This window comes from Oncorhynchus gorbuscha, linkage group LG08, assembly GCF_021184085.1.
Source record: "Oncorhynchus gorbuscha isolate QuinsamMale2020 ecotype Even-year linkage group LG08, OgorEven_v1.0, whole genome shotgun sequence".
NCBI lineage: Eukaryota > Metazoa > Chordata > Actinopteri > Salmoniformes > Salmonidae > Oncorhynchus > Oncorhynchus gorbuscha.
The window spans coordinates 25,401,351-25,545,529 of record NC_060180.1 but is presented as its reverse complement, the minus strand read 5'-3'; the positions used below and the strand labels follow the sequence as shown (position 1 = coordinate 25,545,529).

General features: G+C 42.4%; 1 pseudogene; it reads right to left on the bottom strand.

The window, feature by feature from the left end:
* Positions 1-35,461: 35,461 nt before the first annotated feature.
* Positions 35,462-102,826, bottom strand: LOC124041399 (annotated as a pseudogene).
* Positions 102,827-144,179: the final 41,353 nt, after the last annotated feature.

Below are 144,179 nucleotides of genomic sequence, written 5' to 3'. Positions count from 1 at the left end.
AGTGCCTTGCGAAAGTATTCGGCCCCCTTGAACTTTGCGACCTTTGGCCACATTTCAGGCTTCAAACATAAAGATATAAAAATGTATTTCTTTGTGAAGAATCAACAACAAGTGGGACAAAATCATGAAGTGGAACGACATTTATTGGATATTTCAACCTTTTTTAACAATAAAAAACTGAAAAATTGGGCGTGCAAAATTATTCAGCCCCCTTAAGTTAATACTTTGTAGCGCCACCTTTTGCTGCGATTACAGCTGTAAGTTGCTTGGGGTATGTCTCTATCAGTTTTGCACATCGAGAGACTGAATTTTTGTTCCTATTCCTCCTTGCAAAACAGCTCGAGCTTGGGAGGGATGGTGCCAGGTTTCCTCCAGATGTGATGCTTGGCATTCAGGCCAAAGAGTTCAATCTTGGTTTCATCAGATCAGAGAATCTTGCTTCTCATGGTCTGAGAGTCCTTTAGGTGCCTTTTATAAAACTCCAAGCGGGCTGTCATGTGCCTTTTACTGAAGAGTGGTGTCCATCTATTTCCACAGAGGAACTCTGGAGCTCTGTCAGAGTGACCATTGGGTTCTCCATCCAACCTCACTGAGCTCGAGCTGTTTTGCAAGGAGGAATGGGAAAAAAGTTCAGTCTCTTGATGTGCAAAACTGATAGAGACATACCCCAAGCGACTTACAGCTGTAATCGCAGCAAAAGGTGGCGGTACAAAGTATTAACTTAAGGGGGCTGAATAATTTTGCACGCCCAATTTTTCAGTTTTTGATTTGTTAAAAAAGTTTGAAAGACTTCCACTTCATGATTGTATCCCACTTGTTGTTGATTCATCACAAAAAATACAGTTTTATATCGTTATGTTTGAAGCCTGAAATGTGGCAAAAGGTCGCAAAGTTCAAGGGGGCCGAATACTTTCGCAAGGCACTGTATATTAGGAATTCTGCTTGAACAAAAATTATTGTTAATCTAACTGCAGTGCCCAATTTACAGTAGCTATTAAAAACAAAATACCATGCTATTGTTTGAGGGTAGTGCACAACAACAAAACACTTTTATCACGGCAACTAGTTCACCTTTGAGGGTAAATAATGTACTTACATTCAGTAATTTAAGTCTGATTTGTTATCCTGAGGGTCCCAGAGATAAAATGTAGTTTTGTTTGAAAAAAAATATATTTTTTATTCAAATGTAGGAACTGGTTTCTACAGTTTGACCCCACTGCTGTCTAGATGTGTGAAGCTAGTCTTTTCTGTAGGAAAGCTAATGATCCATCATCTATGACAATCCTTGCATTTTTTAATACCATAGCATTTTTGTATGTTCTCTATCGTTTAAATTGACCAATTCAGCACATTTGGGCAAACTCCTGGCAGACGTGACGCAAAATATTGTGTAGTGAGGAAATTCTTCACTGGATCAGTCTGAAACTTTGCACACAAACTGCTGCCATCATATGGGCAAAATCTGACTTACACCTAGGATCCTATCTCAATGTATGGCTATTCTCCTACATTAATTTCACATTTTCACAAACTTCAAAGTGTTTCCTTTCAAATGGTATCACGAATATGCATATCCTTGCTTAAGGTCCTGAGCTAAAGGCAGTTAGATTTGGGTATGTCATCTTAGGTGAAGGTTCTGATCCTTTTTTTTCTGAAGCTTGCATTCAATTACCATTCCCTGTTGCACACAACAAGCTTCCATTCCATTGATGGATGATTTAAGATAAAACCCTGTACATTTATTTGTCACTTAATATTTCTTCATGTAACCACATGAGATAGGATTTTTTAAATGAAGTTTAACTAGTGCTCTTTAAAATGTTAAAATTAGTTTAAATCAAATGTTTTTTGGACCCAAGTTACACTGCTTAAAAGGCAATTATTAGGAATTATTAGAATGAACCAGGTATTCAAACCAGAAGCCATGGATTACAGGGAAATCATAAAGAAAAGGCTAAAAGATAGAGCTACCACTTTTCAGGAATGGGACACGTACATGGACACAAACAATAAATCCCGCTACAACCTTCGACAAGCCATCCAACATGCAAAAGGACAATATAGGATTAAGATGTAATCCTTCTACAATGGCTCTGGTGCTCGTTGGATGTGTCAGGGCTCGCAGACTATTGTGGATTACAAAGGGAGCCATGAACTTTCCAATGATGCAGCCTTCCCAAACCAGCTAAATGTCTTCTGTGCTCGAGTTGAGGTAAACAACACTTAGCCATGCATGAGAGCCCCTGCTGTTCCGAATGACTGTGTGGTCTCGCTCTCCATGGCTGACGCAAATAAGATTTTTAAACAGGTTAACACTCGCAATGCCCCTGGGCCAGACGGAATAGCAGGGAAAGTTATCAGAGCATGTGCAGACCAGATGGCAAGTTTCTTCACGAATTCCAACATGTTTCAAGCTGACCACTATTGTTCCAGTTCCCAAGAACTCTCAGGTTATTTGCCTAAATGACTATCGCCCTGTAGCACTCACATCTGTAATCATATAGTGCTTTTTTTGAAAGGCTGGTCATGGCACATATCAACACATATCAACACCACCATCCCAGAAATCATTGAACCACTCCAAGAAATCCACAGATGACATAATCTCAATTGCACTTCACACTGCTCCCTTCCACCTGGAACAGAGGAATACCTATATGAGAATGCTGTTCATTGACTACAGCTCACCATAGTCCCCGCCAAGCTCATCACCAAGCTCAGGACCCTGGAACTAAACACCTCCCTCTGCAGCTGGATCCTGGACTTCCCGACTGGACGCCCCCAGGTGGTGAGAATAGGCAACAACACCTATGCCATACAACCCTCAATAAGGGGGCCCCCAGGGTTGTGTGCTTATTCCCCTCCTGTCCTCCCTGTTCACCGACAACTACCTGGCCATGCACGACTCCAACACCATCGTCAAGTTCACCGGCAGCGACAACAATGAGACAGCCTACAGTGACCTGGAAGTGTGGTGCCAGGACAACAACCACTAACGTCAGTAAAACCAAGGAGCTGATTGTGGACTACAGGAAACGGAGAGGTGAGTACGCCCCCATCCACATTGACAGGGCTATAGTGGATTGGGTTGAGAGCTTCATGTTCCTCAGTGTCCACATAACTAAGGACTTAATAAATAGTCTACACATACCCGCACAGTGATGAAGAGGGAACAACAATGCCTCTTCTCCCCCAGGAGCCTGAGGTTCTTCTGCTGTATCACCGCCTGGTACGGCAACTGAACCGCCCTCGACCGCAAGGCCCTACAGGAGGGTGGTGCTGACAGCTCAGAAATTCACTGGGGCCGAGCTCCCTGCCATCCACGATCTCTATATCAGGCGTTGTCAGAGGAAGGCCCAAGAAATTGCCAAAGACTTCAGCCACCCAAGCTATGGACTGCTCTCTCTGGGACCATCTGGCAAGCGGCACCGGAGCATCAGCTCTCGAACCAACAGGCTCCAAGCCACCAACAGGCTCCAAGCCATATGACTGTTGAATAGTTAATCAAATGGCCGGAATATCTGCACTGACTCTTTTGCACTAACTATGCACACTCTCATGGCTTTACCCACACACACACTTACACCGACACTCCCACACAAACTGCTTGTATTTATGAGAGGTATTGACATGTTGAATGCACCAAGCTGTCTGATTGAACTACTGGCACACAGCTCGGACACCCATGCATACCCCACAAGACATGTCACAAGAGGTCTCTTCACAGTCCCCAAGTCCAGAACAGACTATGGAAGGCACACAGTGCTAAATAGAGCCATGACTACATGGAATTATATTCCACATCAAGTAACAGATTAAAAAAAACACCTTATGGAACGGCAGGGACTGTGAAGCAACACAAACATAGGCACTACACATGCATACACACTATACACACATATTGTACTGTATATATGTGGTAGTGGTGGAGTAGGGGCCTGAGGGCACTCAGTCTGATTGTATTGTAATGTTTTTAAAATTGTATAAACTGCCTTCATTTTGCTTGACCCCATAATAGCTGCTGCCTTGGCACCTGATGTATTTGGTGCATGTGTCAAATCCAATATTATTTCATTTCATTTTTATTTACTATACACCTGCACATAAATCCTCCGAGTGAGATTATATAAAAGGCTCATAAGGGTATTAGCATTTTTGCGGCACTTTGTCAAAAAGGGTCAGCATCCACTGATAATCTCTTAAATGTAATGCCAAATATCTAAATCCAATCATAACACTTTTCAAAACACCTGTTTATGAACGTAGTACAGCACAACACTTTTAAACTGCCTTCATTACACAGAGTGACACGATAATGAGCATTAGCTGCAGATTTGTCCTTTTTTATAGGTATGGGGTGATTGAGGATTTTTATACTGTGTGTAACCAACGCCTGGGGGCAGCAGTGTGTCAGCTGGCTGCTGCTAGCCCAGCACACCCGGCCATTTTAGCATGTCTCTATGCATGGTTATAACCCCTTCCCCTCACATCGATGTGTGCTTTAGAAGGCTACTGACTCTAATCCAAAACTTCTGCTGTCGCTTCTGTTTAGAGTGCCTCTGATTAGACTGCAGGGCTCCACCATAAAAAAATGAACTCCTTTCTTCTCCTTTTTTCTTCTTCTATAGCACAGAGATAATATTAAGGATGAGATATGAAAGAGTTCATGAATACGTTTGAGTGGGTTGAGTGCTGAGTGCTGTATTTCGACACCCGACATGCCATTTTCCCCCTACAAAACACTTGGATTCCAAGGAATATTGGATAGCTGGTTTTAAGAATGTCCATGGAGTTTTAGTTGAAGGTTAGAACACAATACAACTAATTTCATTCTCTTTTAATCACTTCCTATACATTTCAGATTTTGTGATTTTACGATATACAATATTAGATGGTAAATTTGATTGTCATAAATCTATTGTTAACAATGGAAATGGCAGTTTATCTTACCCTTAACTTTGCTTGATATTCATCCACATTTACCTGCTATTTCACTAGAACCTTTTCCTTATACATACATACTGTATGTAGGAGGCCTTTCAAATTTGCGTACACTGAAAACGAAGGGGAGAAGTGCCATATCTGACAGATCAATGGTCTTCCCTGATACAGTATACACACACTCTTATTACGATTAAAGTGGGGACTGTCTTGGAAATCCCAAAATAGTTCCCAACAAAGCCTGATCAAAAGAATAAGCAGACTGTCTATGTCTGGTTTATGTGTTTCTATGGCTCTGTTTGCCAATGATGACGCTCCTCAAGTCTTCAAATGGGTCTTGTATAAACATTATCAAACTCTGGAGGGCCGGATGATGTTGGAAAATCAAATAAATAGAGAGCAGTCGGTACCATAAACATTGGAGGAAGGATACCACAGAGCCATTCAAAATGATGGCTACCCATTTGGACTGTTTCATCCTGACTGGAAAATGGCTCTTACAGTATGATTCATGGGAACATCACAAAGGCCAGAAAATAGAACCCAAATTTAAGGTTTATGGGAAATACATAGTCTGCATTCATTGTGCCACTGTGCCTCAAACGAAAAGTGGACTGAATACGGAACCTTTAAATACAGTATTTGAAAGAAGAGGAACGAGTGAGCTTTTTGAGTTTTGAGGCTTTCATCATATTTTACTGTGATGTGGGGAACTGAGGCAGTGGCTATATTCTAATGAGGGCCCGAGAGAGTACTCTCAGTGATGGCTGCCAGTCTTCAAATACCCAGTTAAAAGAACAAGAGGTGGAAGGGTGGCAGAATGGAAATTACTCTCTTTAGTCACAAAGAGAGATGCTCAAACATAGCTCGTAAAAGGTGGGGGGATAGACTGAAGATAGTTTTTGTAGCTGTCTGAAGTGGTTTACATACGGTACATTTAAATAACATTATAAAAGGGAGATCTTGAACAAGATATTCCACTTGAAACAGACGAAAATGAACAATATCACAGTTACGTTCCAGCACTCCATGGCACTGTGTGTGGCTATGCGTGTGCTTAACTTGTATGAAAATCCATACTAATTGGACACTAATAGCTCATTGAGCTTGGAGCTTTCCCTATGCCAACTGCAACCAGGCACTTCCCTAAACACCCCCCCCCCCACACACACACATCACTTGTTGTAATGCTCCTCTGAGGAATCCCTGTCACACCCTCCCTTAATGACCAAAAATGAGAGCAAGAGAGAAAGAAAGGAAGAGGAAAGAGACGACAGGGTGTGTGTGAGCTGCTCTGTATTCTTTGCTCCCACCGTGATGCAGAAGCTCCAGACTGAGCTGACTCATTAACAACACTAAGTGAGATCTCTCAGGTCAGACAGCGAAGGATACAGATAGATAGAGGTAGAGACAGAGGGAGAGAGAGGGAGAAAGAGAGAGAGAGAGAAAGACAAAAATATGGAGAGAGAAAGAGAGAGATTAGCAAAAACAACCAGCCTGTACTGTACTTTAGCCTTTAATACAACATCACCTGTCTGGTGGTCCATGGTCACCGTAGGCCCATTAGGACATGGTAACATTGAGTCATTTAACCCATTCTGCCATGACATAACCCTTAGTATGAGCCCTCTATGAGTCAAGCAGAAAGACAGACAATGCAGTAGCACCATTCCAGCGCCTCTGACAAATTGGTTACATAAACAAGCCTTTACTCCTGCCTGCCATTCCAGTCCAACTACATGGCTTTTAGAGGTCAGGGAAAGACACAGATTTCAGAGGAGATTAGGAGCCACTCCAGCAACCCCAGCTACAGTCCTCTCAATGGGACTTCCATGGTCTTATTCTTCAACAACATCACAGGGGGAGAGAGAGGAAGAAGGACAGGTGGTAAAGAGAGACATTTAGAAAGGAGAGAGGGGGGGAGAAGGACAGGTGGTAAAGAGAGACATTTAGAAAGGAAAGAGAGAGAGAGAGAGTCAGAGAAAGAGTGTGTTAAGGTTTGTCAATACTGTCCCTTTAGTGTAAGAGAACATTCAACTGGATGGTGTTGGTTTACAAATGCAGTGGTGTAAAGTACTTAAGTAAAAAATACTTTAAAGTACTACTTATGGTAGTTTGTGGGGTATCGGCACTTTACTATTTATACATATTTTTTGCTTTTACGTCACTTCATTCCTAAATAATATAATGTACTTTTTATGCCATACACTTTTCCTGATACCCAAAAGTACATTTTGACAGGAAAATGTTCCAATTCACGCACTTATCAAGAGAACATCCCTGGTCATCACTATTGCCTTTGATCTGGCAGACTTACTAAACACAAATTATTTGTTTGTAAATGATGTCTGAGTGTTGGACTGTGCCCCTGGCTATCTGCAAATCCATTTTTTTACTCATATTGTGCCGTCTGTTATGCTTAATATAAGGAATTTGAAAGGATTTATACTTTTACGTTTGATACTTGAGTATATTTGAGCAATTCCATTGAATTTTGATACTTAAGTATAATTAAAACCAGATTTTTACTCAAGTAGTATTTCACTGGGTCACTTTGACTTGAGTCATTTTCTATTAACGTATATATACTTTTAGTCTAGTATGACAGTTGACTCCTTTTTCCACCACTGTACAAATGCATAGGAAAGAAATATGGCAGACAACGTTGGAACGTTGATTGGAATCATACTAACTGCCAGGAATGTGAATGTGTTTATTATGGTAATAGGACATCAAGGAATCAGAATCAGATCAAAATGTAATGTAAAAATATCATGCTCATTCTAAAGAAACATAGCTTCCTGAATAGGGCCTTTAGTGAGAGGAAATGAAAATGAAGTATCTTTGTGCAGGATATTTAGGTGCTGATCAGAGGATTTTTCATCAAATGACTGTTTTATTTATTTATTACCTTTATTTAACCAGGTAAGCTAATTGAGACAAGTTCTCATTTGCAACTGCGACTTGGCCAAGATAAAGAAAAGCAGTGTGACACAGACAACAACATAGAGTTACAAATGGAGTAAACAATAAACAAGCCAATAACACAGTAGAAAAAAATAAAGTCTATATACAGTGTGTGCAAAAGGCATGAGGAGGTAGGCAATAAATAGGCCATAGGAGCGAATAATTATCAATTAGGTAGATTAACACTGGAGTGATAAATGAGCAGATGATGGTGTGCAAAAGAGCAGAGAATAAATAAAATAAAAACAGTTTGGGGATGAGGTAGGTAGATTGGGTGGGCTATTTACAGATGGACTATGTACAGCTGCAGCGATCGGTTAGCTGCTCAGATAGCTGATGTTTAAATTTGGTGAGGGAAATAAAAGACTCCAACTTCAGCGATTTTTGCAATTCGTTCCAGTCACTGGCAGCAGAGAACTGGAAGGAAAGGCGGCCAAATGAGGCATTGGCTTTGGGGATGATAAGTGAGATATACCTGCTGGAATGTGTGCTACGGGTGGGTGTTGTTATCATGACCAGTGAACTGAGATAAGGAGGAGCTTTACCTAGCATAGACTTATAGATGACCTGGAGCCAGTGGGTCTGGCGACGAATATGTAGCGAGGGCCAGCCAACGAGAGCATATAGGTCGCAGTGGTGGGTGGTATAAGGTGATTTGGTAACAAAACGGATGGCACTGTGATAGACTGCATTCAGTTTACTGAGTAGAGTGGTGGAAGCTATTTTGTAGATGACATCGCCGAAGTCGAGGATTGGTAGGATAGTCAGTTTTACGAGGGTAAGTTTGACAGCGTGAATGAAGGAGGCTTTGTTGCGAAATAGAAAGCCGATTCTAGATATGATTTTGGATTGGAGATTTTTAATATGAGTCTGGAAGGAGAGTTTACAGTCTAGCCAGACACCTAGGTATTTATAGTTGTCCACATATTCTAGGTCGGAACTGTCCAGGGTGGTGATGCTAGTCGGGCGGGCGGGTGAGGGGAGTAAATGGTTGAAAAGCATGCATTTGGTTTTACTAGCGTTTAAGAGCATTTGGAGGCCACAGAAGGAGTGTTGTATGGCATTGAAGCTTGTTTGGAGGTTAGTTAGCACAGTGTCCAAGGAAGGGCCAGAAGTATACAGAATGGTGTCGTCTGCGTAAAGGTGGATCAGGGAATCGCCCGCAGCAAGAGCGACATCATTGATATATACAGAGAAAAGAGTCGACCTGAGAATTGAACCCTGTGGTACCGCCATAGAGACTGCCAGAAGTCCAGACAATATGCCCTCCGATTTGACACACTGAACTCTGTCTGCAAAGTAGTTGGTTAGGCGAGGCAGTCATTAGAAAAACCAAGGCTATTGAGTGTGCCGATAAGAATATGGTGATTGACAGAGTCGAAAGTCTTGGCCAGGTCGTAGACGGCTGCACAGTACTGTATTTTATCGATGGCGGTTATGATATCGTTTAGTACCTTGAGCGTGGCTGAGGTGGACCCTTGACCGGCTCGGAAACCGGTTTGCGATCAGTGATCTGTTTATTAACTTGGCTTTTGAAGACTTTAGATCGGCAGGGCAGGTCTGTAACAGTTTGGGTCTAGGGTGTCACCCTCTTTGAAGAGGGGGATGACCGGACGATACGAAAGCGAGGTTGAACAGGCTGGTAATAGGGGTTGCAACAATAGCGGCGGATAGTTTTAGAAAGAGAGGGTCCAGATTGTCTAGCCCAGCTGATTTGTACTGGTCCAGGTTTTGCAGCTCTTTCAGAACATCTTCTGTCTGGATTTGTATGAAGGAGAAGCTGGGAGGCTTGGGCGAGTAGGAACTGTTGGCTGGGGTTGGAGTAGCCAGGAGGAAGATATGGCCAGCTGTTGAGAAATGCTTATTGAAATTTTTGATTATCATGGATTTATCAGTTGTGACCGTGTTACCCATTTTAATTTTTACCTTTATTTAACCAGGCAAGTCAGTTAAGAACATATTCTTATTTTCAATGACGGCCTGGGAACAGTGGGTTAACTGCCTGTTCAGGGGCAGAACGACAGATTTGTACCTTGTCAGCTCGGGGGTTTGAACTCGCAACCTTCCGGTTACTAGTCCAACGCTCTAACCACTAGGCTACGCTGCCGCCCCAAGCCTCAGTGCAGTGGGCAGCTGGGAGGAGGTGCTCTTGTTCTCCATGGACATTACAGTGTCCCAAAACTTTTTGGAGTTAGCGCTACAAGATGCGAACTACTGCTTGAAAAAGCTACCCTTTGCTTTCCTGACTGACTGCGTGTATTGGTTCCTGACTTTCCTGAACAGTTGCATATTGTGGGGTCTAGTCGATGCTTTTGCAGTCCGCCACAGGATGTTTTTGTGCTGTTCAAGGGCAGTCAGGTCTGGAGTGAACCAAGGGCTATATCTGTTCTTAGTTTTAAAAAATTGAACGCAGCAAGCATATCTAAGATGGTGAGAAAATCCCTTTTAAAGAATGACCAGGCGTCCTCGACTGACGGGATGAGGTCAATATCCTTCCAGGATACCCGGGCCAGGTCGATTAGAAAGGCCTGCTCGCAGAAGTGTTTTAGGGAGCGTTTGACAGAGGTGAGGGGTGGTCATTTGACCGCGGACCCATAGTGGATACAGGCAATGAGGCAGTGATCACTGAGATCCTGATTGAAAGTAGCGGAGGTGTATTCGGAGGGCAATTTGGTGAGGATATTGTTTATGAGGGTGCCCATGTTTACAGATTTAGGGTTGTACCTGGTGGTTTCCTTGATGATTTATGTGAGATTGAGGGAATCTATCTTAGATTGTAGGACTGCCAGGGTGTTAAGCATAACCCAGTTAAGGTCACCTAACAAAACGAACTCTGAAGCTAGATGGGGGGCGATCAATTCACAAATGGTTTCCAGGGCACAGCTGAGAGCGGAGGAGGGTCGATAGCCGGCGGCAACAGCAGGCGGCAAAATTAGAAGTTCAAACTGTTTGGGTATAGAACTGGAAAGTATGACTTTGCAGGCTGTCTCTGCAGTAGATTGCAACTCCTCCCCCTTTGGCAGTTCTATCATGACGGAAAAATGTTGTAGCTGGGTATGGAAATCTCAGAATTGTTGACAACTTTACTTTTACTTCACTACATTCCTAAAGAAAATAATGTACTTTTTACTCCATACATTTTCCATACACCCAAAAGTGATTTTTTTTTTGCAGGACAGGAAAATGGTCAAAATCACGCACTTATCAAGTGCATGACTATTCACCCCCGCAAAGTCAATACTCTGTAGAGTCACCTTTTGCAGCAATTACAGCAGCAAGTCTCTTGGGGTATGTCTTGGCACATCTGGCCACTGGGATTTTTGCCCATTCTTCATGGCAAAACTGCTCCAGCTCCTTCAAGTTGGATGGGTTCTGCTGGTGTACAGCAATATTTAAGTCATACCACAGATTCTCAATTGGATTGAGGTCTGGGCTTTGACTAGGCCATTCCAAAACATTTAAATGTTTCCCCTTTAAACCACTCGAGTTTTGCTTTAGCAGTATGCTTGGTGTTATTGCTCTGCTGGAAGGAGAAACTCCGTCCCAGTCTCAAATCGTGTAAAGGGGCTGTTCCACTGGATGTCATAAGGTGAATGCACCAATTTGTAAGTCGCTCTGGATAAGAGCGTCTGCTAAATGTCTTGAATGTAAATGTAAATGTCATGTTTTGTCTTATATTGTCTTGTCATTTTGCTTTCCCTTCTGTTCGTTTTCCCCCTGCTGGTCTTTTTAGGTTCGTTCCCTTTTTTCTCTCTCCCTCCCTCTCTCTCTTCTCTCTATCGTTCCGTTCCTGCTCCCAGCTGTTCCTATTCCCCTAATCAATCATCTAATCTTTTCACACCTGTTCCGTATCTTGCCCTCTGATTAGAGTCCCTATTTCTCCCCTTGTCTTCCGTTTCTGTCCTGTCGGATCCTTGTATATTGTTCACCGTGCTGTGTCTTTGTCTCGCCCTGTCGTGTCGTGTTTCCCTCAGATGCTGCGTGTGAGCAGGTGTCTGAGTCTGCTACGGTCGGTGCCCTCCCGAGGCAACCTACAGTTTATGGTCGAGTCTCCAGTCTGTCCTCGTCACTACGAGTGGAATTAGTTTTTTATGCTTTGTTTACCGCTCCGATTTGTCTAGGAGTATTGCATATTTCCTTTACTGGAATAAAGACTCTGTTTTCGCCAAGTCGCTTTTGGGTCCTCATTCACCTGCATAACAGAAGGATCCGACCAAGGAATGGACCCAGCGACTACAGACGCTCGTAACACTGCCGTCGAGATCCAAGGAGCCATGCTCGGCAGACACGAGCAGGAATTGTCTGCTGCTCGTCATGCCGTGGAGAACCTGGCCGCTCAGGTTTCCGACCTCTCTGGACAGTTCCAGAGTCTTCGTCTCGTGCCACCTGTTACTTCCTGGTCTGCCGAGCCTCCGGAACCTTGGGTTAATAACCCACCTTGTTACTCCGGGCAGCCCACGGAGTGCCGCTCCTTTCTCACCCAGTGTGATATTGTGTTCTCTCTCCAACCCAACACATACTCTAGAGAGAGAGCTCGGGTTGCTTACGTCATATCACTCCTTACTGGCCGGGCTCGAGAGTGGGGCACAGCTATCTGGGAGGCAAGGGCTGATTGTTCTAACAATTACCAGAACTTTAAAGAGGAGATGATTCGGGTTTTTGACCGTTCAGTTTTTGGTAGGGAGGCTTCTAGGGCCCTGGCTTCCCTATGTCAAGGTGATCGATCCATAACGGATTACTCTATAGAGTTTCGCACTCTTGCTGCCTCTAGTGACTGGAACGAGCCGGCGCTGCTCGCTCGTTTTCTGGAGGGACTCCACGCAGTGGTTAAAGATGAGATTCTCTCCCGGGAGGTTCCTTCCAGTGTGGACTCTTTGATTGCTCTCGCCATCCGCATAGAACGACGGGTAGATCTTCGTCACCAAGCTCGTGGAAGAGAGCTCGCGTTAACGGTGTTTCCCTGCTCCGCAACGCTTACCATCTCGTGCGCATCAGAGAGGGGGACGAGTGGAAAACGGCGTTTAACACTCCGTTAGGGCATTTTGAGTACCGGGTTCTGCCGTTTGGTCTCGCCAATGCGCCAGCTGTTTTTCAGGCATTAGTTAATGATGTTCTGAGAGACATGCTGAACATCTTTGTTTTTGTCTACCTTGACGATATCCTGATTTTTTTCACCGTCACTCGAGATTCATGTTCAGCACGTTCGACGTGTACTCCAGCGCCTTTTAGAGAATTGTCTCTACGTGAAGGCTGAGAAGTGCTCTTTTCATTTCTCCTCCGTTACTTTTCTCGGTTCTGTTATTTCCGCTGAAGGCATTCAGATGGATCCCGCTAAGGTCCAAGCTGTCAGTGAGTGGCCCGTTCCAAGGTCACGTGTCGAGTTGCAGCGCTTTCTAGGTTTCGCTAATTTCCATCGGCGTTTCATTCGTAATTTCGGTCAAGTTGCTGCCCCTCTCACAGCTCTTACTTCTGTCAAGACGTGTTTTAAGTGGTCCGGTTCCGCCCAGGGAGCTTTCGATCTTCTCAAAGAACGTTTTATGTCCGCTCCTATCCTCGTTACTCCTGACGTCACTAGACAATTCATTGTCGAGGTTGACGCTTCAGAGGTAGGCGTGGGAGCCATTCTATTTCAGCGCTTCCAGTCTGACGATAAGGTTCATCCTTGCGCTTATTTTTCTCATCGCCTGTCGCCATCGGAACGCAACTATGATGTGGGTAACCGCGAACTGCTCGCCATCCGCTTAGCCCTAGGCGAATGGCGACAGTGGTTGGAGGGGGCGACCGTTCCTTTTGTCGTTTGGACAGACCATAAGAACCTTGAGTACATCCGTTCTGCCAAACGACTTAATGCACGTCAAGCTCGTTGGGCGTTGTTTTTCGCTCGTTTCGAGTTTGTGATTTCTTACCGTCCGGGTAGTAAGAACACCAAGCCTGATGCCTTATCCCGTCTCTTTAGTTCTTCTGTGGCTTCTACTGATCCCGAGGGGATTCTTCCTTATGGGCGTGTTGTCAGGTTGACAGTCTGGGGAATTGAAAGACAGGTTAAGCAAGCACTCACGCACACTGCGTCGCCGCGCGCTTGTCCTAGTAACCTTCTTTTCGTTCCTGTTTCTACTCGTCTGGCTGTTCTTCAGTGGGCTCACTCTGCCAAGTTAGCTGGTCATCCCGGCGTTCGAGGTACTCTTGCTTCTATTCGCCAGCGCTTTTGGTGGCCTACTCAGGAGCGTGACACACGCCGTTTCGTGGCTGCTTGTTCGGACTGCGCGCAGACTAAGTCAGGTAACTCTCCTCCTGCCGGTCGTCTCAGACCGCTTCCCATTCCTTCTCGACCATGGTCTCACATCGCCTTAGACTTCATTACCGGTCTGCCTTTGTCTGCGGGGAAGACTGTGATTCTTACGGTTGTCGATAGGTTCTCTAAGGCGGCACATTTCATTCCCCTCGCTAAACTTCCTTCCGCTAAGGAGACGGCACAAATCATCATCGAGAAGGTGTTCAGAATTCATGGCCTCCCGTTAGACGCCGTTTCAGACAGAGGCCCGCAATTCACGTCACAGTTTTGGAGGGAGTTCTGTCGTTTGATTGGTGCGTCCGTCAGTCTCTCTTCCGGGTTTCATCCCCAGTCTAACGGTCAAGCAGAAAGGGCCAATCAGACGATTGGTCGCATACTACGCAGCCTTTCTTTTAGAAACCCTGCGTCTTGGGCAGAACAGCTCCCCTGGGCAGAATACGCTCACAACTCGCTTCCTTCGTCTGCTACCGGGTTATCTCCGTTTCAGAGTAGTCTGGGTTACCAGCCTCCTCTGTTCTCATCCCAGCTTGCCGAGTCCAGCGTTCCCTCCGCTCAAGCGTTTGTCCAACGTTGTGAGCGCACCTGGAGGAGGGTGAGGTCTGCACTTTGCCGTTACAGGGCACAGACTGTGAGAGCCGCCAATAAACGTAGGATTAAGAGTCCTAGGTATTGTTGCGGCCAGAGAGTGTGGCTTTCCACTCGCAACCTTCCCCTTACGACAGCTTCTCGTAAGTTGACTCCGCGGTTCATTGGTCCGTTCCGTGTCTCCCAGGTCGTCAATCCTGTCGCTGTGCGACTGCTTCTTCCGCGACATCTTCGTCGCGTCCATCCTGTCTTCCATGTCTCCTGTGTCAAGCCCTTTCTTCGCACCCCCGTTCGTCTTCCCCCCGTCCTTGTCGAGAGCGCACCTATTTACAAGGTACGTAGGATCATGGACATGCGTTCTCGGGGACGGGGTCACCAATACTTAGTGGATTGGGAGGGTTACGGTCCTGAGGAGAGGAGTTGGGTTCCGTCTCGGGACGTGCTGGACCGTTCGCTGATTGATGATTTCCTCCGTTGCCGCCAGGATTCCTCCTCGAGTGCGCCAGGAGGCGCTCGGTGAGTGGGGGGGGCACTGTCATGTTTTGTCTTATATTGTCTTGTCATTTTGCTTTCCCTTCTGTTCGTTTTCCCCCTGCTGGTCTTTTTAGGTTCGTTCCCTTTTTTCTCTCTCCCTCCCTCTCTCTCTTCTCTCTATCGTTCCGTTCCTGCTCCCAGCTGTTCCTATTCCCCTAATCAATCATCTAATCTTTTCACACCTGTTCCGTATCTTGCCCTCTGATTAGAGTCCCTATTTCTCCCCTTGTCTTCCGTTTCTGTCCTGTCGGATCCTTGTATATTGTTCACCGTGCTGTGTCTTTGTCTCGCCCTGTCGTGTCGTGTTTCCCTCAGATGCTGCGTGTGAGCAGGTGTCTGAGTCTGCTACGGTCGGTGCCCTCCCGAGGCAACCTACAGTTTATGGTCGAGTCTCCAGTCTGTCCTCGTCACTACGAGTGGAATTAGTTTTTTATGCTTTGTTTACCGCTCCGATTTGTCTAGGAGTATTGCATATTTCCTTTACTGGAATAAAGACTCTGTTTTCGCCAAGTCGCTTTTGGGTCCTCATTCACCTGCATAACAGTAAATCTCTGTAAGCCTGAAACAGGTTTCCCTCAAGAAATTCCCTGTATTTATCTCCATCCATAATTCCTTCAATTCTGACCAGTTTCCCAGTCCCTGCCAATGAAACACATCCCCACGGTGATGCTGCCTCCACCATGCTTCACTGTGGGGATGGTGTCTTGGGGGGATGAGAGGTGTTGGGTTTACGCCAGAGATAGCATTTTCCTTGGACAAAAAGCAACATTTTAGTCTCATCTGACCAGAGTACCTTATTCCATATGTTTGGGGAGACTCCCACATACCTTTAGGTGAACACCAAACGTGTTTACTTATTTTTTTCATTAAGCAATGGGTTTTCTGGCCACACTTCCGTAAAGCCTAGCTTTTTGGAGTGTATGGCTTAAAGTGGTCCCAGCTCCTTCTGGGTTATCTTTGGTCTCTTTGTTGCCTCTCTGATTAATGCCATCCTTGTCTGGTCCGTGAGTTCTGGTGGGGTTTGTTGTGGTGCCATATTCTTAAATATGTTTAATTATGGATTAAATGCGCTCCGTGGAATGTTCAAATTTTCGTATGTTTTTTTATTACCCAACCCTGATCTGTACTTCTCCACAACTTTGTCCCTGACCTGTTTGGCGAGCTCCTAGGTCTTCATGGTGCCGCTTGCTTGGTGATGCCCCTTGCTTAGTGGTGTTGAAGACTCTGGGGCCTTTCAAAACAGGTGTGTATATATACTGAGATCATGTGACACTTATAAAGTCCACTTATGTGCAATCTAAGTAGACTAATTATGTAACTTCTGAAGGTAATTGGTTACACCAGATCTTATTTAGGGACTTCATAGCAAAGGGGGTGAATATATATGCAGGCACCACTTTCAGTTTTTTTTTAATAAGTTATTTCTCATTTCACTTGACCAATTTGGACTATTTTGTGTATATCCATAACATGAAATTAAAATTAAAATCCATTTAAATTACAGGTTGTAATACATCAAAATAGGAAAAACGCCAAAAAACAAGAAAATCATGCTTTTGCTTAATATAAGGTATTAAGTGATTTATACTTTTATTTTGATACTTAAGTACATTTGACCTATTGCATTTACTTTTTAAACCAAATGATTTTAGACTTTTACTTAAGTAGTATTTTACTTGGTGACTTCCTATTAAGGCATCTTCACTTTCACTCAAGTATGACAATTGGGTACTTTTTCCACCACTGACAATACCCCATAATGACAAAGCAACATTTTTTAAATTTTTGCAAATGTATTAAAAAAAATAATGAAATATTACATTTACATAAGTATACAGATCCTTTACTCAGTACTTTGTTGAAGGACCTTTGGCAATGATTACAGCCTGTAACTTCTTGACTATGACACTACAAGCTTGGCACACCTGAATTTGGGAAGTTTCTCCTATTCTGCTCTGCAGATCCTGTCAAGCGCTGTCATGTTGGATGGAGAGCGTCACTGCACAGCTATTTTCAGGTCTCTCCAGAAATGTTCGATCGAGTTCAAGTCTGGGCTGGGCCACTCAAGGACAATCTGAGACTTGTCCCGAAGCTGCTCCTGCGTTGTCTTGGCTGTGTCCTTAAGGTCGTTGTCCTGTTGGAAGGTGAACCTTCACCCTAGTCTGAGGTCCTGAGCGCTCTGTAGCCAGTTTTCATGAAGGATCTCTATACTTTGCTCCATTCATCTTTCCCTCGATCCTGACTAGCCTCCCAGTCTCTGCTGTTGAAAAACATCCCCACAGCATGATTCTACCACCAGCATGCTTCACCGTAGGGATGGTGCCAGGTTTCCTCCAGACGTAACACTTGGCATTCAGCCCAAAGAGTTCAATCTTGTTTTCATCAGACCAGAGAATCTTGGTTTTCATGGCCTGAAAGTCCTTTAGGTGCCGTTGGTGAACTCCAAGCGGCCTGTCACGTGCCTTTTACTGAGTGGCTTCCGTCTGGCCACTCTACCATCAAGGCCTGATTGGAGGAATGCTGCCGAGATGGTTGTCCTTCTCCAAAGAGGGAATCTGGAGCTCTGTTAGAGTGACCATTGGGTTCTTGGTTACTTCCCTGACTAAGGCCCTTCTCCCCTGATTGCACCGCTCTAAACTTCCCCTTACCCTTCCCCAGATCTGTTCTTCGACACAATCCTGTCTTGGAGCTCTACAGACAATTCCTTTGACCTCATGGCTCAGTTTTTGCGCTGACATGCACTGTCAACTGTGGATCTTATATAGACAGATGTGTGCCCTTCCAATTCATGTCCAATCAAGTGAATTTACCATATGTGGAAAAAGACAAGAGGTCTTAATACTTTCCAAATGCACTGTACATTTCCATAACTTTAGTACATTTCTGATAAAATGGTTAAGGTAGGTTATCACTTCTATTTTAGCCAAAGCTTTCTTCTGTATTTTTGTGTGTATGAGTCCTTCTACAGTGGGGCAAAAAGGTTTTTATGTCAGCCACCAATTGTATAAGTTCTCCCACTTAAAAAGATGAGAGAGGCCTGTAATTTTCATCATAGGTACACTTCAACAATGACAGACAAAAGAAGAAAAGCAAAAAAAAGAAAATCACATTGTAGGATTTTTAATGAATTAATTTGCAAATTATGGTGGAAAAATAAGGATTTGGTCACCTACAAACAAACAAGATTTCTGGCTCTCACATACCTGTAACTTCTTTAAGAGGCTCCTCTGTCCTCCACTCATTACCTGTATTAATGGCACCTGTTTGAACTTGTTATCAGTATAAAAGACACCTGTCCACAACCTCAAACAGTCATACTCCAAACTCCAGTATGGCCAAGACCAAAGAGCTGTCAAAGGACACCAGAAACAAAATTGTAGACCTGCACCAGGCTGGGTAGACTGAATCTGCAATAGGTAAGCAGCTTGGTTTGAAGAAATCAACTGTGGGAGCAATTATTAGGAAATGGAAGACATACAAGACCACTGATAATCTCCCTCGATCTGGGGCTCCACGCAAGATCTCACCCCGTGGGGTCATAATGATCACAAGAACGGTGAGCAAAAATCCCAGAACCACACGGAGGGACCTAGTGAATGACCTGATGAGAGCTGGGACCAAAGTAACAAAGCTTACCATCAGTAACACACTACGCCGCCAGGGACTCAAATCCTGCAGTGCCAGACATGTCCCCCTGCTTAAGCCAGTACATGTCCAGGCCCGTCTGAAGTTTGCTAGAGAGCATTTGGATGATCCAGAAGAAGATTGGGAGAATGTCATATGGTCAGATGAAACCAAAATATAACTTTTTGGTAAAAACTCAACTCGTCATGTTTGGAGGACAAAGAATGCTGAGTTGCATCCAAAGAACACCATACCTACTGTGAAGCATGGGGGTGGAAACATCATGCTTTGGAAACATCATGCTTTGGGGCTGTTTTTCTGCAAAGGGACCAGGACGACTGATCCGTGTAAAGGAAAGACTGAATGGGGCCATGTATCGTGAGATTGAGTGAAAATCTCCTTCCATCAGTAAGGGCATTGAAGATGCAACGTGGCTGGGTCTTTCAGCATGACAATGATCCCAAACACACCACCCGGGCAACGAAGGAGTGGCTTCGTAAGAAGCATTTCAAGGTCCTGGAGTGGCCTAGCCAGTCTCCAGATCTCAACCCCATAGAAAATCTTTGGAGGGAGTTGAAAGTCTGTGTTGCCCAGCAACAGTCCCAAAACATCACTGCTCTAGAGGAGATCTGCATGGAGGAATGGGCCAAAATACCAGCAACAGTGTGTGAAAACCTTTTGAAAACGTTTGACCTCTGTCATTGCCAACAAAGGGTATATAACAAAATATTGAGATAAACATTTTTTATTGACCAAATACTTATAATCCACCATAATTTGCAAATAAATTCAGTAAAAATCCTACATCCTCCTTCTCATTTTGTCTGTCATAGTTGAAGTGTACCTATGATGAAATTACAGGCCTCATCTTTTTAAATGGGAGAACTTGCACAATTGGTGGCTGACTAAATACTTTTTTTGCCCCACTGTATATACTCTTTCCCTGGACAGTGTTTAGCTGTGTTGCATTACTGCCACCAATGTTCTCATGAAACAACCCTGGATTACAGGCATATAAAACAGAAAAGCACAGACGTTTTAGTGATATAAGCTGCTTAACATTAAATGGATTATCAATAACCACTGATACCGGTTGATCCTTTTTCAAAGAATACAATGTGTCAATTCATCTCAATTTGTTTTACTACAAAGAGAAAGCTCCTTTGTACTGCAGTTGCAGTTGTTTAAATCTGAGTTAATATCGCCACCTCGTGGCCATGTTAGACTGTACATCCATACCTAGAGGATGCTGCCTCTGTCTAGAGGACATGTTGACATATTACAGAGTTAATTGGTTCACTGATTAGATTTTGCACTGTGACTGTTAACAGAATGATCTTTCTATGGATCCGTCACACCTCTTAATCTCCAAAACTCAAAGTCCCAGTCTGAATGTCATATACACTGACCGTTTGTCATGCAACAAACTACTCAAATTTGAACTAAGGTATAGAGATGGTCTTTTAAGAAAGAAAGAAAGAAAGAAAGAAAGAAAGACAATTTAAGAATTCGACACTCTTTGAATGTCATTGGGCTGATCAAATAGAAAGAAGACTTAGCTGAAAAGAATAGAAAACTTACCTGACTAAAGTAGTTGTGCTTGAACCACCACTGGTCTGTCGGGTCAAAACAAGGGTAAAGCGGTCATAAAAAGTGGGTCTTTTTTTTTGCAGAGCTTTGTCACCCAACCTCCCACCAACTCATTGCATTTGCACGTGAGTGTTGTGTGTGGTTTCTGTAAGTTAGAAAAATATAAATAGTGAGAAACATGCATAAAAGAGTAAATAACCATTACACAGCACCAGATTCAAGCGAATTACACATGTAAAAAGGTAAATGCACATGAATAAGAACATGCATATAGGCTATGGGCCTGCAGAGGTGGCAGTAAATACATTGGTTAAGTTTGTCTTGCATGGCCCGGTGCTCCAGGTGGGTGGAGTTTGGTTCTTAAAGGTCATGAACAGTCAAAATCATGTTTTTCATCAATTTGGATAAAGCCAGATCAAAGGATAATGACCAAAGTAGTAAAAATGACTGTTGCTTCTACATTGAAACAATTTGATTATACATTTACTGATCCCCTCGTCCATGTCAAACACTTGTATTCATTATTAAGGGGATAGGGTTACATCACATTAACTATCATTTTAATACACCAATAGTAACATGATATTCTCTTACCTAACTTAAATAAGTACTGCCTTGTAACCAACATCAGAAAAGGCGTGTTTGCAGAGGGGCATGGTTAATCTAGCTACAGTTGGAGTCGGAAGTTTACATACACCTTAGCCAAATAAATTTAAACTCAGTTTTTCACAATTCCTGACATTGAATCCTAGTAAAAATCTCCTGTTTTAGGTCAGTTAGGATCAGCACTTTATTTCAAGAATGTGAAATGTCAGAATAATAGTAGAGAGAATGATTTCTTTCAGCTTTTATTTCTTTCATCACATTCCCAGTGGGTCAGAAGTATACACACACTCAATTAGCATTTGGTAGCATTGCCTTTATATTGTTTAACTTGGGTCAAATGTTTCAGGTAGCCTTCCACAAGCTTCCAACAATAAGTTGGGTGAATTTTGGCCCATTCCTCCTGACAGAGCTGGTGTAACTGAGTCAGGTTTGTAGGCCTCCTTGCTCGCACACGCTTTTTCAGTTCTGCCCACAAATATCTTGACGTTGTTGTCCTTAAGCCATTTTGCCACAACTTTGGAATTATGCTTGGGGGTCATTGTCCATTTGGAAGACCCATTTGTGACCAGGCTTTAACTTCCTAACTGAGGTCTTGAGATGTTGCTTCAATATATCCACATAATTTTCCTCTCTCATGATTTCATCTATTTTGTGAAGTGCACCAGTCCCTCCTGCAAAAAAAGCACCCCCACAACAGGATGCTGCCACCCCGGTGCGTTACGATTGGGATGGTGTTCTTTGGCTTGCAAGCCTCCCACTTTCTCCTCCAATCCCAACGATGGTCATTATGGCCAAAAAGTTTGAGTTTAAATCAGACCAGAGGACATATCTCCAAAAAGTACCTTCTTTGTCCCTATGTGCAGTTGCAAGCTGTAGTCTGGCTTTTTCATGGAGGTTTTGGAGCAGTGGCTGCTTCCTTGCTGGGCGGCCTTTCAGGGTATGTCGATATTGGACTCCTTTAACTGTGGATATAGATACATCCTCCAGCATCTTCACAATGTCCTTTGCTGTCGTTCTGGGATTGATTTGCACTTTTCGCACCAAAGTACATTCATCTCTAGGAGACCGAACGCGTCTCCAACCTGAGCGGTATGACGGCCACGTGGTCCAATGGTGTTTATACTTGCGTACTATTGTTTGTACAGATGAACGTGGTACCTTCAGTCTGGTTCATTGCTCCCAAGGATGAACCAGACTTGTGGACGTCTACAATTGTTTTTGAGGTCTTGGCTGATTTCTTTTGATTTTCCCAATGTCAAGCAAAGGGGCACCGAGTTTGAAGGTAGGCTTTGAAATAAGTCAACAGATACAGCTCCAAATGACTCATATGTCATTTAGACTATCAGAAGCTTCTAAAGCCATGACATCATTTTCTAGATTTTTCCAATCTGTTTAAAGGCACAGTCAACTTAGTGTATGTAATCTTCTGACCCACTGGAATTGAGATACAGTGAATTATAAGTGAAATAAGCTGTCTAAACAGTTGTTGGAAAAATGTATTGTCATGCACAAAGTAGAAGTCCTAACCGACTTGCCAAAACTATAGTTTGTTAACAAGAAATTTGTGGAGTGGTTGAAAAATGAGTTAATGGCTCCAAGCATAGTTGTAAGTTTACATACACTTCGACTGTCTTTCGGCACCAAATGTTGACTGGTGCCAGCAAAAAAGAAAATTGTACCTTGTTCGACTATGGCAAAGATATACAGTACCAGTCAAAAGTTGACACCTACTCATTCAAAGATGTCTTTATGTTTACTACATTGTAGAATAATATTGTAGTATTCAAAAAAAGTGTTGGACAAATCAAAACAGATTTGAAATTCTTCAAAGTGGCCAACCTTTGTACACTCTTGGAAAACTCTCAACCAGGTTCATTGTGAAGTCACCGGGAATGCATTTCAATTAACAGGTGTGCCTTGTTAAAAGTTTGTGAAATTTCTTTCCTTAACATGTTTGAGCCAATCAGTTGTGTTGTGAGAAGGTAGGGGGATATAAAGATAGCCCTATTTGGTAAAAGACCAAGTCCATATTATGGAAAGAACAGCTCAAATAAGAAGAGAAACAGCAGTCCATCATTACTTTAAGACATGAAGGTCAGTCAATACGGAACATTTCAAGAAAATTGAACTTGAAGCGCAGTCACAAAAACCATCAAGCGCTATGATGAAACTGGCTCTCATGAGGACTGCCACAGGAAAGAAAAACCCAGAGTTGATTCTACTGCAGAGGGTAAGTTCATTAAAGTTACCAGCCTCAGAAATTGCAGCTCAAATAAATGCTTCACACAGTTCAAGTAACAGACATCTCAACTGTTCAGAGCAGACAGCATGAATCAGGTCTTCATGTTTGAATTGTTGCAAATAAACCACTACTAAAGGACACCAATAGTATGAAGAGACTTTCTTGGGCCAAGAAACACAAGCTTAAGACATTAGACTGGTAGAAATCTGTCCTTTTGTCTGATGAGTCCAAATGTAAGATTTTTTGGTTCCAACCGCCATGTCTTTGTAAAAAAAATTTTTTTTTGAAAGACTCAGTAAGTGAATGATGATCTCTGCATGTGTGGTTCCCACCGTGAAGTATGGAGGTGGTGGTGCTTTGCTGGTGACACTGTCAGTGATTTATTTAGAATTCAAGACACACTTAACCAGCATGGGTATCACAGCATTCTGCATGTTTTTCAACAAGACAATGACCCAAAACTCACCTCCAGGCTGTATAAGGGCTATTTGACCAAGAAGGAGAGTGATGGAGTGTTGCATCAGATGACCTGGCCTCCCCAATCACTTGATCTTAACCCGACTGAGATGGTTTGGGATGAGTTGGACCGCAGAGTGAAAGAAAAACAGCCAACAAGTGCTCAGCATTCCAGGTGAAGCTGGTTGAGAGATTGCCAATAGTGTGCAAAGCGGTCATCAAGTCAAAGAGTGGCTGCTTTAAAGAATAGTACAGGTTAGTACATGATTCCATATGTGTTATTTCATAGTTTGATGTTCAAAAATGTACAAAAAAGAAAAACTCTTGAATAAGTAGATGTCCAAACTTTTGACTCATACTGTATGCGTGTTTCCCTTTTCATCTGTGTCTGGTGTTAACTAGTTACTGGCTAGCTAGGTCTTCAGTCAGCATGGAACAAAAGGGGGGGTATAGTCATAAATCATTCCGACGCAGTTGTCATGTGAACCACATCAGAAGAGACATGCCAAATGGGAAATATATATATAAAAAGAATGACAGTTGTTGCAATTTCATTTTTGAGTTGCTTTGTGGACCACAGAATTTGCTTGCTGAGCCTGTCTTTTAAGACTTCCTGCGAGTTAACAATGAGAGAAAGTACTTAAAAAAAAAAATGTTGAGCATTTATAGCCAAAATAAATATTATGGGTGACATTTTAGTCACTCAATAGGCTATTTTACATGAGAATCAGTGACTGTTCGGGAACTTTAAGTGAAATCTCCACCCACCCTGGGCCATGAAAAACGAACTCTGCCATTAACATGTGTAGGCCTACTGATATATGGACTAAACAAGACATTTAGAAGCTAACCAAATGCAAGGAACACATTACATACTATGTTTTGTGAGTAAAAGTATAAAGAATTAGATGAGCTCTACATAAAAATTGCAACAATTTGTTTGGTACAGTACAAACTTGCTGTTACGCACACCTCTGAAGAGGGAAAGCAACACCCTGCTACAACTCAACTCCATGTGAAGTGAAAGCGGTATGGGACTGTAGGTGCAAGTAAGGATGACAAAGGCAGAGCGAGTGGTACCGTTTACAAGGAATTTATTCCATCACACCTTAATATGGGGAAAAGGGGCTAGACGGAACCAAAGAAAAGAAAGTAAATGTCAAAGCCGCCTCTCCCATCTTACCTGCCTAGCCACTACTTATCTAACTTACCACCACCTGGTGCCCTAACCAAAATACAGGGGGTGGTCCGCCCAGGTCTTACCTAGTGTGCCTAGACAGTTAATATACTATGGGTATATGTATGCCCGCGGGCCACTCCCTAGGTTCCCTTCCCCCCTGGGAACAAACAAAACAGATTAAAAACAATTTCACATATCAAAACACCACAGCCTATTGACACATAGACATAACCAATCAGCTCCCTCAGCAACAACTAACATAGTACATACCAAATCTCATTCTGAGAATAAACCAACATATGCATATAGGCATCAGCCTCCTCTCTCAGCAATCATCCCATAATATTACAATATTTTTCTGAGCAATAGCTTCAGAAGGCATTGGTAATTGGGGACAGCTGCGTCCTGACGAGGGGGCGGGGTCAGCTCTCCAATTAGCCATGGAGTTAACCAATCAGCTGCTTGGGTGGCATTTCAGGAAGCCATCCTGAAACACACACCAAACAAACCACAACACAGAAACTGGGGAACGTAACACTTGCACATCCTAGCTTATTAGCATGTTAGCGCTACTAACACTAGCAAACAAATCAAGACAACATCATGACTCAAATGGTCTAGGCCTCAGTTTCCCAAAAGCATCTTAAGGATAAGTTAATCTTAAGACCATAGGATGCTCTGGTTCCTTTCATAAACGTAACCTTAAGATGCTTTTGTGAAACTGGGCCCTGGCCATATCTGCTCCTCAGTTCTCCCGACCCGTGTGCCCATTTCCCTCCCCCTTTTGAAAACTCACCTGATTCCCATGGGGAGGGCACTGGTGAAGTGATTGATCAGTGTACGGAAAGCAGAGATTGCCTGACTGGCTTGTCAATAAATACCCTTGAAGGTGCAGGGGATTTTTTTCTACATAAAGAATTGCATGCACAGTGGAATTGTGTGGCAATATATGTTTAATTAGCATTATTGCTCACACGCACAACCTTTCTTTGCAAAAATAAATATATTCAAAACATGCGTCACAAAGTTACCTTTCATCAGTAGCCACAATACACATGTATTCACTCTGCTGTATCATGATTATTCATAGCCCAGACCTCATGGGTGTTGTGCATTTGATTAAGCTAGTATTGATACTCCATGTACTGTGAAAAAGATAATTGCACACATTTTCTCATACTTCTGCTCCTGCTCTGTCAAATGGTTGTACCTTTTCTGACCGTGTCAATATTCCCTTTGACTCTGACACCCTATGCAATTGTTAGGACAGTGTGAAACATGCTTCTAAGAACATAATACTCATTTGTTGGTTTGTGAGAGTACAGACAGCCTAAACTCAATGGCTACTCTCAGATCTACTTAGCAGAGGATTTGGCATGGGGTCCTCAGGTCCTGAAAAGGTTATATTTCGAGAGCATCCTGACTGGTTGCATTACTGCCTGGTACTGCTTGCCTCCGACCGCAAGGCACTACAGAGGGTAGTGCATATGGACCAGTACATCACGAAGCTAAGCCTCCTGCCATCAAGGTCTTTGATTTTAGGCCCTGTGTTTACCTAGTGATATGCAAGAGTTAATACTTGTAGATATGCAAAACGTATTACATAGATAACAAATACATCATATCTGTTCATCTGCAGTGCTACTAGCTTCCACAAACTCATAAATACTACATTACCTAAGAGGAGTGTGCTAGAATTCTGTAGTTCTGAGTTCAGCCAGAGGAAGAGATATACAAACCATATTGCCTTGGGAAAATCTAGCTACGATCAAAGGATGAACTGAGATATAATGCATTCTAACTGTGATCAAACCTTTTAACTCTCCAGTGACTAATAACAACGCTAGTGTCCTTAATTGAAACAATAACAAAGCAGTCACACTGCCTCAGTCTTGATAAAAAGCTGAGGGGCGGGCCCGGAGAAATGTAACCACTCTCAAAATCATAGACAGAGCTATGGATGCAAGGACTGACCATCCAGGATATCAAGATTAGAGTTCTAATCATGTTTTGAGGCTATACAGTGTCTGTTTATATTAAGGGGAAATCATACCTTGAAGGCAGAACTCAGTGTGTCAGAGTGAGCAATGAGCTGTCGCCCACTCTTAGCTATGATGTGTGCGTGCCCCAAGGGTCAATACTGGGGCCCCTCCTGTTCAGCCTGTACATTAATGATCAGCCTTCTGTCTGTACTGGGTCTGAAGTTCAAATGTATGCAGATGATACAGCATGCAAAGAGCAAGCAACAAGCTGCACAAGAACTCACTATGGTCCAGGTTACAAAGTGTCTCAGTGACTTGTGTTTGCATATCAATGTGAAAAACACTGTTTGCATGTTCTTCACAAAGAGGGCAACAGATGCTACTGAGCCAGATGTCTATGTGTCAGGGGAGAAGCTCCAGGTGGTATCTGATTTTAAGTACCTTGGCATCATACTTGATTCCAACCTCTCTTTTAAAAAGCATGTGAAAAAGGTAATTCAGATAACCAAATTCAACCTAGCTAATTTCAGATTTATATGAAATTGTTTGACTACAGAGGTAGCGAAACTGTACTTCAAATCTATGATACTCCCCCACTTAACATACTGCTTGACTAGTTGGGCCCAAGCTTGCTGTACAACATTAAAACCTATTCAGTCTGTCTACAAACAGGCTCTCAAAGTGCTTGATAGGAAGCCTAATAGCCATCATCACTGTTACATCCTCAGAAAGCATGAACTCCTGAGTTGGGAAGATCTTGTGCAATACACCGACGCATGTCTTGTATTCAAGATCCTAAATGGCCTGGCTCTCCCTCCACTCAGTATTTTTGTTAAACAGAAGACTCAAACATATCACAGCAGATCCACAAGGTCTGCCATGAGAGCTATAGTTCCCTTAAGGAAAAGCACCTTTAGTAAATCCACTTTCCCTGTGAGAGCTTCCCATGTCTGGAATACACTGCCATCAGACACATATTACTGCACCACCTATCACACTTTCACAAAATGCATGAAGACATGGCTAAAGGTCAATCGGATGTGTGAACATAATCCCTAGCTGTGTATTGCCGCTTTCCATGTTGTCTGTAGCTTGTGAGGTGTGGAAACACTTTGTTGCTTTTATGAATTTTGTCTTGCTGCTTTTTATTCTATGTTGCTCTGTCTGTATGCTACGTCTTGCTTGTTCTATGTTTCTCTGCGTGTGCTCACTGCTCAATGATTGTCTATATTGTAATTGTTTTTAATAACTTGCCCAGGGACTGCGGTTGAAAATTAGCCGGCTGGCTAAAACCGGCACTTTTACTGAAACGTTGATTAATGTGCACTGTTCCTTTAAAAATAAAATAAACTCAACTCAACATTGTTTACAAACATTGGAGTAAAACAAGCTTATATTTTGGGTTCTGACGAGGTATGACATTTATAGTTATTTTCTCCAAGAATCAATGTTTTTTTTTTCTTCCAATTTATGCTTTCGTCACAAGTACGAGAATAGGATGAGTCAACAACATTATTTGGATATGAGTTAACATAATATTAACTTTTAAAAGTTACATTTTCACAGACGGTTGTGTTAATATTCTATGTCCTATAGAGGCAAAGAGCAGGCGGCATAGTTTTGGGTGTCCGGGATGCTTAACTAACTTACCTTTCTGTGCTGCTATGGAACAGAACAGTAGTCTTGAATTATGATTCTTTATCCATATTCATAGAATATGTGAGGTAAAACCTTATGTATTATAAAACCATTTAAATTGAACGATTTACATGATCGTTCCATAATGTTAGTTCAGTTCGTTATTTAAGAAGTTCCATTGAGCTGACATTATGCTCCATATTCCTGGACTTGGAATGCAGCTCAGAGATCTATGTTTTGATAGCTGAGCTGATGTTAACTGGAAGGGTGTTTGGCCACTTCTGGAGAGTAGCACCTATGATGTAAAAGGGGAAAAGGAAAATAAGTAAACACTTACAATAAAGGATGAAAGTAAGTAAATATATAAAACACAAAGGCCTGTGTTCCTGTTTGCACATTTTCTTTTAAAGCTGACTATAAATTGGGTCCAACTTTGTTTTCTCTAAGGGGGAGCCAGATGCAGGGCTGGAGAGTGCGGAGCTGGGTTGTGCAGGGGAACACACAGGGCAAGAGAGTGTGGAGCTGGGTTGTGCAGGGGAACACGCAGGGCTGGAGAGGGTAGAGTTAGGCAGAGCAGGAGAAGCGATTTTCACCAGTTTCCTCACATCTATGAGGAGCCCAGGCACATCTAAAACTCATTGATTAGATTGGAGAAGGTTTAGTAGTGAAATAACATCTTTCAGAGGTGGGCTACAGCAGATGCGAAAATCTTATTGTTTCTGTGAATATAAGACGAAACAGCCAAGCTGGGTCAGCTCATTTACTGACACTGGAAAACATGCCTCACACAAGCATTACTAAAATGGCAGTGGTGTAAATATTTTAATGTACTACTTAAGTAGTTTTTTGGGGTATCTGTACTTCACTATTTCTATTTTTGACAACTTTTACTTTTACTTCACGACATTCTGTCACACCCTGATCTGTTTCACCTGTCTTTGTGATTGTCTCCACCCCTCTCCAGGTGTCACCGATCTTCCCCATTATCCCCTGTGTATTTATACGTGTGTTCTCTGTTTGTCTGTTGCCAGTTCGTCTTGTTTGTTCAAGTCAACCAGCGTTTTTGTGTCACAGAACCTGCTTTTTCCAGTCTTTCTATTCTCACCCTCCTGGTTTTGACCCTTGCCTGTCCTGACTCTGAGCCTGCCTAACCACTCTGTCTGCCCCTGACCCTCTGCCTGCGAAACTGTACCTTTGCCCCCCTCTGGATTACCGACTTCTGTCTTACCCTGACCCCTGCCTGCCTTGACCTGTCTATTGCCTGCCCCTGTTGGGATATTTGAACTCTTTTGGGAGAGGGGGCAGCATTTTCACTTTTGGATGAATAGCGTGTCCAGAGTGAACTGCCTCCTACTCTGTCCCAGATGCTAATATATTCATATTATTAGTAGTATTCGATAGAAAACACTTTGAAGTTTCTAAAACTGTTTGAATGATGTCTGTGAGTATAACAGAATTCATATGACAGGCAAAAATCTGAGAAAAATCCAACCGGGAAGTGGGACATCTGAGGTTTGTAGTTTTTCAAAGCTTAGCCTACCGAACAAACAGTGTCTATGGAGTCAAGTTGCACTTCCTACGGCTTCCACTAGATGTCAACCGTCTTTAGAAACTTGAATGAGAATTCTACTATAAAGGAGGGGCTAATGAGACCCGTTTGAGTCAATGGTCTGGCAGAGTGTCTCAGGCTTGTGACGCGCGCTCCCGACAGAGTTAGCTCTTGTTCCAGTGCTTTTCTTCAGACATAGGAATTCTCCGGTTGAAAGCTTATTGATGTTTTATGTTAAAAACATCCTAAAGATTGATTCCATACATCGTTTGACTTGTTTCTACGACCTGTAACGGAACCTTTCGAGTATTTGTCTGGACAAAGTGCTTGCGCCTCATGAAGATGGATTTACTGGGCTGAACATGCTAACAACAAGTGGCTATTTGGATATAAATTATGGAACCTTTTGGAACTTTATGGAACAAATCAGTCATTTATTGTCAAACTGGGATTCCTGGGAGTGCCTTCTGATGAGGATCATCAAAGGTAAGTGAATAGTTATGGTGTTATTTCTAACTTCTGTTGACTCCAAAATGGCGGATATTTCTCTGGCTGGATTGGGCTCTGAGTGCCGTTCTCAGATTATGCTTTTTCCATAATTTTATTTTTAAAAATATGAATCAGTTGCTTAAGGAGAAGTCTATCTTTAATTCTGTGAGTAACAATTTTACCTTAATCAATGTTTATTATGAGTATTTCGGCAAAACACCGGATGTTTTGGAATCAAAACATTTCTTCACGTAAGGTGCCAATGTAAACTGAGATTTGTGTATATAAATATGCAAATTATCGAACAAAACATACATGTTTTGTGTAACATGATGTCCAATGAATGTCATCTGATGAAGATCATCAAAGGTTAGTTATTCATTTTATCTATATTTCTGCTTTTTGTGACTCCTATCTTTGGCTGGAAAAATGGCTGTGTTTTTTTGACTTGGCGGTGATCTAACATAATCATATTTTGTGCGTTTAGCTGTAAAGCATTTTTGAAATCGGACAAAAAGTTTATCTTTCATTTGCTATATTGGATTTGTTAACCTCTTCGAGATAGGGGGCGCTCTTTTAATTTTTGGATAAAAAACGTTCCCGTTTTAAACAAGATATTTTGTCACGAAAAGATGCTCGACTATGCATGGAATTGACAGCTTTGGAAAGACAAAACTCTGACGTTTCCAAAACTGCAAAGATATTATCTGTGAGTGCCCCAGAACTAATGCTACAGGCGAAACCAAGATGAAGTTTCATACTGGAAATGCCCCAGATTCTGAAGGCGCTGTGTTCCAATGTCTCCTTATATGGCTGTCAATGCGCCAGGAATGAGCCTGCCCTTTGTGTCGTTTCTCCAAGGTGTCTGCAGCATTATGACGTGTTTGTAGGCATATCATTGGAAGATTGACCATAAGAGACTACATTTACCTGGTGTCCGCCCAGTGTCCTCTGTCGAAATCATTGCGTAATCTGTAGGTCCATGCGCGTTCCATTTCTTCAGAAGAGAAAGTCAACTGCCACGAAGGATTTATCGTCGATAGATATGTGAAAAACACCTTGAGGATTGATTCTAAACATCAGTTTGCCATGTTTTTGTTGATATTATGGAGTTCATTTGGAAAAAAGTTTGCGTTTTAATGACTTAATTTTCGTTTTTTTTCTTACCCAAACGTGATGAAGAATGATAAACAAAACGGAGCAATTTGTCAACACAAATAATATTTTTTGTAAAAACGGAACATTTGCTATCTAACTGAGAGTCTCCTCATAGAAAACATCTGAAGTTCTTCAAATGTAAATTATTTTATTTGAGTCCTTTTCTGGTTTTTGTGAAAATGTTGCCTGCTGAATGCTAACGCTAAATGCTACGTTAAATGCTACGCTAAATGCTATGCTAGCTATCAATACTGTTACACAAATGCTTGTTTTGCAATGGTTGAGAAGCATATTTTGAAAATCTGAGATGACAGTTGTTAAGCTTGAGAGCAAATAGATTAATTTCATTTCATTTGCGATTTTCATGAATAGTTAACGTTGCATTATGGTAATGAGCTTGAGGCTGTAGTCACGATACCGGATCCGGGATGGCTCGACGCAAGAAGTTAATGTGTGAAAGTTACATATTTTGAGAAAATAATTTTGAATTTCGCGCGTTGCCTTTTCAGTGGAATGTTGACGAGGGGTTCCGCTAGCGGAACACCTGCCAGAGAAAGATTAACAAACATCTGGTTCTCCCGAAGGCACTGGATAACCTGCCGGACATGGAGCATGTGTTCTTAGGGGGGAGCAGGAGAAGACGAGGTTGTCAACAATGTCGACGAAGACGAACCGGTACAGCATGTTGCGGAGAACGTCATTCACCAGAGCCTGGAACACGGCAGGGGCGTTGGTGAGGCCAAAGGGCATGACCAGATTTTCATAGTGGTCGCTGGCCGTGTTGAAGGCAGTCTTCCACTCGTCACCCTCTCGTAACCGCACCAGGTGGTAGGCGTTACGTAGATCCAGCTTGGAGAACACGGTGGCCCCCTGGAGAGGCTCGAAGGCCGAGGAAATGAGTGGTAGCAGAAAACACTTCGAAGTTTGTAGAAATGTTACAGTATGAGACTGTAACACAATCGATATCGTCTGAGAAAATTCAAAGAAAAACCAACCAGAATTTTCTTTTTGAGAGCCCGTGTTCTTGGACAGCATAGGGGCATATGCAATTCCAGCTCCCAGATTCCAATTCCTATGGCTTCCACTAGATGTCACCAGTCTTTGTTTAAGGTTTCAGGCTTGCAACTTGAATAATGAAGAAGACATATGAGTTTTAGTACGACACCAGTTTGGAAATCCGTGTTTGAGCGCGCAATGAAGAGATTTTGCTTTCCTATTGCTTTCCTATTGAACATACTTCTTTCTGTATGAAATATTATAGTTAAATAAAATTTTAGGGTACTGAGGAATAAATAAAAACGTATTTTGACTTGTTGAAACAAAGTTTAGGTGTAGTTTATCGGATTCTTTTCTCTGCGAGTGGATTACTCAAATCGATGGTGCCCACTAAATGTTGTAGCTGGGACCCTTTGGATTACAAATCAGAAGAAGATTTTCAAAAAGTAAGTGAATATTTAATCGCTATTTGTCAATTTATGGCGGGACACCTAGCCCGAAGAAGATTTAAGACACTAACAGCTTACAGATGGTAGGCAATTAAGGTCACAGTTATGATGAGCTAGGACACTAAAGAGGCCTTTCTACTGGCTCTGAAAAACACCAAAAGAAAGATGCCCAGGGTCCCTGCTCATCTGCATGAACATGCCTTAGGTATGCTGCAAGGAAGCATGAGGACTGCAGATGTGGCCAGGGCAATAAATTGAAATGTTCCTACTGTTAGACGCCTAAGACAGAGCTACAGGGAGACAGGATGGACAGCTGATTGTCCTCGCAGTTGCAGACCACGTGTAACAACACTTGCACAGGATCGATAAATCCAAACATCACACCTGCGGGACAGGTACAGGATGGCAACAACAACTGCCAGAGTTACACCAGGAATGCACAATCCCTCCATCAGTGCTCAGACTGTCCGCAATAGGCTGAGAGATGCTGGACTGAGGTCTTGTAGGCCCTTTTTGGAGGCAGGCCCTCACCAGACATCACCGGCAACAATGTCACCTATGGGCACAAACCCATCATCGCTGGACCAGACAGGACTGGCAAAAAGTGCTCTTCACTGAAGAGTCACATTTTTCCTCTACCCACGGGTGATGGTCGGATTCGCATTTATCGTTGAAGAAATTAGCATTACACCGAGGCCTGTACCCTGGAGGATTGATTTGGACGTGGAGGGTCTGTCATTGTCTGGGGAGGTGTGTCACAGCATCATCGAACTGAGCTTGTTGTCATTGAAGGCAATCTCAACGCTGTGCATTACAGGGAAGACATATTCCTCCCTCATGTGGTACCCTTCCTGCAGGCTCATCCTGACATGACCCTCCAGCATGACAATGCCACCAGCCATATTGCTCGTTCTGTGTGTGATTTCCTTCAAGACAGCAATGTCAGTGTTCTGCAATGGCCAGCGAAGAGCCCGGATCTCAATCCCATTTGAGCACATCTGGGACCTGTTGAATCGGAGGGTGAGGGCTAGGGCCATTCCCCCAGAAATGTCTGAGAACTTGCAGGTGCCTTGGTGGAAGAGTGGTGTAACATCTCACAGCAAGAACTAGCAAATCTGGTGCTGTCCACGAGGAGGAGATGTACTGCAGTACTTAATGCAGCTGGTGGCCACACCAGATACTGACTGTTACTTTTGATTTTGAGCCCCCCCTTTGTTCAGGGACACATTATTCAATTTCTGTTAGTGACATGTCTGTGGAACCTGTTCAGTTTATGTCTCAGTTGTTGAATCTTGTTATGTTCATACAAATATTTACACGTGAAGTTTGCTGAAAATAAATGCAGTTGACAGTGAGAGTTTCTTTTTTTGCTGAGTTTATATCTAGTTCTTGATGCCCCAATGAAGTGATTATGTTTGTTAAGGTCTCTGATGTGGTCCATTGGTATATCGGCATTATACATCATTGACTGGTTTTGCTAAACAGTTCAATATGGTGGTTTTACAACAGGGGCAACTAGTATTTCTCCCTGTCTCTCTGTCTCTATTTCAATCTCTCTCTCTTTGTCTGTCTTTATCTCAATCTCTTTTTATACCCCCACCCCTTCTCTTTTTATTCCCCCACCCCTTCTCCACAATCACCCAACCTCAATCCAATTGAGATGGTTTGGGATGAGTTGGACCACAGAGTGAAAGAAAAGCAGCCAACAAGTGCTCAGCATATGTGGGAACACCTTCAAAGCTGGAAAGGCATTCCTCATGAAACTGGTTGCCAAGAGTGTGAAAAGCTGTCATGAAGGCAAAGTTTGGTTACCTTGAAGAATCTAAACTATAAAATATATTTTGATTTGTTTAAGACTTCTTTGGTTACTACATGATTCCATATATGTTATTTCATAGTTTTGATGTCTTCACTATTATTCTACAATGTAAAAAATGTAAATAGCCATGTTATTTTTTACTCGTTATTGTTATTCCACCCTAATCCTAATTCTGTCGTTATTCACTTTGTATTTATTCCTCGTGTCAGTCTGCCCAAACAGCTTTGACTTCTGAACAAATCCTCCTGTGCTCTTCAAAGTTTACTTTCTGGAGAAAACTCATTAACATGCTAACTAGAGCTATATATTCCCAATACAGTACTTCCCGAAAATATTTTGATGAAATACTCTTACACAATTTTAGGCAGTTTATTTTATTACATTAGTCAATATTGAAACATCAAATAAACATGCAAAGTATAACTATCTATTTACAACAATTTCAGCGAACAAAATGTCTACATTCAAATGTTACAGTATGAACACATTTTACAGGAAGACGTCCCTAGAACATTGATGTCAATAACACAACATCACCTTGACATTTTTAGGAAAATAGGCTTCTCCAACGTTGGCCAATCAGTCTGTCAGAGGCAAGTGGGTAGGGGAGGGAATGTCGTATAGTACACTCTCATTGGTCAGGTTGGTTGCTTGGCCTTGCAGTACCTGGACTTGTGTCCTGTGTAGAATGTGTCCTGCCATTGCAGATATTTATCCACTACTGTGTCCATTCACTGCAGAAAAACAGATCACTAATTATGTAGTTACGTCTTGGGAGAGGAGAGATTGAGTCGAGTCCAAAAAGAGGGGCTCACTTGACAACATTATTAAATAGCAAACACATTTGTTGCGAATCCACAGTAAAAGGAAATGGGAAAAGGGAATTTGTGGGATTCTCGTGAAACAAAGGGAATATTTCCTTAGTGGTTTGATTTAGTGGATTACTTTGCTCCGTTTTGGCACTGGCTACAGTAGCGTAGGGGAATTCAGGTGACTCAACACAATGACCATGTGACATAGACTGTATGATTTAGCACTGATCTACATATATATTAGTTCAGTGCACATTTTTCCTCTTTACCATAGACCAGATTCTAAGAGAAGATCAAACTGTTCTTATAAAGTTGCTCTAGCAACACAGGGAAGCATTTTGTATCAAAACTGTAGTAAGTTCAATATAAGTGTACATTCAATGTAAGTAACATCTAAGTTTGGTCCCCAGTGGTAGTATAATTGAGGGCAGTTCTCTATATGATTAGATTTTTAGATAGCCTCCATTTGCATCGCATTACAATCAATACTTATCTTCCCCAAAGAAACAGAAAGCAAAATACAGTCATCATTGGTAACAGTGCAAAACAAAACCGAAATCATTTTTTTTTCTATTTTTCTATTTTCATCAGTAGTTTAGTTAGCTCATTATCAAAGATACTGTATTTGATATTTCGTTCTATTGCACTGAACAAGACCATGCTTGGCAGAGCAAATTCATTGGATTGCGTTTTAGAAAAAGAGAAGGATAGAAGAAAACCCTTATGGCGAAAATGAGATTAACACAAATGTTAATGCTGCATTATGGTGAATTATTTCAAATATAAACTTCCATTGTGCACATTCATTACGAGAACGCATTACTATGATCAATATCATAATCATGAAACAAATCATTATGTTGTTATTCTATGCTCTGGACAACCTGCTTGTCAATGGCTTTACGGAAATGGGTGAAAGCATTGTAAAAGAAAAATGCACTTAATATTTAGGATATAAACAAACATGCATAGATTGTGAGACTGTGTCTGTCTGCACAGGACTATGGAATGTTGCTGTGTTCCTTTTGCATGCTGATATAGCATGCTATTACCTTCGATGGAGGATTTTCCACGCAGCAATGAGAACTAAGGATGAATCATTTCAAAATGTACGCAACAAAGTCAAAAGGGAACCATGAAGGATTACAAATCAAATTGAAATCTTTGGTCCTTTGGTTATTACTTCTATGTGAAAACATTATATATGACAATATATATGACATTCATCATCACTCACAATACACAACAGGACATTGACAAAAGATTGAGGGAGGAAGCTTTGCATGTTAGTTCAACATGCAAAGCTTCCTGGATGATGAACCGATGATTGATTTTGACTTCCTGTTAAAATACAGTAGTGGTTTCACCTCTATTTAAAATGTCCTAAAACAAGGTGCTAGCGTTACGATTAAGACGGCATGTAATCACAAAGCACAGCGGAAAATATTATCTACCAGCTCCAATGAAACAATACTGCATATATCACTGTTACTCGTGCGTCCACTAGGTGCTGTATATCCACACCATTCTATTGCATTATTCCTGCATTATTCCCGCATTATTCCTGCATTATTCCAGTTAAGGTGCTGGCAGTTGTGTCCCTTGTAAAACATAAAAAACAGAATAGTATGATGGAAACAGAATAGTATGATGACAAATTAAATAACATGGTTTATAGGTGCCTTTGAGAGTCAATTTCCATAATGTGGTGCAGAGAGCCAATGCTACTGGATATATAATGGTAATAAAGTGAGAGAGGAAATGGTAGCGGGGGGGATGAGAGAGAGAGAAAAAGAGAGAGTGAAATGTCTCTATTCTTTTGGAACTTTTGTGTGTGTAATGTTTACTGGTCATTTTTTTAAATGTTTATTTCACTTTTGTTTATTATCCATTTGACTTTCTTTGGCAATGTAAACATAACGTTTCTCATGCCAGTAAAGCAACTTAAATTGAAATTGTTTTGAGAGACAAAGAGAGAGAGAGAGAGAGTATGCAAGGTTTAAAAAGGCTTCTAAAGTTTGACATTTGTGCTTTAAAATTTCACACTTGATTTGCCGTAATGAAAAATGTATCAACCCCTACAAGAAAACTCATTAATTTTAGTCCATATAATAATTCACATTTCATGTTGCTGCAGGATCATTTTCCTGCTGTAGAAAACTGGCTCATATTAAGATCCTCGTCTATGACCAACAGCAGGCGAGAATAAAATAACTACATGGAAATCAATCAATTATGAAAAGCAGTAATGAGCTAAATAAGGTATAATAAATGTGGCACGGACATTTTATTCTCCTAAGGATGTTGACTGTACACTATGCCTCACTCATGACATGAATGTAAAAATGTGCATTGTTTGAGAAAAAACATGAATGAATCACAGACAGAAACATACCCAAACACACTCCCACACCCCTGTGATTACAAGTACAGGTAGTATGTCCAATAGAGGAGGTTGACGAATACAAAGGACAGGGGGAAGGTCATCCTGGAGTAATTGTCTATTAAGTGGGGATTCTCCACATGGCAACAGTTTGCAGCTCTGCGCAGGACCTTGCGGAGGAGGACCAGGACAATGAGGCAGCGGTTGGGGGGGCTCCTCAGGGGCCTCAGGCTTGGGCTCACTCCCAGTGGGGCTGGAGGGGTAAAGCTCCAGCTCAGCTGTGGGCGCTAAGGCCGCCTCATCTGCAGCAGCTTTCTCCTTACGCCTCTTGGCCCGGTTGTTTTCAGCGGCGATGGTGGTGACCATGCCGTTCATCTCCTCGTCAAAGCCTCCCATCTGGTGACCGTACTGGAGGAGGGGAGGGAGAGAGAGAGCGAGAGTGACAGTGAGAAGAGGATTGTAGAGTCGCCCCAATCAACTGATGCTCTCATCTGAAATAAACCCCCAAAATGGCGGAGATACTTACATCCATACAGTACGAGCAGACGAAACATGGCAAAGGTGATGAAGATGATGACTCTGATAATGATGACGATGACGACAACGATGACCACAGTAATAATGCTGATGATGACAATGATCAAGGTCATGTAAATTATGGCAATGCTCATGATGATGAAACCGGCAACAATAACCGCACGACTGACGTTAACAACGCTGAAGGCATCACCATGACAATGTTGGCATCGGGATGGTTAAGGGTGCAGAAGTGGGCCACGGCGTACTCGATCAGGGCTCCGAAGATGAAGCTGAAGCAGATGCCCAGGTACACGTCGATGGCTTTGATGAAACAGTTGGCGTTGGGCAGGGACGTCCTGGCACCCATCATCAACGTGGTCATGGTCAGAACCGTGGTGACTCCTGTCACAATACACAACACAATGGCTGGATGATTCATTCAGTGTTTGAAATCATCAAGATGTCCAGTGTCCTGGAGTTTTCATTTCCATTCACATATAACAACACAACCCCTAGGGCTTAATGATGGACTACATCTCTAGTCACTCCTCACATGTAGAATTCAGCTTGAGTTGACTTACCTGACATCAATACATTGAACAAAAATATAAACGCAACATGCAGCAATTTCAAAGATTTTCCTGAGTTACAGTTTGTAAGGAAAATCAGTCAATTTAAATAAATTAATTTGGCTCTAATCTATGGGTTTCACATGACTGGGAATACAGATATGCATCTGTTGGTCACAGATACGGTACCTTTAAAAAAAGTAGGGGCATGGATCAGAAAATGAATCATCAACTGGTGTGACCATAATTTTCCTCACAAATATCATTCACATTTAGTTGATTTTGCTTTTGATTGTGGACTATGGAATGCTGTCCCACTCCACTTCAATGGCTGTGCTAAGTTGCTGGATATTGGCGGGAACTGGAACGCGCTGTCGTACACGTTAATCCAGAGCATCCCAAAAAAGCTCAATGGGGGACATGTCTGGTGAGTATGCAGGCCATGGAAGAACTGGGACATTTTCAGCTTCCAGGTATTGTGCTCAGCTCCATGCAACATGGGGCCGTTGCATTATCATGCTGAAACATGATGTGATGGCGGCGGATGAATGGCACGACAATGGGCCTCAGGATCTCGTAGCGGTATCTCTGTGCATTCAAATTTCCTTTGATAAAATGCAATTGTGTTCATTGTCCGTAGCTTATTCCTGCCCATACTATAACCCCACTGCCACCATGGGGCACTCTGTTCACAACGTTGACATCAGCAAACCGCTCGCCCACACAATGCCATACACGCTGTCTACCATCTGCCCGGTACACATGAAACAGATTCATCCGTGAAGAGCACACTTCTCTAGCGTGCCAGTGGGGCCATCGAAGGTGAGATTTGCCCACTGAAGCTGGTTACGATGCCGAACTGCAGTCAGGTCAAAACCCTGGTGAGGACAACAGGTGCGTAGATGAGCTTCCCTGAGATGGTTTCTAACAGTTTGTGCAGAACTTTCTCGGTTGTGCAAACCCATAGTTTCATCAGCTGTCCGGGTGGCTGGGCTCAGACGATCCTGCAGGTGAAGAAGCCAGATGTGTGGATCCTGGGCTGGCGTGGTGGGTCCTGGGCTGCTGTGGTTACATGTGGTCTGCGGTTGGGAGGGAGGTTGGACATACTGTTGGACATACTAAAACAAACTTGGAGGTGGCTTATGGTAGAGAAATTAACATTCAATTATCTGGCAACAGCTATGGTGGACATTCCTGCAGTCAGCAAGCTAATTGCATGCTCCCTCAAAACATCTGTGGCATTGGAAAAATGCTCACTAACAGGGATGTAAACAAATTTGTGAACAAAATGAGAGAAATATATGTTTTTTTATGTATATGGAAAATATCTGGGATCTTTTATTTTAGCTCATGAAACATGGGACCAACACTTTACATGTTACGATTCTATATTTTTCAATGTACATCAGGCTAGCTTTGAGGGTGTGCTCCCTGGTTTGAGGGGCAGTGGTTTACCGATACAGATCCTTGCGGGGACGGAAGACTGGCTGATCCAGAAAGAGACCCAGGAGAGGACCACCAGCAGGCTGGAGGGAACGTACGTCTCCAGGATGAAGTACAGGATGCTTCTCTTCAGCTCAAAGTGGAAGATCAGCTTGGGGTAGTGGCCTGTGAGAGAGAGAAACAGAGCGAGATGACAGCACAGAGACATGAGAACAAGTGTGCAAGTAGAACCCAAAAGTTTCCTGAAGGTTTCAATTTACTACCTACCATCAATTTTAAAAGATGAACGTGGCAAACATTTATAGGTCGATTATAATTTTTGTTGAGTTGCTTGTCAAAAGCTTCATGCTGATAAATATCCTTTTATGTACCCCTAAGTAAATGTGTCACGCACGCTAATGTTTCATCTGTCACAAAAGACTCAAACTAAACAGTAGCCAAACGGTAGTATATGTGTGAAAGGATAATGTTAAAGGTAGGACGTGAAAGTTGAACCTGTTTCATAGATGGCCTCAGACGCAGATGTGTAGTGGTCCTCTACTGTGTACTGAGCCAGACGCAGAGTGTCCAAACCACTGACCGACTCATTCCCTCTGGTCCAGTAGAACATCACATCATTGATGTTGTAGCCCCCTGTATATATATAGAGAGAGAGAGAAAGAGAGAGAAGAAGAGAGAAGAAGAGAAGAAAGATGATGTCAAGTCAAAGACAGCAAGACAGGTAATGGGGGTCTATTGCACTAAGTGGCTATATGTTTTTGAAATAGCACTTTATCACACATACCAACGGCAGCGTAGCCTAGTGGTTAGAGCGTTGGACTAGTAACCGGAAGGTTGCGAGTTCAAACCCCCGAGCTGACAAGGTACAAATCTGTCGTTCTGCCCCTGAACAGGCAGTTAACCCACTGTTCCCAGGCAGTCATTGAAAATAAGAATGTGTTCTTAACTGACTTGCCTGGTTAAATAAAGGTAAAATAAAAATTAAAAAAATACTTAAGCATCTAAAATACAAACTACCCTCCATAAAATAATGAATAAAGGTTAGCTGGTCACTGAGCTGTAAGTGTGCGACAGCCACAAGCAAGCTTCGCAATGTTAATGTTTTATTCAAACTACTTTTTATTAAATATGCTTTATTAAATAAGTAACGTAGAGCAACAGCCCTCCATTGCTCATTGTGAAGAACTGTGACAGTAAGACTGAATAGGAAATGCTAATGCAAATGCAGGGCAAGAGAAGGCCAGAAGGAAAGAGCGGCAATGAGGACATCACTGCTTTAAGTTTCCTTCCTGCCGAACACCCCAGCAGGTGATTCATACATATTTCACGTCTTATATATATCAGGACCTTACATAATCCCAGTGGTGGAAAAAGTACTCAATTGTCATACTTGAGTAAAAGTAAAGATACCTTCATAGAAAATGACTCAAGTATAAGTTACCCAGTAAAATACTACTTGAGTAAATGTCTAAAATGTACTTAAGTATCTGTCACGCCCTGATCTGTTTCACCTGTCTTGTCTTGTCTCCACCCCCCTCCAGGTGTCGCTTATTTCCCTGGTGTATATATCCCTGTGTTTCCTGTCTCTCTGTGCCAGTTTGTCTTGTATGCCTTTCAAGTCAACCAGCGTTTTTCCCCGTACTCCTGCTTCTATTCTCTTTTGCTAGTCCTCCCGGTTTTTGACCCTTGCCTGTTTTCTGGACTTTGTACCCGCCTGCCCTGACCTCGAGGCCTGCCTTCCACTCTGTACCTCCTGGACTCTCAACTGGTTTGGACCTTTTCCCTGTCCACGACCATTCCCATACCCCTTTTGGATTGTTTAATAAATATCAAGACTTGAACCACCTGCCTCCCTTGTCTGCATCTGTGTCTCGCCGTGTGCCCTTTATAGTATCAAGAGTAAAAGTCTAAACCAATTAAAAGCAAATCCGATGGCACAATTTTGTTTTTATTGATGGAAGCCAGGGGCTCACTCCAACACTCAGACATGATTTACAAACAAAGCATTTGTGTCTAGTGAGTCCGCCAGATCAGAGGCAGTAGGGATGTTCTCTTGATAAGTGTTTTCAATTTTCCTGTCCAAATGTAATGAGTACTTTTGGGTGCCGGGGAAAATGTATGGAGTAAATAAGATGTTATTTTCTTTAGGAATGTCATGAATTAAAAGTAAAAAGTTGTCAAAAGGATAATTAGTAAAGTATGGATACCCCCAAAAACTACTTAAGTAGTAGTTTAAATTATTTTTACTTGAGTACTTTGCACCTCTGCATAATCCTACAGTCCTACATAGGATTTAGAAGAGCTCACAGTAACACGTTATAACAGTGCACATAAACATTTGTTGTAAAGTGCTTACTCAATGTGTACTGAAATCTTGAAAGAAGGTTCAGGAGGGCAACTTAATTCCCTTCAATAGTATTTATTGCTGACACATTTTTAGAACAAGCTGTTTACTTTAATTGGCATTCGTTTATAAGGAATAAAGCCACAACCTATATAGGATCAACATTTCTTCCTGGCAATAAGGCTACAACTCCGAAACAGAAAAGTCTCAAAAGTTCAAAGCCCAACCACCTGGCACTTCAGATTGGCTAAAGCAAACAGTTGAACCCAGGTCTGCTCCGAAATACACGTTTTCTATCCCCACGTCAACCTTGCCTTTGGAGATTCATTATGAGACGTAGTTTAGTAATTGACCTGCAGAGGGAGACGTAGAATAAGACACCCTACGACGCGGCTGTGACTGGAGGAGAAGAAATCTCCATTAAACTGGGACACACAGAATCCCCATTTCCTGTGTGCTTCAATACATTAAACACTCATTATCTTATGGCTCTTACTCTACCCTCTCACCATCTCCCGAGAGACACAACATGTGTGAAAATCCAGGGATGTCATAAGTTATTGAGGAAAGTGTGTTTAAATGTAATGCAGAGCACCCTGATGAAAAGTAACAAGAGACATTGAAGCCGATGAGGATCGCTCGTTGTATCTTTTTCAGTGTTGTTGTGTTTTCTCTATAACCAACGAATTGTGGAACTCATGATATTTGTGACTGCCGGGTCAGGGCAATGTGCAAATTGGGTATGAAGCGTGTGCCGGGGGCCGTGGTCCTGTGCAATAGCGCGGGAATGGTTACATTAGGAAATTAAGGGGCTGTCTTAAGGTGCTCTGAAGCCTGAAAAGTGTACTGCACTGCAGCCTGGAGAGATGAAAGCTTTTGCCTCTTAAAATATCCTGCTCACTGAGACACTGAGATGAGCCCATCTTAAAAATGGCTGCATAGAGACTTTTAAAATCTTCAAAACCAAATCTCGCTACAGTATCCTCCACTGTGGTGAGCGTGGTCTCATCATTAAGCAACAATCAAACCTGGCTGTGAATGTCTTCCCGACTCCAGGCCTTTTCTGCTGTCAGTAGCCACTAAAATATGTCTCCGCCATATCTATCTAAACATCTGGTGCTCGTCTTCTCTTTAAACTTCCTTGTTGGAAGTAAAGTGTGGGCTGGGGAGCGAGGACGAGCGGGGAGCAATGTTCAATTTTTGGCAGCACATTAAAAATAATTAAACCTCACAGTCTAGCTCTTTTCAGTGTGCTGCTGAAGCAAGGCTGTGGGAGTCTGGGATGCACAGTATACGTTTAACCTGGCAGTAATGTAAAGGGGAAAATCCTTGACTTACCTCGACATGTATTGAGTGGGATGAGTGGGACAGGAGCTCCCTCTGGTTGAGTTTGATGTTGACATGACGTTCGATGTGTTGCTTTGGCAGCGATTTGGCTATAGCTTAGCACGACTTGCTGTCATTAAAGGTTGTGGAGGCGAGCGAGGAAGAGGGAGGGAGAGAGAGATAGAGTGGGAGAGAAAGAGAAGGATGAAGAGAGCGAGAGAGAGAAGGATGAAGAGAGAGAGAGAGAGGAGAGAGAGAGAGAGAGAGAGAGAGAGAGAGAGAGAGAGAGAGAGAGAGAGAGAGAGAGAGAGAGAGAGAGAGAGAGAGAGAGAGAGAGAGAGAGAGAGAGAGAGAGAGAGAGAGAGAGAGAGAGAGAGAGAGAGAGAGAGAGAGAGAGAAAGAGAGAAATGGAGACTTCTGCTCTAAACCCTTTGCATTCCTCCCTTGCTGGCTCCCTGCAGTTTTGAGCTTATGTAACACAGAGCTCCAGCTAGAGCTGAGGCTGTATCAGAGACAAGACAGGCGTGATCCCAATATGTGGATGGCTGGTGAGGGCTGATGACTAGCGTGAAGAGGGTTTGGGGCCAGCCAAGGACAAGAAGCTGGGCCGATGGGGGCAGACACTGTCCCTGTTTCCATGAGTTACAGGCAGCTTTGGGTAATACAATAAATGGGGAAAGGACACCTACACATGTACACACCCCTGCTCACTTTCACTCACACACACACACACACACACACACACACACACACACACACACACACACACACACACACACACACACACACACACACACACACACACACACACACACACACACACACACACACACACACACACACACACACACACACACACACACACACACATTCTCTCCCTCTCTGTTTTGAACAGAACCATCAAACCTAATCATGCCTCACAGCTCCTTCCTGTGTACTACAGTTTCCAAGGTACCCTAGTAGCAGCTTAGGCAGAGCTCTGTACATTTTCTTACTATTTATTCACTTTCAAGTTTGAAAGCTAGCTTGCTTGGTAGCATTACTAGCTCGCTAGTGTGTTTTGATTTGATTCAAATACACCAGTCTATTTGTTGTTGTTTCTACACTCTCCTCGCTGGCAGTGATGATTTCATTGCTCAGGAGATTTCCTCTAAAGTCATGTCGTAAACTGGCTTTCATCATTATCCTGAGTGTGCGGAGAGCTCAAAAACGTAATCTCGTTTTAAAAGACCAGAGAGAGTCAACAGCTACAGAGAAGTCGCAGTCAGACGGCGGGGACGGCGAGGCACCGGTGAGACGCCTTGAATGGAGATGGAACTGTGTTGACCATATACTCCCTCTGCTCAAGCCATATGGTTGCCTCTTGACTGTTGCTCTGTCTGATGGAGGCTTCAAACACTCAAAACGTTCAACTCTTGGCTGAAAATCGTAGTCCTGTCCTACTCTGTCATATAGCTGTTTTATTTTGTAGTTTTTTGCTTTTTAAAGTGCTTTGAGATTCTCTCTGTAATGAAAAGCACTTCAGAAGATGAATAAATTATTATTATTATTATTAGACAGCCACATGTTGCTGTTTAGCTAGAGGTTAATCTGAGGTGAAATCTTACAGCTCTCCAGTTGCAGAGTGCAGGTCTGCTTGTCCATGGGGTACTTGGTCAGGTCCATGTTGCAGGCCACAGTGGTGGTTATCCTGGAGAAATGAGAAGCAAAACACAGGTCAGTTGTCAACCTCAAAGGTTTCTTCCCCCCCTTTGCAGAACCACCTCAGTGTTTACCCATGTATTTCTTCTGGCCTACCTCTAGCACTACTACAACTGTTTCTGTCCCTGGCCTCTCCGCAATCCTAACCTTCATTTTTCATTTTTCATTTTTCTGATATTTCATTGAACCCTTTTCCCTATAGAACCATCTTTCACTCTCTATCACCCCTTCCTTGCTCTCCTCCTGCCCCCCTTATCGTGCCCTCTGTCTTCCATGGCACTTCCACCTCTGCACACAGCTCCTCTCTGACAGACCCATGTCCCCGGGCAGTGGGCATCCATATATGGAAAATACCTTCATGGTTCTACCAGGGAAATAATAAAAAAATAATATAATAATACGTTTTTTTTTCTCCAATAGGTTAGAGGTCAAAATGATTGACACCCTGTCTTCAATACATTTCAATTATTTGCCTTGCATGGATAATGGCACTGAGACATGCGTATGGACTGCACTCTTCAATTCAAACCACGGGTTTTCAATGGGGTTCATTTCGACGCCAAGCCCACCACTGGTGGGTTCGGCATCCAAATGACAATGCATAAGCAGACAATAACCCCATAGTTACTGTAAAATATGGTGGTGGATCTTTGATGTTACAAACACACATGCAGTCACACACATATGCCATGCACACTGTACAAATATAAGCTAAAGTAAAGCTCACACGTCTAGATAGATTGGCATGAAATTAACCATACACATACTGTACCAGTCAAAAGTTTGGACACACCTACTCATTGAAGGGTCTTTCTTTATTTTATTATATTCTACATTGTAGAATAATAGTGAAGACATCAAAACTATGAAATAACACACATGGAATCATGTAGTAACCAAAAGTGTGTTCTACAAATTTTAGATTCTTCAAAGTAGCCACCATTTGCCTTGATGACAGCTTTGCACACACTTGGCATTCTCTCAACCAGCTTCATGTAGTCACCTGGAATGGATATCAATTACGCAGAGTAGGTGAACGCATGATCTCCGCATGTGTGGTTTCCACCGTGGAGCATGGAGGAGGAGGTGTGATGGTGTGGGGGTGCTTTGCTGGTGACACTGTCTGTGACTTATTGAGAATTCAAGGCACACTTAACCAGCATTGCTACTACAGCATTCTGCAGCGATACACCATCCCATCTGGTTTGCACTTAGTAGGACTATCATTTGTTTTTCAACAGGTTTTTCAATGACCCAACAGAACTCCAGGCTATGTAAGGACTATTTGACCAAGAAGGAGTGTGATGGAGTGCTGCATTAGATGACCTGGCCTCCACAATCACCTGACGTCAACCCAATTGAAATGGTTTGGGATGAGTTGGACCACAGAGTGATGGAAAAGCATCCAACATGTGCTCAGCATATGTGGAAACTCCTTCAAGACTGTTGGAAAAGCATTCCAGGTGAAGTTGGTTGAGAGACTGCCAAGAATCTAAAATATATTTTGTACAATGTAGAAAATTGTAAAAATAAGAAAAACCCCCCTTGAATGAGTAGGTGTGTCCAAACTTTGGACTGGTACTGTACGTGCTCACTCACATGATACAGAACAATGCAGTGTATCATTGATGTGGATTGTGAATCAATAAACAGAAGCCTACCAGTCTAAACAAGTCAGCACCACAGACAGCACCTATACTCCTTTACCCCTATAGAAAATTCAAGGTGTGCCAATAAGCAGAAGCAGAGACATGCTGTTCGTTCAGCACCACCCCGACTGAGGTGCGTTCAGTTCGCTTCAACGTTTGCCTTGTTGCGTGATGGTTTGTACTGAATAACACACTTCCTTTGAGGTACATTTGCTCCTGCTTGGTTGGTACGGTGAGGTGTGGCCTGATCCATATGGGTTTGACCATCTGAAATCACAAAACTGCTGAATGTATCTGCCATCTGGGCCACCGTAATCACAACGTTTTTCAGCCGATTGTTAGTTAGTACAGTGCCGTTTCCGTTGAATTCAACGTTGCACACCGCTCTGTCATACTGAACGCAACCCAGTGTAAACAAATCATTGTTCTTAATTGACATGCCTGGTAAAAAAATGAAAAAAAAATGAAAAAGGGGCTTATCTAATTCCAATAGTTCAAGGACTTTGCATTGTTGGATCCATCTATGTGTGTGTGTGTGTGTATGTGTCTGTGTGTGCGTATCCCTGTGCACACACTTGCATGCATTCGTGCGTGCATGTGTGTGCATGCGTGTGCATGTGTGTTTCTCCCACCTCAGGGCGTAGAGCACCGTTCCATTGGGGAAGATCCTGATCAGCCTGTTCTCCACAGTGATGTCATGGAGGAAGGACTTTTTGGAGTCTACGATGAAGGTGTCTGGTACCCAGAGCAGCTCCACCAGCCTGCCGTCCAGACTCAGGCTCTTGTTACCCTCAAACACCAGGCGCTCGTCTGTCCAGCGCTGACGCAAGAAGATAGTGGCCGTGTAGTCCTAAAGTTCAATTTCCAAAGGTCACCATGTTGCAGTTGTACTGCAATAACATTACAACTTCAAGTCTAAACACGGATTATGTAACATAATAAACATACTGGAATGTAATATGTATTTTATTACCACAATGTACAATGTGTCATATGACACAGGAAGTTGTCTCACCATGTTAATCTCTGATATGGTGTCAATGCTGGCAATGTCCAAACTCATGCCCACAGTCACTGGCCCATCTACAGCGATGAGAGATAGACACACAGAGAAAGGGTGAGAGGGGAAGGAGGAGAATAACAGATAGAGAGAGAGAGAGAGAGAGAGAGAGAGAGAGAGAGAGAGAGAGAGAGAGAGAGATGTCCTTGCTTTACTTTCCGTGTCAATGAAGTTCACTGAATTGTACTCAACACAGAGAGGGAGGGACAGAAAGAGAGAAAGAAAGAGCAAGGGAAACTGAAGGAGACATGAAAGAGAAAGAGTGGATTCAGAACACCGTGAGGAATCATAAAAGTAAAACGAAAGCAGTGTTATTCAAAATGCCTCAAGACAAAAAAAAGAAGCACATTTAAGAAACGTATTGCTGAATACTTCACATCAGTGGCAACAGCAAGTGTCGCATGCAGCCCCACACATATAAGAATGCTCCTCTTTTCCCCCTCTCTCGTTCCCTCTCTTTCTTTCACTTACCCACTCTCATTCTTGTACTGTATAACACTGTAGTATTTCTACTTTTGCTTGCCAAAAAACACGGTCGCCTAACTTTTGTGCATGTGTAACCCTGTATGTATGTATGTATGTATGTATGTATGTATGTATGTATGTATGTATGTATGTATGTATGTATGTATGTATGTATGTATGTATGTATGTATGTATGTATGTATGTATGTATGTATGTATGTATGTATGTATGTATGTATGTATGTATGTATGTATGTATGTATGTATGTATGTATGTATGTATGTATGTATGTATGTATGTATGTATGTATGTATGTATGTATGTATGTATGTATGTATGTATGTACCGGTATGCACGCATGGGGGTAAGTCTGGACCACAGGAAGAGAAGTGGGTGTGATTGTAACAGCTAATTGGAATCCAAATAAACAAATACTTGCGTGCATACCAAGCTCACCTACACTGAGGACTCTGTAGAGAGAGAGAGAGAGAGAGAGAGAATGTGTACGTGTGTTTGTATTTATGTGTGTGCATTTCCATCCTTTCCAGGAAGCTGACCTCTTGTGTGGGGTTCATGGCAATCAGGAGTGCACTCATCTCTGCTAATTACATTTGCTCTGATACGGTTCAGTCTCAGCGATCACGAATCAAACGTTAGGCACGTTTAGAGGGATTCTCTGAAGCAGCAACAATGACACTGACAAGGGATTTGCGAGAACTACAAACACTGTGCGGAGGATCAAAGGTCACATTACCTTTATGTCACTGTCTCGGGGTTACACTGTATGTACGGATTCCATATTAGGAAGTTTCACTGAGTATGCGTGGGAATTGTGTCCGCTCAGACAAATAACATACTTTGTCAGGTGCTTACTCTTGATATTAATAGCCTAGCCCTATGAATCAAATCACCATCTGTGTTAATGTGTTTTGTATCATGTATTTATTAGTATTTAGTAAAAGCGAATGTTCGTCATTCACATACTGGGCTATCCATTGGGAATGAGATCGCTTCCATCTGCCAGGTAAAAGCTCGGGGAGATTTATGCTTAGCCAAAATATGGTAATATTGAAATGAATATGGGAATATGGTAAGCCACACAATCACACAGACAAAAAAAAACACGTGCACGAATGCACACTGACGCACACAAGCAGACACACACACACACACACACACACACACACACACACACACACACACACACACACACACACACACACACACACACACACACACACACACACACACACACACACACACACACACACACACACACACACACACACACACACACACACACACACACACACACACACACACACACACACACACAAACAGCTCCTTTGAGCCTCATCTCATTTTCCAGGGATGTGTGCAGTTTCCCTTACTGTCAAAAAAAGGCCTGAGGTACTTGTTGTATCCTTTCATCAGCTTCTGAATGGTGGGAGGCAGAATCTCTCCCTCTTTCACTTCAGCGCTGAGCAGCGAGTTCTCTAACATCCTGAGGAGAAGAAAAGAACGGCAAAAGAACAAATTCAATAATTTAGTGTCCTTCCCCTCAGTGCATTTATCCTCAGTGGATATCAAATGGTTCCTGCTATTCAGCCTGACTATCCTATCTCTGTGCTTAGCCCGTTGAGCTCCACGGTACTTTCTGAATAACATAAGCTGTGAGAAGCAAGAGAAGCACCAGATTAATAGGCCTGCAAACAATTTGGAATGAAAAGGGAGAAAAGAACAAAACTCATTTTTCATAATTGGTTTACTTCGATCCCAACTGGGTCAGAAAACTTGAAACATTCCATCATCAGCAATCTTCCCCATCTTCCTCTACACGCTTGACTCTGCACATCTCCTGAGCTCAGATCAGCTTCCATATGCACTCCCAGTGATTGTTCTCCTTAAAGGCATGTAGCGTTGTAGGGAGATGATTATTTCACCAGGGATTGAGGGGAGAAGAACACTGTAGAATACATTCTAGCACCTTCCCCCCGTGGTAGTGCTGTCCGTTTGTGCAAAACAATCTGGAATCTAAATATGCTCGCAAATTGATGACGCCCTAGAGCTTAGTTAGCAATGTAATGACTATTGAAGGAATGCAGATTAGGCCAAGTGTAGTAGGCAGATACAGTACATTCATCTCCATACACTAGCAGGGATGTATGTGCCCTAATTGTGCTCACAGTCAACAGCCACTCATTTTCGGTCAGTAGAGCTGATTATCTGTTCAAGCAAGGTTGAAGTCCAAAGAGCATTTGTTGCTGTGTTGAATTTAAAGTCCATTTGTAGACTTTTCAACACTGCCACAGTTTCAGAGGTTCACATAAAACTTGATGAATGCATACAGAAAGACCGTGACTTGTAATGGCAGTAGCGTTTGACACTATCTGAGAAGACTGGACAGTTTGTATGTCATGTTTTGTCTTAGATTGTCTTGTCATTATGCTTTCCCTTCTGTTCGTTTCCCCCTGCTGGTCTTATTAGGTTCGTTCCCTTTTTCTATCCCTCTTTCTCCTCTCTCTATCGTTCCGTTCCTGCTCCCAGCTGTTCCTATTCCCCTAATCATCATTTAGTCTTCCCACACCTGTTCCTTATCTTTTCCCCTGATTAGAGTCCCTATTTCTTCCCTTGTTTTCCGTTCCTGTCCTGTCGGATCCTTGTCTATTGTTCACCGTGCTGTGTCTATGTATTGCCCTGTCGTGTCGTGTTTCCCTCAGATGCTGCGTGGTGAGCAGGTGTCTGAGTCTGCTACGTTCAAGTGCCTTCCCGAGGCAACCTGCAGTTCTTGATCAAGTCTCCAGTCTGTTCTCGTCATTACGAGTTGTATTATGCCTTTTGTTTGTAAAGTAACTTTACTGGATTAAAGACTCTGTTTTCGCCAAGTCGCTTTTGGGTCCTCATTCACCTGCATAACATTGTAAGTTAAAAGGGATCTTAACTAGCTTTAAAAGCCTCTAGTCAGTGACTTTTTAAAAGTGTGCTTTAGCTTGCAGTAATCCTGTTTTTATGTCTAGTCCCTGTCTTCTAGTTTTCCCAGTTTTGACCATTCTGCCTGCCCTGACCCTGAGCCTGCCTGCTGTTCTGTACCTTTCGGACTCTGATCTGGATTACTGACCTCTGCCTGCCCCCTGTTTTTGTAATCAACGTTTGTTTCTTCGAACTGTCTGCATCTGGGTCTTATCCTGAGGCCTGATATCAACTGTGGGAAACATTGGAGTGAACATGGGCCGGCATCCCTGTGGAATGAATGCGTTCAACAACATGTAGAGTCCATGTCCCAATGAATTGAGGCTTTTCTGAGGGCAAAAGGGCTGGAGGTACAACTCAATATTAGGAAGGTGTTCTTAATGGTTTGTACACTCGTTGTAGTCTGCTGGGATCTATTACTTTGGAGTGAGATGGGGAGAGAAAGAAACACAGGATGACAAAAAGAGAATGTGCACGCGAAATGTTCTGTCTGTACAATGACTAAACCTAGAAATCCTCAACATTATGAGTCCACATCAACATTATGAGATCATAAAAATCACAAAATCATAAAATTGTTCTCCCATTAGATTTATTCCCCACCAAACCAGACCCAATTTCAATCCCTTTGAGGGGAGGAAGGCAGGCAGACTGAGTGAAAGAATCCCACTACAGCCTGGCTCATCACTGTCCAAATTAGAGGTTGACCGATTAATCGGAATGACCGATCTTGCAACCCTACAGTTAACTAGTCCAACGCAATAATGACCTGCCTCTCTCTCGTTGCACTCCACAAGGAGACTGACTGCCTCTTACGCGAATGCTGTAAGCCAAGGTAAGTTGCTAGCTAGCATTAAACTTATCTTATATAAACAATCAATCATAACCACTAGTTAACTACACATGGTTGATGATATTACTAGATATTATCTAGCGTTGCATATAATCTGACTGAGCATACAAGTATCTAAGTATCTGACTAAAGCAGGCGCATAAACATTCATTCAAACAGCACTTTCGTGCATTTTGCCAGCAGTGTAAACATTCATTCAAACAGCACTTTCATGCATTTTGCCAGCAGCTCTTCGTTGTGCGTCAAGCATTGCGCTGTTTATGACTTCAAGCCTATCAACTCCCGAGATGAGGCTGGTGTAACCAAAGTGAAATGGCTAGCTAGTCAGTGCGCGCTAATAGCGTTTCAAATGACACTCGCTCTGAGCCTTCTAGTAGTTGTTCTCCTTGCTCTGCATGGGTAACGCTGCTTCGATGGTGGCTGTTGTCTTTGTGTTGCTGGTTCGAGCCCAAGGAGGAGCGAGGAGAGGGACGGAAGCTATACTGTTATACTGGCAATACTAAAGTGCCTATAAGAATAGTCAAATGTTAATGAAATACAAATGGTATAGAGGGAAATAGTCCTATAATTCCTATAATAACTACAACCTAAAACTTCTTACCTGGGAATATTGAAGACTCATGTTAAAAGGAACCACCATTTTTTCATATGTTCTCATGTTCTGAACAAGGAACTTAAACGTTAGCTTTCTTACATAGCACATATTGCACTTTTACTTTCTTCTCCAACACTTTGTTTTTGCATTATGTAAGCCAAATTGAACATGTTTCATTATTTACTTGAGGCTAAATTGATTTTATTGATGTATTATATTAAGTTAAAATAAGTGTTCATTCAGTATTGTTGTAATTGTCATTATTACAAATAAGTTGTTTTTTTAATCGGCCGATTAATCGGTATCGTCTTTTTGGTCCTCCAATAATCGGTATCGTTATCGGCGTTGAAAAATCATAATCGGTCGACCTCTAGTCCAAATGTCTACACTATAGAAACACTGGAGGAAGCATTCTCTCTCCTACCTGCCAAACAGTCTTTGGCTTCATCCTGTGAGCTCTGACATTGTATACAGAGAAGTGGACCTGTGAAGGCCCCCAAGGGATAGTCTGGAGAATCAAAGGTTAATACTTCAAAAGGATTCTTCGGCTGTCCATATACGATAACCCTTTTTGGTTCCACGTAGAACCTTTTTTGATTCCAAGTAGGCTTCTACCTGGAACCAAAAATAGTTATTCAAAGGGTTCTCCTATGGAGAAAGCTGAAGACCCCTTTTTTGATTCTAGAAACAACGTTTTTTTCTGACTGTGTACCAACACAGAACCGCAGCATACAATGGTACTAGTGGGCATTTTATCTACTCAATCATCAGCTATATTGTTTGTGAAAAGGGTAAATAAAAAATACAATATTAAGATACACCAGTCCAGCTCTTTTCCCTAGATGAAAGCCTTGCTCTGTGTAGTGAGAAATCTCAGCATGCATTCTGACAGACCTGGCACACCTGCCTGCCTACTGCTTCATCACCTGACACAGTAAGGCAACAGTCCTGCTGCATTCATAACCAAGTGGCAGGTGTGAAATTCACAGTTGTGAAGTCATAAATACCAGTTGGATACATTCATGGGCTTTGAACTCATTGAGAAATGCATATTGGTTAATGGCCAACAAACTGCGTCAACCATGATCTAAAAGTACAGCTTTCATGTTTTTAAACAATTAATAGAGTTCAAAAACCATATTATAGATTCTATATATTATATTACATTTTATAAATAATATTTTGTTGTTACATTTAAAGGACAATTTTGTCACTTTTCAAACTCATATTCATTATCTCAAGCACCATATCAGTGTGCATATACAGTGGTTCCTCAATTAAACGATACGAGCTTATGCTTTGACTGTTTGTGGTAGATGGTGGCATTCTGTCATTGCACCACACTATCACAAGGGGGAGGTAGAACGCTGATCTATCAGTAGTCTAAACTGTGGCAATTAATGGAGGCGTTTTCGGTCTGAGAGCATCTCCTCTGGCACTAGAGTTCTGAATCAGGCAACGGCCGGGCAGAAAAAAAACAGGGGAAGAAAACAAGCATAGCAGGCTGGGAATTCTGCAAACAGCATTTCTAGGATGGGCTACCAGCAGGACAATAGATTTTTTTCCTTTTACTCAGATTACAACCGCTCACTTTCGGGTTATTTGAAAACCAAATCATCTCCAAAATATCGTTATTTTTAAACAAGGACTTGAAAATGAGATTGAAAACTCTGCAAACAACGTTTCCAGTCCGAGAATGAGAATGGTAAATGACTGTGATTAATACATTTGTTCAATACATTGGAATACAAAACCAGCTGTCCATCCACCCATTATGGGCTATTAGCAGGACAATAGACTCTTGCCAAGAAGGAGGGTAGGGGGAGAATTGTATCGTTAAGGATGAATGTTTTCAGTTGATGTCAAAAAAGTTTGATTGGGTTTAAATCAGGAGACCTACATGTAGAGATGAACAAAACATTTGATTAGATATACTGTAGGTGTTGTAGGTCTTTAATTTATTGATCTTTTTATTTTGGTGCTACCCGTTCCAGGGTTGGGACTGTAACCACCAGAGTACTTGAAAATGAGTCGGAGCTGAAAGGATCACCAAAACTAAAAGGTATTTTGGTATTAGTACATTTTCTTTCAAAAAATGTATATAGCCTATCAATGTGTGTATGCATGCTGTGTAATAGAATTGATCATTGTGTACTAAAACTGTGAATATGTTTTTGCAGAGCACACAACTATGCCGACAACCATCCGTGGAGATCAGTGGACTGGACAACAGGCCGCACCGAAAAAATGCATGGTTCCACAGAAAACTAACTGGGATGGATCTCGAGGCAAATGTGGTTTCTTCATCAACATCTTTATGCTTTCGTTAATAAAATAATTGTAAAAATACTCTCGCCAGCTTTGATCCATGCCTGGGCCTGCAGGACGCAAATTCCTTTGTTTGTCTGACAAATCATTGGGTAGAAACTACAGGACAGTACAAACAAGAGGACACACATGGTTAATGTTCTGGAAAAAGTATATATATATATTGGTCATGGCTCCCAAGTGGTGCAGCAGACTAATGCACTGCATCTCAATGCAAGAGGCATCACTACAGTCCCTAGGCTGTATCACATCTGTCTGTGATTGGGAGTCCCATAGGGTGGAGCACAATTGGCCCAGCGCATCTGGGTTTTGCCTTGGTAGGCCGTCATTGTAAATAAGAATTTTTCTTAACTGACTTGCCTAGTGTTTTGTTTGGTAAATTGTTTTGTAAATATGAATTCACATTTGTAGTGCCACTAAATATCTCGAAGCACACACAGCAACGCGTGTTAACGAGTTCCGAGAGCCGGCTACTGTTTGAAAATCCACCCCAACAAGCAATAGCCTACTCGCGTGTGGTCAACTATTTCAGCATTGTTTCACGCTGCTCTGAGACAAGCAAGACTACTTAATAAACATACACATTTTAAAAAATTGTATAAAAGCCCCATAGATATTAATTTAGAACCATCTAAATTGAATTATACCTACTACTGTGCAAGGCAATTTTATGGATCTGCCAGTATTTTCATTTAGAGATTCCGGTAAAGAAATGTGTATGTAGACGGGTAACATTCTTTTTGCACAAATGTGTGATAAGCCTACCAGTTGGTGTAACTGTAATGTTAATTCTCGAGAGGAATTTTGCTCTTCACTATCACAATATTAAAAACGTTCAAATGCATTCATGAATTAAATCGCTTTAGCCGACATGTTGCAGTTCATCTGATGAAAGATTGACTCGATCTATAAGCTCAGGACAATTGTAAAATGGGCAATAAGATACACTGCAAGAAAGGGAACACATATATAACCGTAGAGAATGGTTGCAGGTTGGAGGGCCATCTAACATGTGCAGATCGAAGGGTCATCAAGCGAAACAGACCAATAAAACACGGGTAAACGGCGGGAGTATCTATGACTCTGAGGACTAGGTAGGGTAGGGGGCCCACACCCTCCACTTCTCCCTTCCCTCGGCGCGGGGTTCTGGGCCGGGAGGGTGGCTTCGGCTCTCGCTCAAGCTTGGATCCCCGCATCGCCATGTCGCCTGGGTTGCGCCCAACCGGCTCCATCCCCCTTTCCCCATTAGGCACGGCCGCATGGCGCACCCCCTTTCCCCGTTAGGCACGGCCGCATGGCATACCCCAATATCAAGGTGCACATGGGCCTATTTAAATAATGAATATGAATTCAGAGTGCAGAAATTATAACATTTTAAAGCATTACAGTTTTAAGAATTGTGTGTGTTCAATTATTTGTGACATTGTGGCATTTAAAGCATATAGAAGTTAGAAGCAATAGGATTTGAAGCAATAGCCTACCGGCGTGTGGTCAGCACCGTTTCGCGCTACTCTGAGACAAGCAAGGGGACTGGTCTTGATAAATCAATTTTATTTGTATTTTCACTGAATCTTTGTTTGGGCATTGGTTAGACTACAATTAGGGTGTGGAAATGTTAACATTATTTTGCTTTTAGTACTGTAGCCTACTCCCAACCGGTCACGTTGTACAGCGCCAACCCTGGTTATGTTTTACATTTTTCATGGAATAGAAACACCATAATATTTATCAAATTAATTAAGCTAAATCACTTAAAATGAATCCCATATACTCTGTTCTTACAAAAAGGTTTACAATTCTCTAGTACAGTCAATATTAAAGACTCTCAAAGATGCCCTCTGGTGGTCAAACTAGCAATAACTAGCATTAATGGCAACAACGGCTGACAATTAAATAACGTGCCATAGAATTCTGAGGCAGCCCGCAAGGTATGCTACAGGAAGAACTGTCAGGACCCGGTTACGAACCCGGGTCTCCGGAGTGAGAAACAGTCACTTAACCAACTGAGCCACGAATAGTCGGCAGAACCCAGAAGATGAGGCAGACACAGCAGTAATTGAGACGGTGTATTTAATGAAGTAAAAAGTGAAGTTCTTCAGGAAAACATGTAACTCCACAACCTCAAAGGAATCCTACAAGAACAAAGGTAATCCTCCAAGACAAAAAAGGTAAATCCACAAGGTGGAAGGTAAAGCACAAAAAGCCTCAAAAGATACTCAAAAAACAAACAAACAAGAACAAAAAACAGAATTCCACAAGAGAGTCCACCGGGATCAACAAGAGTTCACAGAGTACTAGGGCTGGGTGCTAACATACAAACACAGAGCAAAGAACTGAGGAAAACAAAGGGTTTAAATACAATCAGGGGAAACGAAGCACAGGTGCAAATAATAATGGGGATCAAGGGAAAACAAAAGGTCAAAAGGCACAATGGGGGCATCTAGTGACCAAAAACCAGAACAACCCTGGCCAAATCCTGACAAGAACTACTTATAGTGCCTTCAGAAATTATTCACACCCCTTGACTTTTTCCACATTTTGTTGTGTGGCCTACACACAATACGCCATAATGTCAAAGTGGAATTATGTTTTTCTAATATTTTACAAATGAATGAAAAATGAAAAGCTAAAATGTGGAAAGCCTAAATACGTTCAGGAGTAAAAATGTCTAAAAACACGTTTCACTGTTTTCATTTTGGGGTATTATGTGTAGATGGATGGGAAAAAATATATTTAATAAATTTTGAATTCAGGCTGTGAAACAAAATGTGGAATAAGTCAAGGGGTATGAATGCTTTCTGAAGGCACTGTATGTTACAACTGCATGTTTCGATGATCTGCGGTTATAAATATAAGAAGGTCCAAAAAATGTATACTCTGTGACATCACATGGTAGGATTAAAGGTAAGGGAGGATATTTTCTTGCTCCCTACCTCGCCGTGAATCTCAGTGTTAAAAAAATCACCGTTTTTTTATGTTTTAACTTTTCATAATGTTATCGGGTAGAACTTTTTAGCGTAATATTTTTTATACAAAACCTATTAATGCGTCATTTTCACATATGTAATACACTGGTATTGTGCTGGAGACAAAGAAAATGATTGGAATTGCCCTAGAACTTCCGAGAATATTGTTATTAAGGTATTTCCGTAGTAGGTGATGTCAGAGGTATGCATGTGGGAGAAGTCAGGGCTCAGGGATGATAGATGAGTTTCCCACTAGTTAATTATCAATTGCGGGACCGTCCATGTGGATTTTTCCCAGTCATATGTGGTAAATACCCACTTCCCACTTGGTTACGAACGCAGCATGACTGACATAATAGTGCTGGGCTGCTGGTCCTTTCCAGCATTATTGGAACATACTGTCACGTTCTGACCTTAGTATATTTTGTATGTCTTTGTGTTAGGTTGGTCAGGGCGTGAGTTGGGGTGGGTTGTCTATGTTCTTTTTTCTATGTTATATTTTCTACGTGTTTGGCCTAGTACAGTATGTTTCTCAATCAGAGGCAGGTGTCGTTCATTGTCTCTGTTCGTTGAGCATCATACTTAGGTAGCCTTTTCCCACCTGTGTTTTGTGGGTGATTATTTTCTGTTTAGTGTTTTCTGCACCTTACAGGACTGTTTCATTTTTTTCACGTTGTTATTTTGTTTTCCAGTGTTCAGTAATAAAACATCATGAACACGTACCACGCTGTGCATTGGTCTGATATGTCATACTCGTCGTCAGACGACCAAGACAACTGTTACACATACATTGATCCCAATAACTGAAACAATGACAACACTGCTGCTAGGAATTGGGGATATTGGTTGATTACTCACTCTCTTACTCTGGCTTTTGTGATCTCTAAACTCTCCCCCACTCCCCCCTCTCGCTCACTTTCATTTTCTCTCTCAATGCTTCTGGGGTATTGACATCTCTGCAGAGAAAATTATTTATCTGTAAAATACCAAAAAACTGCTGTCCTTGGTAAAATACCAAATCACACTTATGGCCAGTGAAATGGTTCTCAAAGACCAGTTCCACAGTGGGACTGGTCATTGAGTGGAGCCGGTTCTAGGACTTTAACGACCAACGTAAACTTTCTCTCTCTTGCCTTTGCAGTATCCAAAAATGGAATGTCTGAGTGGTATAGAAAGACTCTTGCCCAAAGAATTTCAACATCCAAAAGTGGATAATGAAACAATATTTCTAAACGTAAAGAAGGTGGGAAATGGTCGGTGGGGATCCAAACAATGATTATGTCGTATCATGTGTGATGTTATTAAAGACGGCCTAACGGAAACATTGTAACTTTAACCTCTACGGGATCGCCCCCCCCCTCCCCCCACACACAAACACAGACACATGGGACTATTGAGCTAATGTAGGCTAATATGATTAGCATGAGGTTGTATGTAACAATAACATTTCCCAGGACATAGACATATCTGATATGGGCAGAAAGCTTACATTCTTGTTAATCTGACTGCACTGTCCAATTTACAGTAGCTATTACAGTGAAAGAATATCCTTATATTTTTTGAGGAGATTGCACAGTTATGAATTTGATGAATAAATCAATTAGGCACAGTCTTGATACAACATTTTGAACAGAAATGCAATGGTTCATTGAATCAGTCTAACACTTTTCACATACAGTGCTGCCATCTAGTGGCCAAAATATAAATTGTGCCTAACCTGGAATAGTATATTATGGCCTTTTTCTTGCATTTCAAAGATGATGTGACAAAAAAGAAAAGAAACGCGTGTTTTTTTCTTTGTATTATCTTTTACTAGATCTAATGTGTTATATTCTCCTACAATGATTTCACATGTCCACAAACTCCTAAGAGTTTCCTTTCAAATGGTATCAAGAACATGCATATTCTTGCTTCAGGTCCTGAGCTACAGGCAGTTAAATTTGGGTGTGTCATTTTAGGCAAAAATCGAAAAAAAGGATTCCAATCCTGTTAAGAGCTTTCACAATGTATATTCCAGAGTTACATAAATATTGTAAAACGTATGTGATTCAAACTGAAACTATTTGTGAGAAGATGAAATGTGATTTTAGATTTTAGAGATAATTGTTCTTCATGTAAAGTTTTACCCAGTCAGTAACCACGCCCATGTGAGCACAGACATTATGCCAAAAGGATGGAATGCCCCTTTTACCAGTTTGCTTATAAAGGACTCCTAAAGAATTAACACATTTGACCAAAACATGCTGAGTTGCTGCCGGTGTGGAAAGTGGTTATAGCAGTATCCTGGATAATCAACCATTGAGACCAGAAAACGTGGCTACACGTTGAAATGGTTGCAAATTAAATATAGACCAGTACATCCCTGGGTTGCTACTGGCGTGTAAAATGGTTTAAAACTACTAGATAGTAATACAGGCAGAGCGAGCTGAATACGTGACAAATGGTCTAAAATTACAAGACCCTCTGAAACTCGACGAGTGAAGAACACTAAGACATGCACCGCTTGCAACTCTGCATTATTTTGTTAGTTAGTAATAAATAATTAAGCCAATTTGTGTAAACTGATAATCATGTAGACTAGGGTTTGTGCAGATTTATAGAATATTGCGATTCAGAATGAGACTGATATGAGGTAAAAATACATTAATAAGTGACTGTTATCTATAGATATTAATATATCTTACAGGAGTTTCATTTGGGAGAGTGTAACTTGCTAAATACGTTTTCTCATGGTGACCCAAGTTACTGTGGAGAGGGGGTGGGGGGTTTCGGAGATGGTGATGCAGTGTGGTGGGGTAGGGGAGTCAACCCCATGTGGAATCCTCCTTTTCAGATCTTGTTTCATTGTAATAGCGCTTCCCGGGGTCCCTGCTCACACAGAGACGAGGCCGGTGTCAGCCGAGGCAGTGCTCACGCATTTCACAACAGATTAAGTCAGTCCAGCACAGCCCCTGCAGAGATCTGAGTAACACTTTCCACAGCCACTCTCCCTCCTCCCCCACCCTCTCCCACTCCTCATCCCTCCCACTTCACACCCGCACACTTCCATGAAAACCGCTCTCTACCTCTTCCACCTTTTAATGGCAATCCTACCCCCCCCCCTCACTCTCCTGCCTTCTCCCGTAGGAACAATCCCTCTGGCGCATGGCACGACATTCCAATCCTGCTCTACAGCAAGATGAATGGGATACATCTAGATCACTGTAGATCTCTGTATAATTTATTTCAACTATTATTTTTCCAATCATGCCAAATATGGCGAGGGTCTGGAAATGCTATGTGCAGCAGTGTTGGTGTAACTGCAATCATTGTACATGTCAGAATACATAAGTCAGAATCGGGATACAAATTAGACCATAGAAGATAATGTTTCAAGTTTTATTAGTGGCATGTATGGGATACACATGGTATACACCATCCAACAAAATGTCATCTATATTCAAGGCCATAGTGCCTAGTAGACTGGGTAGACTGTTATGCATGAAGGATCCTTCCACCTCAAGGTAAAATGTGATCATGCAACTTAATTTCTCAAATGCCAACTAATGACTTTTGAAATTTGATGAACTACTTCAATGTGCCCTTTTGAGTGTACCCTTTTGACCTCCTCCCCCAGCCCAAGGCTAAGTCAGAAGAGGCATTCATTCCCCAGTGACAGGCAGGAAGGGAGAACAGGTGAAAACATATGGCGTCAGCCACATCCTCAGTGTGCAGTTGAAATGTTAGTTGGCGGCGCACTGGATGCTTCGCCTGTCAGGTTAAATTAAAAGATGTGCTTTTTTTCTTTCTCCTGAGAATAGAAATGTTTCTGCTGTGAAATGGGATTTGACGAAAGACTGTGCTGTTCTCTTACGAGATTATTCATCCCCGCTCTGTTGGGACTTGTGCAACGTCCTCAGACCCTCACCCACTCGAAGACATTGAGGATGGCACAGCAAAAAAAGTCCTTGTGGGTTCTGTGTCTGAGGTGTTCAGATAAAGAAACGGATGTTTCTTTCTTCCCTGCTATCCTAGCTCCCAAAGCTCTTTGACTTATGGTTGGAGAGGAAAACTCTCTTGCTGAATACTTCATACTTCTTCTCCCAGGCTACTGTGTTCTGAATTCTAAACATGACTCCCCTAAATACCCTAAGCGTCAAACTTATTCTCCAAATGTGCACCTTCAGCTGTTTTACCCAACTTAGCAATAAAGTTAGGAAAGTTATTTTAAATAAATTCATAAAATCGGCACCAGATAATGCATGGTTATTCTTTGGTAGCCGTGTATTTCATGCGCAGTGTGAAACCTTTTATTGGCATCTATTGCACCTATCTCCGTCTACCTATCATCTTGGACTTACTAGCATATGACATACAATGGAATCTTACAGGCCAGAAATACAATTTTAGATACATTCCTGCTATTTATTTCTACCAACAGGATGCAATGTTTCATTTGTTGGCTTGATTTATTTTACGGTTATTTATCAGTCAAGTCAGTTAAAAGAGAAATTCTTATTTTCAATGATGGCCTAGAAATAGTGGGTTTAACGGCCTAGCCAGCATATAGCATTGGGATTTTATGACCAATGTTTTTGTAAAAGAGCCATTAAAGCCTACTGTGTGTGTGTGTGTGTGTGTGTGTGTGTGTGTGTGTGTGTGTGTGTGTGTGTGTGTGTGTGTGTGTGTGTGTGTGTGTGTGTGTGTGTGTGTGTGTGTGTGTGTGTGTGTGTGTGTGTGTGTGTGTGTGTGTGTGTGTGTGTGTGTGTGTGTGTGTGTGTGTGTGTGTGTGTGTGTGTGTGTGTGTGTGTGTGACTTGCTGATTGTCTGGGAGTCTTTTCAATGGGATTTTCCAGCCTATTACCCATAGATAATTAAGCTGACGTATTGCTAACTTGGTAGCTACAACTTTCATGGCCTCTGCAAACTCTACAATGAAATATCCAAGCATATTAAGTCGCTCTGGATAAGAGCGTCTGCTAAATGACTTAAATGTAAATGTAATATTTGAGCCACCCTCAATCAACTCTGGCTTTTTTCTTAATTTCTTAGATTTTTTTACAATACTTCTTAACATGGTGGTTTGGTTTAATCATGTAGGATCTCATGTATGTAATGCAATATGTATACATTACACTACTGCCTCTCCAGAGCAATTGTTCACTGTTCAAGTCAATAATTTACTACATACAGTTTTATTTTATTTATTTTTTATTTTTTATTTCACCTTTATTTAACCAGGTAGGCTAGTTGAGAACAAGTTCTCATTTGCAACTGCGACCTGGCCAAGATAAAGCATAGCAGTGTGAACAGACAACACAGAGTTACACATGGAGTAAACAATTAAAAAGTCAATAACACAGTAGAAAAAAAGGGGGGAGTCTATATACAATGTGTGCAAAAGGCATGAGGTAGGCGAATAATTACAATTTTGCAGATTAACACTGGAGTGATAAATGATCAGATGGTCATGTACAAGTATAGATATTGGTGTGCAAAAGAGCAGAAAAGTAAATAAATAAAAACAGTATGGGGATGAGGTAGGTGAAAATGGGTGGGCTATTTACCAATAGACTATGTACAGCTGCAGTGATCGGTTAGCTGCTCAGATAGCAGATGTTTGAAGTTGGTGAGGGAGATAAAAGTCTCCAACTTCAGCGATTTTTGCAATTCGTTCCAGTCACAGGCAGCAGTGTACTGGAACGAAAGGCGGCCGAATGAGGTGTTGGCTTTAGGGATGATCAGTGAGATACACCTGCTGGAGCGCATGCTACGGATGGGTGTTGCCATCGTGACCAGTGAACTGAGATAAGGCGGAGCTTTACCTAGCATGGACTTGTAGATGACCTGGAGCCAGTGGGTCTGGCGACGAATATGTAGCGAGGGCCAGCCGACTAGAGCATACAAGTCGCAGTGGTGGGTGGTATAAGGTGCTTTAGTGACAAAACGGATGGCACTGTGATAGACTGCATCCAGTATGCTGAGTGGAGTGTTGGAAGCCATTTTGTAGATGACATCGCCGAAGTCGAGGATCGGTAGGATAGTCAGTTTTACTAGGGTAAGCTTGGCGGCGTGAGTGAAGGAGGCTTTGTTGCGGAATAGAAAGCCGACTCTTGATTTGATTTTCGATTGGAGATGTTTGATATGAGTCTGGAAGGAGAGTTTGCAGTTTAGCCAGACACCTAGGTACTTATAGATGTCCACATATTCAAGGTCGGAACCATCCAGGGTGGTGATGCTAGTCGGGCATGCGGGTGCAGGCAGCGATCGGTTGAAAAGCATGCATTTGGTTTTACTAGCGTTTAAGAGCAGTTGGAGGCCACGGAAGGAGTGTTGTATGGCATTGAAGCTCGTTTGGAGGTTAGATAGCACAGTGTCCAATGGCGGGCCGAAAGTATATAGAATGGTGTCGTCTGCGTAGAGGTGGATCAGGGAATCGCCCGCAGCAAGAGCAACATCATTGATATATACAGAGAAAAGAGTCGGCCCGAGAATTCAACCCTGTGGCACCCCCATAGAGACTGCCAGAGGACCGGACAGCATGCCCTCCGATTTGACACACTGAACTCTGTCTGCAAAGTATTTGGTGAACCAGGCAAGGCAGTCATCCGAAAATCCGAGGCTACTGAGTCTGCCGATAAGAATATGGTGATTGACAGAGTCGAAGGACTTGGCAAGGACGATGAAGACGGCTGCACAGTACTGTCTTTTATCGATGGCGGTTATGATATCGTTTAGTACCTTGAGTGTGGCTGAGGTGCACCCGTGACCGGCTCGGAAACCAGATTGCACAGTGGAGAAGGTACGGTGGGATTCGAGATGGTCAGTGACCTGTTTGTTGACTTGGCTTTCGAAGACCTTAGATAGGCAGGGCAGGATGGATATAGGTCTGTAAAACAGTTTGGGTCCAGGGTGTCTCCCCCTTTGAAGAGGGGGATGACTGCGGCAGCTTTCCAATCCTTGGGGATCTCGGACGATATGAAAGAGAGGTTGAACAGGCTGGTAATAGGGGTTGCGACAATGGCGGCGGATAGTTTCAGAAATAGAGGGTCCAGATTGTCAAGCCCAGCTGATTTGTACGGGTCCAGGTTTTGGAGCTCTTTCAGAACATCTGCTAAATGGATTTGGGTAAAGGAGAACCTGGAGAGGCTTGGGCGAGGGGCTGCGGGGGGGGGGGGGAGCTGTTGGCCGAGGTTGGAGTAGCCAGGCGGAAGGCACGGCCAGCCGTTGAGAAATGCTTATTGAAGTTTTCGATAATCATGGATTTATCGGTGGTGACCGTGTTACCTAGCCTCAGTGCAGTGGGCAGCTGGGAGGAGGTGCTCTTGTTCTCCATGGACTTCACAGTGTCCCAGAACTTTTTGGAGTTGGAGCTACAGGATGCAAACTTCTGCCTGAAGAAGCTGGCCTTAGATTTCCTAACTGCCTGTGTATATTGGTTCCTGACTTCCCTGAACAGTTGCATATCACGGGGACTATTCGATGCTATTGCAGTCAGCCACAGGATGTTTTTGTGCTGGTCGAGGGCAGTCAGGTCTGGAGTGAACCAAGGGCTGTATCTGTTCTTGGTTCTGCATTTTTTGAACGGAGCATGCTTATCTAAAATGGAAAGGAAGTTACTTTTAAAGAATGACCAGGCATCCTCAACTGACGGGATGAAGTCAATGTCCTTCCAGGATACCCGGGCCAGGTCGATTAGGAAGGCCTGCTCACAGAAGTGTTTTAGGAAGCGTTTGACAGTGATGAGGGGTGGTCGTTTGACTGCGGCTCCGTAGCGGATACAGGCAATGAGGCAGTGATCGCTGAGATCCTGGTTGAAGACAGCGGAGGTGTATTTGGAGGGGGGGTTGGTCAGGATGACATCTATGAGGGTGCCCTTGTTTACAGAGTTAGGGTTGTACCTGGTGGGTTCCTTGATGATTTGTGTGAGATTGAGGGCATCTAGCTTAGATTGTAGGACTGCCGGGGTGTTAAGCATATCCCAGTTTAGGTCACCTAACAGAACAAACTCTGAAGCTAGATGGGGGGCGATCAATTCACAAATGGTGTCCAGGGCACAGCTGGGAGCTGAGGGGGGTCGGTAGCAGGTGGCAACAGTGAGAGACTTATTTCTGGAGAGAATAATTTTCAAAATTAGTAGTTCGAACTGTTTGGGTATGGACCTGGAAAGTATGACTTTACTTTGCAGGCTCTCTCTGCAGAAGACTGCAACTCCTCCCCCTTTGGCAGTTCTATCTTGACGGAAGATGTTATAGTTGGGTATGGAAATCTCTGAATTTTTGGTGGCCTTTCTGAGCCAGGATTTAGACACAGCAAGGACATCAGGGTTAGCAGAGTGTGCTAAAGCAGTGAGTAAAACAAACTTAGGGAGGAGGCTTCTGATGTTGACATGCATGAAACCAAGGCTTTTTCGATCACAGAAGTCAACAAATGAGGGTGCCTGGGGACATGCAGGGCCTGGGTTTACCTCCACATCACCCGCGGAACAGAGAAGGAGTAGTATGAGAGTGCGGCTAAAGGCTATCAAAACTGGTCGCCTAGAGCGTTGGGGACAGAGAATAAGAGGAGCAGGTTTCTGGGCATGGTAGAATATATTCAGGGCATAATTATTTTTTAAATTTTTTTATTTCACCTTTATTTAACCAGGTAGGCTAGTTGAGAACAGGTTCTCATTTGCAACTGCGACCTGGCCAAGATAAAGCATAGCAGTGTGAACAGACAACAGAGTTACACATGGAGTAAACAATTAACAAGTGAATAACACAGAGAAAAAAAGGAGAGTCTATATACAATGTGTGCAAAAGGCATGAGGAGGTAGGCGAATAATTACAATATTGCAGATTAACACTGGAGTGATAAATGATCATGTACAGGTAGAGATATTGGTGTGCAAAAGAGCAGAAAAGTAAATAAATAAAAACTCTGGGGATGAGGTAGGTGAAAATGGGTGTGCTATTTACCAATAGATTATGTACAGCTGCAGCGATCGGTTAGCTGCTCAGCTAGCTGATGTTTGAAGTTGGTGAGGGAGATAAAAGTCTCCAACTTCAGCGATTTTTGCAAATCGTTCCAGTCACAGGCAGCAGAGTACTGGAATGAAAGGCGGCCGAATGAGGTGTTGGCTTTAGGGATGATCAATGAGATACACCTGCTGGAGCGCGTGCTACGGATGGGTGTTGCCATCGTGACCAGTGAGCTGAGATAAGGCGGAGCTTTGCCTAGCATGGCCTTGTAGATGACCTGAAGCCAGTGGGTCTGGCGACGAATATGTAGCGAGGGCCAGCCGACTAGAGCATACAAGTCGCAGTGGTGGGTAGTATAAGGTGCTTTAGTGACAAAACGGATGGCACTGTGATAAACTGCATCCAGTTTGCTGAGTAGAGTGTTGGAAGCAATTTTGTAGATGACGTCGCCGAAGTCGAGGATCGGTAGGATAGTCAGTTTTACTAGGGTAAGTTTGGCAGCGTGAGTGAAGGAGGCTTTATTGCGGAATAGAAAGCCGATTCTTGATTTGATTTTCGATTGGAGATGTTTGATATGGGTCTGGAAGGAGAGTTTGCAGTCTAGCCAGACACCTAGGTACTTATAGGTGTCCACATATTCAAGGTTATGCGCAGACAGGGGTATGGTGGGGTGCGGGTACAGCAGAGGTAAGCCCAGGCCCTGGGTGATGATGAGAGAGGTTGTAGGTAAAATGGCGTTGACTAGGCAATGGGGCCAACAGATAAAACAAACAAGCAGAATGGAGTACCGTGATTAATGGACAGTCCAGCGTGCATCAGCTATGTGGCCAAGAGATCAGTGTCCAGGGGGCAGCGGTGGATGGGGCAGGGAAGCTAGACTGGTGAGTGTTATCCAGGTTAAAAAAACTAACAATGACTAAATAGCTTGTAGCTAGTTAGCTGGTTAGCTTCTGGAGGTTCTTGAGTGTGTTCTAAAAAAATTAAAAATAATAGCGATTCCGTATCACATTGGGTGAGGCAGGTTTCCGGAAGGTATAAACAAATTAAAAATCAAAAAGAGATAGGAAGGGTGGGTGTTTGGGACGCGGAAATTCAGACGGTTAGCAGGCCTGTGCTAGCAAGCTAACAGTTCGTAGATAGCTAGATAGCTAGTTGTGAAGATCCAGCTGAAGAATGTTCCATTTGCGGTGGGAATCCGGGGATGAATCCGGGGATGAAGAATAAATAGGTCCGTTATGCTCTGGTTAGAGTCGCGTTGTTCGAACTGGCGAAAGCTTTCCGGGCTGAAGGTTAGCTGATGACCAGTTAGCTGAAGACCGCTAGCATAGCTGGTGGTTAGCTGGCTAGCTTCAGTTGAGGGGTTCCGGTTCCGAAGTAAATATAAATACTTTAGGAAAAATAGCTACGTTGGGTGAGGCGGGCTGCAGGAGAGTATTTGGAAGCTTAGGTTTAGCAAAATATTTTTAAAGAGATATGTGAAGGAAAATATGTAAAACAAATATGTAAAAAACGTATATGTAAATAAAAATATGTACAAAACGAAAAAGAAACGATATATACGATATATACAAGGGACACGACACGACAGGACGACTTACTGCTACGCCATCTTGGAATACAGTGAAGTTGTAATACTTGTGAAAGTCAATACATGGTCGATACTAGCTTTGTGTGCACAAATACAACATGCTACTGTAAGGATCTTTAATGATGGCAAAAGCTTTATATTCCACTCCTGCTCAACAGACCACCAATTAGCGTACAATGCTACCGACAACAAAAATTTATTTTTCTTGAGTTACCCAAGACAGAGTCCCATTGACCTTCAAAGGGAAGCTTAGTGATCAAGGGCCGAGCAGTAAGAAAAAGAACATCTCTGTGGTTGAGCCACTCTCTGACGGATCCATCGTTCACAGTTATCTGGGCGCTCACATAGCCTAGTCACTTCTCAGAGAATCAGGCACGAGTAATGGATTGGATATGTGCAAAGCCTCCTTAATGGGTCCAGCTGGGGAGTACTTGATGCTGTGTAGGCCTAGAGAGAGTAGAGAGCCACATGTTTCGCTCCTCTCCTCTCTCAAACAATGACCAAAAATAATGTCCGGTGCAATAATGCAATTCCCACGGAGTGCAAACAGTGACGCAAATGTAAATGCCTCCAGTACTGAAGAAAGGAAGCGATTGACAGGAAGCATCTTGATACATCACGGACCCTTCCAGCAGCCATTAAAAGGCACTGCAGACACCTCGACAACCTCAAGAAAAACCTATTGGCAGGATTCATACATAAAATATATGCTTTTAATTGTTGGAATACGTCTGCTTTTGTCAGACAGTACTCCATGTACTGCCTATGAATCTTTAGGGGCACAAGATATGGAATTCACAGGAAGCTAAACATTTAGGTAGGAATGTCTCCCAAACCCAAAATGTGGTCTGGCCAAGTGTGTCTCTTCAAAAAAGGTCTGGAATTGTATGTCTGGCAAATGCCCCTGTGTATATATCTACAACTTTTGGTTGAGTCACTGTAAGTAAATAGGAAGGGTATCACTTTACTTGAACACCCAGAGTCATAACACGTTACGACTTGGTCATAAACAGCTGACATTACTTGTCAAAACCTGTCATACCTGTAATATGGTGATAACACTGTCATGACCCATATGTTTACACCTGTTGTGACGTATATTGTGTTATTTTGTGGCTGGTTATGACACCTGTATAAGAGTGGCAAAACCCACATTTATCCCTGCAAAGAAGATTCCTTTCATTGTATCGTTTTCCACCATAATTTGCAAATAAATTCATTAAAAATCCTACAATGTGATTTTCTGGATTTATTGTTTCAAATTTTGTCTGTCATAGTTGAAGTGTACCTATGATGAAAATTACAGGCCTCTCTCATCTTTTTAAGTGGGAGAACATGCACAATTGGTGGATGACTAAATAATTTTTTGCCCCACTGTACATCAACATGCATCATGTATTCCTATCAGGAATGCCATACCACTGTTGCCCTTAGTTTGAAGATGTAATCCGGACAAAGGTGTTTTCTCCATCTCTTTAGCTATCATACTCTAATTCCACTGATTTTAAAACGTGATCCTCCAGAAAATGGAGAGCAACACTTATGCAGCTCCACTACACAATACATTTTTTTTAAAGTCGAGTTCAACAGGATTACCAACACAGACTGACCATAATTTGCAAATATATTCATTAAAAATCCTATAATGTGATTTTCTGGATTTTCTTTCTCATTTTGTCTGTCATAGTTGAAGTGTACCTATGATGAAAATTACAGGCCTCTCTCATCTTTTTAAGTGGGAGAACATGCACAATTAGTGGATGACTAAATAATTTTTTGCCCCACTGTAAGTGGCTTTGGTTATATGGAAGATGACTCAGGGAAGGAACAGAATACCGAGGACGTGAGGTGCTTGTTAGAATCTAAGGTTCAATCCAAACCCTGCATTCCCCTGTCTCCAAGCTGGTCTAATTGCTGATGCAGACAATAGTATGTGCTGCTTTGCTGAATTTTTTTTTCCTCAGCAAAGGAAAATAATTTAAGGGACAATCATCCATTTTTGGATTGAGGCATAAAGCTGGAACTACAAAATAGATGACCAAGGACTACTTTAGATATGTTTTTTTACATCTGATTTTGGAGTGTAATGTACCTTTAAAATTAAACATCTAAAACAGAAGCATCAAATATAGATGTTTATTAACGCAATCTATACTTACTCTTTACAAACTTTCCATCCCATGAGTGCACTAATTGACTTGTTGTTAGGGGTGGGGGGGGGGGGTTGACCACCCAGGAAAAGACACTCAATAGGATAATTACTTCGGTTTCTTACACAACACTGGATAAGACAGAACAGGCATGTTAATGAGAGCCTGTATAGAAAATAATGATATAGTTTGTCTTCCTGAGGGGTACACTATGAAGGAAGCTAGATCTACTCAGGGTTTTCTATAGCTATGACATACCCACTATGACAGTGGATATTGATGGTCTGCCTGCCGCCAGTGGTGTAAAGTACTTAAGTACAAATACTCTAAAGTACTACTTAAGTCGTTTTTTAGGGTATCTGTACTTAAATATTTATTTTTTTGACAACTTTTACTTGTAGTCGACTACATTCCTAAAGGAAATATTTCTGTATACATACATTTCCCACTGACACCCAAAAGTATTTGTTACATTTCGAATGCTCAGGAGGGCCAGCAAAATGGTCTAATTCACTTACCTATCAAAATAACGTGTTGTCATCCCTACTGTCTCTGATCTGGCGGACTCAATAAACACAAATACTGTGTTTGTAAATTATGTCTGAGTGTTGGAGTGTGCCCTTGGCTGTCCATAAATTACAGAAAATTTTGCCACCAGGATTGCTTAATATAAGGAATTTGATATAGAGCATTTACTTTTACTCAAATGTGACAATTTACTTTTTCCACCACTGTACTTACAGTAAGTGCATTTAAAACCAGACAAATTTAGATTTTTACTCAAGTAGTATTTTACTGGGTGATTTTCAATTTTACTTCAGTCATTTTCTATTCAGGTATCTTTTATTAAAACTCAAGTAGTACAATTGAGTAACTCTAGCAGGCTTGTAACTGTCACGTCTATTTAAAGGCCAAACAGTTGACAGTGCATGTCAGAGCAAAAACCAAGACATGAGGTTTGAAGGAATTGTCCGTAGAGCTCCGAGACAGGATTGTGTCGAGGCACAGATCTGGGGAATGCTACAAAATAATACTGCAACATTGAAGGTCCCTAAGAACACAGTGGTCTCCATCACTCTTAAATGGAAGAAATTTGGAACCATCAAGACTCCTTATAGAGACGGCCACCTGGCCAAACTGAGCAATTGGGGAGGTGACGAAGAACCCAATGGTCATTCTGATAGAGCTCTAGAGTTCCTCTGTGAAGATGGGAGAATCTTCCAGAAGGACAGCCATCTCTGTAGCACTCCACCTATCAGGCCGTTATGGTAGCGTGGCCAGACGGAAGCCACTCCTCAGTAAAAGGTACATGACAGACCGCTTGGAGTTTGCCAAAAGGCACTTAAAGACTCTCAGACGATGAGAAACAAGATTCTCTGGTCTGATGCAATCAAGATTGAACTCTTTGGCCTGAATGTCAAGAGTCACGTCTGGAGGAAACCTGGCACCATCCATACGGTAAATCATGGTGGTAACAGCATCATGCTGTGGGGATGTTTTTCAGTGGCAGGGACTGGGAGACTAGACAGGATTGAGACAAAAATGAACAGAGAAAAGTACAGAGAGATCCTCGATTGAACCTGCTCTAGAGGGTTCAGGAACTCAGACTGGGGTGAAGGGTCACATTCCAACAGGACAACGACCCTAAGCACACAGCCAATACAACTCAGGAGTGGCTTCGAGACAGGTCCCTGAATGCCCTTGAGTGGCCCAGTCAGAACCCGGACTTAAACCCAATCGAACATCTCTGGAGAGATCTGAAAATAGCTGTGCAGCAACGCTCTCCATCCAACCTTACAGAGCTTGAGAGGATCTGTAGAGAAGAATGGGAGAATCTCCCCAAATACAGGTTTGCCAAGCTTGTAGAGTCATACTCATGAACACTCTATGCTGTAATCGCTGCCAAAGGTGCTTCAACAATGTACCCGAGTAAAGGATCTGAATACTTTTTGTAAATGTGATATTTCCGTTTTTGGAATTAGCAAACATTTCTAAAAACCTGTTTTGGCTTTTGTTGGGGTAGGTTCCTTGTCAATCATTGGCTTATTGGTGAAATCAGCAATCAGACAATATCTTTAAGTAAATCAATCAAAACTTTATTAATGCAATTGCAAACAGAAGTTGACAACGGGAACATAGCATGCATGTTTCCGAGTAAGTTCTGCAAAATAGGAAAGGTACAAGTTGCTTCCAATATGCTTGCAGTCAACCCCTAGTGATGTAACCTCCTACGTCAACACCTTCTACTCATGAGACCAAGCCCATGCATATACAGTTATACAAACTTGCAGAAGAGAACAATAGTCCAGTGTTTTGTCCAGGGCTCAGCAGTAATTTTTCCAGTGGTATGTCTGACTTGTCTCTCTTTCACTCCCCTGCAGGGTTCTGTGTCTATGAATCTCTTTTAGCCTTGAGGCTCTTTCTCACAGACACCCTGTTTTGACTGCAATAACTCACATATCTCTCAGACCAGAGACTAGAACAATATTAAACTTTATAATGCATATATGCATTTAATCACTTGTTCACATTGTATATAGACTTGTTTTTGTACTGTATTATTGACTGTATGTTTATTTTACTCCATGTGTATCTCTGTGTTGTTGTATGTGTCGAACTGCTTTGCTTTATTTTGGCCAGGTCACAGTTGTAAATGAGAACTTGTTCTCAACTTTCCTACCTGTTTAAACAAAGAAAAAATAAAACTAAGTAAATCTACACAAAATACCCCATAATGACAAAGTGATGGGGTCACCTTGGGGTCATGATTGGGGCTGTACCAAATGATTGGTGTATTATAATAATTGATTATGCTTATGTTGTAATAATAGAACATAAGCATAATCAATTATTATTGTAGATTTGCAGTAGGTGAATGTGCAAAGTAGAAATACTGGGGTGCAAGGGAGCAAAATCAATAAATAAATACAGTAGGTCATTGTTTGGGCTATTTATAGATGGGCTATGTACAGGTGCAGTGATATGTGAGCTGTTCTGACAGCTGGTGCTTAAAGCTGGTGAGGGAGATAAGTGTTTCCAGTTTCAGAGATTGTGTAGTTTGTTCCAGTCATTGGCTGCAGAGAACTGGAAGGAGAGGCGGCCAAAGGAGGAATTGGCCCTGGGGGTGACCAGTGAAATACAACTGCAGGAGCGTGTGCAATGGGTGGGTGCTGCTATGGTGACTGAGATAAGGTGGGACTTTACCTAGCAGGGTCTTGTAGATGACCTGGAGCCAGTGGGTTTGGCTAAGAGTATGAAGCGAGGGCCAGCCAACGAGAGCATACAGGTCGCAGTGGTGGATAGTATATGGGGCTTTGGTGACAAAACGGATGGCACTGTGATAGACTGCAACCAATTTGTTGAGTAGGGTGTTGGAGGCTATTTTGTAAATGAAGTCGAGGATCGGTAGGATGGTCAGTTTTACGAGGGTATGTTTGGCAGTATGAGTGAAGGATGCTTTGTTGCGAAATAGGAAGCCAATTCTAGATTTAACTTTGGATTGGAGATGTTTGATGTGAGTACGGAAGGAAAGTTTACAGTCTAACCAGACACCTAGGTATTTGTAGTTGTCCACATATTCTCAGAACTGTCCAGAGTAGTGATGCTGGGCGAGCGGGCAGGTGTAGGCAGCGATCGTTTGAAGAGAATGCATTTAGTTTTACTTGTATTTAAGATCAGTTGGAGGCTATGGAAGGAGAGTTGTATGGCATTGAAGCTCGTCTGGAGGGAAGTTAACACAGTGTCCAAAGAAGGGCCAGAAGTATACAGAATGGTGTCGTCTGCGTAGAGGTGGATCAGAGACTCACCAGCAGCAAGAGCGACATCATTGATGTATACAGAGAAAAGAGTTGGCCCAAGAATTGAACCCTGTGGCACCCCTATAGAGACTGCCATAGGCCTGGACAACAGGCTCTCCGATTTGACACACTGAACTCTATCAGAAAAGTAGTTTGTGAACGAGGTGAGGCAATCATTTGAGAAACCGAGGCTGTTGAGTCTGCTGATGAGGATGTGGTGATTGACAGAGTCGAAAGCCTTGGACAGGTCAATGAATACGACTGCACAGTATTGTTTCTTATCGATGGAGGTTAAGATATCGTTTAGGACCTTGAGCGTGGCTGAGGTGCACCCATGTCCAGCTCTGAAACCAGATTGCAAAGTGGAGAAGTGGGATTCGAAATGGTCGGTAACTTTGTTAACCTGTCTAGGACACCCAATGACACCCCTCCCCCAACATTCCGCTGAAAAGGCAGCGCGGGAAATTGAAAAAAATATTTGCATGAAATATTTAACTTCCACACATTAACAAGTCCAATACAGCAAATGAAAGATAAACATCTTGTTAATCTACCCATCGTGTCCAATTTTTTAATGTTTTACAGCGAAAACACAACATATATTTATGTTAGATCACCACCAAATCCAAAAAAACACACACATTTTTCCCAGCCAAATATAGAGTCACAAAAGCAGAATTAGAGATAAAATGAATCACTAACCTTTGATAATCTTCATCAGATGACACTCATATGACATCATGTTACACAATACATTTGTTTTGTTCGATAATATGCATATTTATATCCACAAATCTCTGTTTACATTGGCACCATGTTCAGAAATGCCTCCAAAGTATCCAGAGGAATTACAGAGAGCTACGTCAGATAACAGAAATACTCATCATAAACTTTGACGAAAGATACATGTTTTACATAATCTGAGACGGCGCTCAGACGTAAATATATTTCTCCGCATGTTGGAGTCAACAGAAATACAAATTTACATCATAAATATTCCCTTACCTTTGATGATCTTTCATCAGAATGCAGTGCAAGGAATCCTAGTTCCTCAATAAATCGTTGTTTTGTTCCATAATGTCCATTACTAGTGTCCAATTGGCTACTTTAGCTAGCACGTTTAGTTCACATCTCCAAAAGCTGGCGCTGGACCAGGCGAACTCGGACGAAAACTTCAAAAAGTTATATTCCAGGTCTAATAAACTGGTCAAACTAAGTAGAGAATCAATCTTCAGGATGTTATTATCATATATATCCAATAACGTTCCAACCGGAGAATTTGTTTTTGTCTACAGAGTAATGGAACGCAAGGCGATATAATGACTACTCTGTGTAAACAGGAACTGGCATTCTGCCAGACCAGTGACTCAAATAGCTGCCATCAGGTCCCACATCACACTAGAGGCATCATTCCATGTTCTATTGACTGTTGACATATAGTGGAACGTGTAGGAAGTGCGAACAGATCCATATCTTATTTGGATGCGAATAGGCGATGAGTTGAAAATCAACCAGCCCCAGAATTTCCACTTCCTGTTTGGAAGTTTGCCTGCCCTATGAGTTCTGTTATACTCACGGACATACTTCAAACAGTTTTAGACCCTTCAGAGTGTCTTCTATCCAATAGTAATAATAATATGCATATATTAGCATCTGGGACAGAGTAGGAGGCAGTTCACTATGGGCACGCAATTAATCCAAAGTGAAAATGCTTCCCCCTATCCCTAAAAGGTTTTAAGATTGATGGGGGGCAATCAGTTCACATATGGTGTCCAGAGCACAGCTGGGGGCAGAGGGTGGTCTGTAGCAAGCGGCAACAGTGAGAGACTTGATTTTAGAGAGGTGGATTTTTAAAAGTAGAAGTTCAAATTGTTTGGGTACAGACCTGAACAGTAGGACAGAACTCTGCAGATTGCAAGCGGTCTGAATACTCTCCGAAGGCACTAATCTTGAATCTGCTTTTTTACGTGTCTTCTCCAACTCAGCCCCACATAGTTGCTTCTTTTCTCTTGTGAAGGCAGCTATCAACAGATGCGCCAATACTGTTCCGAGACTATCTGCAATATTAAAACCACGTTCTGCTAGGAGGATCTTGCTAATTAAGAAGTCACTGTTTTCACTATTGTGTTGGTCCCACACTCTCACAACCCATCCTTTTGAGATATATAAAATTAAATTTTGAGGTGTAATACCACTGTCTTATCGTGTTTGTAGGAGGATAGAGTCTGTGCATTAGCTTTCAGATTTGATGGACATTCTATTAATATCTCAAAGCAATCTATTATGACTGCAACTGATATGCCAAAGTTCCTTCTAAAACTCAAAGGCATGGTGTTCCGTAGCTGTTCCCTATCTGGCCAGTAGATTAGAGATTTCAAGTACAAAAAGAGCACATCGACATTACAGGAGAATGTTTGGAACACAGTGGATGCAGATACTCTAAACATGTGGCTTAAAAGTTGGACAGGTGTATTTAGCCTGAGACGCATACCTCACTGCCTTCCGAGTCCCTGGAAGGCAGTGAGGTGTGACCTTGCTCGGGGTAGACCTGGCCACACAATAATTAGTTAAAACCTGTGAAGTAGAGTACTTTCACATCAGAATCCTGAAAAGAATGTGATGTAAACATGAAGACATTTACATTAGACTGTAGTGTATTGGTTTTAATTCACCAGTGTCTCAATGTCTGATGCTGCCAAGTTTGTCTGACTTCCAACATCACCATCCCTCGCCACAGCATATAAAGCCTGTGCCAAGGCCACATCTGCTTCTTCACATCTCTTCTTTTCTCCTCTGCCCTCATCTGGGTCCTTTCATATCTGGAAAAGGACGAAGTAGTAGAAGTAGAAACTGATGCTGCTGCAGCATTGCTCATCTTCACAGTGGGAATCCAGTCAACATGGATGTCTTGATCGAGGTCAGCTGGTGAACCTACAGTACGTAGACAAATAATAAGCACAGCTGGAGCCCTATTTTAACAAACCTATCGCAATAGTAAATCTTAGTGCTGGCGATAGAATTATAGGTTTGGGGATGTGTCAAAAATATTTGAGTTATTTTCACAACCGGAATAATGAGTGCAATAGCTGGAGGTGGTGCGAAAGGGCCGAGTTTTGATGAATAAACATAGGCTGTAGCATTCACACTGATTTTGGGGCTAGGCCTATTGTGAAATGCAGTCTGGACATGCCAATATCATGGCTGTTGAAAGAAGAGGACCAAGGTGCAGCATGGTGAGCGTACATGTTCTCTTTATTAGAAAAGTTGAAAGTTCGTGTTGCCCAGCAACAGCCCCAAAACATCACTGCTCTAGAGGAGATCTGCATGGAGGAATGGGCCAAAATACCAGCAACAGTGTGTGAAAACCTTGTGAAGACTTACAGAAAACGTTTGACCTCTGTCATTGCCAACAAAGGGTATATAACAAAGTATTGAGATAAACTTTCATTATTGACCAAATACTTATTTTCCACCATAATTTGCAAATAAATAAATTTAAAATCCTACAATGTGATTTTCTGGATTTTTTAGTAGTTGAAGTGTACCTATGATGGAAATTACAGGCCTCTCTCATATTTTTAAGTGGGAGAACTTGCCCAATTGGTGGCTGACTAAATACTTTTTTGCCCCACTGTACATGCCTTAATAATATGCGTAACATTCACAGGTACAAAATACTAGGCTCCTGTAAAATTGCATCATTGCAAGGCAAAATAATGAATACATCTTCCTTTGTCATGGCATTATAGCAGGACTGTATAGAGTTTGCAGAAGCATGTCCTTGGTAATCAGATGAGGGAGACTCTTTGAAAATGGATCTGGATCGCCTACTTGAACAAGATAAATGCAGGTATGTTTTTTTTAAACCTTTATTTAACTAGGCCAGTCAGTTAAGAACAAATTGTTATTTTCAATGACAGCCTAGGAACAGTGGGTTAACTGCCTGTTCAGGGGCAGAACGAAAGATTTGTATATTTTTTTCAGCTCAGGGATTTGAACTTGCAACCTTTCGGTTACTAGTCCAACGCTCTAACCACTAGGCTACCCTGCCTCCCCGTGAATTGTGAATAATGAAAAAGCATGAAAGCAAAAACCTCAAATATTTCAAAGCACTCTCAGTAGACTATTTAAAACCATTTTATTCATAGGCTACTCTTGGCTAATGGCCAGGATAAAAATACGCACTTATGCAAGCTGCTAAACCGCCCTTGATTAAGGGGAGGGTAGGCAATGCTTGGTTTTTAATGAAATGAAACGAGGGGAAACCAATGGATGTTTAATGCTTCTAAATACGAGATTCACTAGCACAAGAGGCACATCTCTCCTTCAGTGGGCACCGTGCATCATAGCTGGATGGGCTGCGTTTCACCTCTCCAAATTAATTCCGTTATCAACTGCATATTACAGTTAAGACCTGCTTTTTGTGGGTCTTAAAACTTCCCAGTAGCTCTTGATTGTTTGGTTGTTTAATTCATTCAGGTGTTTTAGTGTCATATAAACATTACATCTATTGTTTGGCTGGTCAAAACAGCAGGTTATCCTATCCCATTGAGGCCTTTGTCCTATGCTGTAAAGTCCATCCATTATCCTTCCAATTATAAATACAGTTCTCAACTAATTATTTCCATCGACTTAGCTGTGATGAAATGATCAGAGCAGACCCTGCACTGACTGCTGTCTGAGTTCAGGTGTCTTTACTTATCTGACAGTTCTTGCATCTTATCTCTTTGCATATTTTGCATTACTCATCTCATCTGCATATACTGTATTCTATTATATTCCACTGTATCTTAGTCTATGCCCATCTGACATTGCTCATCTAAATATTTATGTATTCTTAATTCCATTCCTTTACTTAGGTTTGTGTGTATTGTTGTTAGATATTACTTGTTAGATATTACTGCACTGTTGGAGCTAGAAACACAAGCATTTCGCTGCACCCGCAATAACATCTGCTAAACAATACAATTTGACCAATACAATTTGATTTCATCTCCTTGGTGTTTCATGATTGTGGATAACCTGTTTTTTCCTGTTGTCTTTCCTGCCTTTCCTGCAGCCAAATACGGTACAGAAATTGACCATAGTGATGAGCCATTTAATTTTAGTCATGGTTACCATACAGCTTTGGGTTGCCACTCAGCTGTTGTTGTTGGAAGAACTGATGCAGTGGTCTTCCAACATGGCCGCCAGGAGGTGTCGTACGTCACTTGGCAACTCTCTATAGTGGGCTACAGCAGTCATAGTTTTATAGTACAGTAAAGTGGTCTCTTAACACCCCACATAAAAAATACTACAGTTTACAATAGAATACTATAGTACTTACTTTAGAATTCTGTAGTATTCTGTAGTAAGCTGTAATAATCTTAGCCTGGTTGCCATCTCTGTTTAGCTATTATGTTCCTCTCCTTGCCACTCCTCTCATTTGCCAAAGAAGACTGTCCTTTCAGCAATCTTCAAATGTGAACATTCTCTATCATTAATGAGCTTGAGGAGATCAGAGGATTTGATAACCCTCACAGCTATCATCCAATCACAATGTTTATGCAAATTAGACTGATAGGAAAATGTTCAAATTTAATTCATAAATTTGATTGGAAGCATTCTAACATTGGGCATTTTGATGTAATACATTTTGTTGTACACGTAAACATTGGGCTCAGGGAGAACAGAGGATTCCCATTTACTGCACACCAGAGAAGCTCTCACCATTCAAACATCTCAGCCAGTTCTTTATGAATGCTGTAGCCTATTTTATATCCAGCAAGCAAGAGTAAGATGTTTCTCTCCTCGAAAATACTCTCTATATTTTTTTATTGCTCAAAATAAGTGACCAAACTATACTGCTACTTCTGGGATATGTGTTGGACAAGGCTGGTTCAAGAGCTATACGAGGAATAGAGAGAGGATGGAAGCGAAAGAGGCCAGTGGAGATGCCAGCGGAGATTAATGAATTGCACAAGGGAACAGCAAAGACAGCGTGTAAGTGTAAGTTAGAATGTGTAAATTAGAAATGAATTCAAAGGATGGACTATTAATCCACCATTTGTAGGCTAGCCTACAGTATATATTAGGCCTACAGTGAATTTAGGTGACCACCACCTGTGCTATACAAGCCAGGGACATCTGATGCACATTTTGTGAATTGAAGTTAAACACTGTCAAATGCTTCAGTTTAATTAAATGTGCAATACAAAAGTACAGTGCCAAGGCCTATTTAATAAAACCCTGACTTTTATAGCATTATGCTATAACACTTTAACATGCAGGTCTACCGGGTGGTTGAGCAAATTTTGACAACCAATTTTAAATTAAATCAAACATGAATTTTGTTTGACATATTGTATCATCTCAACCAATGTCAATTAGTAAAATGATCAAGTGATTTTCATTATCGGACTCCTGCATTTTTTGGTTAAAAAACAGGAATTGAATGTTAGCAAAACCAAAACTCATTAATCGCACATTTTCAGTAGTAATTGTGTATAAAATGGGATATTACAAGACTGTAAAATGTTGCTGACCTCTAAAAAAATCATTTCGGAATGATGAAATTATTAAAATATTGTTTTTTTATCAAATAATTTTTAGAACTCTTGAAAAATATGCTCTACCAGGCAGTTGATTTGCCCAAATGTTATTCTGGGATTTTTTTGTCTGTGTAAATATAAAAATCTTTTCATATTCATATCAGTATTTACTGATATCATTCAGTACATGTCATTTTACAGAGATTATGAGTATAAGAACAGTAAACACATTATTACTTATATTTTTATATTAATAATATTTGAAATTCGTCCTCATTTAACCAGGCCTGTTTGGTTTAACCAGACCTGTCAAGTAACTGAGGCAGACATAATGTTAATATATTATTTTTTAGATGAGTTTCCCTAATTGGGAAACTCAACCAGCCGGTTGAGATGTTTGAGATGCCTTATCTATCACATTTTAAACATTAATTTATGACCTATACTAAGGCTATTAATCCCTAAATGTTATTTCTTTAACTTGAAATTGGATTACTTTTCCTAGAGTGACCCCAACATTGCCTTAGTTCATATTTCCATGAAAGCTGTACGCCACCAGGGTACACACACACACACACACACACACACACACACACACACACACACACACACACACACACACACACACACACACACACACACACACGGAAATTGAGATCATGTGTGCTACTGATTGAACTCAGCCAGAAGCCCCTGAAGAAGAAGATCACCATGGTTGGCACAGTTAGAAAGAACAAGTCTGAGCAACAAGGGGGAGAAAGGCCTTCTCATCAAAGTTTGCCTTCACCCCCACCACCACTCTAGTATCTTACCTCCCAAAGAGGAACATGAATGTGGTCCTCCTGAGCACACTACACAAAACGGCTGAGATTAGTGATTGTGAGGATAGGAAGCCAGCCATCATCCTGGACTACAACCACAACAAAGGAGGCATGGACAACCTGGACAAGGTGATTGGAACTTACAGCTGCAGGAGGATGACTGCCCACTGGCCCCTGGTCATCTTCCATAACATCATTGATGTGTCCTCATACAATGCCTTCGTGATATGGGACAAGATCAACCCTACCTGGATGACTGATAAGCGGAACAAGAGGATGGTGTTCCTGGAGCAGCTGGGAAAGGCACTTGTAACCTCACACATTCAAAGAAGGGAGCGCCTCCCCCACACAGCAGCCTCTACAGCACTTGTGAAAGCTGTTCAGGGGGCTGAGTCTTGTCCTGATCCACCTGATGCTGCAGCTGGGGCAGGCAAGAGGATGCGATGACAATTCTGCCCCCCAAAGAAGGACTGTAAAACAAATACTATGTGCTGCACATGTGAGAAATACATCTGCAAAGTCCATGCACACACACACTTGCATGATGTCCTACATGTGCTAATTAGAGTTGATTTAGGTTCTTCACATTTTGTTTTGAATCTATTATCTCATTTTATTCGTATTTATTGTTGTTGTTTATACACCTTGTGGGTGGGGGCAATGGTTAAAAAAATGGGAGAAGACTAGTATTTTGAATTCCTCATTGTACAGTATATAAGAATACATCACTATGTTCCCAAAAATGTTCAAAACTGTTGTTTCCTTCCTTTTACTTTCTGCACATTTCTTCTACTTTCTTAGGCTTTACAAGTGCTATCTCTTGCTAAAACCATTATGTTTACACCTACCTTTTGGCATAATAATAATAATAATAATTTACAAAAACTCTACTTTAGGAAAGGATAAATGTGATTTGAGTGCGTCTAAGATGTGCTGATGTCTTTGATTGATGGGTCCTTTTAGGATGTGTGTGTGGGTGTGAGTTCGCTTATCCTCTCTATGTCCATTCAGAACGTTTCCTAAAGTAACCTGTTAAATTCCTTGTATAGCTTAACATTGTAAAAATGTAAGCAAGTCATGATGATCCGCATATGTGCGACGAATGACAGGTGCCAATTTTATGTTAATTTCCTCTCATTAATGGGATGCAACTGAAGCAAACGTAGCTCGGTTAATATTTTCTGTGTAATCATTTCACTCTCTCACTAGGGAGTCCTCTAGTCACTTTGCACAACATGATCTTGCATTGACACTACCTTCTAACAAGGGAATGACCGCAGCAGGACTGTTGTTCTTAAAATTCAAATTATTTACTGCGCAAAATTTGTGCACACCCCTGTTCCACAACGTTGTCATGACAAATATGAATGTTGTTTCAAACTGCCAATCAACAACTGCGCCGTAAATCTGGCTGTATATTGAACGTTGATATTGCTGAAAGGCCAGTCTCTTTGGCAAATGACAGGAGTGGCAAGGGGTGGAATGTTAGCTAAAAAGACTGGTACCCAGATTAGAGTAAACTGCAGTATACTGTAGAATACTATACTACACACTGCAGTATCCCTCAATCATGTGTAGTATTTACTATATAATTGTGTAGTATACTGTAGAATACTATACTACACAATATATTGATATACTAACATAACATTTGCATATGTCCCGCCCAATCCTGGCCCTCATATCCCAATACTTGGTACCCATGACTCAAAAACATACATGCCAAGTATAGACCATATAGTGTTCCCTACAGGTTATAGAATTAAGTTCAGACTACAAACCTACTTACATACAGGTTATGGACAATTTTCTCTTTTAGTGTTTGTCTATTGAATTTTCTCAAGGAGAAAGTACAAAAATATCATTAAAAAGATAGTAAAACAATGAATTAACAACACTACAGAAAAAATACAGTATAGTGCAATAGAAAACACAACAGAGAGTACTGTAGTATATACAGTGCCTTCAGAAAGTATTCACACCCCTTGACTTTTTCCACATTTTGTTGTGAACAGCTTAACTTTAAAACGGATTAAATTGAGATGTTGTGTCACTGGCCTTCACACAACAATAATGTCAAAGTGGAATTATATTTTGAGAAATGTTTATAAATTCATTACAAATGAAAAGCTGAAATGTTTTTAGTCAATTAGTATCCAACCCCTTTGTTATGGCCATCCTAAATACATTCAGGAGTAAGAATGTGCTTAACAAGTAACATACTAAGTTGCATGGACTCTGTGTGCAATAATAGTGTTTAACATTATTTTGAAATGACTACCTCATTTCTGTAACCCACACAAATAATTATCTGTAAGGTCCCTCAGTTGAGCAGTGAATTTCAAAAACAGTTTCAACCACAAACACCAGGGAGGTTTGTCAATGCCTCGCAAAGAAGGACACCTATTGGTAGATAGGTAAAAATTGATAGAATCAGACTGAATATATCCCTTTGAGCATGGTGAAATTATTAATTACACTTTGGATGGTGTATCAATGCACCCAGTCACTACAAAGACAAACATCTTTCCTAACTCAGTTGCCGGAGAGGAAGGAACCGTTCAGTAATTTCACCATGAGGCCAATGGTGGATTTAAAACAATTACATCGTTTAATGGCTGTGATTAGAGAAAACTGAGGATGGCTCAACAACATAGTTTTTCTTTTTTTTCTCTCCACAATTACTAACCTAAATGACAGAGTGAAAAGAAGGAAGTCTGTATTGAATAACAATATTTGCATCCTGTTTGCAAAAGCACAGAGAGTTAAAACTGCAAAAAAGTGCAGAATCGAGGTCCAAAGAGTGGCTGATGCAGGACGAAGGCTGATGGGGAAAAACTGCAAAAAAAGTGGCAAAGAAATTAACTTTATGTCCTGAATACAAGTGTTACACTTGGGGCAAATACAACACAACATATCACTGAGTACCACTTAGTATTTTCAAGCATGGTGGTGGCTGCATCATGTTATGGGTATGATTGTCATCGGCAAGGACTAAGGAGTTTTTGGGGGATAAAAAATTAATGGAATAGAGATAAGCACAGGCAAAATCATAGAGGAAAACCTTGTTGAGAAATTCACCTTTCAGCAAGATCATAACCTAAAACGCAAGGCCAAATATAAACTGGAGCTGCTTACTAAAATGACATGGAATGAAAAACCCAAGGGGTGTGAATACTTTATGAAGGCACTGTACATATAGTAATTATACAGTATACTGTAGTATATTTTCATGTGGGACTCTTCATCCTATGATTGAAAATGGTGTTTGTTGTTTGTAAAAAAAGTGAGCTATCGCGGCTTTACACAATGAACGATCCAATTAGGATCCTGTCCTAACTCCGTGAGCTATGGGGCTGAAGTACTGTACATCAGAGCACAGCTATTAACAATTTACAAGTGTTTTAGCTCCCTTCAGGGTGAAAGGATATCTAAAAACACCCTACTTATGAGTGTAGAACATAAACTCCGGTATTGAATCATTTTGAAAGACAATAGGGTCGAAGATTTCAGCTAATTCCAGTTCAGCATGATTTAGAGAGAACTACAACGCACTAAAAGAGGCCAAACTCCCAAAATAAGATGAAAAGGTTTGTTTTGGCATGCTATCCCTCAACACAACTTCCCGCACCATTAACATATTAATACAAGGCTAATGCATGACCCCACTGTGCAGAGGATTTTCTGTGGGACTTGGATCTCAAAAAATGTATAAATAGGGACTAGGAAGTGAAAAGTGCATGGGCAACCTAACACCCTAGTAAACTTAGCCGTGGAATGCTCCAACAACTCAGTGATAGTTCATTTGACAGATTTTTTGCTTTCTGACAAAACACCCTGTCAGAAGCAGTGGAACTGCAAATTGGTTCTGATTGACAGTTGGATTATTTGATGTAATAGATGGATAAATAAAGGGTGTGGGATCTGTCTGAGTTCCGTGATAAATGACTCCAACTGGGAAAATAGATAGCCTGATGTTTATGTGATTGTCACAGTTCATACACATGTTTAATACGTCTGGTACGGACTACACAGTTACACAGTACCTATCGCATTATTTGAACATCTTCTCCAAACATGTCTGTTTTTTCAAGTCACCCAGCTGTGATCCAGCCTCTCCCCTTGATTCTCTCGCTCTTTGTTCTTTCCAATGGGAGGAGAATTAAACACTACTGAAGTTGCTAGTGCTTTCAAGGGGAGTCACGGGGACATGAGAGGAGGCAGTTATCTGAGGGCAGACATTGCCTGTCTTCATCTCCATTGTCAGCTAAGGTTTTGTGGCTCTTACTGTAAATGTACCTCTATGGTTGAGAACTATGACCTCCATAATGCTTGTGTGTCCTATTTCTATTATGATATGACACAGGCCACAGTGTGAAAAATGTTTGTTTGCTATTGGGAAATGACCTCGGCAGAGTTAATATTGTCAGGCTGCAGCTAATTTGTTGTCATGGTTGTTGATATGGTTGTATGCGCCGGTGGCCCTTCTATAATAGCCCTCTTTCAAATCACCTGGGTAACGGTGAGGATGAGGCTTATCTCACTCACAAGTCCATAAAATACACTGTGCTACACTGAGCTGAGCTGCCCTCTCTGCAATGATAGAGATGAAGCCATTGGATCTGACACTGCGTCATCGAGAAACATGCTACAAGCAGTACTGGAGGTCATGACGCTCAAACAATCTGCTAATGTTCTGCCATGGCTAATTCGTGCCTGTGTCCTGGTGCCATCCCTGAATGACCGTCTGCAGGACATGACCTGCTACAGAGGACCACAGTGAATGTCAGCCTCTCACTGGGGAAAATGCACACACATATATATACACACACACACACACAGTGGGGCAAAAAAGTATTTAGTCAGCCACCAATTGTGCAAGTTCTCCTACTTATAAAGATGAGAGAGGCCTGTAATTTTCATCATAGGTACACTTCAACTATGACAGACAAACTGAGAAAAAAAATCCAGAAAATCACATTGTAGGATTTTTTATGAATTTATTTGCAAATTGTGGTGGAAAATAAGTATTTGGTCACCTACAAACAAGCAAGATTTCTGGCTCTCACAGACCTGTAACTTCTTCTTTAAGAGGATCCTCTGTCCTCCACTCGTTACCTGTATTAATGGGACCCGTTTGAACTTGTTATCAGTATAAAAGACACCTGTCCACAACCTCAAACAGTCACACTCCAAACTCCACTATGGCCAAGACCAAAGAGCTGTCAAAGGACACCAGAAACAAAATTGTAGACCTGCACCAGGTTGGGAAGACTGAATCTGCAATAGGTAAGCAGCTTGGTTTGAAGAAATCAACTGTGGGAGCAATTATTAGGAAATGGAAGACATACAAGACCACAAATAATCTCCCTCGATCTGGGGCTCCATGCAAGATCTCACCCCGTGGGGTCAAAATGATCACAAAAACAGTGAGCAAAAATCCCAGAACCACACGGGTGGACCTAGTGAATGACCTGCAGAGAGCTGGGACTAAAGTAACAAAGCCTACCATCAGTAACACACTATGCCGCCAGGGACTCAAATCCTGCAGTGCCAGACGTGTCCCCCCGCTTAAGCCAGTACATGTCCAGGCCCGTCTGAAGTTTGCTAGAGAGCATTTGGATGATCCAGAAGAAGTTTGGGAGAATGTCATATGGTCAGATGAAACCAAAATATAACTTTTTGGTAAAAACTCAACTCGTCCTGTTTGGAGTTGCATCCAAAGAACACCATACCACACCATACCTACTGTGAAGCATGGGGGTGGAAACATCATGCGGCAGGGTAGCCTAGTGGTTAGAGCATTGGACTAGTAACCGAAAGGTTGCAAGTTCAAATCCCTGAGCTGACAAGGTACAAAATCTGTCGTTCTGCTCCTGATAAGGCAGTTAACCCACTGTTCCTAGGCCATCATTGAAAATAAGAATTTGTTTTTAACTGACTTGCTTTGGGGCTGTTTTTCTGCAAAGGGACCAGGACAACTGATCCGTGTAAAGGAAAGAATGAATGGGGCCATGTATCGTGAGATTTTGAGTGAAAATCTCCTTCCATCAGCAAGGGCATTGAAGATGAAACATGGCTGGGTCTTTCAGCATGACAATGATCCCAAACACACTGCCTGGGAAATGAAGGAGTGGCTTCGTAAAAAGCATTTCAAGGTCCTGGAGTGGCCTAGCCAGTCTCCAGATCTCAACCCCATAGAAAATCTTTGGAGGGAGTTGAAAGTCTGTGTTGCCCAGCAACAGCCCCAAAACATCACTGCTCTAGATGAGATCTGCATGGAGGAATGAGCCAAAATACCAGCAACAGTTTGTAAAAACTTTGTGAAGACTTACAGAAAACGTTTGACCTCTGTCATTGCCAACAAAGGGTATATAACAAAGTATTGAGATAAACTTTTGTTATTGACCAAATACTTATTTTCCACCATAATTTGCAAATTAATTAATTAAAAAATCCTACAATGTGATTTTCTGGATTTTTCTTTCTGATTGTGTCTGCCATAGTTGAAGTGTACCGATGATGAAAATTACAGGCCCGTCTCATCTTTTTAAGTGGGAGAACTTGCACAATTGGTGGCTGACTAAATACTTTTTTGCCTCACTGTATATATAGTCAGCAACCAATTGTTAAAACAAGAATGTGTTCTTAACTGACTTGCCTAGTTAAAACAAGGCTGTAACTCCTGAATACAATATATATGGATAAATACGTGTTTAAAAATGTCAACAAATGAAGAACAGATGACTCTTGGTCAACCAATATATAAATATATGTATACATATTTGGGAGTGTGGGTAGATGACAAGCTGAGCTTCACTGTTCATGTGGAGAACTTGATAAGGAAGCTCAAACTGAGAATATGTTTTTATTACTGGCATAAGACCTGTTTTTCTCATGAGGCCAGGAAGGAGCTGGTAACATATACATTATCTACAGTACCAGTCAAAAGTTTGGACACACCTACTCATTCAATATTTTTTCTTTATATTTATACAATTTATACAATTTTCTACATTATAGAATAATAGTGACGACATCAAAACTCCGAAATAACACATATGGAATCATGTAATAACCAAAAAAAGTGTTAAACAAATCAAATATATTTTATGTTCTTCAAAGTATCCACTCTTTGCCTTGATGACAGCTTTGCACACTCTTGGCGTTCTCTCAACGAGCTTCACCTGGAATGTTTTTCCAACAGTCTTGAAGGATATATGCTGAGCACTTGTTGGCTGCTTTTCCTTCACTCCGCCTCATCCCAAACCATCTGCTCCCAAGTAGCACAGCGGTCTACTGCACTGCATCTCAGTGCTAGAGGCGTCACTTCAGACCCTGGTTCGATCCTGAGCTGTATCACAACCCGGCCGTGATTGGGAGTCCCACAGGGTGGTGCACAATTGGCCCAGCGTAGTCCGGGATAGGGTTTGGCCGGTGGTAGGCAGTCATTGTAAATAACAATTTGTTCTCAACTGACTTGCATAGATAAATAAAGGTTAAAAAAAATGGAATAAAAATTAGGTTGAGGTTGTGTGATTGTGAAGGCCGGGTCATCTGATGCAGCACTCTGTGTTGGGTCATTGTTCTCTTGAAAAACAAACTATAGTCCCACTAAGAGCAAACCAGATGTGATGGTGTATCGCTGTGGTAACCATGCTGGTTAAGTGTGCCTTGAATCCTAAATAAATCACAGACAGTATCACCAGAAAAGCACCTCCACACCTCCTCTTCCATGCTTCATAGTAGGAACCACACATGCAGAGATCATCCGTTCACCTACTTTGCATCTCACAAAGACCCCGCTGTTGGAACCAAAAATCTCAAATTTGGACTCCTCAGACCAAAGGACAGAATTCCTCTGCAGCAGAGGTAGCTCTGGGTCTTCCTTTCCTGTGGCGGTCGTCATGAGACCCAGTTTCATCATAGCGCTTGATGGGCTATCTTCTGTATAGCACCCATTCCTTGTCACAACACAACTGATTGGCTCAAACGCATTAAGGAAGAAAGAAATTCCACAAATTAACTTTTAAAAAGACACACCTGTTAATCGAAAGGCATTCCAGGTGACTACCTCATGAAGCTGGTTGGGAGAATGCCAAGAGTGTGCAAAACTGTCATCAAGGCAAATGGTGGCTACTTCTAGAATCTCAAATATATTTGTTGAACACTTTTCTGGTTACTACATGATCTCATGTGTTATTTCATAGGTGTGATGTCCTGATTATGATGTCTTGATGTTTTTACTATTTTCTACAATGTAGAAAAACCCTGGAATGAGTAGGTGTGTCCAAACTTTTGACTGCTACTGTATATGCAAGCCTCAACCACTACCCTGAGAGCATTTGATTCAGCATATGAGTATATCATGCGTCCCTCAGGTTCATGATCTCTATAGCACCATTGGCAGGTCGTCATTGATCCTGCGTAGGCTTAAACACTGGTATACACTGATTTATATGGCCATATTGGGTTAAATGCCACTTTAACTCTGTTCTTTTTTAATCAGGTCAGTAAATAAATATCATTTACGATTCCATTCTCACTTGCTTTTAACAGTAGCAAGAATTATAACATGTCATGGTAGAAATAGTTTTAGTTAGTCAAGTCCGTGGTCCTGGACATTAAAACATTTGATGACCTAGTCACGTTGGTGGAGTTAAACACTTGGTCGATGTAGATATCAGAGAAGAGTGTAATTGTCTTTAGGACAGCAGTTTTTTAGTTGACACTTGTGTTTCTTTACATAATATGTCATTGTTGTATTGTAAGTGTGTCTATAGTTTTGTTCAATGTTGTGTCAGTGTAAGTCAGTTGTTTTGTCTGAAACTGTTCCCCCTGCGGCTGTTGGACCAGGTCTCTCTTGAAAAATAGATTTGATCTTAATGAGAAAACCCTGTATAAATAAAGGTTAAATAAACAATTAAAACAATTATCTGTGTGCATGAATGGACAAAGACCGTGTGAGATGGGACACTGTGGACCAAAGCATCTGAACCTAAAGCATATAACACTGGACACCACTGACTTCCAGGCCTCCTGCTGTTATGCAAATCTCAGAGGGGATGGGGCCAGTGCTAGTGTGCCATGGAACAACATTTTATGGCAGAATAAGGTGGTACCCAGTGGGTTGGACTTTTCTAAGTTGTGCATGGAGGATATTGTGCCTGCAACAAAATGGACTGGCAAGAACAGGATGAGTTCCTGTCACGGTAAGTGTCAAATATGCACCACAACATCCCATCATCCTCTCTGCATGACCCCTGAAGGCATTAGCACAACCGATTTGACTCAGTGCTTGGTGCTGAGGGCTGCCTCACTGGTGCTGCACCGTGGCAGTGTCAATGTGAATTTCAATGCTTCTGTGGAGAATTCCAATGCTTCTGAGTAATGCATGGGGAGTCATGATTGAGTATTGATGTGCCTCAGTTAAATAACCAATGGAGAATTGCTTTATCACACACACACACACACACACACACACACACACACACACACACACACACACACACACACACACACACACACACACACACACACACACAGGTCCCAGTAACACCTCATTAAAAAAAATGTAACAATGTCTCAGACTGACTTTTGTAAAATCACCATTCATACATACCCACAGGTCCCAGGCAGTCACTGTAACCCTTCTGTAAGGTACCTTACCTGCTAGTGAGGAGCATGATGAACACTCTCACTCCAGAGCGGAGCACAGCCATCATTGCTGGAGGTGTGGAGGTGTCTAGTGGAGTCTATCTGAAATAAGAGGACACAGAGAAAATTAAATCCATAACATAGGTACACTCAGTCTATTGTGTTTTTACGAGTACAGTTCGTACCAGCATTTTCAATGCATGTGTTCATCTACTGAATCATATTTAGTTCAGAACCAGTGAAAATGACTCCCAAACACCAGTCTTTTCAGGTGCTGTTTTCAAACCCATGTTTCTGAGCCTTCTGTGTTGTTTTTGTAACAGCACACTGTTGACCTCCTTGGTCATCTTATGACTGAACTGACATATATCATCCAGATTCCCCCATTTGTCTTGTGCTGTTTTAAAGAGAAGTCTGCACATCTTTGGCTGGAAGTCATCCTGGAAGTCATCCTCCCAACAACCAACTCACTAAGCTACTAACATGACCGCAGGGTTTAATTTGAACTGCATAATCACCTCACAATAATGACTTCTCTGAAACGTCTACTCATTAAGCTCTCGGCTTAGGTAGAGGCAATGAAAGATATTTTATTACTACCTTCCTTAGAAAGCACTCCCTTTAAGGATTTTGAAATGAATGTACATTTAGCTGTTGGGTGAAAAGGAATGTGGCTGCAAAATGATATGCTACTGTAGCCATCATCAACTGTAGCATTACCTAGTAATGCTTAGTGACAAAAAAATGCTCTCTTTGTACTGGATTTCATTAATAAACAGATGCAGTGTGTTATTTTATACAACGGGTGGGTCTAATACTGAATGCTGATTGGTTAAAAGCGCATTCCAGCTGGTGTCCATTACACTAGTTACCACCGGTTAAATCTAGATTGTTAAAATGCGTATTTACTCTGTTCCATCCGACTGCGCAATCCAGCCCAGCCAGGCAAGTTATAAACTTGGATCTCCACTATAAAAAGCATTTAGACAGTATCTCACATTTCTTTTAGACTTACATTTAGTTTTCAACAGCTGAGATTTGTTTCTGTCTCTCCGACATTTGCAACATTGTTTCAATATTCAAATTCGATCTCCAGCTATCCCATAGTAATGAACGAGTAGGGGTCGGGAGTTGGCACGGGACAGACAGGCAGGCAGGCAGTGTTTCTCAGCCAGTCGAAATCACAAATCAGCTGGCTTCATCGTACCTCATTAGGTCATTTTTATGGATGTATCCAAATAAATGTCACTAAAGAACAGCTTGAACAAATGCAAATGCGGCTACTTTGCTGTTATTCTGTCTGCAGAATTTTTGGCGTGAACTTAAGTAAGCCATAGTTGGCTAGCTAGCAAGCAAGGGATAAGAACGTTGCCAGCCAGTATTGCAATGGAACATTTAGAACAAATGACTGGGTCGCTTCTATAGATACATAACAAAAAGACTGAATGACTGGATCGAGTCTCTAGCAACTGAACCGATAAAACGAATGACCACCCGGCTTGGGTAGCAACCCTAGATTTGTGTTGGAACTATATATTGTGTAAGGATGAAATAGTATGAATACATCTATAGAAATAACATTTTTAATGAAAATATGGCAATCATTATTTGAATATGTTGGTGATCTGTTATATAGTTGAAGTCGGAAGTTTACATACACTTAGGTTGGAGTCATTAAAACTCATTTTTCAACCACTCCACAAATCTATAGTTTTGGCAAGTCGGTTAGGACACCTACTTTGTGCATGACATAAGTCATTTTTACAACAATTGTTTACAGACAGATTTCACTTATAATTCACTGTATCACAATTCCAGTGGGTCAGAAGTTTACATAGACTAAGTTGACTGTGCCTTTAAACAGCTTGGAAAATTCCAGAAAATGTCATGGCTTTAGAAGCTTCTAAAAGGCAAATTGACATAATTTGAGTCAATTGGAGGTGTACCTGTGAATTTATTTCAAGGCCTACCTTCAAACTCAGTGCCTCTTTGCTTGACATCACCTCGACAAGTCTGGTTCATCCTTCGGAGCTATTTCCAAACGCCTGAAGGTACCACGTACTTCCATACAAACAATAGTATGCAAGTATAAACACCATGGGAACCACGTGGCTGCCATAACGCTCAGGAAGGAGACGTGTTCTGTCTCCTAGAGTGAAAAGGGCAAATCAAATCCAGAACAACAGCAAAGGACCTTGTGAAGATGCTGGAGGAAACAGGTACAAAACTATCTATATCCACAGTAAAACAAGTCTTATATCGACATAACCTGAAAGGCTGCTGAGCAAGGAAGAAGCCACTGCTCCAAAACCGCCATAAAAAAGCCAGACTACGGTTTGCAACTGTACATGGGGACAAAGATCATACTTTTTGGATAAATGTCCTCTGGTCTGACGAAACAAAAATAGAACAGTTTGGTGACCATCCTTATGTTTGTAGGAAAAAGTGGGAGGCTTGCAAGCCGAAGAACACCATCCCAACCATGAAGCAGGGGGTGGCAGCAACATGTTGTGGAGGTGCTTTGCTGCAGGAGGGACTGGTACACTTCACAAAATAGATGGCATCACGAGGAGGAAAATTACGTGGATATATTGAAGCAACATCTCAAGACATCAGTCGGTAAGTTAAAGCTTGGTCGCAAATGGGTCTTCCAAAGGGACAATGACCCCAAGCATACTTTCAAAGTTGTGGGAAAATGAAAACAAAGTCAAGGTATTTGAGTGGCCATCACAAAGCACTGACCTCAATCTTATAGAACATTTTTGGGCAGAACTGAAAATGTGAGAGCAAGGAGGGCTACAAACCTGACTCAGTTACACCAGCTCTGTCAGGAGGAATGGGACAAAATTCACCCAACTTATTGGGTGAAGCTTGCGGAAGGTACCCGAAATGTTTGACCCAAATTAAACAACTTAAAGGCAATGCTTTATGTACAACTTCAGACCCACTGGGAATGTGATGAAAGAAATCAAAGCTGAAAGAAATCAAAGCTGAAATAAATCATTCTCGCTATTATTATTCTAACATTTCACAAATGAAGTGGTGATCCTAACTGACCTAAGACAGGGAATGTTTACTAGGATTAAATGTCAGGAATTGTGATAACTGAGTGTAAATGTATTTGGCTAAGGTGTATGTAAACTTACGACTTCAACTGTATAAAAGTGATAATGCCCTAGACTTCGTCTTGGACCTAACAACATCTGTGCCAATATGTCCTCCAAACTCCGGCTTCTCTGGCATTACCACTTAAATAATCACAGATGATGAAGACCACATATTTGCATCTCATGAAATTTCTTTTGGATAGTTTATTGGACAATCCTTGGTCTTCACTCAGCAAGTAGGAAAATAAGATTGAATTAAATGTCAAGTAAACCCATCGACGTGAGACAAATGGTTCGAAAACACACAGCCGAGGATGAATTCTGGATGAATTCTGGAAATGATGCAGTCTTTATCAATAAAACTGAGATGTTCAAATTTGAAAAAGTCCACGATAATCATTCCTCATCTATGGTCAAATTTGGCTTTTTTGGAATTCTTTGTCAGTTCATGGACTGATCTAAGGTTTACTGTGGGCTGAACACATCAATAAATGTACATGAACGTAACATTTTAATCAATTTCTCAAACAGCTGTCAATCATCCAGCCCGCAATACTAGTGTCGCCCTGCCACCAGAGGGTAATATCACCCCAATATTACAAAACATCCGATCAATGCAAATGAAGGCACACAACCTCACGAACACTGTACATCCTAAGATTGCACAGTTAAATTCAGATATTGCAGATAATCACACTCTTGCATACACTGAACAGACTAACATACAGCACCTTCATTAAATGTGTGGAAGTCAAAAGTCAAAAAAGCTTTTTAGTAATCTACAAACCACTAGCTATTTTAAGATATGAGGCCATACATAGTGGGGCAAAAAACTATTTAATCAGCCACCAATTGTGCAAGTTCTCCCACTTAAAAATATGACAGAGGCCTGTAATTTTCATCATAGGTACACTTCAACTATGACAGACAAAATGAGGGAGAAAAAAATCCAGAAAATCACATTGTAGGATTTTTAATGAATTTATTTGCAAATTATGGTGGAAAAAAAACTTTTGTTATTGACCAAAAACTTAATCTCAATACTTTGTTATATACCCTTTGTTGGCAATGACAGAGGTCAAACCTTTTCTGTAAGTCTTCACAAGGTTTTCACACACTGTTGCTGGTATTTTGGCCCATTCCTCCATGCAGATCTCCTCAAGAGCAGTGATGTTTTGGGGCTGTTGCTGGGCAACACGGACTTTCAACTCCCTCCAAAAATGTTCTATGGGGTTGAGATCTGGAGACTGGCTAGGCCACTCCAGGACCTTGAAATGCTTTTTACGAAGCCACTCCTTTGTTGCCCGGGCAGTGTGTTTGGGATCATTGTCATGCTGAAAGACCCAACCACATTTCAACTTCAATGCCCTTGCTGATGGGAGGTTTTCACTCAAAATCTCACGATACATGGCCCCATTCATACTTTCCTTTACACGGATCAGTCGTCCTGGTCCCTTTGCAGAAAAACATCCCCAAAGCATGATGTTTCCACCCCCATGCTTCACAGTAGGTATGGTGTTGTTTGGATGCAACTCAGCATTCTTTGTCCTCCAAACACAACGAGTTGAGTTACCAAAAAGTTATATTTTGGTTTCATCTGACCATATGGCATTCTCCCTATCTTCTTCTGGATCATTCAAATGCTCTCTAGCAAACTTCAGATGGGCCTGGACATGTACTGGCTAAAGAAGGGGGACACTGCACGATTTGAGTCGCTGCCGGCGTAGTGTGTTACTGATGGTAGGCTTTGTTACTTTGTTCCCAGCTCTCTGCAGGTCATTCACTAGGTCCCCCCGTGTGGTTCTGTGATTTTTCCTCACTGTTCTTGTGATAATTTTGACCCCACGGGGTGAGATCTTGCGCGGAGCCCCAGATCGAGGGAGATTATCAGTGGTCTTGTATGTCTTCCATTTCCTAATAATTCCTCCCACAGTTGATTTCTTCAAACCAAGCTGCTTACCTATTGCAGATTCAGTCTTCCCAGCCTGGTGCAGGTCTACAATTTTGTTTCTGGTGTCCTTTGATAGCTCTTTGGTCTTGGCCATAGTGGAGTTGGAGTGTGACTGTTTGAGGTTGTGGACAGGTGTCTTTTATACTGATAACAAGTTCAAACAGGTACCATTAATACAGGTAACGAGTGGAGGACAGAGGAGCCTCTTAAAGAAGAAGTTGCAGGTCTGTGAGAGCCAGAAATCTTGCTTGTTTGTTATTGACCAAATACTTATTTTCCACCATAATTTGCGAACAAATTCATTACAAATCCTACAATGTGATTTTCTGGATTTTTTTTCTGATTTTGTCTGTCATAGTTGAAGTGTACTTATGATGAAAGTTACAGGCCTCTCTCATCTTTTTAAGTGGGATAACTTGAACATTTGGTGGCTGACTAAATACTTTTTTGTCCCACTGTATTTATGTCACTGTCTCAATCATTTTCAGTGTAGGGGCCTGTTGCCTAATCTGCCCTGTCCAGCTGTGCTTAAGTACAGTATGTCAGTCAGCTAAAATTTTACTTGTCACCCACCAAATACACTGACCACCCTCAAACACACAGCAGTGTCTAATTAAACCTCTCAAGAGGTATCAGCCATATTTCAGAACCCTGTCATCTTGTCTATCATTTGATTTTAAGCTGATTTGAAAAGGGCAAAAGTGTGTGGAAAAAATATGCGTTTGAGTTACTGAGCACATGATCAAATGTTCTGCCCTTTGTGTTTTTTCACTTCCCGCCTGGTGTGCTTGGTGAGTCACCTCTGTGTCAGACCCCCTCGTGGTCTTGATTTTTTTTTGTTCCTTGTCCTGTATCCTGACTTGTTCTCTGACCATTTAAAGGCAACTGGGACTGAGACCCTGACCACTAACTTATACCATTTTCGCACTACCGGCCAAGTCAAGCAGGGCTGTATTGAGCTAGCCAGTTTACACATCCACCACAGTTGATGAAAAGGACAGTGTGGAAAAATATCAGAGTCAGCAGAGTTTGTTTTGGGTCGGTGTAGCGAACGTGAGTAGGGTTCACGGTCTCGTGATAAGATAACCCTGCCTGCGACATCAAAAACAGTGTCACTCTCAGCCCAAGACTGATATGCAGTACCTCGTGGTGTAATGGTCAAAACATTGCTTTCTTCCATGGGAAACAGGTATTATAGTACCCACTACATCCCACACTGCTGTAGCACTTAGAGCTGAGCTGATTTTAGAAATATGTTCCACCAGCACAGCTCGCCTCTCTTACAGGCACAGCAGGCCCTGAGGACTTTGTCTGAGCAGTCGGCTAAACACAGCGGTTCCCTCTCCTATGCAACACTCTGTTTCGTCTGCGAGTTCCGATGTTTTGATTTGGGCTCTAATTGACTTATCCTCCTCATCATTCCAGACGGGTTTCTGGCTCCCGTCGCCCTGCATCAGCGTAGGGATGCTTGTGACCTTGCTCCCGCCTCCTAAAACATTTTGGGGAATCTGCAGGCTTTGAGTGGATATGAATGTGGTTGGAAAGGAGCTTGCATTTTGAGATGGTGGTGCTGGTGGTGGCGGTACTGATGAAGAAGGTGATGATGATAATAATAATGATGATGATGATGATGATAACAACGATCAAAGAAGAAGAAAAAGAAGAAGACAATCAAATATTTTTGTTGAATAAAATATCACTAAAAATAGTTGATCTGAATGTACATCTGGACACTGTGACAGCTTGAGGGAGTGCTTGGCTACATCAGGACAGTTTTTGGCATCAGACCTCATCCCAGATGAGTGACGACAGTGCCACTGCAACATCCCAAGTCAGACAGGGCACAAAGGGCCACACGGATGGGACAGCCAGGTCAGCCCAAACCCAAACTCAAATGTCCCTGGCCCTCACTCCCATGTTGCACCTGGGCCAGAGAGTGGGCGGTTGGGAGATGAGGCCCATCAATCTGAATCAGGAAGGAGGGATGAGCCACCTGGTGCTCTGTGCCACCCTCCAGGTCCCAGCTGCACCCATACCTCATCATCTCATAGCACTGCCTGTCTGCCAAACCACCAATTCTGCAGAGTAATGTTTGCACAGGGCATAGTCTCTACCCACACCTCAGACAGCATATAACGAGCACAGCAGGGAGGAAAAAGGAGTTCCTTACCACTGTGCATCATCCAATCCATGTTTGTTGCCTTTGGATGACTTTTTTAAAATGTGTTAAATCTGCTATGTTGTCACTGGGTGGGAAGAGGAAATGACATTCTGAGCACTGGAGTTTTTAAGATAAGGAGCGGGCCTTCCCATCACCTCTCTGCACAACGCAGTTAATGTAAAATCACATTGACTTCAGCTCCCTACTTCCTCTTTTAATATCATGCATGACTGGGAGCTAAATCTGCTGTGCAACTGGTTTAAGCATACTGCGGTGAGATTTATTGAAACAAAAAAATAGAGCAAATATAAATAAGTCACATTGTGTTTTTTTTACAGTGCTGCACCGGAACAGAGACAGTTGTCTTGGCTGTTACTCAAATCACAAAAATGTACATATTTTTGGGAGAAAGGGACATTTCAAAACCTCCAGCCTCCATGAACAGGTCAAGTGTTTATCTTTTCTTTCGAGATAAGATCAGACCTGACTCCTCATTTGTATACACTACTTGATTACATGAAACAACATCAAAGTACTCTAGAGCAGTTTGGTGCTTCAGAATTCTTGCCAACAGCTGACAGCTACTTTATTTCATCTGATAGGCTTCATAACCTGAGGGTAGCAATAGGCTAAAGTGGAAATTACTACTGATGTGCATCTCTCCTTTCATGAAGAGTTCGATACGCATCTAGCAAGATACATCGGAGCCTATATGGTGAGTTTCGATTTGATTAGGGGAACGAATTGATACGATTGTTTGATTCGATACACTAACATTTTTTTGCGTGAGCATATTAATTTTCCATTTTAAATTAATATCTGCTGCTGGATCTGACTGAGATTACTTCTCAAAGATGAGTGTGTGTGTCGATGTCAAGGTTGTGTGTTTGCACCTGAGCTGTGTCATGGCTAGAAGGGATTAATCTTTTGTCAAATTACTGTCAAAAATCGCATTTTAAAACCCTAACCATTATTTCGACAATAGCTGGTTACCTTCCAGTCACTGACCCAGAGCTGAGCCATAGGGCAGGCTGAGCATCTACCAACCCACTATCAATTTATGCCCCCGGGGGGGGCATAACATTTAGCCAATTAATTGACATTTAGCCAATGAATATAATGGAACTTTGTAATTTTACACCCGTCTCAAAAGCCAATAGTTTAGACGTTTGGAATTGTACTGGATAACTTCTCCAGCTTTTTCTAATGAATGCCAGCACACACAGCTTGCATAAATGATTGATGTACTTTATGAAATGACCTGTTATTTAAAAAATAACCAAATATAAATACTATGACTGTTTGTATCCAAAGTATGCTTTATTGCGAGCCTGAACAATTCAACTAATAAAGCCTATGATTTGATATTGCAAAAGCCATATCCTAATCTGAATGCTGACGGTGTCGAGCAGATGTACGAATAGCCTAGAACAGAGATAGACCTACCTTGTTGGCGTGATTAGCTGTCTACCGCACTGTGCGACGTGCGCACGCACAGTTGTTATCAGACACACGCAGTTACATGCATACAAGTTCGGTGGGCTACTGAACAGCAGGAGAGGACACATCAATTGTCACAACAGATAAGGATCATTTTCGGAATAAAACAATATGAGTAAAACACATTAGGGAACCGGAGATTAGTCATGTTTGAATAGGTTTTCTGACCAATGCATGCTTCATTTGGATCGGTTTGGGCTCCAGTGGACAGATGAACCCGGACGGATGCGTTTCGGTGAATCGTTACGTACCTTGAAATTACCCCATGATAAGAACAATCAATTAATTGTATGCACCAAATAAAGATTAGCCGGCATTACATAATAATGAATAACCATATAAATCATCCACTCCATCAGCACATGAACACCCAGTTCCACTAAAACGCAGATCTACATATATCATGAGGGACTGTATGAAATGTGTTTATGACCTTCACCTGGTGTGAGCGCTGCCACTCCTTGTCGCTTTGAAATCCCCGTTCCCAAAAATCTTTTAAGTGCATAATAGGTGATGGCAATTTGTCGAGGTCTTGACCCAAACTAAAATGTTCTAATTAACCGCAATGGCAAAGTGAATATTGTACTCAGTAATAGTCAATCAAGCATTCAACATAAAGCATGGCTACCCATACAGTAAATTATAGTTTACCCCCACAGCATCCTTTCTTTTAAGTGGAACATTTACATACGACCTCCAATCTTTATGAGCGCAACAGTCACACAGCGTTGATTTCCACAAAACTGAATGAATATGAAATGTTCACTCAATCCCTATAAAGCTGTTTTCACCCTATACACAAGGTTATAATGACATTATTATAAGATAGGCTATTGTTCAGTGCTTCACTTGTATATGACACAAATGTGATATTGGAGATATTTGTAAAAAAATATATATATAATAATAAAACATTAACCTACGAATGGTATTGTTTATTAGGCTACTTTTCATATTCAAAACATAAATTAGCAAACCATTTACAAACAATTGAAAGTCTACGAAGCTTCAAGTCTACGAAGCTTCAGCGTAACGTTACTGACTTGGCAGTAAACAAACCAATATGCTCAACAAACGAAACATGTTCCCTTGATTGAAGGTAGGTTTACTCAACCATATTCAAACATGTAAAACTTAAGTACAACCCCAAGAATCATTCATTGTGGATGCCAAAATTCAAGGGTTGTTGTATCATATTTGCTAAACAGGCTACTACAAAGTTAAAAGCACGTAGGCACATTCTTACCTGTAGTGATTGGTGTCCGAGCGCATACCAAACATTTCAGCTTATACTAGCGATAAGAGTACCTGTCATCGAATTTTCCTTAGCATTCAAATTAAAGTTGTAACCGGTAGCCACTTCAGTCGCCAACATCTGCACGCGAAAACAACTGGTGCTCTGTCAGCGAATTCCCGTCGACAATGAGAAGCCGCTTACGCACAATAAATCGCAAAGGTCCTACCTTCCAACCCTACCGCCGCTTTTGGGTCTCTAAAGACAATGCACGAGATGAATGTCACCAACAATAACTTGGCCCATTCAGAACAAATGAATGTATTTCCACTATTTATATAATTCCCTTGATGAAAAAAAAATATTAAAATTAAGACCACCATTGGATAATGTGATAGCTTTAATTTGATTTATTTTTCATTGGGAAGCTACAGTGACAGTGGCAAAATCACCTCCCATTTAACACCGGTACAAAGTCGTTGTCGAACAAAGCATAGTAGCCTGTCAATTATTGAAGCCCAAAGGAGCCAATCGCAGAGGAAATTAATGTCATTTCTGGGATGGCAACATCCAAGCATATGGAAGACATCCTATTCTTAAATTAGCCAACACTTTGCATAACAGCCTATAAAATGTATTTATTCCATTACATATAGTCCTATTTAAACTTTGAAACTCAACAAAGAAATATGATTTGTGGCATATTCTCATAGTTATAATTGGACCTTTGACACAGCCCGTAATGTGCCTTTGCTGATTTATTGGTACTCTGAAGTAATGAAGTGAAAATAATCCTGCCAGTGCTAGTTTAACAGTTCGCCTCACCACAGAGAAGTAGCTACACACATCGAGTGAGTCAGTGACATAGCTTTCACCTGGATTCTCCTGGTCAGTCTACGATCCCTTATTGATGATGTCACTTCAATCAGTTCGAAATCGAGGAGACAGGGTAAATAAGGATTTTTTCAATCAGTGTGCCATTCGGAGGGTGAATGGGGAGATTTCAGTGCCTTTAAATAGGCACACCAGTTTGAATGTTCAAGACCTGTTTTTCCAAAAAGTTTCTAATGAATGAAATTTGGTCCCAGTGAATTAATTTTAGACAGTAATTGTCTAAATGCATAGTCTATAAAACACTGATGCAGATAAAAAGTCTAATGAAAAATGTGGTCTATTTGAAGAAAAACATATTTCAGAAGAACATTCTCTGAGTTGTCCTTATGTTAGGCCCTGATATGGCTATGACATATGGCTGTGGGCTACACTCAATCAATCACATTTATTTATAAAGCACTTTTTACATCAGCAGATGTCACAAAGTGCGATACAGAAACCAAGCCTAAAACTCCAAACAGAAAGCAATGCAGATATAGAAGCATGGTGGCAAAGAAAAACTCCCTTGAAAGGCAGGAACATAGGAAGAAACCTAGAGAGGAACCAGGCTCTGAGGGGTGGAAAGTCCTCTTCTGGCTGTGTCTCTGGTTGAGATTATAAGAGTACATGGCCATTTAAGGCCAGATTATTCTTCAAGATGTTACAAAATTCATAGGTGATCAGCAGGGTCAAATAATAATCACAATGGTTGTAGAGGGTGCAACAGGTCAGTACCTCAGGAGTAAATGTCAGTTGGCCTTTCATAGCCGAGCATTCAGAGGTCAAGACAGCAGGTGTGGTGGAGAGAGAGTCGAAACCGGCAGGTCTGGGACAAAGTAGCACGTCTGGTGAACAGGTCAGGGTTCCCTAGCTGAAGGCAAAACAGCTGAAACTGGAGCAGCAGCAATGACCAGGTGGACTGGGGACAGCCAGGAGTCATCAGGCCAGGGAGTCCTGAAGCATGATCCTAGGGCTCAGGTCCTCCGGGAAGGGAGGGAGAGAAAATTAGAGGGAGCATAATTAAATTCACACAGGTAACCAGGATAATTACACCAGATATAACAGACCCTAGCCCCCTGGCACATAAACTATTGCAGCATAGATCCTGGAGACTGAGACAGGGGTGGGTCGGGGACACTGTGGCCCGTCTGACAATACCCTCGGACAATACCCCTATGGCCTCATCATGGCTCGTTGTGGGCATGGGCTCTCTTTATCCCCCTCTGTGTTTTAGGAACCACCCACCTTCGTGTGATGTCGGTTTCTGAAACATAAACCAGTAGGTGTCATCTACAAGTGGGCTATACTCGGCCTTGTCTCAGGATGGTAAGTTGGTGGTTGAAGATTTCCCTCTAGTGGTGTGGGGGCTGTGCTTTGGCAAAGTGGGTGGGGTTATATCCTTCCTGTTTGGCCCTGTCCGGGGGTGTCCTCGGATGGGGCCACAGTGTCTCCTGACCCATCCTGTCTCAGCCTCCAGTATTTATGCTGCAGTAGTTTATGTGTCGGGGGGCTAGGGTCAGTTTGTTTATCTGGAGTACTTCTCCTGTCCTATTCAGGTGTCCTGTGTGAATCTAAGTGTGCGTTCTCTAATTCTCTCCTTCTCTCTTTCTTTCTCTCTCTCGGAGGACCTGAGCCCTAGGACCATGCCCCAGGACTACCTGACATGATGACTCCTTGCTGTCCCCAGTCCACCTGGCCATGCTGCTGCTCCAGTTTCAACTGGCCTGGGCCCTAGGACCATGTCCCAGGACTACCTGACATGAGGACTCCTTGCTGTCCCCAGTCCACCTGGCCATGCTCCTGCTCCAGTTTCAACTGTTCTGCCTTACTATTATTCAACCATGCTGGTCATTTATGAACATTTGAACATCTTGGCCACGTTCTGTTATAATCTCCACCCGGCACAGCCAGAAGAGGACTGGCCACCCCACATATGCTCTCTCTAATTCTCTCTTTCTTTCTCTCTCTCGGAGGACCTGAGCCCTAGGACCGTGCCCCAGGACTACCTGACATGATGGCTCCTTGCTGTCCCCAGTCCACCTGACTGTGCTGCTGCTCCAGTTTCAACTGTTCTGCCTTATTGTTATTTGACCATGCTGGTCATTTATGAACATTTGAACATCTTGGTCATGTTCTGTTATAATCTCTACCCGGCACAGCCAGAAGAGGACTGGCCACCCCACATAGCCCGGTTCCTCTCTAGGTTTCTTCCTAGGTTTTGGCCTTTCTAGGGAGTTTTTCCTAGCCACCGTGCTTTTACACCTGCATTGTTTGCTGTTTGGGGTTTTAGGCTGGGTTTCTGTACAGCACTTTGAGATATCAGCTGATGTACGAAGGGCTATATAAATAAATTTGATTTGATTTGATTTGAAGTGTGAGGTGCTGTTTGGTTGTGTACAGTGAACGCAAGTCGTGTGAACCTGCCAAAGCCAGTTCAGACACTGGGTGATTGACAGGATCCGACAGGAAAGCCATCAAAGTGGCGAGGGACTCATCTTAGTGTTGCATTGCTACTGGGTCACCATTCGGGAATAAATGAGTTAAACAACGCATTATGTTCAAAGACATTTCCTGCAGTGCTATACATGGCTACGTGTTACCGCAGACACCATGGCACCATGTGTCTCGAGCATCAAACACTGAAGGGGTGCCGTGAATTGACCCAGATTTCGCCATGCTGTCGGCATGGTAGTTGCAGAGTTTGTCACAACCAGGTAAATTTGGAGTGTCCCTTTCTTCCAATACACCTGTATGTCGTGTTTGGTGATGAGGTCATCGCAAGCTGGAATGAGCTCTTTGTTTTTCACTTCTTTGCCACTTGAAGTGGTCATGTGCTTGGCATATGCATATTGGGATAAGAAGGTGAGTCTGGCGTAGTCGGAGTCGGTGCAGATTGCGAGTTATGACAAGTTGTGTTGCACTGCCGTTTGCAGTGTGATAAGCACGCCCGTCACATTTGCGAACTGGCTGGTCTTGTTGCCTAGCTGAAATTGAAGTGTTTGCACGGAATGTCATTGTGCCATACAAATTCCAGACCAACTTGCAAGTGGTCTAGATGGTGGTAAGTTGAAAATAAAGGAGAGCCGCACACTCTAGGAGCTCAGATGCAAAAATATAATACCAACGTTTCGACAGCCAATCTGTCTTCATCAGCGTATAATCACAAACACTGTGGGATGACTCGTTTATATAGTGTCAAAAAACACAGGTGTCTGTAATCATGGCCACGAGTGGCCTAATACCATTGGTTAATAATCAAATATTAAAATGTCATACGAAGAACAGCATACAAACAAATGGATAGCATACGATCATAGATTCATTTAACTACACAAGTTTACGAACAATTACAATGGCAAAGTCACAATAATCACAAGAATGGCTTCAGATCAAAGTCTACGTTGAGACCGAAGGGCGCAAAGGTCTTTAAATTAAAGATCCAGGCAGCCTCTCGTTTTAACAATAAATTATCAAGGTCACCCCCTCTCCTAGGGAGGGTGACATGTTCGATGCCAATATAACGCAGAGACGAAATTGAGTGGCCTGCCTCCAAGAAGTGGGCCGCAAATGGATAAGTAAAGTTTTTACACCTAATGGTGCTATGATGCTCTGAGATACGTACTTTTAATTCGTGCTTTGTTTTACCTACATAATTTTTACCACACGGACAAGTTATAAGATAAATAACTGCCTTAGTGGAGCACGTTATAACACCTTTTATTGGGATCGATTTCCCTGTTTGTGGGAGTTTGAAGGATCTACAATTATAAGTGTCATTGCATTAAGCACAGCCATTACATTTGTAATTTCCACACAGTAGGGGCGCAAATAGACGTTGTTCAGGAATATCTTGGGGTGGTAAATCAGAGTTTACGAATTGGTCTCTGAGATTTCTGCCCCGCGAGAATACGACCAAGGGAAGGTCCGAAAACACATTACCGAGCCTATCATCGGATTTTTAGGATGTGCCAATGTTTGTGAACAATTCCCTTAATTTGTTCGGAGCACTTTGAATAGCGGGTAGTTAGAACGCAAGAATGCGTCTTTTTGCAAGACTGACCTTGAAAAAGGTCATGTCTCGGTTTGTTTTGAATTTTCTCAATGGCAATATTAATCTGATCATTCTTGTAGCCCCTCCTTGAACTTTCTGTGTGTCTCAGCCATATTTCTGTCGAAATCGGATAGTTTTTTGCAAATTCTTTTGATTCGATAGAATTGGCTGTAGGGCAAACTATATTGATGATATTTTTGTTCTATGGAGGGGTGATGCAAAACAGCTCCAGGCGTTCCATGCTTTTCTTAACTCCTGTTCTGAGCATCTGAGATTTACTATGCAATCTGATACACGTCTAATCAGTTTTCTTGATCTTCTGATCTTGTGTGAAGATAATGTTCTATACACTGATCTTTACAGGAAGCCTACTGATCGTAACAGTTTGTTGAGGGCTGATAGTTGTCACCCACTTCCCTTGAAAAATAGTTTGCCCTACAGCCAGAATCAAAAGAATTTGCAAAAAACAATCCGATTTCGACAGAAATATGGCTGAGACGCAAAGAAAGTTCAAGGAGAGGGGCTACAAGAATGATCAAATTAATATTGCCATTGAGAAAATTCAAAACAAAACGAGACATGACCTTTTTCAAGGTCAGTCTTGCAAAAAGACGCATTCTTGCGTTCTAACTACCCGCTATTCAAAGTGCTCTGAACAAATTAAGGGAATTGTTCACAAACATTGGCACATCCTAAAAATCCAATGATAGTCTCGGTAATGTGTTTCGGACCTTCCTTGGTCGTATTCTCGCAGCGCAGAAATCTCAGAGACCAATTGGTAAACTCTGATTTACCACCCCAAGATATTCCTGAACAACGTCTATTTGCGCCTTTACTGCATGGAAATTACAAATGTAATGGCTGTGCTCAATGCAATGGCACTCATAAATGTAGATCCTTCAAACACCCACAAACAGGAAATCGATCCCAATAAAAGGTGTTATTACGTGCTCCACTAAGGCAGTTATTTATCTTATAACTTGTCCTTGTGGTAAGAATTATGTAGGTAAAACAAAGCGTGAATTAAAAGTACGTATCTCAGAGCATCATAGCACCATTAGGTGTAAAAACTTTACTTATCCAGTTGCGGCCCACTTCTTGGAGGCAGGCCACTCGATTTCGTCTCTGCGTTATATTGGCATCGAACATGTCACCCTCCCTAGGAGAGGGGGTGACCTTGATAATTTATTGTTAAAACGAGAGGCTGCCTGGATCTTTAATTTAAAGATCCTTGCGCCCTTCGGTCTCAACGTAGACTTTGATCTGATGCCATTCTTGTGATTATTGTGACTTTGCCATTGTAATTGTTTGTAAACTTGTGTAGTTAAATTAATCTATGATCGTATGCTATCCATTTGTTTGTATGCTGTTCCTTGTATGAAATTTTAATATTTGATTATTAACCAATGGTATTAGGCCACTCTTGGCCATGATTACAGACACCTGTGTCTTTTGACACTATATAAATGAGTCATCCCGCAGTGTTTGTGATTATACGCTGATGAAGACAGCTTGGCTGTCGAAACGTTGGTATTACATTTTTGCAACTGAGCTCCTAGAGTGTGAGGCTATCCTTTATTTTCAAGTTTCTACTCCGCTAGCCAGCACCTCCTCTTTATAGGTGTGCGTTTCTTGTTCGTCTAGATGGTGGTAAGAACAGTCATCCACAAATGCCATCGGTATGCCAAGACATAAGTTCTCTTCGAAGTAGTGATGGTTCGATGGCAAAGGGGAGGTGGGGAGGGGTGTGGTGTGAAGTGATAAGTTGGTTTCATCATCACCACACCACTGTCACACCGCCAAAGCCCCGCCCAAAGGCATTTTTTTCCCGCTTTTGTGTAGTTGACTACTACATCACGGCTCTGCAGTGTCATCAGCCAAGCCGCTATTCTGCTGTTGTGTACAGCATCCTCCCGGATTTGTTGGCTTTTCAGAAAAGTCAGAAAAGACAGCAGCGCTTTTTCGCAGTCTGAGAAGTTGTGTTCAGCAGGGTTGAATGTTTTGCTCGCGTAAGCAACCACACTTTTGTCTTGGTTGTATTTTTGGTACAACCCAGCACTAAGGCAGTGCTCTGAGAAACCGACTTCCAAAAATAGCATCTTGTCTTTGTTGGGGTACACCAGGCAGGGTGCCTCACAAAGCAGGCTTTTCAAGATAGCCACAGCTTCGTCGTTAGTGCCCTCCCAAACAAATGGGGCATCCTTCTGAAGAAGACGGGTGTTACGTTCCCCAGTTTCTGTGTTTTGGGTTTGTTTGGGTACATGTATGTGTGTATTTCAGGAAATGGCTTCCTGGATTCGAAGCAGCTTATTGGTCAGCCCCATCGACGACTGGAGGTCTGATCCCACCCTCTCGTTACGGGATACAACTGTTGGCAATTACAAACTCCTTCTGCAGCTGGATGAAAGCTAGTGTTCCTTTGTTAGGAGCAAGAGCTTCTTGGATGTCCTGTGTTGGTTGTTGCTCAGAGACAGTTTTGTTGAAAGTATTTTGTAGACGCTACTTCTGAGGTATGTGTGTGACAGTAGGACTCAGTGTTTTTGAAATGGTTCACTTTACGTTTGTATTATTCTGTTTAATTTGTTCCCAGGGGGAAAGGGGAAGGCACCTTGGGAGTGCGTAGGCAAGAGGCCTGCCAGCATACATATACCCGTGGTATGTCTCTGTCTATGCACACTAGGTAAGACCTGGGCAGACAACCCCTTGTATTTTGGTTAGCGTGCCAGGTGATGTTAAGGTTAGGTAAGTAGTGGGTAGGCAGGTAATTTAGGAGAGGGGACTCTTTAACCTTTACCTTCTTTGTTTTGATTCTGTCCGGCCCTGTTTCGGCACAATTGCCGTGTTAAAGAAATAAATTATCTGTAAACGGTGCTATTCTCTGCCATCTTTACCCGCATCTAACATCACATACCTATTTCACTCCACGGGGAGATGAGTCTTGCCGGGTGTTGCGTTCCCTTCTCCAAGAGGCGTATGTAACAATGGGTCAAAGGCTTTGACAAGTTGACGTTGTTTTCAAGGAATTGACAGGAGTAATTACATACTCCCAAGAAACTGTGCACCTCATGAAGGTTTGTAGGTGTTTTGATGTTGCGGACTGCCGCAGGTTGCCCTCCGCAGGTTGCCCTCCGCACCCACCAGAAGCCCAACGTAGTTTACTTTGGTCCTGCAACATTGTCCTTTCATGATGGCCAACTTAGCCCCTGCCATCCTGACTTAGGCAAACACGTTGTCCATCTCGTTGAGGTGATGTGACCAAGTCTCACTTCTCATGAGAACGTCATCCACCTACATTATTGTCCCCCTGGGGGTTGCGTCTGGCATTGCCCTGTGCAGGAATATGTTGAACTCTGAGGGGGAGTTGGTATACCTGAACGGGCAATGATTGAATGTAAAGAGCTTGTTCGAGAAAGATAACTTGTTGGTCGCGAAAGTCGACTGTCATGGCCCAGAAACCATTCGCCACGTCGATGGTGGAGAAGTACTTGGAGTTCTCCCCCTTTGGCAACTCTTGGTCGAGCTGTGCCATTGGCCAACAAGACTATGGAACCAGCTTGTTGAGTTGTGAATAGTCAATGGTAAGACACAATTTACCCAGTGGTTTCAGAACAGGCCCCACTGGAGCATAGTATTTTGTATTGTCTCACAAACGTAGGAGCTGCTCCGGGTGGCGTAGAAATATGCATCACATGAATGCCCGTAACACTGCAATCCAGCGAGTCTGTCGACCATCTCACTGTGATTGTTAAACAATTCTCTCAATTGATGCCTTTCAGTGTCATTGACAAGTGCATCAGCCTCCGACAGTATTTGTACTAACTGTGCATGGGAAACCAGGATATGGTACTGTGACATTGTACAGGTCTTCATCGGGTGGTGACAGCATGTAGATGGTGGGAGAAACATTGGTTGTTATGGTGTTGGAGTCGTGTCTGGCCATGCAGTCATGAGTGAACAGGGAGTACAGGAGGGGACTGAGCACGCACCCCCGTGGAGCTCCAGTGTTGAGGATTTGCGTGGCAGGTGTGTTGCTACCTACCCTCACCACCTGGGGGTGGCCCGTTAGGAAGTCCAGGATCCAGTTGCAGAGGGAGGTGTTTAGTCCCAGAATCCTTAGCTTAGTGATGAGCTTTGAGGGTACTATGGTGTTGAACGCTGAGCCGTCGTCAATGAATAGCATTCTCACATAAGTGTTCCTTTTGTCCGGGTGGGAAAGGGCAGTGTGGAGTGCAATAGAGATTGCATCATCTGTGGATCTGTTTGGGCGGTATGCAAATGGAGTGGGTCTAAGGTTTCTGAGATAATGGTGTTGATGTGAGCCATTACCAACCTTTCAAAGCACTTCATGGCAACTGACGCGAGTGCTACAGGTCTGTAGTCATCTAGGCAGGTTGCTTTTGTGTTCTTGGGCACAGGGACTATGGTGGTCTGCTTGAAACATGTTGGTATTACGGACTCAATCAGGGACATGTTGAAAATGTCAGTGAAGACACCTGCCAGTTGGTCAGCACATGCCCGGAGCACACGTCCTGGTAATCCGTCTGGCCCCGCAGCCTTGTGTATGTTGACCTGTTTAAAAGTCTTACTCATGACGGCTACAGAGAGTGTGATCACACAGTCATTTGGAACAGCTGATGCTCTCATGCATGCCTCAGTGTTGCTTGCCTCGAAGCGAGCATTGACGTGATTTAGCTCGTCTGGTAGGCTTGTGTCACTGGGCAGCTCGCAGCTGTGCTTCCCTTTGTAGTCTGTAATAGTTTGCAAGCCCTGCCACGTAAGACGAGCATTGGAGCCGGTGTAGTATGATTCAATCTTAGCCCTGTATTGACACTTTGCCTGTTTGATGGTTCGTCACAGGGCATAGCAGGATTTCTTGTAAGCTTCCGGGTTAAAGTCCCGCACCTTGAAAGCGGCAGCTCAGTGCGAATCTTGCCTGTAATCCATGGCTTCTGGTTGGGGTATGTACGTACAGTCACTGTGGGGACAACGTCCTTGGTGTACTTATTGATAAAGCCAGTGACTGATGTGGTGTACTCCTCAATGCCATCGGAGGAATCCCAGAACATGTTCCAGTCTGTGATAACAAAACAGTCCTGTAGTTTAAACATCTGCTTCATCTGACCACTTTTTATAGACCAAGTCACTGGTGCTTCCTGCTTTAATTTTTGCTTGTAAGCAGGAATCAGGAGGATAGAGTTGTGGTCGGATATACCAAATGGAGGGAGAGCTTTGTCTGTGGAGTACAGGTGATCTGGAATTTTTTACCAACTGGTTGCACATTTAACATGTCGATAGAGATTTGGTAGAACTGATTTAAGTTTCCCTGAATTAAAGTCTCCGGCCACTAGGAGCCCCGCCTCTGGGTGAGTGGTTTCCTGTTTTCTTATTTCCTTATACAGGTGACTGAGTGTGGTCTTAGTGCCAGCATTTGTCTGTGGTGGTGAATAAACAGCCATGAAAAGTATAGCTGAAAACTCTCTAGGCAAGTAGTGTGGCCTGCAATTTATCACAATATGCACGGCTCAAAAAAATAAAGGGAACACTTAAACAAGACAATATAACTCCAAGTCAATCACACTTCTGTGAAATCAAACTGTCCACTTAGGATGCAACACTGATTGACAATAAATTTCACATGCTGTTGTGAAAATGGAATAGACAACAGGTGGAAATTATTGGCAATTAGCAAGACACCCCCAATAAAGGAGTGGTTCGGCAGGTGGTAACCACAGACCACTTCTCAGTTCCTATGCTTCCTAGCTGATGTTTTGGTCACTTTTGAATGCTGGCGGTGCTTTCACTCTAGTGGTAGTATGAGACAGAGTCTACAACCCACACAAGTGGCTCAGGTAGTGCAGCTCATCCAGGATGGGACATCAATGCGAGCTGTGGCAAGAAGGTTTGCTGTGTCTGTCAGCGTAGTGTCCAGAGCATGGAGGCGCTACCAGGAGACAGGCCAGTACATCAGGAGACGTGGAGGAGGCCGTAGGAGGGCAACAACCCAGCAGCAGGACCGCTACCTCCGTCTTTGTGCAAGGAGGAGCAGGAGGAGCATTGCCAGAGCCCTGCAAAATGACCTCCAGCAGGCTGCTCAAACGGTCAGAAACAGACTCCATGAGGGTGGTGTGAGGGCCTGATGTACACAGGTGGGGGTTGTGCTTACAGCCCAACACAGTGCAGGACGTTTGGCATTTGCCAGAGAACACCAAGATTGGCAAATTCGCCACTGGCGCCCTGTGCTCACAGATGAAAGCAGGTTCACACTGAGCACATGTGACAGACGTGACAGAGTCTGGAGACGCCGTGGAGAACGTTCTGCTGCCTGCAACATCCTCCAGCATGACCAGTTTAGCGATGGGTCAGTCATGGTGTGGGGTGGCATTTCTTTGGGGGGCCGCACAGCCCTCCATGTGCTCGCCAGAGGTAGCCTGATTGCCATTAGGTACCGAGATGAGATCCTCAGACCCCTTGTGAGACCATATGCTGGTGCGGTTGGCCCTAGGTTCCTCCTAATGCAAGACAATGCTAGACCTCGTGTGGCTGGAGTGTTTCAGCAGTTCCTGCAAGAGGAAGGCATTGATGCTATGGACTGGCCCTCCCGTTCCCCAGACCGGAATCCAATTGAGCACATCTGGGACATCATGTCTCGCTCCATCCACGTTGCATCACAGACTGTCCAGGAGTTGGCGGATGCTTTAGTTCAGGTCTGGGAGGAGATCCCTCAGGAGACCATCCGCCACCTCCTCAGGAGCATGCCCAGGCGTTGTAGGGAGGTCATACAGGCACGTGGAGGCCACACACTACTGAGCCTCATTTTGACTTGTTTTAAGGACATTGCAAAGTTGGATCAGCCTGTAGTGTGGTTTTCCACTTTCATTTTGAGTGTGACCTCCATGGGTTGATAAATTCGATTTCCATTGATCATTTTTGTGTGATTTTGTTGTCAGCACATTCAACTATGTAAAGAAAAAAGTATTTAATAAGAATATTTCATTCATACGTTCTGCTGCCTGCAACATCCTCCAGCATGACCGGTTTAGCGATGGGTCAGTCATGGTGTGGGGTGGCATTTCTTTGGGGGGCCTCACAGCCCTCCATGTGCTCGCCAGAGGTAGCCTGATTGCCATTAGGTACCGAGATGAGATCCTCAGACCCCTTGTGAGACCATATGCTGGTGCGGTTGGCCCTAGGTACCGAGATGAGATCCTCAGACCCCTTGTGAGACCATATGCTGGTGCGGTTGGCCCTAGGTTCCTCCTAATGCAAGACAATGCTAGACCTCGTGTGGCTGGAGTGTTTCAGCAGTTCCTGCAAGAGGAAGGCATTGATGCTATGGACTGGCCCTCCCGTTCCCCAGACCGGAATCCAATTGAGCACATCTGGGACATCATGTCTCGCTCCATCCACGTTGCATCACAGACTGTCCAGGAGTTGGCGGATGCTTTAGTTCAGGTCTGGGAGGAGATCCCTCAGGAGACCATCCGCCACCTCCTCAGGAGCATGCCCAGGCGTTGTAGGGAGGTCATACAGGCACGTGGAGGCCACACACTACTGAGCCTCATTTTGACTTGTTTTAAGGACATTGCAAAGTTGGATCAGCCTGTAGTGTGGTTTTCCACTTTCATTTTGAGTGTGACCTCCATGGGTTGATAAATTCGATTTCCATTGATCATTTTTGTGTGATTTTGTTGTCAGCACATTCAACTATGTAAAGAAAAAAGTATTTAATAAGAATATTTCATTCATTCAGGTCTAGGATATGTTATTTTAGTGTTCCCTTTATTTTTTGGGCAGTGTACTTTACTTCAGGCTAGGAAAATCTAGAGACTTCCTTAGATTTCGTGCACCAGCTGTTGGTTACAAATATGCACAGACTGTCCCCCCTCGTGTGCTGTTCTATCATGCCGGTGCAGCATATATGCCACTAGCTGAATATCCATGTCGTCATTCAGCCACGATTCCGTGAAACATAGGATATTACAGTTTTTTATTTCCCGTTGGTAGGATATTCGTGATCGTACCTCGTCTAATTTATTGTCCAATGATGTTTGTTTTTTAACCTTTATTTAACCAGGCAAGTCAGTTTAGAACATATTCTTATTTTCAATGACGGCCTGGGAACAGTGGCCTGTTCAGGGGCAGAACGACAGATTTGTACCTTGTCAGCTCGGGGGTTTGAACTCACAACCTTCCGGTTACTAGTCCAACGCTCTAACCACTAGGCTACGCTGCCACCCCAGCAGCTTTGGCGAGTAGTATTGACGGTAATGACAGCTTTCCCAGTTGCCTTCGCCGGGTCCTGACCAGGCATCCAGCTCTTTGTCCTCTACCTGCGTTGCTTCCTCTTGCAAATCACGGGGATGTCGGTCCTGTGGGGTGTTTGGAGAATGTCTTGTGCATCGTCTTTGTTGTAGAAACAATCTTCGTCTAATCCGAGGTGAGTGATCGCTGTCCTGATATCCACAAGATATGGTTGCAGAAACATTACGTACAAAATAGGTTACAAATAACGGGAAAAAAACACATAATAGCACAATTGTTTGGGCGCCCGTGAAACTGCTGCCATTTCTTCCTGCGCTATTTTTTCCGGCGCCGTTCTTCTGGCGCCACAGCAAAGGTGGCGTTTCACAATGCAGTTAATGTCTCCCTAGACACCATTGAGCTGGTAAAAACAGATTTAATCGATTAATACATTTTAATGATTAATCAAACCTGTATAGGCTAAAATGAATTAACTTTAGTCAACCTGAAAGCGATGCTTTGTCTAAAATAGTGGAAATGTTTAACAATGTCTCATTGGTTGGAACACATCCGTCTGTGTATTATCCCAATAAACGGCCTGAAAAGGTAGTATGGCAATTTAACTTAGCTTCAATTTAATTATTTAACTATTTAAAATTGAATGAGACAATGGTATCCAATCAGTTGAGATTGGTTGGACACCATATTTATTTTCCCTGGTGTATTTATTCCGGCCCTCTGTGCCAATTTTGTCTTGCATGTTCAAGTCAACCAGCATGGTTTTCCTGTGCTCCTGCTTTTCTATTCTCTTTTACTAATCCTCCCGGGTTTGACCTTTGCCTGCTTTCTGGACTCCATTTCTGCCTGCCTGACCTCGAGCCTGCCTGCCATTCTGTACCTCTGGACCTTTTGCCTGTCCATGACCATTGTCTTGCCTACCCCCTTTGGATTGTTAATAAACAACTTGGACCCTAACCATCTGCATCTGGGTCTCGCCTTGTGCTCTTATAGCAACTCAATGACGTCTCACGTTCAACCTTTAAGCTCTTCCCATTACCAAAACGCGAGAGGTAGAGAGATATGCGTTTGACCAAAGCGAAGTCATTTTAACTGCTCATATGTCGTCTGCTCTAGAAATTGCTTATGCCCGAGTCTAATCACTCCGGAAAGCGACAGAAATAACACTACTAGTATTATTCTCAGAATGCCTGCATCGGCTGGTACATATGCCTTAGCTCGTAGAATTTAGTAAACCTTTCCCCCACCCACCCACACTGACTTTTATCAGCTATACAACACAGGGGTGGTTCTCTCCCTACCAGTATCTGGGTGAAAAGGAAAACCACACATGCCCCCACACATGCACCTCAACAATCTTGCCATAGCTATTATTGGTATTTATGTATCTTACTACACAATCGGTATGGAATTAACCCAAAAGTATGACCTCGTTTTATCTTTGAAGCCTCACACAGGGCGCCATGTCATAACATTGTATTGATTAATGTGACGACTGCTGTTCATCAATTACGTGATTAAATTAATCAGGTAATTATTAACCTGGGGCACCATGGAATTGTTTTGGCTTTATTGAGTTTCAATTTCCCAAATTAACTCTCAGAATATCGATTTTACAACAGTTGCTAATTAATTTCCCGTAGTCTCATTCTGAACGTTGCATAAATCAGGGAATCTGCACAAACCCCTAGTCTCACTAAATAAGTCTGTACCACACCAATTGAGTTTATTTATTTACTAACAAGCTAAAATGATACACTAGGGTATTGATTAGAACTCAGTACAATGGAACGGGTCCCTAGCGGGCCAACACAATATGACAGTGTTGACGCAGACTTGGGTACATTTGTAAACTATGCTTATTTTAAACCTAACCTTGCCCCGAAATGCTGCCCTTATGGGTCAGAATATAATGATGTAATTACTTGTCGGAGGTCTCCAATGGGGTGTCTCTTCATGGACCGGGTTCTGACTTCTCTGATGACGGCACGTCTTCGTTTACTGGGTATAATTCTGTCCTCACGATGTCAGTGTCCTTTCTCTTAAAGGTCTGTTTCCCCCCTTGTTCTGAAAAAGGGGTCATCTGAGGATGGCTAATCAGCCGTGGAGATGGTTCCAGCGTGTGAATGAAAACAGTGTAGACACACGATTCCTTGGACAGTGGTAACCGGGTGGTTCTGCTTGAATTCAGCCTATTAGACACAGCTACTTATCCGTAGCATAGTTTGTTAAAAGGTTCCTTTGTCTTCAACCTTGTTTTGGGGTGCTGACTACTCAGACCTTGGCTGCAGTGCAAGGTCACCTAGTCTGATATGTTAATTCAGTGGTCACCAACAGGGTGATCGACTTGTCGATCTGCAAGTCATTTCTAGTCGATCGCCAAACATTTCTGTAAAAAACAACAATGATAAAGCCTTGTGTTCCTTTTTTAAAATGTGTCTCAGGCTGTTGGTGGTAGATGCAGCCAATTCAGTTACCCTGCGCACCAGGTAGGCAAACTGTTGCCATTTCGTGTGTCTGAAGATACAAACTCTGCCTTCCCAGTGGGCCAGGAGAAGAAATCAAGTGCACTATAGCCCTACCCTGGCCAATCAGATTGCTGAGATGACCAAGTCTGCAGTAATTTAGCAGGCATAAAAGATGGCTACTGCAAATTGATACTGTGTGATTTCAAAACATTTAAAACCATGACTTGAGAGTCTGTCAAATAATACAGCAAAGAACTGCTGTTTTTATGAGTGAGTTCATGTTTAAGTTCTTACTCGGCTCTGTCAACACTTTGTAATCAACACTTTTATAAGCCATAATGTGTGTTTTTCCATTTCTACTCAGCGCTACAACAAGCAGTGCAGCAGTAATGAATTAGTAGGAAAGTGTATCTATAGGCTTGTGTTATTTTTGGCTGTAACGATCTTTGTCCTCCTCTGCTGTGGAGTAGGAAGTAGAGGTCAGCCGATTTAATCGGAATGGCTGATTAATTAGGGCTGATTTCTTTTTTTCATAACAATCGGAAATCTGTATTTTTGGGCGCCGATTTGTATTTATTTAAAAAAAACTTTTTTAAAAATGTATTTATATATTTACACCTTTTATTGAATCTTTATTTAAATTGTCAAGTCAGTTAAAAGCACATTCTTATTTTCAATGATTGCCTAGAAACGGTGGGTTAACTGCCTCGTTCAGGGGCAGAACCACAAATTTTCACCTTGTCAGCTCGGGGGATGCAATCTTGCAACTTTACAGTTAACTAGTCCAACCCGATAATAACGACCTGCCTCTCTCGTTTCACTCCACAAGGAGACTGCCTGTTACGCAAATGCAGTAAGCCAAGGTAAATTGCTAGCTAGCATTAAACTTATCTTATTAAAACAATCATAATCACTAGTTAACTACACATGGTTGATGATATTACTAGATATTATCTAGCTTGTCCTGCGTTGCATATAATCTGACTGAGCATACAAGTATCTATGTATCTGACTGAGCGGTGGTAGGAAGAAGCAGGTGTGTAAACATTCATTCAAACAGCACTCTCGTGCATTTTGCCAGCAGCTCTTCGTTGTGCGTCAAGCATTGCACTGTTTATGACTTCAAGATGAGGCTGGTGTAACCAAAGTGAAATGGCTGGCTAGTTGGCACGCGCTACTCGCTCTGAGTCTTGGGGTGGTTGTTTCCCTTGCTCTGCATGGGTAACACTGCTTCGATATGGTGGCTGTTGTCATTGTGTTGCTGGTTCGAGCCCAGGGAGGAGTGAGGAGAGGGACGGAAGCAATACTGTTACACTGGCAATACTAAAGTGACTATAAGGACATCCAATAGTCAACGGTTAATTAAATACAAATGGTATAGAGAGAAATAGTCCTATAATAACTACAACCTAAAACTTCTTACCTGTATATGAAGACTCATGTTAAAAGGAACCACCAGCTTTCATATGTTCTCATGTTCTGAGCAAGGAACTGAAACGGTAGCTTTCTTACATAGCACATATTGCACTTTTACTTTCTTCTCCAACACTTTGTTTTGCATTATTTTAACCAAATTGAACATGTTTCATTATTTACTTGAGGCTAAATTGATTTTATTGATGTATTATATTAAGTTAAAATAAGTGTTAATTCAGTATGTTGTAATTGTCATTATTAGAAATACATAAAAAAAAATGGCTGATTTAATTTGTCTTTTTTGATCCTCCAATAATTTGTTATCAGTATTGAAAAATTATAATCGGTCGACCTCTAGTAGGAAGGATCGGACCAAAATGCAGCGATGTAAGTCTCCATGATAATTTATTATATCAGAACACGAAAATACAAAATAACAAAGTGAAGGAAAGAAATTAAATGCAAACACTGAAACAGAAAACAACTACCCACAAACACCAGGTGGGAACAGGCTACCTATGTATGGTTCTCAATCAGAGACAACGATTGACAGCTGCCTCTGATTGGGAACCATACCTGGCCAAACACACAGAACAAACAGAATGCCCACCCCAACAGAATGCCCACCCCAGAATGCCCACCCCAACTCACGCCCTGACCAAACTAAAATAGAGACATGAAAAAAGGCAGAAATAATGTGGTGCGACTCGAGTTTTGCCATGAGCTGGAAGACAGTGTCCCTTTTTGTCAGTGAAGGAAAGGGAGAGACTGACCATCAGATGCAGGCACCATCAGCCCAGTAAAATAAAAAACAAATTATTTAAATGTATGCTCATCTGTGCCTCACAAGTAATATAACAATGGATCTATTACTGGTGTGATCATATAGCCTACCCTACCTCAAATTTGGAAAAAATTTTTATTTTTAATTGCGAACAGCAAAGCCAGTATAATGTATTAGGCCTATAGCTTACTGCACAAACCTCATTGCTACAGTACTGTTTTTCATTGGTTAATGTTGCATAGGCTTACATTTTTTTTAAAGTCATGCTAAAAAAATCAGAGCGGTAGATCTCGGCATGCATTTTGACTCAAAGTGATCTTGACTCAGAAAAGGTTGGTGACCACTGTTATTTCTTAACTCACGTGTTTTATTTCTGCCATTAGGGCAAGTTCTCTGGGCGTAACTAGTTACGAGGCAAGGTCTGGATTTTACTTCACATTAACAAAAACATTCTCTTTCATCTGGACATTTTCCACACAACGTACAGTATGCAACATCAAGTACATAGTGTGAAAACTCTTCAAGTTACAATGTTTTCGTTATAACGTCTTCATTTGACTTTTAATAGCATAACAAAAATGACATTCATTTTCATATTCCATCTATCGTCACGACTACCATTTTGGCTGACGAAACATATTGTCCCCAAGTCCATTTATTGCATGTTACTGTTCAGAGGTAGATTCTCCATAGGCCCATCACACATTCCATTCCTCCATACTAAGAGGTGAAAGGGATTTTGTCCGTGCCTTAATAAGATTTACAATGGGCTGGAGGTGTCACTAACCCGCCTACCTCCATACCTCCCGATCACTTCCCCGCTGGTGGGTGTTGGAGATGTCTTTGTAGGATTATGGTCCACGGTAACCTGACCCGAACAGGCCAGTCATGACAGTTGCATCAATAAAGTATGGATTATTTTGTATAAATTTTGCTTAAAAAAAAGTTTTTGCTTTGTCATTATGGGGTATTTTTCAACCATTAAACGATGAGATCGTTCGTGTTACAAAGTCAAAACACTTTGTGCTGTAAATATCATACTAACCAGGTTTCCATCAAAGATTTTTATGCGTGTAAAGTATATGTCGGGTAAAACATGTCACGATAGGCCTGACAGAAACAGCAAATTTGTGGGGAAACTTTGACAAACAAAATACGCTAGACAAGGTGGGATATTTTTCTGTCTGTAAAATGAACTATGCGAGAAAATGACTGTGGAAACAATTTTTATGCACTCATATTGATATAATAACCATCATATCAACGTAAACTTGGAATCACATGTTATGTTGTGTAGTCCTCCCACTATGACTCGGGAAAGCATGCAGTTTATTAGGCTACAGATGAAATAAGTTATGGTAAACATCACAGGGTAGTGAAAGTGCATAGTGCTTGATGAAAGGAGCTTGATGTTCCTTTCAATACATATATAGGGTCTTATTCTGGTAATCATGATAATCGGTGCTTGGCTGCTGTTTGACAAATAACAATAATCTTGCTCTTTTGTCAATAATAGTCTCATGTAGGCTATGCCCACACTGTATCTGTGAGTTGTTGGCTTGAGTGCACGTGCCAATATCAGAGTGGGCACATTCACTATATAACGTAACATATTTTGTGACAAAACCATCAGTAGAGTTGAAAATGCAATGGAAACCCATTTATGTCACTCACTGGTCTGTTTCACCTGTCTTGTGCTTGTCTCCACCCCCACCAGGTGGCTCCCATTTGTTCCCATTATCCCCTGTGTATTTATACCGGTGTTTTCTGTCTGCCTGTTGCCAGTTTGTCTTGTCAAGCTTACTAGCGTGTTGTTCCATACTCCTGTTTTTGGTAGTCCTTGTTTTTCTAGTCCTCACGGTTCCGACCTTTTCTGCCTGCCCTGACACTGAGCCCTCTCGCTCCCTCACCTGCCATAACATACCATTCAGCCTGCCCTGACCTCGAACCTGCCTGCCGCCCTGTACCTCACGGACTCTGACCTGGTTTATGAACTTCTGCCTGTCCTCGACCTGCCTCTTGTTTGCCCCTTGTATTTGAATAAATATCAGACTCTAAACATCTGCCTCCTGTGTCTGCATCTGGGTCTCATCCTGTGTAATTTAACTAGTATTTTTTTAATTCTGTAATGTATTTTTATGATCACTACGTCATTACGCACAGCCTTTTATATGCAACAAGTCAATTTGATGAAAACACATCTCTGGTGGGAGACTGTGCATATTTGAATTATGTTGATTTTTTAAATATTTGCCTGAAAATATGTAGACAATTGGTTGGAAACCTAGATACTGATGTGCTTATAAAGACATTGGCCATGTCCGAATACCCCATTACTTGCATCCTAAATAGTAGGCTGCTTGAGCATGCGGAAAAAGAAAGTTTAATAGTGTGTGATATTTCTCAAATCTAGTATATTTGAAATGCCCAGATGTCATACTCATTTTGGCTTTGAAAAGAGCCGATCAATAAGTTAGGAGGATGTGCTACCGAATTCAACTAATTGTGGGAAACAACGCAATCGCACATGATGCATTCTCAGTATGCAAAAATATGTTTCATAGAATGTGAATATTCCAAAATTTAGTACAGTTTAAATGGCATATTTTTACTCATTTCGGTGCTTCACCTATCCTGAACAAAAATATGAACGCAACATGCAACAATTAAAACAACTTTAGTGAGTTACAGTTCATGTAAGGAAATCAGTCAAATTAAATGAATAAATTGGGCCCTAATCTATGGATTACATACTCACATAATAATGGACAAATGTTACATGCAGGTGCAAAATAAAAGAGATCACTCTGGAGACACCTGATTGGGATTATTTATACCAAGGGAAAGAGGATGTGATTGGGTAAGGGAAAAGGAGCAGGTGTGTCTTCTGATTGGCGACGGATGAGTGACACCTGTGACTAGGGCAGAAGGAAAGAAAATACACACACAGGATACCTGTATCCGTAACGCAATGCTTGGAGTTTGTCAGAATTTGGGGGTTTTGTTTGTCCACCCGCCTCTTGAGGATTGACCAAGTTCTCAATGGGATTAAGGTATGGGGAGTTTCCTGGCCATGGACACAAAATATCAATGTTTTGTTCCTCAAGCCACTTAGTTATCACTTTTGCCTTATGGCAAGGTGCTCCATCATGCTGGAAAAGGCATTGTTCGTCGCCAAACTGTTACTGGATGGTTGGGAGAAGTTTCTCTCTGCGGATGTGTTGGTACCATTCTTTATTCATGGCTATGTTCTTAGGCAAAATTGTGAGTGAGCCCACTCCCTTAGCTGAGAAGCAACCCCACAAATTAATGGTCTCAGGATGCTTTAATGTTAGCATGACACAGGACTGATGGTAGCGCTCACCTTGTCTTCTCCGGATGCCCCAAACAATCGGAAAGGGGTTCATCAGAGAAAATGACTTTACCCCAGTCCTCAGCAGTCCAATCGCTGACCTTTTGCAGAATATCAGTCTTTCCCTGATGTTTTGGAGAGAAGTGGCTTTTTTTGCTGCCCTTCTTGACAGCAGGCCATCCTCCAAAAGTCTTTGCCTCACTGTGCGTGCAGATGCACTCACACCTGTTGCCATTCCTGAGCAACTACTTTACAGGTGGTGCCCCGATCCCGCAGCTGAATCAACTTTAGGAGATGGTCCTGGCGCTTGCTGGACTTTCTTGGGCACCCTGAAACCTTCTTCACAACAATTGAACATCTCTCCATGAAGTTGTTGATGATCCGATAAATGGTTGATTTAGGTGCAATCTTACTGGCAGCAATATCCTTGCCTGTGAAGCCCTGTTTGTGCAAAGCAATGATGACTGCACGTGTTTTCTTGCAGGTAACATGTTTGACGAGGATTGATGTTGTGTTTTTGTTAATGTTTGACTAAATGATGTATACATTTATATGTACAATTATAACAGTATAACAGTTTAACAGAAATTGACTGATGAAGAATATGTTTGTAAATAGGCAAAGAGGAAGTGTTAACAGGCTTGGCTGCCTGACCACAGTGAATCTAACAGTCAGGAAAGATTCTGGTCCCCATCCAGGGATTGGGAACCGTATTTGGGCTTGCAGTAGATTGTGTAACATGTGGTAGGATTGATAACCTGTCTTGTGTTAATCACCAGAAAAGCAGCTTTGTTTCATTGTCTTGAGGAAGAGGGACATTTATGATGAAATGACCGTATATAAAGCTTCATTGAAAAGTCATGATTAACCACCACCCTCATTTTGAAGCTTCCAGTCTGTTACAAACAACAGACAAAGAGTGATCTACAGAATCATAACATTCTGGAAAGACCGAGCAGCTATGTTAACTGGCAGGAGCTAAACATATTAACATTGTGGACTGTTATGTTGCAGGGATTATACGACGTGGGAAAAATGCAACATCTCATTTTGTCTAAGCCAAATTTGCAACAGTAAACATGTCACTATAGATCACATATGTCATAGTCAAGGCCCGCCTGGGATTCCCATCCAGCAATGCGAGAAGGCTTTACACGGATGGAATCTTGATTTATTATTAGAACACGGCTATACAGACCGCAGCAAAACGCAGGTAATCTTTTAAAGCGCAAGACTACATTTGGCAGAATCAGGAGTCAGACCTGAGCCTAGGCTGCTTCATTTCAATTTTAGGACAGCAGTTGTCAGCATCACAGTAAAATTCTTGGGAGATACCCATCAAAAATGGCAAAACGGAAGGTGGACACTGAGGGGGTTTCAAACAAGGTGGGAGTCGGAGTATTTGTTTCCAAGGAGCTGGAAAAGGTGTCTTCTGTGTGGAGAAAGTGTGGCGGTACTGAAAGGTATAATCTGAGACGACATTATGAAACGGAAAGTCACCGGACAAAAAAAGAATATGGAACATGGAACAAAGGCTACAAAAGGCAGAGGAATTAAAACGAGGCCTAGCAAATCTCGACAGGCTCTGTTCAAAAAGCCAAATCACAAGGCCAGGCTGCTGTCAAGGCCAGTTTTATTTTGGCAGAAGAGATCGCTTAAATCAGCCCTTCCTATTTACGGCCGGGGATTTCATCAAAAACTGCATGATTAAAGTTTGTGCAGGCTCTTGCCCAGAAAAAAGGCAACTCTTTTTAAATGTGAGTCTGAGCAGAAACACCATTGCCAGAGCCACCAGTTGACCATCAATCTAAAAGTCAGCTTGTGAAAAAGCAGGAAAAGATTTCATTGCATATTCCTTGGCTGTGGATGAGAGCACCACCATTTCTGACATTGCCCAGTTGTCAATTTTCATCCAGTGCGACTCAGCCTGTTCAGCTGACAGCCAGTTTTTGCCTTTCTCCTATGCCTGGCACAACTACGGGGCATGATTTGTCTGAAGAGGTGTCAAGATGTGTAAATGAGATGGAGCTGCCTTGGGAAAAACTCGCCTGGGTTTGACAACCAGTGCTTTTCTCCTCTCCTGCTGACGGAGCACCTGTCTGCCCATGTGTGGACACAGGTCGGACTGGTGGCAAAGATAGTGAAAAGTCTGCCAGGAAATCCGACAGGTGAGTGCCAGTCTATCATTGATCATACACCAGATCGTTGCCAGTAAAGCCTTGAAAATCATCCAGGTCATCATCAGCCAGCCAGTTAATTTATCAGAGCCAAAGGTTTGAATCACCTGCCAGTTCAAGGCATTTCTCAGTTAGAAACTGAGCATGGTGATTTGCCTTATCACACAGAGGCTGCGATGGCTAAGCCTGGAAAGGTGCTTCAAAGATGTTTGAGCTCTCAGTGAGGAGATTTGTCTGTTCTGGACAGCAAAGGGAAAGACACAACACAACTCCAGTACCGGGTTTCTGTGTGAAATGGCTTTTCTGTGTGACATTCCCCTCAGTCATCTGAATGCAATGAACTTGCAGCTGCAGGGTCGGGATCGTGTCATCTCTGATATGTACAGTACAGTGAAGGCATTTAAAACCAAACTGACTCTGTGGGAGACGCAGATGCGGAAAGAAAATTTGAGCCACTTTCCCAGCTGCCAGACCATGAAAGAGAAGCTCTCTACCAGTGCGTTCCCGAGCGCACAGTTGGCTGATAAAATAGGTGCCGCTGACTTATGTGGGGATTTGCTGACTTTGAAGCACAAAAAGCAGGTTGGAACTGGTGGATTATCCTTTGCTGTTGACGGGGAAACTCAGGACAAACCTCCAAATGGAGTTGATTGGGTCCAATGCAATGATGCACTGAGCAAAATATGCCATGGACAGACGCCCACCCCCCCACAATGCCCCAGCTGCGCAGTCCAGGCTGCTCAAACGTTTGTCTATGTTTGGTCATTGCACATATCTTGTGAACAACTGTTTTCTTTGATGTTTGAACAAAACATCAGGCCAGGTGTGACATTACTGTTGAACACCTCCACTCAATTCTGAGGATTTAGGGGTGTGTCTAGTTAGGCTTCAGCTCAGAGCCTTACCCCGAACATTGATGAACTTGTGGAAAAGATGGGACACCACCAAGTATCACCCTCAACCTCAAACAAGTGAACATTACTGTGCAATCACATATTTAGAGTTTTACTCAGTTCAAGTTTAAAAGTTAAAGTTTAATATTTGTTTTCACTGGGTGATTCTCCTTAAACAAAGTGTTGTTTTTGAGATAGATTTTTCATTTATTTTATTTTTTCTTCCAATTATTTTTTAAAAATATTTCAGTTGAGTGGATGATAGAAAATTCTATTATTGTTTTTTTCTTTAAAGTAAATTTAGCCCACTTTTGCTAAAATAGAAAACAAGGCTACTGATGGTGCCTTGAAGACCATTTCATTTAATGTTCATGTTGAAGGATTTTTATATAATGAAATTTGATTTTGTGTCTTTTGAAAATTAAAGAGTATAACAGAGCCATAAGAAAATATTGCTTTATTTATCTGATCAATTGGAATATATTTGTTAGGTTTTCAGTAGGTTCAATTAGGTTCACTAGACTATATGCATCATTTAAAAAATCTAATGAACAGGAACAGTCTGGTCCCCATCCGGGAGGAAGAAACCATTGGGCTCCGTCCATTTGACTTTAACATGTAGATGAGGATATGTTTCCAGTTTATTGGTGTTGTGAAAAATGGAGTATGAAATTGTCACGCTTTGTCATTGTATCTTGTGTTTTTGTTATGTTTGGGAGGAAGAGGGACATGGGTTTTATGATGAAATGAGAGGTTTATATAAACCAATGTACATGAAATGATGGGCAAAGAACAATGATTCCAAGCACGATTCCTTTTGAGTCAGCTTCCAGTCTGTCTCGGATTGGGAACTCAATCAGCATGCCTGAGTGATCTCCAGCCAGTCATAACATTCTGGGCGATTGTACCTGTCTTAGTGTTAGTCACCAGATAGGCTATTTTGTTTCACTTGTTTGTTGTGGGCCAAAATGCAACATCTCATTTGTATTTTCAATTATTTCATGTCACTATCTAGATTGAAGGTCATGTTTCCAGTTTATTGGTCTGCTTTCTAAAAATGCTAGTTCATTACAAGTATGACATTATTAAAGTGTGGCAAACATAAAAACGACAGTGTGTTGAACATAGTAGCATTGTTAGGTTGTGGGCTATTTCTATACTTATTCCAGCATCACTGCAAACCTCATGATATCACCATTGGATTATCATGTCCCCTGTATGAGTCCTGCAAAAGCACTCATTATGCAGATTTTGCCAAAGGGGACTTTGGTATCTGGGGTAAATTGTTTGGAGTTTTTTTCTTCATCTCCAGAGCAGCTGTGTGAATTAAAGATGAAACTGAAAACATTATAGTCATTCCACCTGAGGTTTATAGTCATTCCTTTTCTAGTGTGTTCAAATGAGGAGAGTTGTTGTGTTAATTGTACCCAAGCAATGGGATGAACAGTGACGTGCAAATTAACAGTGGGAAAATGGGTTTGACATGAATTTGGGTTTGGGTTGTAGGGTTTGAGCATAGCCTGAAGGTAGGGAGGAGCAGTTCCTCTTCCTGCTCTGTAAGCAAGCCCCATGGTCTTGTAGTGGATGTGAGCATCGACTGGAAGCCAGTGGAGTGTGCGGAGGAGCGGGGTGACATAGGCGAACTTGGGAAGGTTGGATACCAAACAGGCTGCGGCATTCTGGATAAGTTGCAGGGGTTTGATGGTACATGTTGTGAGCCCATCCAACAGCGAGTAGCAGTAGTCCAGATGGGAGATAACAAGTGCCTGTATCAGGACCTGTGCTGCTTCCTGTGTGAGGTAGGGTTGTACTCTATGGATATTGTAGAGCATGAACCTGCAGTAGCAAGTCACTGATTTGATGTTTGCAGAGAACGACAGAATGTTGTCCAGGGTCACGTAAAGATACTTAGTACTGGGAGGGGGACAAGGTGGAGTTGTTGACCGTGATGGAGAGGTTTTAGGAGCGGGCAGGCCTTCCCCGGGAGGAAGAGCAGCTTCTTCTTGTTGAGGTTGAGGTGGTGGGGCAACATCTAAAACTGAGATACTCTATCTGCCAGGCACGCAGAGATGCATGTCACCTCATGGGTGTCAGAAGGGGGGGAAGGAGAAAAGTATTTGCATGCTATCAATCCATTAAAGAAAAGGATTTCACGGAGCATTGAAACAATTCAGGACTAAAATAAGCGATGTCCAGAAACAACATCATCAGCTTGATATAGAGTACCACTCGGTCCAAGTGCAGGCTTAATCTGCATCTGTTCATCTGACCCTTTATTGACACCCATCAAATCTGATGAGTAAAATGTACTGGGAGATGTTATGATCTTTATAAGGCTCTACTCTAATTTGCTAGTATCAGTGTCTTTCTTCACACTGTGAGCCTACTGCAGTGAGTCATTATACCCCTTGCTTGTTCAATTGCACATCTAGACCTTCAACAAGCCCCTAGACATTTCATGCGGCTTTACCCAAAACATGTTGTTTTTTTTTGCTATAAGAACTGTTGGGCGGGAGAAAAGCTATTCTTTCTTTCTCAAAGACAGCTGCATTGCCTGCATAGCCAAATCTGAACATCATTAATTTTGTGGAGCTGTGAGCACACAGTATAATTGGTTCCCACACCACTAGTTCCCTTTTTTCTTCCTACTTTACCATTTTTTCCTCTTTATGTTTTGCGCATGCTGTTTCCCTGTCTTGTTCGTCCTGTCTCTTTGTGTTGGTGGCTTCATCTCTTTCAACAGTTTTACACCGCCCATGTTTCTAATAAAAACAAGGCTTAGACTTTAGCTACAGTAAGTGCAGATTCTACTTTTTTCCCGTCACACATCAGCAAACACACACCCTGGCATCACAAGGCATGGCCAAAGAGGCTCAAGAACATTCAAACTGGCATGCCTCATTTATGGTGCTTAATTCCCCCATAAATTGGGAAAGACACACTTCTGGGAAAACTGACAAACACTCCTTTTAACAAGGATGAGCCACACTACAAAACCGTCTCTTACACCTCACAGCAGTGCGCTATTAAAAAAATGTTTCGCACCTCACAGGAGTGTGCTAAATTCAGTTTTCACCAGAAACGGGACTGCCCTACAGACCAACTTGAAGAAATGTGTACCAAACAAACCAACCTTTTCCATTGGACCATTGTATACTAAAGTCTTAAAATAATGTTGTTTACAAAGCTACATGCACGTAGGCCACATTTGAGAGGAGATGTGTCACAAACTGTTTGCTTTATACAGGATAACAGAGGTAATTCTTTGCAGATGCATTCCAACATGAGTGCAAATAGTGTCTCTCAGAATGCTTGATTTGAACACTTGAAAGAACAGTGGCCACTTCATATCCCTAAAGATGACAAACAATTCAAACATAGAACAAAGCATTTACGATGGACTTAATGGGCCCAGTAGAGCCATAATTGATCACAAAATAGTTGCTTTTGTTGTCTATTTCCGAACATTTACTTGGGTCTCATCTGAAGTCGGTAATGCTAATATGCCAACTTCTATTTGAACTATTTGGGCTACAAACTAATTTATGGAAAGGGGAGACACTCAAAAACACAATGTTTTTTCCTCCGTTTTGCTCTATGACCCCCACAAGTGTCATGGTCAGTAGACCATGTTCAACAGTACAGTTGAAAATCATTCAGTCTTTGGGGACTATCTATAGCACCTTTCAAATCTTGACCGTATCACACTCAAGTAAGTGACAATTAACCCTTTTACGGAACATGAAATTTTCATTTTTGGAAAAATAACATTCTCAAAGTAAACAGGCTATTTCTCAGGATCAGATGCTAGAATATGCATATAATTGATAGCTTAGGATAGAAAACACTCTAAAGTTTCCAAAACTGTAAAAATATTGTCTGTGAGTATAACAGAACTGATATTGTAGGCGAAAGCCTGAGAAAAATCCAATCAGGAAGTGACTCTTATTTTGAAACCTCTGCGTTGCTATGCATCCCTGTTGACCATTGAAAGGGAAATCAACCAGATTCCTTTTTCTATGGCTTCCCTAATGTGTCAGAAATATGGGCTCAGGCTAGATTCCTTTGATCCTAACATAACATGACATGATCTACGTTACTGAAATAATCTTTTGATATAGGCATTGGTCTAGATTTTCTTTTTACCTAAGCCTTTTTGTTTGTGTGTTTTAAGTTGTTCCTAATTGTAGGCTACTACCTTTAGCGCTTGAAGTTTAAAGTATTTTATTGTTAAAATCTTTTGTTTTTTAAGAACTACCTCACTGCTTTAGCACTTTGTCACAGACATATGTGTTCCATTTATGAATTCTTTAAGAGATCGGTGGGTCTTAGGCTTTAGAGGTTCTGAATTATGATAAATGGGTGTAAACAAAGAACAGCACTGTAGTCATTCAATGTGAAAGGTTATCTTTATTATACAACAATAAGCAATGTAATACTCAATTGTTTTCCTGTTGGTGTAAGTTGGTGAGAGTATTCCTTTTATAAATGTATGTCTCTCAAGGATTAATGGGATTAAGTGTGAAAAACCCAGCCAAATGTTTGAATTCCTTCTTCTTCTAAATACTGTAGGATTATAAATGTATCAATGTAACAGGCGTAGTGGGTGCGGAGTCAGGCGCAGGAAGCAGAAGGTCATTTTATTCCGGCACAGAGTAAAATGATCACGCCAATACCGGGGGCACATACGAGACTGGCCCAAAACCAGGACCTAACCCGTCCAGAGGAAAATCAAAGGGAAACGCACCACCACAAACATACACAGAGGAAAAATAAGCCTGCACAAAGAGTAGGCGGACCTTACCAGCTTAAATAGTCCAACTAAAAACCTAAACAAGAAACAGGTGTAACCAATAAGACAAAACCAACAGAAAAGGGATCGGTGGCAGCTAGTAGACCGGTGACGACAACTGCCGAGCACCGCCCGAACAGGAAGAGGAGCTACCTTCGGTGGAAGTCATGACAGTACCACCCTTCTGACGCGCGGCTCCTGCAGCGCACCGACACCGGCCTAGAGGGTGACCCGGAGGGCCATCCAGATGGAGGCGATGGAAATCCCTCAACAGTGACGGATCCACCGTTACCTCCGAGGTACTAAAGGCCCCTCATCCGGAGTCCAGAACAGCATGTACTGTGTATGCCGTGGACCCCTCGATGTCCAGAGGGGGCGGAGGGACCTCCGGCACCTCACCTTCCTGCAGGGGACCAGCTACCACCGGCATGAGAAGAGACACATGCAAAATGGGGTTAATACGATAGTAGGAAGGGAATTGTAATCTATAACACACCTCGTTTATCCTCCTCAGAACTTTAAAGGTCCCCACACACTGCGGCCCCATCTTCCGGCAGGGCAGGCGGAGGGGCAGGTTTTGGGTCGAAAGCCAGACCCTGAACACGGGGGCCTCACTGCGGTGGCGGTCAGTGCTCTTCTTCTGCCATCCACCAGTTTGCTTGAGGGATTCCTGGACGGCCCTCCAGGTCTCCTTAGAGCGCTGCACCCACTCCTCCACCGCAGGAGCCTCGGGTCTGACTCTGATGCCACGGTGCCAGGACCGGCTGGTAGCCCAACACTCATTGAAATGGTGACATGTTTGTGGAGGAGTGGCGGAGTGAGTTCTGGGCCACCTCCGCCCATGGGACGTACCTCGCCCATTCTCCTGGCCAGTCCTGGAAATACGACCGCAGAAACCTACCCACCTCCTGGTTCACTCTTTCCACGCCTGCCCCTTACTCTCGGGGTGATAACCAGAGGTTAGGCTGACCGAGATCCCCAGACGCTCCATAAACGCCTTCCAAACTCGGGACCCCGATCAGAGTCTGTGTCCTCAGGCACCCCGTAGTGCTGGAAGACGTGGATAAATAGGGCCTCCGCAGTCTGTAGGGCCGTAAGAAGACTGGGCAACGGGAGGAGATGGCAGGACATAGAAAACCGATCCACAACGACCAGGATCATGGTGTTCCCCTGGGATGGGGGAAGATTGGTAAGAAAGTCCACTGACAGATGAGTCCACAGCCATTGTCGAACGGGGAGGGGTTGTAACTTCCCTCTAGGAAGGTGCCTAGGAGCCTTACTCTGAGCGCACGGCCTTAACGCGGTCACAATCCATCACTATACCTGAGGTGGAAATGCAATACCCCAGGAAGGAGACGGCTCGTTTGGAGAACACACATAGCTCAGCCTTAACGTATAGGTCATGCTCCAGCAGTCGCCCAAGCACCTTGCGGACCAGAGACACATGAGCGGCACATGTGTCGGAATAGATCAGGATATCATCAATATACACCACCACACCCTGCCCGTGCAGGTTCCTGAGAATCTCATCTACAAAGGATTGAAAGATGGCTGGAGCATTCTTTAACCCATACAGCATGACGAGGTACTCAGAATGGCCAGATGTGGTATTAAACACGGTTTTCCATTCGTCTCCATCCCGAAAACGCACCAGATTTTACGCGCTCCTGAGGTCCAGTTTCGCGAAAATACGCGATCCGTGAAATCATTCCACCGCCTTAGCGATGAGAGGTAGCAGGTAACTAACCCCACTGTGATGGAATTGAGACCTCGATAATCAATGTACGGACGCAGACCTCCCTCCGTTCTTTTCACAAAAAAGAAACTTGAGGAGACAGTGACGTGGAGGGCCGAATGTACCCCTGTCCCAGAGATTCCGTGACATATGTCTCTATAGCCAACATCTCCTCCTGTGACAATGGGTACACGTGACTCCTGGGAATTGCAGCGTTTACCTGGAGGTTTATCGCACAATCCCCCTGTCGATGAGGTGGTCATTTGGTCACCCTCTTCTTACAGAAAGCGATAGCCAAATCGGCCTACTCAGAGGAAATGCGCACAGTGGAAACCTGGTCTGGACTCTCCACCGACATGACACAGAAGGAAACTCCCATACACCTACCTGAATACTCATCTGACCACCCCTGGAGAGCCCCCTGTTTCCACGAAATCTTGGGATTGTGACTAGCCAGCCAGGGAACCCCCAGCACTACCGGAAACGCAGGTGAATCGATAAGGAAGAGACAAATCCGCTCCCTATGATCACCCTGCGTTACCATGTCCAGTGGAACCGTGGCCTCCCCGACCAGCCCTGACCCTAATGGTCGGCTATCTAAGGAGTGTACGGTAAAGGGGGGGATCTATCGACACCAGCGGAATCCCCAGTTTACAGGCGAGTCCGTGATCCATATAGTTCCCAGCTGTGCCTGAATCGGCTAGTGCATTATGCTGGAGAGAGGGAGAAAACTCAGGAAAAAAAAATACTGTGGGTGAGTTTGATGCTTGACACCTGGGGTGACCGAGAAGTGTTCCGCCTGCCCACTCGACTCCCAGACAGGCTCCTCCAGCACCAGTGTGTCCTCTCCGACCACAGCTGGTGCAGGAGGAGCCTCCTCCTCCGGTACCACTCGATGCGGCCCCCCCTAACTCCATAGGTATGGGAGCAGGAGGGCCGGGAGGTGGAACTGACAGGACCCTTTCTGAACGCCCGCGGGCAGCTAGCAGATTGTCCAGCCGGATTGACATGTTTATGAGTTCGTTGAGGGAGAGAGTGGCGTCCCGACAAGCTAGCTCTCTGCGGACGTCCTCCCGGAGGCTGCACTGGTAGTGGTCCATCAGGGCCCTGTCATTCCACCCGGCCCTAGGCCAAGGTCCGGAACTCCAGCACGAATTCCTGTGTGCTCTTCGTCTCCTGCCTTAGGTGGAATAGCCGTTCACCCTATCCAAGTCTGGATAGTGGTTCCTGGCCGAGTCAGACCCTCTGGGCCATTCCAAACTGCATTGGCCCACTCCAGGGCTCGGCCCCTCAGGCAGGAGACGAGGACGCTCACACTCTCTTCGCCCGAGGGAGTCGGCCTCACGGTAGCCAGGTACAACTTGAGTTGGAGAAAAAAAACCTGGCTCCCAGCTGCCGCTCCATCACACTCCCTCGGGGGCGCAAGAAGAAGTGCGCTGGAGCCGGACGCCGCCGGAGGAGTGGGTTGAATCATCGGAGGTGCTGGAGGAGAGGTGGGGAGACCACTCCTCTCCCTCCCATCGGTTCATTCTCTCCATCATCTGGTCCATTGCCGACCCAATCCAATGGAGGATGGTCGTATGATGGAGGACGCGCTCCTCCATCGATGGAAGGGGGTGGTCGCTGCTCATGCTGACTCCATTCTTGATGCGGGCTTCTGTAACGCACTTTAGGCGTAGTGGGTGCGGAGTCGGGCACAGGTAGCAGAAAGTAAAGAACAATGTTTTATTCCGGCACAGAGAAAAATGGTCAAGCCAATACCTGGCACACATACGAGACTGGCCCAAAACCAGGACCCAACCCATCCAGAGGAAAAACAAAGGGAAACACACCACCACAAACATACACAGAGGAAAAATAAGCCCGCACAAAGAGCAGGCGGGCCTTACCGGCTTAAATAGCCCAACTAAAAACCTAAAAAAGAAACGGTGTAACCAATAAAACAAAACCAACAGAAAAGGGATCGGTGGCAGCTAGTAGACCGGTGACGCCGAGCGCCACCCGAACAGGAAGAGGAGCCACCTTCAGTGGGAGTCGTGACAATCAACTTTGAAAGCACCATTACTTCACCATGTTTCCTCTAACCACAGTGTATGATATGCCATTTTGAAGCTCTGAGTCTGTACTTTTATCCAATGTAAAAATCAACATAAGACTGAAAAGAGATTGTGGGTCACAAATGGCATCTTCAACTTTTACAGTGCCATCTCCAATCTTTTATTTTAATTTTATTTCACCTTTATTTAACCAGGTATGCTAGTTGAGAACAAGTTCTCATTTGCAACTGCGACCTGGCCAAGATAAAGCATAGCAATTTGACACATACAACAACACAGAGTTAAAAATGGAATAAACATTTATTCATAGAGAGGGTTTTATTCTCTATTTTGGTTAGGCCACGGTGTGACTTGGGTCGGCATTCTAGTTTCTTTATTTCTATGTTTTCTATTTCTTTGTGTTTGGCCGGGTGTGGTTCTCAATCAGAGGCAGCTGTCTATCGTTGTCTCTGATTGAGAATCATACTTAGGCTGCTTTTTCCCACGTGTGTTTTGTGGGTAGTTGTTTTCTGTTTTGTGTCTGCACCAGACAGAACTGTTTCTTTTTGTTATTTTGTCTCAGTGGTCAGTTTAAATAAATTATCATGAACACGTACCACGCTGTGCTTTGGTACCACGCTGTGCTCTTCATGCAATGACGAGCGTTACACATAGTCAATAATACAGTAGAACAAAAGAAAACAAAAAGTCTATATTTAGTGAGTGCTCATGAGGTACGATAAGGGAGTTAAGGCAATTAATAGGCCATGGTGGAAAAGTAATTACAATATAGCAATTAAAAACCGGAATTGTAGATGTGCAGAAGATGAATGTGCAAGTTGAGATACTGGGGTGCAAATTAGTAAGATAAATAAATGCTGTATGGAGATGAGGTAGGTGGGCCATGTACAGGTGCAGTGATCTGTGAGTTGGTGCTTAAAGCTAGTGAGGGAGATGTGAGTCTCCAGCTCCAGAGATTTTTGCAGTTCGTTCCAGTCATTGGCAGCAGAGAACTGGAAGGAAAGATGACCAAAGGAGGAATTGGCTTCTGGGTGACCAGTGAGATATACCTGCTATGGCGCATGCTATGAGTGGGTGCTGTTATGGTGACCAGTGAGCTGAGATAAGGCGGGGCATTACCTAGCAAAGACTTGTAGATAACCTGTAGCCAGTGGGTTTGGCGATCAGTATGAAGCGAGGACCAACCAACGAGAGCGTACAGGTCGCAATGGTGGTTAGTGTATGGGGCTTTGGTGACAAAACGGATGGCACTGTGATAGACTGCTTCCAGTTTGTTGAGTAGAGTGTTGGAGGCTATTTTATAGATGACATCACCGAAGTTGAGGATTGGTAGGATGGTATGTTTGGCAGCATTTTTTTTTATATATAGGAAGCCAATTCTAGATTTAATTTTTGGATTGGAGATGCTTAATGTGACTGGAAGGAAAGTTTAGTTTCTCATACCCTGAATATGACCTGTTCCTTCACATGTCACTAAGCTGTGAAAATCATCAAACACAAATTTATACACAAGGTCAAGCATTCCGTAAAAAACACCTTATTCTCAGTAAACAGGGGTCACTAGTTATCTCACATTCTGAGAAGATTGCAGGAGTGATGTGGGTTGGGATGTAAGTTTGCTGAAAATAAACGCAGTTGACAGTGAGAGGACGTTTCTTGTTTTGCTGAGTTTAGTCACAAAGTAACTTTTTTTTAAAGTCACTAAGTAGCTCAAATGCTAAAGTTTTCCGTGATGAGAATTGAACACACAACCTTCTGGTTGCTAGACATTCACGTTATACGCCAACCCGTCTACCGTGACGAACCAACTTTTTGTTTTAGCTTACGTAACCTACTATCTTATGTAACCATACTAATTTGAGTGTCCTGGATTTATGTTTACCATGTTACATCTAGTATGAGACTAGTCTGAATAAGGTGCCTCCTCCACCTCAGCAGAGAAACAGCAACTTATACTCATATTGTACTGTATTCACCATGCACTCATACATACAGTATAAACAATTGTACATGTATTACAGCCCTCTTGGGTAATATGTATAGTACATCTGTGTGAATATTAGACAAATATACAGTAATCATCTGAGTCGATCTGAGTGTAGCCATACAGTTGCCACACATACTGCACAACACCAAAAATGCACATTCATCTGAATCTCGTCAACTCTAACATGCTGACTGACCACACTGCTCATGTGGGTGCAATGTTATTCAATCATTGCACCCACACTGCTTGCACACGTCAAAGAGCGTTTGCGTAGCCAGGGGCTAAACTGTAACTTGGTTCTATTTGTAACGCTTGAAGCACTGCAAGTCCCACTTCTCTCATCTTCTCATTGGTTTTTGGGAGCATATACCCACATGCCATCTCCTCATTGTGGGTGATTGAAAGATTAACTGAGGTCCACAGTGCAGTTGGTTGCCAACCGCCATACAAAGTCCAAAGAAGAAGAAAAAGCCTGGAGGAGAGATTACTAGAAACACACTTTTACCTTTTTATCTGTGAATTAATTGTTGGAGTAGAGGACCTTGTGCATTTCAGGTAAAATAACAACTCAATGTTTATATCCCAAGACAAACTAGCATGCAACAGCAAGCTAGCTAGCTAAAGTGCCATGAATGTTTAATGCTTTTCGACCTGTCCCCAAATACATATAGTTGGTTCAGAGTTTGTTTTGATATTTCAACCTGCGTGTCCTAATCGCGTCTGGTGTGGGTGGAATAAATCAGCATGGGCTAGATAGCACATGTGCAAGCTGGTCAGCATGTTACTCTCTCTGCACCGCATCTTTCACAGCAACTTTCCTGTATCTCTGCCCCAGACACAGTTTCCACCACTCTCTTCTCTGAGTTGTTGTCATTTGGGTTCCAGAATCATCCTAACAGATCAGGTGACAGGGGTGTACTCCATGTCTGATGAGCAGGTCTGCCAGATAGCAGAGTAATGTGAGGGACTACAAAGCCCTGTCATGCACGATATCTGCACTGTGTAATCTCTGAGAACTAACTTTGCCTCAGGACACAGCAGCTGTTTTTCTGCTCTTCTACCAAGCATAAACTTGCTCGTTCATCCTTTTAAAGGATATCGACTAAAGCAAGTTAAATCCTCCCCTCCCTGGTTTTCAGTTTGGGTAATAGTTTGTATCTGAAGATGCTGACTGTTTGTGAATAATCTCCTTTCACATGCAGAGATCTGTTGATCAATGAAATGTTGTCCTCTCTAAGATGGACAAGGTGTGGGAAGATTGATGATGGGCAGTGAAGTGTTTCTAGTCCCTTATTACAGCTGGTACAAGAAAACTGATCCTTTAGGAAGGGACAGAGAAAGAGAGGCCCGCCCATTATGGTGTTAGGGGCTGCGCCCAACTTGTGATTGGTCACCCCAAAAATTCAGATTTATTTAAAAGAAATTTTATATATAAATATACAGTATATATATATACCGGTCAAAAGTTTTAGAACACCTGTTCATTCAAGGGTGTTTCTTTATTTTTAGTATTTTCTACATTGTAGAATAATAGTGAAGACATCAAAACTATGAAATAACACATATGGAATCATGTATTAACCAAAAAAGTGTTTGATATTCTTCAAATAGCCACCCTTTGCCTTGACAGCTTTGCACACTCTTGGCATTCTCTCAACCAGCTTCATGAGGTAGTCACATGAAGGTCAGTCAATACGGAAAACGTCAAGAACTTTGACATTTTCTTCAAGTGCAGTCGCAAAAACTATGATGAAACTGGCTCTCATGAGGACTGCCACAGGAATGGAAGGCCCAGAGCTACCTCTGCTGCAGAGGATAAGATCATTAGAGTGACCAGCCTCAGAAATTTCAGCCCAAATAAATGCTTCATTTAGTTCAAATAACAGACACATCTCAACATCAACTGTTCAGAGGAGACTGCTTGAATCAGGCCTTTGTGGTCGAATTGCGGAAAAGAAACCACTACTAAAGGACACCAATAGTAAGAAGAGACTTGCTTGGGCTAAGAAACATGAGCAATGGACCAGTGGAAATGTGTCCTTTGGTCTGGAGTCCAAATTGGAGATTTTTGGTTCCAACCACCGTGTCTTTCTGAGACGTGGTGTGGGTGAACGGATGATCTCCTTCTGTATTTCCCACCATAAAGCATGGAGGAAGAAGTGTTATGCTGTGGGTGTGTTTTGCTGGTGACACTGATTTATTGAGAATTCAAGGCACACTTCACCAGCATGGCTACCACAGAATTCTGCAGCGATACATCATCCCATCTGGTTTGGGCTTAGTGGGACCATTTTTTATTTTATTTTATTTTATTATTTCAAATTTTACCCCTTTTTCTCCCCAATTTTGTGGGATCCAATTGTTTTTAGTAGCTACTGTCTTGTCTCATCGCTACAACTCCCGTACGGGCTCAGGAGAGACGAAGGTTGAAAGTCATGCGTCCTCCGATACACAACCCAACCAAGCCGCACTGCTTCTTAACACAGCGTGCATCCAACCCGGAAGCCAGCCGCACCAATGTGTCGGAGGAAATACCGTGTCCCGGAGCTCTACAGACAATTCCATCAACCTCATGGCTTGGTTTTTGCTCTAACAACTGTGGGACCTTATGTGTGCCTTTCCAGGTGTGTGCCTTTCCAAATGTATTTTTTTTAAACCTTTATTTAACAAGGCAAGTCAGTGAAGAACAAATTCTTATTTTCAATGACGACCTAGGAACAGTGGGTTAACTGCCTTGTTCAGGGGCAGAATGACAGATTTTTACCTTGTTAGCTCGGGGATTCGATCTTGCAACCTTTCAGAGTCCAACGCTCTAACCATTAGACTACCTGCCTCAATTTGAATGTACCACAGGTGGACTCCAATCAAGTTGAAGAAACATTTCAAGGACGATTCATGGAAACAGGATGCACCTGAGCTCAATTTTGAGTCTTATAGCAAAGGGTCTGGAAACGTATGTAATGTGTTTTCTTTATAAATATGCAAACATTTTTTTAAATATATGTTTTTGCTTTGTCATTATGGGGTATTGTGTGTAGATTGATGAGAACATTTCATTTAATACATTTTACAATAAGGCTGTGCGTAACAAAATGTGGAAAAAATGGAATGGGTCTGAATACTTTCCGAAGGCACTGTAAATTGCCTTCCATGTATCTGTCATGATGGTGAAATCTAAATCCATGCAGATTATGTTCATCCACCAAACTTTACAGTTGGCACTATGCATTCGGGCAGACAGCATTCCCCTGCCATCCGCCAAACTCAGATTAGTCCGCCAAACTGCCAGATGTAGAAGTGTGAATCATCACTCTAGAGAAGGTGTTTCCACTGCTCCAGAGTCAATTTGGAGGTGAGCTTTACCCCACTCCAGCCGACGCTTCGCATTGCGCATGGTGATCTTAGGCTTGTGTGTGGTTGCTCGGCTATGGAAACCCATTTCATGAAGGTCCCAATGAACAGTTCTTGTGCTGACGTTGCTTCCAGAGGCAGTTTGGAACTTGGTAGAGAGTATTGCAACTGAGGACAGATGATTTTGACATGCTACTGCTTCATCACTCGGTCCCGTTCTGTGAGCTTGTGTGGCCGACCACTTCGCGACTAAGCCATGTTGTTGCTCCTAGACATTTCCACTTCACAATAACAGCACTTACAGTTAACAGGGCAGCTCTAGCAGGGCAGAAATTTGAAGAACTGACTAATTGGAAAGTTGGCATCCTATGACTGTGCCACATTGAAAGTCCCTGAGCTCCATTCTACTCCATTCTACTGTAAGTCCATTCTACTGCCAATATTTGTCTATGGAGATTGCATGGTTGTGTGCTCGATTTTATACACCTGTCAGCAATGGGTGTGGCTGAAGTAGCCAAATCCACTAATTTGAAGGGGTGTCCACATACTCTTGTATATATAGTGTGTGTACTGTGTACGTCTTGCACACACAAAGAGAGCAGAATGGTCACATTTCTGAGTAGTCACACCAACTCAGAAACAACCAGGCAATCTTTACACACTTACTTAGCAATTTATAACGGCACACCGAACTAGGGCTATCCCCGACCCCCCAAAAACTCTTGATCGACTGAGAGTCGTCTGTTCTTTCGACCAATCGATTGGTCAAAATGTTTTTAATGGGTATTTTCTCATAGACAGTATAGACACCCTATTTTTGAATTAAATTAACTATAGGTAGGCAACTGAGCTTGTTCGATGCATTAAGCACTGCAATTAAAAATGAAGATACACCATTTTCTAAAAATGGAGGCAAAGTTCAATATAGCCCAACCAGAAGAACAAAACCTGTTTCCGATCCTTCTCCTCCCGCTGCCTGCTCCTACTGGCCTTCACAGATTCTGCAGTTACACTCTTGAAGTTTCCAGTAATTGGCTACACCAGAGGTTGGCAACTTTTTCCATTTGGAGGGCCAAGTAATAGTACAATTTCTACTGATCTGCATTTGCACATTTTCGTGGAACAGTTTCAATTCATCATTTATAATAGAGTTTTCATATCTCAAAGGCAATGTGGTAATCAAAATCATATCTAAATGAAAATTATACAAATCTAAAAGTAACTTCTACTGACATTGCCAATATGTAAAAATAAAAACATTGCATTCCGCAGGTAAAAATAACCTGATAAAAATAGATATCCTATAAATCACATTGGCTATCAACTTGGTCCACCCATAAGCTGTTGCTAGCAAACTTGCAACATTGCATAAAATATTCTGGGCCCTCAGTTTCCCACGCCAGTGAGCTCCGGACAGACAGACACAGCTGTAGGTTTTTTGCACAAGGGATAAGAAGTAATCAGGCCAGTGGTGGAAAAAGTACCCAATTGTCATTCTTGATTAAATGTAATACCTTATAAGAAAATGACTCAAGTAAAAGTGAAAGTCACCCAGTAAAATATTACTTTAAAAATACTTCAGTAAAAGCATTAATAATTTCAAATTCATTACATAAAGCAAACCAGGCTGCACCATTCTCTTGTTTTTAGCCAGGGGCACACTCCAACACTCAGACATAATTTACAAGTAAAGCATGTGTGTTTAGTAAGTCTGACAGATCAGAGGCAGTAGAGAAGACCAGCGTTGTTCTCTTGATAAGTGCTATAATTGGACCAATGTTCTGTCCTGCTAAACATTCAAAATGTAACAAATACTTTTGGGTGTTTAGAAATGTAGTGAAACGTTGTGACATGACTCTCATTAATGTGATGACTTATTTATTGAATAATTACCTACCATGTATAATTGTTACTTGATTAAATTAATCATGTAACAATTAAGTCATTAGGAATTTAGGACACCACGTTAAACTTTTTTCCCAAGTTACCATCTCCCGAATTACTCTCAAGAATATATATATTGATAAGTAACTTAATAATCATTACCTCATATCAGTTTCATTCTGAACCTCGCAGACTTCTTGAATCTGCACAAACCCGAGTCTTACTGATCATTCTGTACCACACATTGATTTGATAATTTTTTTAGTAACAAACTAAATGATATCACAGGATACACACACACACTGTTAAGTGGAGCTGCACAGGGGAACCCAAGAGCAGACTCCGACCAGGAAACAGGGATGAATGAGGTACTTATTGTCACACAGGGAGAGATGAAGTGCAGATCCAGGGAAGCTTGGATGAGTTGGGTTGGGACAGGGTCAACAGGTCTGGAGGGAAATCCAATGGAGTGATGATTAGTTGAATCCAGAACAGGGTAGCAGGGTGGTGAGATGTGGAACAGGAGACAGGAACCAGAGTCAGAGTGGCAAAACTGCAGTGAGAGGAGAAACAGCATCAGGCAAGGAAATAGGCACAGCAGGACACAGGATCTTAAATAATAACAAATAGAAGATCGAAGCATGACTGACTGAATGGAGATTACGATCTGGCAGAGTGGAAGTGGCAGGACTGAGTATTTGTAGAGGTCTTGATTATGGAACGGGTTGCAGCTGGTGGGGAACTGCTCTGACACCAGGACACCTGTCTCCAACCACACACACACACACACACACACACACACACACACACACACACACACACACACACACACACACACACACACACACACACACACACACACACACACACACACACACACACACACACACACACACACACACACACACACACACAGCGATAGGGGGAGAACATGGGGAATAGCTGCAGGTCAAGGAGACACCGGATGTCCACTAGAGGGTGTAGCAGGAGCAGATGTGACACACACACACATATCGGTAATTGATTAGAAACTTAACACAATGACAACAGTTCCCTAGCAGACTAACACAATATGACACTTGTTACAAAAGATGGAGAGTTCAATAGAGAGAGACAAAAAAACGAGAGAGAACGAGAAGCAACACTTGGATACATTTAGGAACTACGCTCACAGTAATCCTAATACCTTGCCCTGAACTGCCGCCTTTTTGGGTAAGAAGTAATGCATGTATTTACATGTTGAAGCTCTTCGTTGTGTATATCTCTGTTGGATCCAGGCCTTCGTGAAAAGTGTTCGATTGGGCCTTCTCCTTCATTCTCAGGTGTAAGGCTCTGATTGTACATAAGAGGTCACAATGTCCTTCTTCTTAAGTTGACTGTTTACTTGCACTTGTTCTGGAGGAGTGGTCTTCCTTGGACGGCTAATCAGCAGTGTCAATTCTCCCAAGAGCGGTGATGAAAGCAGTGGAGTCGGTGATGATTTGAAAAGAGTAACCGGATGGTCTTAGATACACTTTTGTACTTAGAACAGCTACTCAAATGTAACATTGACAGTTGGAGGCTACTTCATCTTCTTCAACC